Genomic DNA, 144,179 nt, shown 5'->3' with positions numbered 1-144,179 from the left:
CTCTCAAGGCACTCCATGAAGCACTGAAATGGTGCTCTAAACTTCCAGATGATAGAGATGATTACTGCTGGGTGAGTCATGTTTTCAGAGATGAGCAAAGGATTTGGGATTTGGAGCCATAAGCTGGATCCTCCTCTTATGTTCTCCCCTACAGTCAGGAAAATTCCTGGTGTGTTGCAGGAAGAACTACTTGACTCACATGTTTTAAAACAAATCTGGATCAAAGCACTTATGGGCACCTAGTAAACCAACAATTGGAGAACATCAGTATTAGCAACACAACAGGTATACCATAGGTCTAGATACTTTCAAGATGTTAATTAGTGTCTATAAATGCCTAAATTTCTTCTTATGACTAACCTTTCTAACTTTCTGGCAATGCTGGACTGAGTTTTGCCTGCTGCTGTTATCAATTCTCTCCCCACTGCTGCATATTTTCCTGTGTCTTTCAATTTGATTCCAAGCCAATGCTTTTCCTTGAGTCTCTTGGGAATTCCCCATCCATTCTATTTGATCAATCTGATCATTTTCTTAGGCAAACTGTCATTCTTAATTTTCTCCTGGTAATGTGAATTTTGAGGCAGGCATCCTCTCGGCACAGAGTTCTCAGAACTTTATTTGCAAGCACTGTTGACTCCTACATCCCTCTCGCATAATACCTTGTTATCTGGGTGCAGCTACCTCCATGCTGCTGTAATTTCTGCTTCCTCCTACAATTGGAAGTAAAAAAAGATCTGTTGATGGAGGATTTTAAAGCACCTAGTGGTCTAAAGTGGTCTAGACAAACCAAATCATGCCACTTTGTGAAACTGGGACTCAGAATCCCAAGGTGCTATTGAAAAAGCTGCTCACTGTGATTTTTTTTTTGAGGATTCTTCCAGCAAATAGCACCTTGAGTGAAAAAGGCTGTGAGATCTTCAGCATACATGCAGAGTGTGCAGTTTCAAGTTTTACAGCCTCAGCTGGAAGACCATTCATCCATCCTACGCATCCTACGCATGGGATCCTAGAGCATCTTACAGAGGGGCGTAAAGAGGTGTGTTCCCCTCAGAAGACAAACAGCTCGTTCTGGCCAGAGTGCTGCCCCTGATGCTGCTAGTTTGTGGTTAGTAGAGTGATGTAGTGTCCACGTGCATTGTCCTGTGGCTGGAGCTGGGGAAGGAGCTACCTCACTGCAAGCAATGACTCATGTAAACCTCTTGTGTTTTGGGTGGCGGAATGACTCACAGACACAGGGAGCCTTGGCCCACATCCCAGCAGGGATAGATTCCTTGTGCTGGTGCCCAGTTAGTGCATTAACTGTCCATGCACCGTTTCCAGTGAAGCAAGGACCTGTCAGTGAAATGACTTCCTTACAAAACCATGTGCTCAGGCACGCAGGTGTTAACGAACCTGGAGGAACAATCAGGTCCCTGGGCAGTAACAATCACTCTCTTCTGCTGTATTTTTGAGAGAGAAGTTAGAGTTTGCAGATTGTGTGTGGAGGTGTGCTTGTTTGCATTTTCATTTCAAGACAGCATACAGGAAACTCTCCTTGCTCTGGGGTGAGGATGCCCTGCCAGAAACAGCACCGAGCTTTGCAACTTCTTGGGAATATGGAAACAAACAAAATGAGGAGCATAAAAAATGAATCTCCTTTGAAATTCAAATGTCAGGGAAATGAGGACATTAGATATGTGTCAGCTTGCCATGCAGAATTGTTTTCTGACAGTATCCATGGGTTCTTGCCTGGAAATCTAATATTTCTGCTCTAGAGAAATCATAAAAGATATCCATTAAATAGACCCAGTATTGATAAAGCTATTAGACACCAATTCAATAAATATTGGATTGTTCTAATGGGAGTATATGTTCCATTAATAAATATGCCTCAAACTCTTTAATTCCTGTGGTACAGTTCAGGTCTTCTAAGTTATCTATTTTTCTTGAAGCTGCTTAGAATTCTGTTTGTGCTTGAGTGAATCTTTCATTGAATTCAATGCCTGCGATGATGATAAGCTTTCTTAATATTTTTACAAAGAAACTATACTAAAATCATCCAGTTACTGTGGTTCAGAGAGCCAAGGCTATATTTATCCTGCAATAAACTACTCAGAGGTTATATAATTTAGATAAGGTCCTTTCTTGATGGTTTCTCCTAATGTCTGTTTGGAGCTCGGAGGGAAGCTGCAGGGGATGAGAAACTTCTCCTGTCTCAGCATTTTATCATCCTGCCTTGGACTTGTGGCCTCTCCCATGGTGGGAGCTAATTGTGCTTTGTCTTCCACCAATTTTTCTCATTGCAGAGGGAAATGCACAGCTTTGCTTCTTTCTTAGGTAAAATGAAGCTGAAATCCTAGAGAAAAGGGGTGGTTTTCCTCCAGCCCTAGCACTGCATCTATGCAGAGTCCTCACATCCACCTCTTTCCCCTGCGTCTTGCTCTTCTTCCATTGTGGGGTTCATGGCATGTGACCAGCTTGTGCAGCCTTCTGGGGTGCACTTTAATTGCAGCAATGCAGGCAGGGGTGTCACACACTGTTAACGGTGCTTCTTGGAAAATACAAACAACTCACTGGCTAACTTTCTTATATAGCAAAACCCATGAAAAATTTACATGGATGTGCCAGAAAGCAGACAGTCTGTTTTCTCTAGATTAAGTAGGTGAGAACCTGTATGTCTACCCCAAACTTGAGCTGAGCCTAAACATGGACTTGGTGGAGTGACTGAGCAGTTGAGGTATTTGCCAGCCTTTTTGCTGCTAAGTTGCTTTGCAACCCCCAGCTGAAGTTAATAGTAATTAAGAGCCTAATACAGAAGCTGATGGAAATCGATGAATGTTTTCTTAACAGAGAGATCCTTTGAGAAGACTGCATCTACTTTTTCACCGACTGGTAGCCCAGCAGAAGTAGGGTGTGTGTTTGCATGGGGTGTTGCAGGACAGAGATGTTACCTCTGGGCTGCCTGGTATCTTCCTGACCAGAGCAAGAGCCATCTTTGCCCATCTTTCTGCTTTCACAACTTGCCTTGTGGCTTTGTTCCTTTAATGCAGGCTGGGACATTTTGCAGAGCAGTGATAATGTGCTTTCCCTGAGGCTGAAGTCAGAATGTGCTGTCAGCCCAGACTCACTATATCCTTCTGAGGCTGCTAAAGGATCTTAAGCTGACCTGCCTAGAACAAAAACCCCAAAAAACCACTCCCATTGTAACTGTGCTATGAGGTGAAAAGTGGGTCTGAGAGCAGGTTGGAGTAGATTATTCGCTGGCTGTATTTCTAGCTCAAAGCATGCATTTTGTGAATAGGAAGAGTCAGACCTGAGGTAAGGCTACTCCTGTCCCTGGTGAGATTTAGTGACTTTGACCAATTTTTCCCTTAATTGGGACTGTTTTGCAGGTGGGTGAAAGTAGTACAATCCCCATTTCTCACCAGGGCAGAGGTAAGCAGAGCCCAAAGTCCTCAGTAAAGGGAGTGGCAGAGCCAGAGATAAAACCCAGAAGTCAGAGCTGCAGGACCAGAGAAGCATCCTTGCAATGGAGGCTCCTGTAAATCTACCATATCTCTGTCTCCTAGGATGTTCAGCTGTTGCAAACACATTGTGTGTTCTTCTGTGTGCAAGGAGGCTGGTATGCTGCCCATTGGCAGAGCAATTCAACTATTAGGGAAATCTGTATGTGACAGGTAGCTTACTTGATCTGTTAAAATGAGTATTTGCAGCACATACAATGACTTGAATTTTGACCTTGGTATAAATGACAATTTATTACAATGTGTGTCACTTTTGAGAGTATATCTGAGCTGGGAATGCTCCTTCATGATTGCTTCTCCTGGGACACAGGGATTTTCAACATAGTCTTTTCGTGGCAGTCAATACCCTATTAAGGTGATGACAAACCTTAGTGACTATAATTTAGCACCGCATCTGAAGTGAGGTAACCAATTTTCTTGCCTAATGATACAATCAATAGGCACAAAAATGGTGCAAGGGCAAGTCTCTGTTTTTCTGCTTGCTGCTGGCAAGGCAAGCAGCAATGTAGCTTAATGAATTACATGAACTGCCTGTTGTGTGACTAGAGAGTCATTAAAGATTTAAAAAAAATAAATCACGTCTCTCTTGGGAAAGCCACCGAAGTGTTTTGGAGGGCAGAGCAATGTCTCCAATCAATTGTCATTGGCAAAATACTGTGTTGCATTTCTTATGATATTTGTAAGACAGATGTGTGTGTATATATATATATTTTCCTACCAATTTTGTTGCTAGAGACCTGCAGGAAAATCTCACCTGGATTTCTCAAGGTTGAGAATCTTCTCTGTAGTAGCTAAACTAGGAGTCAGGGCTTTTACTGCATTTCAGGGTTGTTCCTGTTCATTTGAAAGCATTAGCAACACACAAGAAACTACATAAAAGATATAACCAGCCTTTTAATCCCTTTCTCTGCTAAATTGGCAGGAGCAAATGGTGTTTCCTCCCTGTCCAAACCACACTAGTCATAGCCACCATCATTTCAGAGGACCTTACCCACAGTAGCTTACAAGTTTTAGTCATGCTAGTGATGTTCTTCACTCATATAATTTTATCACCCATTTACCAGCCTTGCCAATTGATTAGTGTGTCCACTTTCCATTGATGTCACTTCTGTGCCCAGGGAAGTGTGTGAGCTCAGAGTACCTGCAACTCCCACAATATCACACCACAATAGCTGCAGTCCCTCTGACCTGTGCAGAGTAAAATCCAGTTTTCTGCTTTTGTCCTTATCAAAATTAAGTCTGTGGAGAGGCATATAAGCTTTTGAGGATGCCAGGAAAAGCCAAGACCTTTGACACTGAGTTGCCCTGTCCTCTCATGAATGATTCTCTCAGTAAGACCGGTTCTGATGTGTTGGTACAAAGCCAGGCTGCGCTGACTATACCAAGTGCTTGCACTGTTTTGAAACATCTGCTGAGCAAACTTAAATTAAAGCAGCTTAAACAGGTGCAGCTGTTTATCCTGGGAGTTACAACAGTGCAATTAGCCTGATCTGTGCTGGATTTGGGCATATTGATTCGGACTCTCTGTGGCAGACTGTGCCTAAGTTTCTATCTCTTTTGTCTCAGTTTAAAGCAGAAACATGCTGGTGAAACACTGCTATTGCCTATCTTCTCCAGGGTCATCAAAAAACTTCAGCTAATTTTTCGGAGCGCTGGTTACAATTGCCTTTATCCAACCAAAGTGGAAGATTGGTTGTAGCATCAATCGTGCCGCTGCCTTTGTCTTCCTAAAGCCGACAGGCATCTGACCAGCCAATCCTTCTGAGTTATTGACTACTCTGTCTGGCCAAAAACTAATAGTAGGGAAAGAATAATGTCAAAAACATGTGAGTATTAGCAAGAAAAAGCAGTACTGCTTTAGTATCAGACCTTCACAAAAGATGCGGCAAAAATAATTTGAAAGATTACATGTTTTGTTCCTTCCAGAATAACTTTGGGGTCTTAACTATGAATGGGGGTCTTAACAAACACTTGTCTGGGGTGCAAGCAATCACCTGCAGTCTGCTTTGCACCTCTTCCTAATCTCCTCTATGGTTCCCTGCTAGCTATTGTGCTAGCCTTCACTCCCGTCTGGATAAAGCTTGATTGAGCCTGCAGCTATTTTTATAACACTCCCTCGAGGTACCCAGTCGGAAACTGCCTGCTCGCCTCGTGTTAATGGAAGTCAGGCCCAATTATATGCATGTGGGGGATAAGTTGTTTCCTCTTACTCATAATGAATCCTGACCTTTCCCAGGATCTGTCTTGTCTGTTTATTCAATAACATGCTACCCATCATGCTAAGGAGAGAAGTGGAAAAATCCCCAGCCTAGCACAATGTCAACCATCTGCCTTCTGTTTAAGCAGCTAACGATGATAAAGCACAGGTATGAAGCAAGGAAATATGACTGTGCAAGTGGACAAATTTGACCCTTTGGCAGAAGAAGCATTTCAGTTCCAGTATTGGATTGAAATGTGCCAGAGAGAGCTCTCACATTCAGCCTGGAGAAACGGCAGTGGGCATGGAGTGTTGGTGCTTTTGTTCTGCTCACACTGGTCTATCTCTATACAGATCCATCTCTGAGAAGAGCCCAGACTTCTGGACCAGCATAATATGGTTGTGGGTGGGGATGTCCCCATTGCCTTTGTGCCTTGGGGCTGCAGTGCAAACAGGGGAACTTGATTTCTGCAGAATGGTTTTACAAGAGAAGCGTCATGTAAATTCAAAAGTTGTGCTCTTGAATAGGATGTGAGTGTGTAAACCACAGAGGCTCTTTTGAAAATTTTACCCTCTAACCTTTGTCTCTGGTAGATTTGAGCCCAATTTTTCTCTTTTTGTTTTAATCCCTGTGTGTGTATGTGTGTGTTAGTGAGTGAAGATGAGGTAGCTGCCAGCTGCTAAATTACTAGAACAAAGGCAAATTTTCTAAAGCATTTTATATAACACTTGCTCCCTTTCACTTGGTGAATGATTCATGAATGTCTCTATTTGAGATAATTATTACAAAGGCTATAACCTTTTTAATTATTCAAATGAACACAAAACCTTACAAAGAAAAATTCTGGAAGGATCTAATTCATGTCCAGTAAAAGAGGTGCTGTTCTCAGCAAGCTGTCTATGTGTGCATTATACAGCAAAATTATATTTGCCACATGAGCTGCAGAGCAACAAAATCTCCCTAAATACTTGTTTAAGAAGCCAATGCATTTTTACTGATGTTTAGAAAAAATCTTTAGTCATTGTTTTCCTTGGCTGCTCCTGCCTCTGCCAGGCACAACTCTTAACAAACTAACACAGTTAAACCACTGGGCAGGTCCAAGGCCTGTTCCAATGTGTGTATAGTTTCTGTAGTTTCTCTCTTTCTTGCTCTCCAGCCCCAGCAGTAAAAGTTTGCCCTGTGGAAGGCAGTGATGATGTGTTATCCCCCAAAAAACTCTGAGGAAGGAGCTGGCACAGCCCTGCACTCTGTAGTGGGGAGTGAAAAGGTACTAACCAGAGACAGAAGAGACAAGAGGGGAGGAAAAATGAGTCAAGCAAGAAGAGTAAAGTAGCTTTGGTAATTGAATGTGCTGCAGCCTCAGGTGCAGTCCCCCACTGCCCTGGGTGCAGCAAGGTATATGCAAAGTTCTCGAGGTTGAAGACTGGTGCAGTGATGCTACCCATGGCCAGAAAGCCATAACCCGCTAAAGAAGGATGATTTGCTCTACTTGTAATATCTGCATTCAGCAAGATTCTACTCTGTTAAATCTGAGCTGGGCCGCTTTCCTGTTCCCTCACAGGAACCTCAGGGAGAACACAGCAACTTGCTTCAAACACAGTGTTCTCTAGTGTGTCCTGGATATTTCCTGACAGTTTAGTTTTAATTTTGCTGTGGATATTAATGGTTAGGAATATTTTGAAACATTAGTGTCCTAACCAGTTAGAAAAATGTGAGACGACGGCATCACTGTTCAAAACCTTAATTGAGGATAGTAGTTTCTAAACTGCTGCACAATTTCATTCATGTGAAATATTTCCTCTTCCTTTCCAATGATTTTCTCAGTTAGTATCAGTCCTGATTCACAGATTGGAAGGTCAGAAGGGCCATTGTCTATAGTAAGCTCAATTTTAATGAAATATTCCTTGAAAATATTATTTTTGAGTCCTGAAGCCTCAGGATGGTAACATCATTTTTCCAAAACCAGAATTTCCAGAATTTTCTCAGATAAACATTATGTCCAGCAGGTTATTTTTATAACTTCATAGAAAACTCTATTGCTAAAGTGTCTGTAACTGAGAGTTTAATCAGAGTTTGGCATGAAAATTAGTTATTCGATGTGTGGTTGTAAAATTACCTTAAAACTGTGCAATGATAACAGATAAATGTTACTGATACAGTAGCCCCTTAGAAGATCTGCAGATGACTTTAACAATTTATGAATGGAAACTTGGTGTTAAATGTAATCTGACTGCATTCTGTGTCGTGAAAACTATGGGGAATAGTATTGTCTCGTTTGAAGGGTGTGCTTGGCACTCGGAATGAATTACTGCAGGCATCTGGGAGCCAAGGAATCAGGACTCTGGGGTTTTAATACCAGATGTACCACTGATCTGTCATGTAAACACCAAACAAGGTAATTGCACCCATGTATCAGTGATGCTTAAGGTTGGCAGCGTGTGGTTCTTTCTCGAATGATGAGGAGTGGTACTCCAGAAATAAGCCCGGGAGTTCTTTGGAGTTGGATGGAGGCAGTGGGCTGCATGGAGGGCAGAGTGCGATGGGACTACCCATCCAGCTGCAATGAAAGGGCACTGTCACCTATCGACAAACTCCCTGGGTAAAACTTCACAGGCAGGATTAATGTTCCCGGAGATTAACCGTGGGAGCACTGGGTGTTTGCTCAGGCATGGCAGTAGCTCTGAAGGGATCAGGTTCAAGAAAATACCTTCCTCTTTTGCCTTCTTAAGCATGATAGTTGTGTCACTTTGACAGCAATTGTACTTTCCTGATGCAATGGGATGCAGTGGGGAGGAGAAAGGGCACAACCCACTTTGTGAAAGGATTCTGTAAAGCAGCCCTACCCTGCCATCTCTTCTGCTTTTTTTCTTCTTTTTTTTTTTTTATGACAGAACAGCGATTATTGAAAGTACATTATTAAAAAATAGAGATCTGTTGTACACTTTTCTCCTTGATGGATTGAAATGTTCCATGTATGTCTTTCAGTGCCTTTTATTTACTCAAAAAATGGAGCAACTGAAAGCTAAAATCATACACATGCACTTCTTTTTTCCAGACTGAAATGTTTCAGCCTAAACTCAAAGCATTTCTGGAATATTTCTCTTTGCTACATTAGAGCTGTCATAGCTCCAAACTCCTCTCCAGCACCACAGTGGTTCTCTGTCTCCCAAAGCTGCTTTGTAATTGCTATAATCTCAAGTCCCTCTAGACCAGCAAGAGATACTGTAGGGAACCTTGGGAGCTGTAGCTTGATCCAGCCAGCACAGACTCTGACAGAAAATAAAAATACAAGGCATCCAAACCAAACCTTCTCCTGTGCATCATGTGGCATTTCAGTTAGTGGTTTAAAAAACCACAAAACCAAATGCTCCTCTGTCCCCCAAATGCTCCTCTGTCCCCCTAACCTTGACATGAATACTTTATTAACATTTTCTTATAGTGGAAACTTGCCCCTTCCACAGAACCCAGCACTTTCCAAATCTCTGGTCTGGGATTCCCTCTGTGGGAAGAAGGTGAAAGTCACAGTAACGTTGATGAGCAAGGTTGCTTCAGTGCAAGATGTCAGGAGCTCAGCTTACAACTGATGATGTGAAGGGCTAAATCCCAACCTCCCCTAGTCCTGGCACTAGCAAACTCTTTAAAACAGTGAGGATTGCTGAGGAGGTGCTGCAGTTACAGCTGGTGAACAGGAGGGTTTCAGGAGGTGGAGAATCCCCAAGCAACAGTCCGACACGATGACTGAGTTCCTCATGTATTTCACCTTTGGCTTGGGGATTGACACACGTATGGATTACATACACACCTTGCTTGCAATCAAGCCTCTGTGGGACTGTGAGGCTATAGGAGGTTGGTGCACAGGGATCTTTTAATTTCCAGGATGAGGTGCTTGCCTTGGTGCTGTGGCAGTCACTTGGGCTTCCCAAATAGCTGTCCCAGGCAGCTGCTGACATGTACCTTCCCTGCTCTAGCAGCTCTCACAGAGGTTATTCATCTTCCAGCTGTATTTTTGTCAACATGTGTGCATTACCAATCAGAACAATGGGTCTTCAAGGTTTAGTTTGGCTGCTCACTTTACCTTCTCTCTTTCCTTTTTGTGGGTTTGCCAGTGAAGGGTACCAAAGTGAGAGAGCAAGTTCTTAGAGGAGATGGGTGTTGAAATATATTTGATTAAAGAAATATTTAAAGGATTTGTCTCTGAGGATAATCTATAAAAACAGCTCTCAAGGTACTTACTGCTGTGAGGTTTTTTGAAGGGTATGTATCCTTTGAACATTTGCCCTATTTAATTAGGCAAAGTCATATTATTGACTATTAAGTTCAACGATAGGCAGAGTCAATTAGTGACTAGTCCCAGCAGGCTGGGAAGTGAAATCACACACAAAAGCATAAAGGCATCTGGTTGTAAGTGGGGTAACTGAATCTCTGACAGAAACGATAGTTTTCTTAATATTTTACAATAATGCCAGATTTATGTGAACTTTGAAATGGACAAACTATCATTTTTTAGACCTGTTCATGAAGAGATGTAGATAGTATGACATATTTGTTTTTTACATTCTGAGGGACCTTTTTTAGCTTGGTGGAGGTTTTTGTGGTTTGTGTGGGTTTTTGTTATGTTTTGTTTGTTTGAGCTTTTAATTTTTTTTTGTTAGTGGGTTTGTTGTTTTATCTCATCTCTATGAGTGTGGTTGTATATGGAGGTACTAGTGGAGAACTACCTTAATTAAGCCATAAAAACATGTTTGTAGTACTTTGCAGATACTAGGAAAAAACAGGCAATGATTATCTTCCAGTTTGATTCAATATATTTTTCTGTAGTGAAGGCTCCAGAAAGCTCTACAGAAGGAAGAAGGTCCCCACCCACTTGCCAAAACAGGAGGTTTGGAGACATCTTAGTGTTTTTGCAGTCTGTACTTTTTTGCATTTTTGAGAACTGGATTTTTAATTGAAAAAGTAATTCTTCAATTAGTTTGGGAGCAAGCAAATAAAGAAATTGTTTTTCTATGAGAAACTGTGCATAAAAATTATATTTTTAGAATTGTTCAAGCATAAAATGCCCGAACAAGTTTGCATATAAGATGCAAAGTGCTAGCTGTTATTTTGATTCCCCCTTTGCACTGATGGAAAGCTAGGAAGTTCTGCCACTGCTTGTCCACAAAACAGGATTAGAACTGGACGAACCGCCATGCCTACACTGAGAACCACTGTAAGCTGAGAATTATGAACTGAATTCTAAAATTTTCAAGTCTTAAAAAGAAGGTTTTTTTTCTTTTTGCTGTTTTGTTCCCTTTTTCCCCCTCTCTGCTTGTGTATGTAACATGTAAATGGATAAGAGAAAAATTGGGGAAATATAACAAATATCTTAGATGTAGGGAATTTCTTGTCTCTACTTTTGTCAGAGCACAGTTAAGCCTGAGGAACTGGAAACATTTTCTTGAGGTTAGACAGAGCAATTTCTATCCTTCCTTCATCTATTTATGTGAGATAGATAAGAAGGAACAAAGCAATCTTCCAGCCTACTCCTCACATGCAGGGAAGGATTCATTTTGATCTGTTGTAATATAGGGGAGTTGACCCTGTATGGTACTCTACTTGAAAAATAGTTCCATGTGGCCCAAGGATGGGATTGAGAATTGGGGTAGTCCAAGTTTGTTCTTGGCTCTTTCAGGAATGGAAATCAGATAAACTCATGTGATGTTTTCATGCCTCTGCAAAATCAGAAAAGATGCATTATATAGGATGAATAAAGATAATTTGTTAATATCTGAAAAACAGTTTGAGTTCTCTACACACAGAGGGTTGCAGGAGATATAAGTAAAGTAGAAAAACACTATGGTACTTCAGTGAAGTCTTTCTTTCTCCAAATCTATCAATTTGCTTTGCTCTAAAATGCCAGCAGAATGTGTAGTATTCTGCTAGCTTTAAGCCCAAGTAAAGTTTTTAACTAGGCTAAGTCACCCTTGCAATTGGCTTGTTTTCTTTGGAATAGAGTGACCAGCAAGAAACAGTGATGTGTGGTATGGACTAATGCGTGGTTGGTGCCTCTGGGGAAAGGAAAGCTTTTTAAAATAGTCAAAAAGTATTTTGGCTCATTATTTCTTGGCTGAAATGAATGGAAGTGGCACATTAGTGGCAGGACTAACAGAGAACATCCCTGAACACTGTCATCCAAAAGCACTTCTGCTTTCTAGCACTGGTCCTGGTCAGTTTTCACAGACTTTGCTAAATACTGGAAGCTCATGAGGTAGAGAGGGAAAGGAATAAAAGCCTCACTTGCCTCATCTGCTCACCCAAATGCTGAACGTGGCTCTGTGCCTTGCAGGAGGGTGACAGATACTCTGTAATGGCTCTGCACCGACAAGTGTAGTGTGTGCGCTTTCATACTCCCTGTCAACAGCTCAGTAAATCATCTGTGGGAATATCATTGGGGATCTGTGAACTGGTTTGCTAGTACTGGAGAAATAAAGCTGAAACAGCATGCAGACAGTGCCCTGATTTGCAAACATCTCCTGTCTGGGCCAAGGACACCTCTACAAGGAGGTTGTTTCTCTTCAGTCTAATGTCTCTTGCCTGTAAAAGTGCCAGTACTTAGTAGCTCTCGTTGTTCAGATCCTGACATTTGTTGCTATCCCTGTGATGAAGCAAACCTCGTGACCTTTTTCTACATATTCATGTCCTGAGCAAAGACAGAATGCACCAATGTCTTCAGCTCAAGCTGTGTCTACATCTGTATGTGTTCACAGTGTTTTCTGTGGCTCCTCTGTCAGATCTGTTCCAAAGCAACAAGAGTCATTGCGAAGTTTCTCTTCAATGAAGGGAAACGACTCAGTTTTCTCAGTCTTGTCTCACAAGGCAATGTATGAAATAGAGCCCCAAACCTGAAAAGTTATGGTTTTAAGGGCATATTCCTATGAGGAGAGGCAGGTCCGACAAAGGGAGAAGGTTCACATAAAAGGGTTATTCTTAATGGCACAATCCTGTCTCTCCCCTGTTACTTATGGCTCATATGATATGCAATTTTTTTTACCATTTGGAAATTGAGATTCACTTTGAATGACTTGTTTTTTTCATTCTCTCTATAAACTGAGCCCATCTGAGACAGTGACACAGTGAACAACTTAACTTTTGAATACATTTCCTCTAAACCAAGATCTGTTGCAGGATAGTTGCATTTTTGAGCATTTTTTATCAGACCTGGTTTCCCATTTTCACACTGACTGGTTATGCTGAATATATGGAGGTCAAGATACTACCCTGTAGTCTGGTGTGTAGGTAGTCTTTTTAACCTTTGCTTTGTGTCAGGACTTGGAGTTTAATAAAAACATCTTCCATAAAGAAGGACTTTTAGAAATGTCCTCACACCATTTAAATCCACGTGAATGTGTAACTGCACTGAGGATCTAGTGCATATATAGACAAGAAATTGTACTATTGATGAATTAGATATACAGAAAATCTGCACATGCTTTGGTTAAAACTTCACTAGTTTAATTCTGGTGACACAAAGGGTACCTGAAAAAGTAAGATTGTGCTGAGAATAAAATTATGCTAAATGGTGGCTAGACAATTCAGGGAAATATGAAACTATACCCTGGTTTGTTTTTTTTTTTTTGTGTGTGTGTGTGTGTGTGTCCCCCTGACCATCTCCTCAGGGCATTTTTAGATTCAGGGTATTATGTTAGCTAGACTTTTGGTCTGACCCAGTATCTTTGTTCTTCTGCTTTAAATAGCTTCAACATAGTTGTTTGCACTTCTTGTTTGAAGAAGACTTCCAGAGTGTGAGCAGTCTTGGGCAAATAAAATGTGTCTATTGCTCAAGTGCACAGTTGCATTTTTGTATTAAATCGCCTCAAACAGAATAGGTGAATTTCTTTCCTCTTTAAAAGTAAAAGGGATGCACTTTTGAAGAACACTCTGGCAGGAATACATAAAAGAAGTGGCATGAACTGCAATATGGAGATGACTGTCAGCTATGGAGGGTGACCAGACCACTGCCTTAACATAGGTGTCTAAATTTTAAATCATAAACCCAAGAAGATTCCTTTTTGCAGTGACATTTGTCAGCTGCTCAGTTTTAATGGCAGGTGAAGATCCAGCGCTGGTCCAAGGTCTAAGCTGTATCAATGCTTTAATATACCATAATAAAAAGTGTACCACTGAACTTACAATTATCCTGGGTGGATCTGGGAAGTATTTCTGGTCAGTTCTTGCATCGTGTCAAATATTGCTCTTGCCCCAAGGTTTAAATTTGCTGAACCAAAATAATGTGTCCTTGTATATATCTCATCTGTAATGCCATCTACTGAGAGGTTGATACTTGTTTATTACCTTTTGGGAAATTGCTTGGGCTAATTTACGTGGGGAGCTTTGCTGGATGGGTAAGCATGCAATCCCATCCGTCTCAGTGTGGAGGGGGAGGATTAAAAAACAGCTTCATCTGCCATGAAAAAACTTCTCTCTGACATCTGGGCCATTAAAATAAATGACAGGTTTTACTGCAGTGTCCATCTCTTGGAGGGACATTGACAATTTGCTGCTTAAAATCCAAGTCACAGCAGCGGGACTTAGGTGACAACTGAGACCTCGGCATCAGCAACCAGTATTGGTAATGTACAGCACAAACACGATAGGAAAGGTGGAAAATGTCACACAGACGTGCCTTGTTGGAGTAGTAATGCTTCCTTCTTTGTTATGCTCCAGGGAGAGAACCTTTTTGCTTAATGCGTGTTAAAGACAGAAGGTACCAACTCTGATTCTGTTTTTATTTATTCCTGACAAACATGATTTATGAATTAGAATACTTGTTTCATTACTGAAAGGATCTATCTGCTCAGTGCCCTGACACAATGATTTCCTTCTAAGATTTTCTGCCCATTCATTTCCAGCCCTATTTGTACACTGTCTTGTCAGTTCAATAAATCATTACAGATAAGTAAATCCTTCTCTTAACCTTTTGGGTTGATAGTATTGCTAATGTTTTCTGAACACATTAGTACCAGCCTTAAGAGAAGAGGTTGCTTTCTTGTGCAGCACAATAAATACAAAAGCATATTTGTTCCTCTTTTAGGTCAAATTGGTAGTTTTTAACCCTTTGCATTGCTTGTGTGCGAAGTCTTTTAAGTGCTCCATCAAAGCTTCAAAACTACTTTTGAAGTCCATATGTGCATTATCATATTTGAGTATTTTACCACTGAATACACATATTGAACATTGCATTAAGCTTTTTAGCTTTTTCACATATCGTAAAAAAAAAAGAAAAAGGAGTCTGTATTTGTACAGCCTTTGAACTCCACTTTCTGCTACAAAGTAATTTGGTGTACAGTAACATGACATTCAAATTGCTTTAACTTTATCATAGTTCTTTCACCATAGTGAAGAAAAGTTACAGGTCTGCAACATGATTCAATTAATTTGACTTAGAGTGAGAAAGTAAAGCCTGGAGGTCAATGGAGATTCATATGGAATGAAGATGGAAGCCAAACTGGACTGTAGCAAAATTGTAACAGAGATGAAAACATTCAATTTGGAAAAAAAATCAAGAAAGAAACATCACATTGTCTAAATAACCTTTTCAATATTTCTCAAAGAAAAAATATATTTTGGAGTTTAGAAGGATTTTTTTCTTATGAAGTGCTTGAGTACTCAAACAGTGTCATGATAGAAAGGTTCTGATTCCTTAGCTCAGTGAAAGGTAGGGACAACTTTCCTTATCTGTCCAGAAAAGAGATAACTTGGTTTAATTTTATTCCTGTGACCATTTAGCAAATATGCAAGGGAAATATCTCTTGCACACCTTTCACAGTGATGTCTCAGTCCCTCCCTTCAAAGTTTCACATCTCCTTTGATGTCTGTGAGTAGCCAGCTAACTGAGCCGTGACGAGTCTGTGACATGGATTTCCTCATGGAGACAAAAACAAGTCAGGAATACAGACGTTCTTTTAAGCGTTAGTGCGTTATCAGAAAATCAGTCATGAGTGTATCCCTGACAGTAACACGAAGTAAGACCTGAGGTTTGTTGATTTACCCCCACCCTTTTGTTACAGTTTCTTTCATAGCTTTCTAGGCTCAGATAGCCCACACAGAGATGTACTGATTCAGTGTTTTCTGTTACAGCAGTAAGTCCTTTCCAGTGGAGATTTTGGGGGACAGGGCAGCTGCATAGCTAACCGGGGGCCAGATTCTACTGTGCTTTGGGGTTTTGAGGACTTACACTGAAGTGATTGAATTCATTCCCTGGCTTGCTCCAGTAACAAGGTACCACACACTGTGAGCAGAGGTCACCCATAATGAGAGCAGTTGCTATAATTAGCTGTCATCATTCTGAAATACAAGCACTAAAAAAAGATCTCCAGGTAGGTTTTTTTTTTCTCTTTTCTCCTCTTTTTGGAGTCACCCTTTCAGATGAATAGGTCTTGCCTGAAATATGTCAAAAGACTGTCAAGGTATGTTTCACAAGGTAATGCAGCAGATCTCTGATTGTACTGGACTTTTCAACCTAGTGCATTTTTTAAGATTGTGACACATCATCTTATCTTTTCTCTTTCAAGTTATCCCATCCATATTTAATGTTCCTTGGAGCTTCATCTGTATCCAATTTTCTCGGCATGTCTTGGTCTAAATAGCTGTCATGTAGCTGTCGTTCACAGGAGTTTTATTTTATTTCCTGGATTTTCCAGTGCTGGGTGTAGTAATATTTACATCTAGGAGCAAAACTTACCCAGTGGTGTCCATAGACACTACAGGAATGATGTTTGATATACCCCTGTCCTATAATCTAATTGGTTTATGTTGAGTGATGAAAGTAAAATATGCAATGTTCATATCTTAGAGATAATTTGTAATGGAGGATGAATACACTTCCAAAAAAGAAAAAATGTAGATGTCTGATGCCTCACTGCATAGGCATCAGTCTGTTCCAGGAGCTCATTGAAACTCTGGGGTGCATGAAAGCTGCTCAGAGTGTGATATTGTTATTGCCTGTCTACAGGAAGGAAATAAATATTGGGTGTTTGAGGTATGTGAAAAGTGTTAGTCCCAAATTTGATGCTATGGCTCCTGATTGTCAGACCATTAGCTAGAGCAAATAAGATATTTGACTTTATGACCTGTATCTTTGAGTAGTAAGTATGCATTTAATTTTCTGGTGATGGATGAGATGAACCTCCATTGGAAACACAGGTATTTACAAAACTTAATGAAATTGCAGCCACCAGAATTCCAAATATAGTGTAAAAAGTGCTATTTACAAGGAACAGCAGTCCATTCTACCCTTACCCACAGCTGGTTACTGCTCACATTTTCCGGTTGAAACGGAAAGATAAAATGAATGACAACAGGATCTGATTTTGTAAGCTCTAATGCATGAAGATATCTGCATGTGAGTCCTTCCACTGATTTTACTGGGAAAAAAAGCAAAAACAAAGATGAAAACGAAAACTCAAAAGTGATATAAGGCTGAAGTTAATCTGGAGAAGCATTAAATCAATGACATCCTGTGAAAAGTTACTGCTACCTCTTTCACTGTCCAAGGACAAATAAGAAATAGATATCTGTTCTTCTGCACTATCTAGGAAGGTCAAAGGTGTACAAGTTTGCAGTTGTGCCAGTCACAAAGATTGCTTACCACTAGCAGAGGCATCTGGGAGATTCCAGTGGAGTAAAAGAGGGGAATAAAGCTACTCTGTGGAGGAGGATACCAGGATGTTAGACAGTGAAACTTGGATTCCCCTTTACAGCTGGATGGAAAGAGGATGAAAGGATGAGCTGGAAAAGTAGATTTCCTGGTGTACAGTGTACGTGCCTGACATTCCTGTGTTTGGGAATGTGGACTATTTAACTGCCTGCTAGACACTGTCCGCTTCCTTCCACTGGATAACAAACCAGGTTAAGATCTGGTTTGTAGTGTCAAAGACTTGAATGATAGAATTTGATGCTGGTACCAAGAGAAAGAAAATTAAAAACAACAACCATTTAACTCACAACAAGTATATTGTTTTGTTGGTGGTATCCTAGATGTCTATTAAAAAGTAGGATAAATTGTTCTTTAGAAATACTGAACTGAAAACTATCACATTGTCTGAACTGCATTACTAGTAGCACTTCAGTTAATTACTAAAATTACAATACTTGTAATGAAGGTGATCATACATACACTTTAATAACTATTATAATGTCTACCACTGCAACTCTAGGCACACCCTGCTTATATTGGAGCTTTTCAACAAGGTTAAAGAATATTCGAGTCATTTGTAGCAGACATTTTGTACTAGCTGCAGAGGAATTTCTAATGAACTGTTTCCCGATGAGACTTGAAGGCTTCTAACAAACAGAACAGGACATTCACAGTCACTGACATAATTTTAAAACTCCTCAAAACCTTTCTGTCTTCTAGGCAATGGAGAGCACTGCTCTGATAGTGTTTGTATTCTTTGTTCCTCTCCTAAGTGGAATCTTATTCCAAAACCTCAATCTTTTTTTTTTATTTTTTATATATGAATGGAGCACTCCAGGAAAACACCAGAAATGGATCTCGGGTCAAGCACATACTGTTTTAGTACCATCAACATGTTTTTTGGTATTGTGAACAGCTTATGCTTTCCCACCAGTGCATCCTAATTCATTGTTTGACTGACTTGAATTCCTACTCTCCACCCTCTGTTGAGATTGTCAGTAGGACTCCTCTTTAGTGTTGGTTGATTTTATTCTTATTCACTGGCGAAGTCTAAACTTCAAGATTCCCTTTTGTTTTGTAATGATAGCAAAAACCACTTGGATGACTGGGCTGTAGAACCAGAAGAGTATATGACAATGTGCAGCAACCCAGACAGGACATTGTTGCTCTAACAACACCTGAGACTCTGTTTCACCCCTCCAACCTGACTGTGTGGACTTACATAGCATTTCTGTTTCACTTATTCCTACCAGAGATCCAAAGTTAGATGTATTTCTCTCAAATGCAAAAGCATTTGAAACCCTTGGGAGACCAACCTGGGGTACCAGTGGCACCGAACAAGGACCATCCTGAGGAACCATTAAGACAATGTGACCACAGAACTCCATGGAACCAAATCCAGCAAAGATGGTGGAGAAGGAAGGATAAAAGATAAGTTTCCATATTTCTTGTCTTTCTACTTTCTGTTCCCAAACTCTATGTTAATACAAAAGAAGAAACAGTAATGTCAGTGTGGAGAAAACTCCAGATTTCCTTATGTTCCAGTGAGTACTCAAGACTGTTTTCTACAAAACATTTATTGTATGCTCCAATAGTGGAGCAAATACAGCTGCATTAGTGTGGTCCTTTGCCTACATGAAATAGTCCTGCCAAGATCAGCTCAGGATCATATAATTTTGATTTTGATCTGGGCATAGATGTACTGAACCTGGGATGAAATTAAGAGATTAGCATCATGCTGCTTCATTACACTGTAAGGCCATTGAATTGGGCTCTGGCTCCAAGCCGTAGCAGTTACAGGCTGTAGTTTCCCTTACTGTCCTTGCTTGACTAAAGCTTGGCTTTGATTTAAGCAAGGCAAGGTGCTGCTATTAATTCAGCTGCCTATTGATGTTGATGACATGAGTAGTTTATTCAGCCGATGGTATTCAGAGTGGCATTGACGTCTGGTTTGCTCTCAGCACCCCATCCATCCCCTGAGCAATGTATAAGCAATGCTCAGACACTTAGTAAATTTAGAGTTGTTGGGACTTTTTGTACAATTTCATTTGTTTTGGTGACTCACAGAAAAAATGTGTGTTCTTCCTACTGACAAAACAACTACTCTGTTTTTGTCTACTTGAACCTATTTGGGAAGGGGAAGGGCAGGATAGGATTGCGTTCTTAGGCAGAGGTACACAGACCACATGAGAAAGACAGAAACCAGCTTAGTGGACCCTATAGATGTTTGTCTGTCCTAAGACCACAGGGTTGTGAGGTAACACTTCTAGAGGGTTTGAAAATACATTTCTCCTAATGACTTTACTCCAAGATGATAATTTTCTAAAAACTGAAGAATGGAAATAGCTGGAACCAGTTGTAGAGCTGTAGCTTGCTGAGCAAGGAGAAATGGATCAGAGTATGAATGCCTTTCCTGTGGCTTGAGAGGGAGCTGAAATGGATCCTCTGTTTTAGGATGTAGCCTCACAAGTTACTCAGTGAGAGCTTTGCACTAGAGATGCTCTTCTTTCCCTGTCTCTTTCTTTCTTCATGTGTTTTCCTTTTTTGGAATTAGAGATGAACAGAAGAACAACATGAGGTCCCAGGCAAGTGAAACTCTTGCACAAATCTATGTGCAAGGCAGTACCTGCACACCAGCCTGCCATGCTACTCCTGGAGCTGATGGCTGTGCCATCTGCTCAGCTGCCCTCTGACAGCCCGTTTTGCTTGTCACGCTTGTCCTCCCTGCTGTTTAGTGGCCTCACAGCTGTGCTGCATTGGCCCCACTCTCACCACCAGTCCCCCAACAGATGTTCTCTTTACAGTTTGTTAGCTGTGGCTGGGAAAGGTCACCAGCATGGCAAAGCAGGGAGGGAGAGAAGTGTTGTCATCTCTGACAGTTATCTGCTGACCTTCTTCTGTACAGAGTCTGGCCAGCCAGGACAATGCGGAAAGCTGGCATATGGGATCAGGCAGCCCATCTAAAAAAGTTCCTTTTTCTACCTTGAGATGAATATAGGTTAGCTAAGGTCTAGGAGGCAAATGTGTTGTTGGTACAGGCACTGGGATTGCTGTGAATAAGGAGGTCTGTGGATTTTCTTGCATGTGCCAAAGCAAACAATTGAATCATTGCTCATCCTGTCTTCTCAGCTCTTCTGCCCCTTTACTGCATATTTTGTAGGTTCCCCAAGTAGCCCACCTTCTTCAGGTATCTAGGTTGATGGGATGGCATCACATCACAGCCTGGCTGCAAGTGCCTCCCAGCACAAGGATTTATCCTTTTCAATTTGGTCCCTATGGTAATAAGGTTGTGTGAACACACTCTTGGAGGATGTGTCCTTCTACCTACAAATTCTCTGCCAACATCAGACATATCTGACACAGGCGTATTTGTCTCAAAGATCAAAATGTCCTGCAAGGTTTATGAAAGTACCTATGTGGAGGAGAACAGTGCATCCACAGAGGAGAGGCAGTAAGCTTGTGCTACACAGATATCAGTGAGTCACTAAGGTAAAGAGATACTGGAAACACTGTTCATGGGAATTACTTCTAGTGTGGAATCATTGCCATTTACGCAAGAGGGGGAATTTACTAATGACATGCTTATTTTCTTCTGCGTTTATTTAAAGTATTATTTATAGTAGTTATTTTTGTTTTGGTGTTTCAAAGTGGCAAAGAGGAAAACACACATTTTCAGTTCAAAACCAAACACTAAAAGCAAAGCAAGCATGGGCTAAAATGATACAGCCCTTGCACAGCTCCTTGCAAAGGCAAGTTTGGTTTAATGGAGCATTCAAGCTGTGTTTGGCATCTCTTATCTAAATACAGCAGGTCTACAAAGAAGCTTGCTAAGATGTCACTGGGATCAACTTGAATTAAAAAGCTTGTCAGTAGCCCTTAATTGCATCTGTCATCTGACCGTTCACCAATTTTAGTTTTTCTGTAAAATATAAGGTGATTTACTGCATTGACTGCATCCCTCTGACATCTCAGGTCATCAAAGTTCACTTTTAGATTATCACCTTTAGATTATACAGATGAACCAGGGAGCATACGAGGTTCTGATGGCTGGTCCTACAGAGAAGTCACACATTAAATAGGAGATTAATGTGGGTTCTCATAGTCTGTATCAACATACTGTTGCCTGTGTATTTTGGTGCTGAAAAAAATCTCTGGAGCAGTTAATTAGGGGTGAGATAAGAAAGGGTTTATTTGCCAAGGCAGTAGGTGATATAAGACGCATGCGCAGGCCGTGCCTGAGAGGTTACATTTTATAACATTATCCATCCAATCCCAGATGTGTCCACCCTTTGGCCCTTCCTCTGGTCCACCCCGGGCTCTCCCCCTGAGAATTGGGTCTGGGGTCTTTTTGGGACCACCTACTTCCTCATCTTCACCATCTTCAGAGTACAAAGGGCACATAGCTACCCAATTTTTGACCGTATTCTGTGGTTTAGGCCCTGATATGCTGTTCTCCAAACAGTCTGGGCCTTTGCCTTGACAAAAGACTAAACACTGCTACTGAATTCAGGGGTAGGTTTGATATAGAAGGCATAGAACGGGGTAAAAGGGTTGGGGAATGTGTAAACAAGGGAAAGGAACAAGGGAGAAAGGGGTTTCTGTTTTTTAAAACCTACAATTCTTACCAGTCTTATAAATATTAGAAAAATAAAAAAAACCCATTAGGGGCTTAAGGCATCAATACAAGAATGTAAAACTAGCTTTCTCTTTGAGTGCTTTTGTGCTTTGTGCATTATGGTTTGCCATTAGTTTATCCATCTACCTGAGCTACCCTCATGGGACCTTCAAATCCCTGACCCTCCTCCCTGCTGTACTTCTGCTCTCTGACCAAGCACTGATTCTCAGGCTGTACCATGTGGGATTATGTCTGCCATGAAATTACAAGCACTTGGGCCCAGCACCAGGATATTAAGGTGAGGACAGAGGAGAAGAGCAGGACAGAAGGTTGTGTTTCACTCTTGGCACCAATGGTAGACGTGCTGTGCCTTCAATGACACATTTTCTCCCTCGCCTTGCTGGGGAGATGCAGTGTAGTGGGTGCTGCTCAGCAGTGTCTCTGAGAAGGCTGATGTGGCTCCAGGAATATCTGATCCAACTGGGGCTCAATATCCATGGGAAAAGTGATAGCAATGGGGAAATGAACTGCGACTCCAGCAGTGCTCTGTAGCACCTCAACAACAGCAGATTTTCCTTTTCACACACCTGCAGACACAATCTGTTCCTTTCCTTTTGCTAATTGTAAAACAAACAGAGAAACAAACAAATATCGGGGATTTTACTGTTTCCCAGTTCAACAAATTCCCATTTTCCAGTGGAAGCATATGTAATTCCTAGAATTTTCATCCAGCTGTGCTGCTGTTTGCTATTTCCAATTTCCTTTCTGTGATGTGGTGGTGTACCCCGCAGATGTGCTTTCATGCATTCCTTAATGTTGGTGAGTATATCTCACTGTAAATTAGCCAGACTTTTTGTAATTTGTCTTTTGAAAATGATCTGTAGTCTTTTTATATGTGGCTCTTAGCTGCAAAACCCTCTTAAATCTTTGTCAAGTAGGTAATAATGAGGAGAATACATTTTTATGCAGCATGGACCTTCTGACTGCAGCACACAGTTATCTCTTAGCCTCCAATGTTCCTGCTGTACATTGAGCTGTCAATCATCAAATGACCTGAAGAGAAAAGGGTAGACAAAGAAGCTGAGGAAACTTCTGGTACTTGAGTGAAAATAGTTACATTTAGCCAAGAGAGGTCTAATAAAGAATACTGTAAAATATGCTTAATGGCAAAACTAAATTAGCAATATATGTTTAATTTGGATCTAGTAAACCTGATGTTTATTCAAAAGATACAGGCCTGCAATGAAAAAGTCTCATGCAACAGAGTCTCTCTTTCAAGCTGTCATACAGCCATTAGCCATTTTGGCTGCTCTGGTGCTTCCTGGAGAACAGCCAGTGCATGTGTGTTGTGCATATCTTCACAGGGGTCTGGGCACCAGCATTGCCTTCACCTGAAGATGTTGCAGGTAGAAGAGGCACCAAAGGGGATGTGCAGAAATTCACAGCAATGAGATTATTCATTGTTGGTGATGAGCTGGTGTCTATTGAGGACTGCAGCTGCCAAAGTCAGCTGAGGGCTGCTACATGTTGGTGGACACTGGGGCTTTGGCAAAAGCATGAGGCAGACAGATGCTTATTGTGATAATGGGAGTCAGCATGGATGTGCCTGTTTCTGACAGAATACAGATTTTTAGAGGTATTGTAACTGGACTGCATTTCCAAGCACCACTCTAAAAACAAACCCTCCAAGAAAGTCTTCTGCAGGACTAATTTTGAGGCAAGTGTGAGGTGTTGAAACATTACTAAATAGATTGTTGGTTTTTGCTCAAGTAGCAGTCAAGGTTTCCTACTGCTACTACGAAGGGTCATCCCACAACTTTTGTGTCCATTGGGAACTACACTGAAGTAACTGCATTTCTGTGAAGATGAGCTGACCACAGAGCACTTCAGACCCTGTCTTGTGATGGATGCTTGTTTCCTGAGCATCTACAGGAGTCAAAGAACTTCCACACAAGACCTGTGTTGAAATTATCCTCTGTCACCTAAACCAGCCTGATGCCCTCTTGTTAGGCTCTAGAAATAACTTGAAGTCCACATCTGGTCAGTGAAAAGGAAGATCAGTAGCTTCAGTCTTCAGGTTTCTCAATAAGTTACACCAGTAAGACTTACTTTACTCTTCTCAAAGTGTCATACAAAATGTTTCTCACTCATGTGCAATATTTAATACATAACTTACTGTTTGTACATATGTCAGTAACCCTTTAGATTCCCCAAACTGAAATACATCTTGTTTTTCTGAAAATGTATGCTCTTTCCAGTACCCTATTTTAGTACTGCAAGATGCCTCTGAAGGCTCAGGGCTTGGAAAATCTGATTTCTGTATTTAAGAAATCACCGAAGCAAGTGATGTGAAAGTGAACACATTATTTCAAGGGCATGGAAACAGGGAAGGAAAATATTAGCTCATATTTTGAGTCTTGTATAGCAGTCCACCTGTGGTTTTCTTCTTTTTTCTCATGTACCTGACTCATCTGTAAGTACAAAGTTAATTACTGTCTTTATATGGATAAGCCTCAGATCAATCTCTCTGTTCCAGACCCATCTGCTTCTGTCCAAACAAAATTTCATCCTCTCTACCCGACACTTCCTCTCGATGTGTCATCCCCAGCCCCAGTTCAAGACAGCTAAAACTCAGCTGTTCATCCTTCATCACAACTCTTAGCTGTTAATCAACAATCTCTCCCTCTTTTGGGGCAGCTCTGCTGTTTGCTAGGTTGCCCATTTCTTGTATTTTTCCAAACATTTTGAAGTTTCTGCTTTTCCTTTGGTTCTTCACATTTGAGAGATATTCCTTAAGCATCCAGAAAAGTGATCTTTATTCTTCTGTTGAATCTCCCAATAGAACTCACTTCTACTGAGAGGCCAAAAAATGTCTCAAAAAAGGCAAGAACCTCATGAATACCTAAAGTTACTTGTGCTTGCTTTCCTAAGCTGAGGCTCAAATTATTCAGATTTTTTTCTGAAATTTGCTTGTATTGCTATTGGAGCAAGAAGCTGGCACTAGTAAAAGCAGGCGTGATTTGTAATGGAGAACAGTCCGATGATTTTTACTATAAATTCAGAACAAGAGAATTAATTCTTCCCCCAAAGATCTCCTGTGGCAAGAGTCTGATGGCAAGAAAAGTACAAAATCAGAGTGGACAAAACACCAGTTGCCCATTTGAAATCAGTCCTTCAGACCCCTGCATTTAGCTGTGATTTGGTATCCTTCTCTGACTGGGCAAGGGAACTCTGCAGTTGTATGAGATCTGTGTCACATGCCTCTGAATTTGTGTGTTTTTTCCTTGTAAGGAACTTTGTGGCTACAGCTACAATTTGAAAAGATCAGTGTTCTCTAATTCACTAATTTGCTTGTTGCTGTTACCATGGTGCTTAATTTGGCAGGCAGGGAGCAGTCCTAACAAGTGCACTGAAGTCAAGCTGGAATTAATTTCTCCTTTGTCTCTGTTTCCTTTCTTTGACATTCCAGTGGGGAGGTGTGAAAGGAGCCAGCCGGGGGTATTTCTTCCAGTTTCACGGGAAGTAACTGAAGCTGGAAAAGGGGCACTCCTGCTCTCATCAACATCCCCTGTCCCCCATCCTACAACAAGCATATCCTGCGGCAAGGAGGAGGGTGAACTTTCCTGCACTGACACAATCCTCGTGACCTCTGGTTATGAAGAGGGAAGGCACAGCAGAGGTGGCAAGAAACATGTCAATGAGGCATGGCAGAAAGCTGTGACATTGATCTGCAAAGGAAAGAGATGCCCCTGTGAGCACAAACCCAGGGTAGGATGCAGACACAAACTCCTGCCACCAAAGTGTGTCTGCGTGGTTTTGGGATCTGAGGTGGTTCCCCATGAGACTATGGAAAGGTATGTAGACAATCTGGTTAAGAAACCTGTTTCCTTGCTACTCTTGATGTTAGAGCATTTACCCTTTGCAAAGGTTATTTTGCTAAAATGTGTACTAAAATACTTTTTTGCACATCAATCTTGATTTTTCCAATTACAGAACTAAATAAGGTGTAATGATGTCATACTATCAGAACTAAAATATTCACTGGTAAACATACTACAACAGCTCTAAATCCATGTGCTTTCCTTCTGACCAGTGTGTGTATTTTTCCTTGAGTAATATTTACTCTGTTTCAACCCTTTTCCCTTTCTTCTAAATCTGTCATTACCATTCAGTTTTTTCAATCAGTCTTCTAAATTCATTTCTATAGTACACTGCCACAGTGTCCTGGCTCCTAAATCTTCAGACATGGGTAGAATCTGACCATATACTTCATTGTGACTGGAAAGCTGCACAGCAGAAAAGGACGGGAGGACCAGGGCAGTGATTGTTCCCTTGTACTTGGCACTGGTGAGGCCACACCTTGAATACTGTATCCAGTTCTGGGCCCCTCACTACAAGAAAGACATTGTGGTGCTGGAGTGTGTCCAGAGAAGGGCAACAAAGCTGGGGAAGGAGAAAAGGTGTGATGAGTTGCAGCTGAGGGAGCTGAGGTTGTTTAGCCTGGAGAAAAGTAGGCTCAAGGGGGACCTTATTGCTCTCTGAAAATACTCGAAAGAGTTGTAGTGAGGTGAAGGTCTGTCTGTTCTTCCAAGTAACAATCAACAGGACAACAGAACATGGAATTTGAGGCAATGACTCAAGTTGTACCAGACTGAGATTGGATATTAGGAAAAATTTCTTCACTGAAAAGGTGGTCAGGCATTGGAACAAGCTGCCCAGGGAAATGGTAGAATCACCATCCTTGAAAGTGTCAAAAAATGTCTAAATGTGGCACTTAGGGACACGTTTTAGTGGTGGACTTGGCAGTGCTGTGTTAATGGTTGGACTCAATGGTCTTAGGGGTCTTTTCCAACCTTAATGATTCTGACTCTGTGATCTCTTAGCTACATGTTGCTGCATACTGTTGTCACCCTGAACTCATAGCTGGTTGATCAAATTTCTGTCCAGGTTCACATCCAAAGCAACTTGAACTAGCTTTGACAATGGATTTTGTGAAATGGTATTAGACGTTATGCAAAATTGTTGAATATCATAGTTGTCCTTTAGCCCTCTTTCATACAATTTTTTTGTGTCTCTTTGGGTCTATCCTCCTCAGTATCCCATTTACCTGGTGTCTTCTTTCCTTTCCTTCCTTCCATTTTTCTGAGACCTGCCTTGTGCTTACTGTAAGTGTAGGATTCTCTCCCCCTCCCTTCTGCATCCCTCACTTATTTTAAGACAGTGAAATGATAACAGTTTTGTTACACTTCAATATATTTACTTGGTTAATAAATATATTAAGAGAAATTATTAAATACACAGTACATATTGCTAAGTCAACTCCACATCTTGCAGCACAATCCTTAATTATGTAAATAATCACCCCACAAATAGTCCCTTTGGGTTCAACAGGACAAGGCAGGATGTCTTATTAAACATTCAAAACTGGGTCCAATGCATAACATAACAAGACTATGTTATGGTAATGATCCCTACCAAGGTAAAAATAGGAGAGGCAGATGGTAGAGGAGAGAAAAATGCTGAATATTTATCCCATTAACAGTGTGAACCAGTTTGAGTCTTAAAATCAGGGCAGGAAGAGACAGCATTGCACATCCTTTTCCTTGGGGGATCAGTTTCAGGTTTTCTTGGCCATTAATGGTCATTAATTGAAATAGCAGCAGGATCTCTGCTTCTATTATGAATAATGCCACATGAATGCTTACTGTATATGGGCTCCTATTTTCATTTTACTTTGTATGATCAAATCTCTATTCCAATCCCGCATACTTATCGCTATTAAACCCCCCAAATGAACAGTGCAGGTAACCAAAACCTCACATCAAGAAGCTGGCATTATAGCCCTTTCTTTTGCAAATTTGATTTTATTGATAGCAATCTCCATTCTGCAGCTCCCTTCTTGGACAGAATTCTTTTGGGAGGTGGAGAAGGGCCAGAGAATGACGACTCTTTTCAGAGTTTTCACTTTAAGACTTCATTCAAACGGGATTTGTGAAGTTATGTGATCCTCAGTTAATTTGCTGGGTTTGCCAGTGTCACTCTGCAAGTAATGTGGTCTGTTGTCTGGCCAAGGTAATTAGCTTTATGTACAGGGAATGAATATGAAACTTTGAAATCCAAGCTCTAAGCAGAGTGCAGGATCAGTGTGAAAAGGAGCAGTGAGGATATATTATTTCTCTGGACTGTATTACTTCAGACATTGAATAAATGGACTGATCATGAGAAACACAGGACTGAAATTGGTGTACCTTCATGATCTCCAGAGCTCAGATGGAGCAGAGCAAGAATCTTGCCTTCTTTTCTTTCACTTCTTCATGATCACTCAAGTTCTTGGTTCTTCTTTCAGACAAAATTCTGTTATCCCTTTTAAAGTGAGTCTTTTCCCTGTGGTTATTGAAGGGCTGCATTGCCTTGTGTTGCAAAACAGAAAGGTCTAGTATCTTCTGGTTTCTGCCCACCATTCCTGGTCAGTTCTTCCCTTTCAGCAAGCCAAGTGGCTGCACTGTGGCAGAAGGTATCTCACAGTCTCAGGCAGAGCAGGTTTCAAGTTTCCCTTTCCTGCTGGACTTGCTTGGCTTCCTCTGTAGACATAGCTCAAGGTCCATCAGATGCAACACCTGTTAAACTGAGGATGTTCAATGCAATGCAGTGGTTTAAATCCAACAGCCACAATGCTTGAGAAGAGCTGATGTGAAAGTTTTACCAGGATTTTGTCTGAGCTCAAGAATGTGAAATTGAAAGGGAGGGCAGTTAATAGGTTTTAGTAGCATTACAACAATAATTAGAAATACTAGAAACCCTGTGCAAAATAAATGAATTGACACTATAAAAAAGATTGTTTTTTAATCAAACTGCTTAAACTATGTTTAAAACTATGTTTAAAAATATATCATATAGCAAAAGGTGTGAATCTGATCATTGTATAAGTACCATAAATAACTTCCAGTTCTTGGAAGCTGCTCAGTTTCCTTAAGTGTATTCATATCTTATTTCAGGGAAATAAAGGTTTCCATCTTTTTTTTTATCACTTGCTCTGTAAGCCAGAATTTCTTCTCATTTCTGCAGACGATAGTCTACTGCAGTCAAAAAGACTGCATTTTATTCAGAGGTATAAAATAGTTGTATTAAATGCACTTGATATTAAATGGAAACTTCTACCATGCCCAGTCAGTTTCCATTAGCTTACACTCTCCTCTCTGTTGTGGTGAAATAATTTCTTGACCCCACATAGACTGTAAATGTCTAATATATTCTGTATTAACTTATATTTTCAGTGATCTCACTTGTTTCCAAAAGTATTTTAGGGAAAATAGGGATGCAATTGGACCTAGAGTTTGATTGTGACTGAGTGACTTCAAGTGTTCAAATTTTACAATACCAATCATCTGTTCAAAGGAAGTGGCCAATCAGCCCAAAATTAGTCCTTCCCTGAGACTTTGCATGGCAAGATTAATCTTAGAGCAAATATTTCTTTTTTCTTCGTCGTCTAAAAACTTGCGTACTTTCTCTGAAGAAGAGGCCAATTGTGTTGTGCTCCAGAGCAAGGTATGAAGTTTGGCTTCCAGAGAGGGTCTGGGAAACTGGAGACTGGGAAATGTTAAGGTGAGTTGCTGGTTTTGAATTTTTTTCAGTGTCCTGGTCATTTGAGACATCACTTTATCTCCCTTGCTTTTTTAATTTCCTCTAGTCTCCCTCTCTTTCTCTTATACAAAAGAGAACGAAATGGGTCACAAAGGGCTATGGCTCAGTTTCTCAGTGAGGTGGGTTGGATTAACAGGAGAAATGAAAAAGCTCTGTGCCCTTTGTAAACAGCTGAAAATTAAATCACACATATTCTTGATTTTCAATAGCCGAACCTGAAAGGTTTCCATCATGCTTAGTGTGTTTGTCGGTGCATAGGACACAGTGTTTGGAGGTCATGTTGCAAACAGCTTTGCCTTGAAAATGATGCATATCACACACTGGCTACTTCTTTACAGTGGAGAGATGGAAAATTAGCATTTGAATTGAAGAATGTCTTGTATTTCAGGTAACCCTACCTTGCAGAGAGATTCTTCTCTGTATTTCAACAGGGTGCAGGGCTGATTATTATTACTGAAGGCTGCCAAGACAGTTAAGTGTTCATGGATGTGCACCTTCTTGTCAGAATGAAAGAAGAAGACCATATTCAGCTTCTATTTTTTTTAGCCTTGTGTTATGGCTCATGGTGACAGGGATGTGATATTCGGAATAATAAAGTAAGAGGGTGTCAGCCACAGGTCACTAGGGATGGAAGACCATGCTACTGAGAGGTTTTATGAACAAATTCAAGCAAATGTTACGATTTGATGAGAGATGCAAATATCTGTTAAAGATCCATGTACCACCAGTGACATGAACTGAAAACATAAAGAAAATTCAAATGTTTATGTAAGTTCCCAAATTCACTGTTTGCCTGCCAGCATGCTAAATGTTTATATGTCATTTGTATGCTCACATTTGATAGAACACACAGGTGGAATCCCATATGATCATGGTCTAATTGATGTTAGTCCAGGGTCTTTAAGTCCTGTGAATAAAGCAGACTAAATATAATTTCTGCTTAATTTTTTTGTTGCCCCATGAAATAGCCTCTGATAGCAGTGGGTTAATTTGTGCTATCTCCTATAAAGGACAATGAAGTGTATTTATGGGTAGAAAAGCAGTCATAGTCTGACTTCCCTTCCCTGGGGTCGTCATGGTTTCATTGTCTAAAACAATCATTCTTCCCTCCTTTCAGGAGTGAAGAACAGAGTGCTATCTGTTGTTCAGCAGGGAGACTCCTTGCTGATGTCACAGTTCACAACAGTTATGTCTGCAGACTAGCGAAGCAAAATTTTTGCCCCATTTGCACAAATGAAGATAAATCCAAACTACTAAGAAAAGACAAGTCAATTATGTAATTAAAATTTTTTTATGTATTTAGAAACATCTCCATGACCTGAAACATCAGTGTAGGTGCTGCAAACTGGGTTAATGTGATGAGGGAGATACAAGACATGCTAAACACGGTAACTCACAATGATCTTGTTTCCAGTCAGGTTTCAAAGATTTCTGTCACTGTGCACCTGAAAGGAAACATCTATCCTTTCAAAGGCTTTGGATAGAGGTCTGGTCATGATGTTAGAAATGTGTGAGTCCTTCAAGGAACCAAGACAATCCAAAGGACAGACATTAAAACACGTTTTTAACTGTGTGGGACTTGCTTCCCTACTCCCATATGTTTAGTAGATCAATATTAGCTCCTCTACAGTCAATAGACCTCACTGATGTAAAACTGCTGTGTGCATGTTCTTAATGATTCATAGTTTTGAAGCCCAGCCAGTTCTATAATTCAACCCTCGCAAAGGCAAACAACCTCCTGCCAATCTGCCCTTTCTTCTCTCATCCTGTTATTTGTTAGGCGTCTGTAGCCCATTAGCTGGCTTACTATGGTATTAATATCTGATATAATTATTCATAGCCAGATCTGCTGATAAGAAATCAAATGCTCTGGTAAACAACTGACTGCTTTTTTTCCATGACATCAACAACAAAGTCAAATGGGGTACTGGAAAAAGGATAGTTCCTAGGACCATATTAAAAGATTACACAGTTATGTAAAGCAGGAGAAAAGCTGATTTAAAAGCGCTAATGAGGAATTTTTCTGATTCATTTCCAGCAGACACACACCACCATGTCTCTTGCTCACACCAGGGACATATAAACTCATATGGCCAATCACTATGTGCCAGGTCTGGTCACCAAGGGAACCTGCCTGACCCCACCGTCTTTTCCTCCATAAAACCATGCCTCAGGATACAGGAGAGCACAAGTGGCTGTTGGATTAGTTTCTGGTACTTTCCTTCAATGTTGGTCTTGCAAGTGCTCACTGCCATTCACCAGCTAGGAGAGGGGGTTTTGGGGAAGAAAAATTTTTCATATTACAGGACTGGCTGAGTGGGTGTCTTTTGGCACACAGGGCTGCTTCTCAGTGCTGCTCACTCATGTGCCGGTCACGTTGGCATGGGTGCAATCCCCAGAGTTAGTATATGTGTATTTTACAATATATGTGTGTTTTACATTAGATATGTTTTACGTTATTGTGATTTCTCTGGCTTCATTAGGGTTGCTCTGCACTAACACCTGTGTGACATCAAACCTTTCCCCTCATCCCCTACCCTTCTCAGTGACTGTCTGACTATCAACCAGATTCAAGGCTGAGATTACCTGTGATTAGAGAATTGAAAACTCTGGCTAATGCTGAAAACATTGAGCAGCACTTCTGGAAAAAGTAAGTGCCATTTTTAACCCTTAAAATCATTTTCATTCCTTGTTCCTGGATAGGAGAATTGTTCCTTTTTGTTTCTTTGAAGAATAACTTAGTGCAAGGATACTTATAATGAAACACCTCTCAGAGACTTTCAGTGATTCATTATGTTTCAGATTAATAACAATAATTTTCAACAGTAGTTCAGAGAGGTTAAGTTCTGATGTGACCCTTACACTATCTCCCATATTTCCAGGTTTATTCCTGGTCTTGCAGTGTTACTGCTTTCTTGAGGCTAGTAGATGAAGAATGTTTTCCAAGTCATCTCTAACTGTGACTCTGCCATTCTTCTGGCATCTTGTCCAACCAGTCAGCTACCCTTGCTCCTCAAAACATGGGTCTGAATTTTTTTCATTCATCTTTGAGACCTTGGTGCTTTTAATGTCTTTCTTGGATGAAAAAAGTTGTCAACGGCCTTAGCCTTGCTCTCTGAAAGCAATAACACCAGGTGAACAAATTAATCAGAAACCATCGTTTTGACGAGCTTCTGAATGACTATCTGGCTGAATGTAATTTTTGATGTGTCTGGCATAATTTTTTATGCCTTTTCCAGCACTTGGTTTTTCAGAACTTAAGTTGCAACTAGTTCTGTAGCTGGTGTTCAACTTATCTGTGTTGCCTGCACAGATAACACCATCACCCTTACAGCAGGTCACATACTTGTTTTTTGCCTTAGGATCTTTTGTAAAATCCCTGCAGCATCATGCTGAAGGTTCTTTTGTGCTGAATGGGAAACCTGTAGAGTTTATATTCTTTTCAGTGAGTTTCAGGATGTGACAGGCCTGATCAGAAGGTCTGTAGTTTCTCTGTCTTAGATAAAAGATGTCTCTCTTCATCCGTCTGGGAGAGATCTTGAGTCTGTGGGCACCAGGACACAGCAGGTTTTGAATGGGTCATCATTACGGGTGATTCAGCTCTTTGTGAATATTTTTTACCCTGACTTTCCAAAAATATCTGAGCTGTATTTGCCCATTGCTGAACTGGAACTTCAGCATCAACATTGACAGTTCTTACTACAATTTCTGTTGATCTGAAAACTCCTTTCTCCCTGTTCTGACAGTCCCAGATCTTTCACTGGAATTTTCAGTGTAAAGTTTTTATGTGTAGAACATAAAAAAAATGAAAATTAAAGACACTAAGGAGAAATCTAAAATCCATTTTTATGTGTTGCAATTTGTTCCATGTTGATTTCTATGGTTTATACTTTTTCCATGTTTTTAATATCAGCAAGTACATCCTTTATTGGAGAATCAGAGAATGTGTTTAGCAAAGGATTGTCTTTACCTTGTTACACTAGAGTTCCTCCATAGACAGAGACAGGAATGGTATCTTTGTGCTAACATCCTTTTTCACCAGAATGATTCGTCTCAAACAGAAGTGACTCGGAAACTCATTCTCCTCTACTGACAGTCTGTACAACACCACCCTCACCTTCTCAGCTGTAACATCTACTTAGGTGGATATACATGAACTTCACTGGATAGCATGTTTTTCTTTAAGGAGTACATATGGAGGCATTCACCTTAAACATTCTAATTATTAATGATGATGTTTCATTAACGTATCTCCTGTCGTCTTGAAATTCTAAGCTTTTTCCCAAATGCATCAATCAATCTCCACCTCTTCATTCTCTCCCTCTTCCATCACACCTGTTTTAAAATAATAAATTCTTAATCCATCTTGTTTAATCTGCTCTTTAATTCTCTCTAATGATAAACACAGGCAATGAGAGGTCAGATCATACTGTCCATGAAAGTCGTTCAACTGACTTCATTGGAAGTAGGATTAGAATCTGTTTAGTTTGAACCTTGAGTTCTTGACAGTTAAAACTTTTACTTACACAAAATCCCTCTGGCATCTTTGGGATTTGACTCGCTGGGGATGAAGGCCATCATTTAAAAGTAGGGATGGAGCATAGATATTTCATTTACCCTTCTGGGGTTCCACTGTTTTCCTCGGAAAAATAGAGACCATTATTGGAGTTGTTTTGCTCCCAGTTGTTTTGAAGGTGGTCAATGCTGAAATGGTCTATGCACTCGCACAAAGGAGGGTGTGATCTTTTCTTTGGCTTTTCTTTGATATCAATTTAACAAAAGTTGTCTGTCAGGTAGAAGGGTGAGTGGGTGGGCCAACACAAGATGTTTTTCCTAGGCACGTATATCCTAGCATTTTTGAGAGGAGTTTCAGCAGCTCATTTCTGAGTATGGAAAACAAGGCAGAAAAAAAGGGCAGATGGCATGTCCAGCAAATAGTATATGCAGCTAAGGATAACAAATAATACATGAGTTGCCTGGATTTAGTTTTCAATATTGTGGCAATTTGGGTGTGAAAGCTTATCAGCTCTTACAATAACATCCTATTATTTTTTTCGGAGGAAGGACACTTATGTTCTGGAAAAGCCATTATGAAGTTATCATCTTTTTATTTAATTTAAAACCATCATCATTACAAGGTCAGCCTCTGCATCTTACTACTGAGAGACAGTCATTTGGGGAAAAAAAGGCCCGATAATTAACTTATGTTTGTGTGTTTATCTGCAAAGCCTGTATAGCAGCAAGAGATTTGAGAGGACTGTTCCTTCTCTTTGCTCTCTGATCTCTCTCCATCCTCTCTTTGTTTTCTTTCCAGTTACCAAACTTGCCATCTCTTCTGTTCCCAAAAGGAAGCAGCAGAGGTGGTAAGGGGTGCTCTACTCAACCTATGCACTATGCTCTGTGTGTGCATTTGCAGGTATGGAGAAGTATGAAATACTGGAAAGGAACACAAAGTCTTTTCCATTAAACCAAGGCAAAGTTTGCACAAAGATTTCCTAGTTATAAGCAGTGCTTTAACTCATATAACACCATACAAGACCCCACCTGACAAATATGAAATTCACAGGAAGAACTGCAAGACAACTTTTCAAGTCAGGTTATTAAGTAAAAAAAAAAAAAAAAAAAAGGTGAAACAAACAAACAAAAAACCCCAAACAAAAAACAGCAAAAACAACCAACCAAAAAAACCCAAACATAAAAAATTGTGGTACTTACTTACCCTTGTACCACAGATGTCTCTGCTGAGGGAGCAAAGCTAGACTGAAGCTTTCCTCCCAAGGGAAGGTGTGTGGCTGTGTTTGGATGCACTGCATCCAGGGCAAGTGGGTGGTTTGCTGGGTGGGAATGGGCTGTAGTGTTGGGATCTGAACCACAGGGGAGTTGCTGCAGGTGTCCATCCTTGCAGGATGCAGGTGGGCAGAGCTGGCTCGTGGTCTAGGACTGTTTATCAGAAGACTGAAAACAAATGGATGCTGAAAAAAGGACAAGTCAAAAGGACCATCAAGTGCCAGCATACCTGTTCTGGGTAGCAGGTGGCCTCGTGCTTCATTTATAATTATATGACTCTTCCTTTGGATGCTAGAAAGATAAAGCGTGTCCACAGCCCACTGGAGGGTCTGGGCAACAGGCCAAAACTTATTCTGAGACATCTCATTTGTATGCTCCAGCGCTATCTGTCTAGTTTATTATTTATTCCTGTGGCTCTTCCCCTTTAATCTCACTTTGCAGAAGCCCAATTTTCTCTAGCTATCATTCTGTGTTGTGTATCATGAGTCATGCCCCATATACTGAGCAGTAATAGTGCATGCAAAGAGAATTGTACCAGTCAACATATCTAAAAAACCCTTAATTTTTAGAAAGTGGAATCTGCCATGTTGCATCAAAGCTAGTTTCAAGTTCGCAATGTTAATGAAGTTGCTAGCCGAACTTTTTTTTAGGTCTATTTTCAGTTCTTTGAGATTTATTTTCACTACATGTGATTACGGCAGCCTTAAAAACTTTTTAAAAGATAGCAGAAGAATTCTTCTGTGAAGCCAGCAGGACTGTAATTAGTATAATGTCCACTAAGTGACAGTCCAGTGTGTGAACTTCAGTCACAGCTGCCCTAGGTATTATCAGTCTTTCAGGACTTAGCCTGAGCCAAGTCATGCAGAAACAGTGTTTATCTTTGTATTGCAAGTATGACTGAGAGCTTATTATGAACTTCTCCAATTTCCTTAAGATTGATGCTTTAGATCAACCTGGCTCTGTGTGCTCCAGCCTAGCAGCTGAACAGGATATTTATGCAAAAAAAATATTATTGCATCAAATATTGAAGTTTGAATAGAAGGAATCAATTATTTATTAATAGTGGTCTTTTATTCAGCAGGAAATAAGAAGTCATAAGTGGATTCTTCACACATCAGTTGTCAGTTCCAAGAGGTGGTTGCCTTTCTTTTTTTTGCCATCCATCTCAACTCACAACTCAAAAGGTACCCTTTCAGGTGTTTTGGTTTTGTTGCTTTTTTTTTTTGTTATTTTGTTTTGTTTTGTTGGTTTTGTTTTGTTTGGGTTTTGTTTGGGTTTTGTTTGGTTTTTTTTTTTTTTTTTTTGGTAAATGAAGGAGAAAGGGAGGGTGATGACTAAGAGGCTGCTAATTTATCTGGAAACCACCACTCCAGAACAAAAGAGACCCTCACCTTTGGTGGTTACTTGTAAGGGTTCACTGTGAAATAGACATTCTGGGCAGAGAGAAGCTGAAAACTTAAGTCTTGGTTGCTTCTGCCTCAGTTTAAGGACTGTGAGTTACTCAGTGACAACCAGGAGAAAAATTTTTACTTCTGAACACAATTGCAGTCCTGTTTCCTCCTTTCTTCTAGATAGTAACAATTTGTAGCCAGCTGGAAATATCAGTGAATTTAATTAATTTTTCCTCCTGGAAACCTTTCCCTTTCTCAAGTATCTTCTGAGACCAAAGCTTTCTTTTGGTAGCTGCTCCAATGGCAAATTGGGATTCTACCTACTCCCTTGTGTGTTTTCACTGTGTTGCACCAGACCTTGGCTAAAAATCCAAGTAGTCTCAACAAGCAAGAGTAGCAGACCCTGCAAATAGACACCACATAACCCTGTAGCCCTACTACATCTTTACAGCATCTAAAAAGCAGTACCCATGACTATGTTAAACTTTTTTCTAATGACCTTTTCCTGTAGAAATGGCAATTTCTTGACACTTAAATTGGTATTTTTGAGATTCCAGCTCTGCATATGCTATCAGAAAATTTTTTGCATGGGTATGAGACACCAAATTCATTTAGTAGGGAACATATTGAGCTTGATAAAGAGGTGAAAGTAACCAATGTGAAAACTGATTGTTGTTAAATGATTGTATGTTGGTCAAATCATATCTCCCAGACTTTTATGAATGCAGTCTTTTTACTGCTGAACACAGTAAAAACCATTTCATCCGCAGTTGTTCTTAGTGTAAGACTTTTCAAAGGAAAGGCCTCTAAATCTTTTCAGTATTTTTAGGTTGTGGGCTGTTTTTATTGAGTTGTGTGGCTCTTCAAAGTAGGCTATTTCCTCAATTTTTGGCACCTCCTTCAGAAAGGAAGTATAAGCAGCGAATGTTTCAATCATATTGTCTGTCCCATTAAAAAAAACAAAAACACTGAGAGTCTGAGGCAAATCTGAGAGAGGTGAGTGGTCACCAGGAGCCTCCTAGTAAATCCTTCACATAGAAGAAAACTTGTGTCAGGAGAAGGATGGCAGAATTTGTTGTGGCTGTGCTAAAAGCACAGGATGCATAAAACCAGCAAAAGATAAAATGAGAGCTCATGCAACTCAGTGGCTGCAGCATTCCAGGATATATCCTTGGTGTCTCCCCAGAGTCTAACTGGGAGAGAAAACTTTGTCACAGAGGTGCATAATGCAATCACTACCTGAAGCATTCTTCTTCTGGAGCCTCAAGGGTGGCTGCTGTTAGGCTCTCACTGCTTTATCTGTGTAGTACTGACATGGCTAATATAATTAGGAAGACTGGCTGAGTCAGAGGTTTCCAGCTGAATAACTTAAAACAATAAATAAATTGGGATTATCACTTTAAACCTTTTTCTCCATTCTTTTACTGCTTTTTCTTTTTACCTTATAACTCATTTTCCACTTTCCCTCTTTGTCAGCTAAGATTCCTGACTCAATTTTTCTTAATACCAGCCCAAATCTGTTGCCTATCACCTGCTACTCACTTTTGAATAAAGGGTCTGAAATCTTACTCATTTCACTTAATTGCCATGCTTAAATGATCTTCTACAATCCTCCCTAACCCCAAGGCAACTCTTATCAATCGTCTTGATAGGTGATTAATGACTTTCCATTCCTGGAACCAATGTGAAAGACAAAAGAGAAATAAGACAACTGAGAAAAGACTCTTTTCTAACCTTTCTTTCACCTCAATCATTTCAGGAAGGAAGACAAGAAGGGTAATAAATGTTTCACTCTTCTTCAAGGAACATCAGTTCTGTTGGTGCCCAGTGTTAATTACCTGAAAAATATTTAAATGACGGAACACAACTTACAAAGAAAAAGTCCTTTTCTCTGGTCACATTGGATGGGTGGCACAAAATACATTTCTTCTGTGCCTGCTGACACTGTTAACACAATTTCCCTTTAAGCGCTTATGTTGCTCCCCACAATCCAGACAAGCCTAAGAACAAGAGCAACACATTTTGTGGGTGAAATTTTAGACCTACTCCTGTGTGCCCTTGGAGTTAATCTAATTCAGTCTATAGTGATTTACAGAGCACTTGTTGCTGCCCAATATCTCTCTTATGGTAACACTTTGGGCTCTAGGGGTACAAGATTCAAAGCACTTTACAGTCTTTACTCACTTACCTTGTCCCGTGTTTAATGGGTTTTTATCACCCTTGTCCACTTGTTCTCAGCCCTCAGCAGCATGGGTGAACACAGATCCAAGTATCACCAAGTATCAACAGAATACAACTGTTGTTGAGATATTTCACTTGGGAGGGATGCAGTGGTTTAAACTGATCCGTAAAAGCTTCTTGCTTCCCTTCATCTTCCCTAGGGCAAAATAGAGTTCCCAAACACATCCTGCCTGTTTGAGTGATGATCTGTCATGCTTGGCATTATTGCAAGTGCTTGACTAAAATTTGACATGCAACCGTGGCTTTTACGAACTCCAAGTCTCCTTGTGCCATTCCCACTATGGCGAGACCCGTCTCCATTCCTCAGCACTGCTTGGATCTGGCTGGGTGAATGTTAGCTGGGCCCTCCTTCCTAGAGTAAACTTAAACCATGATTTGAGTTAACTAGCTTATTCCTCAGCCTGCAGCTGAGTAGAGAGTCCCCATTCCTCTACAACTTTGTGCAAAGCTGATGATCCTGTTTCAGCAACAAGGGACTTGTGGTGTTGTAAAAGATTAGAGACAGATTCTAAAGAAGCAGAAATGGCATATTTACTTTATTTAAGTGTAATTTATGTCCCTGTTTTCAATTCCTGCGGGGACTCCCACTGTTATAGGGCAGCCTAGAGTATGGCTTTGATATCAGCTATGCTGTTTTGATTTTACTCAAACCAGTTCATTTAATATGAGTCTGAATCTGGTGTGCCTATGGGGGTATCACATAAGCTGGTTAGCGAGTGTCACTAATAAAGCAATGAACCCTAAAAGTAACATCTGTCTCATCCCACTCAGGCTTTCAGATAATAATTACATCGCCTGTTATATATCTCATTAGCACTGGCAGCTCTTCCTTCCTTTGCTCCCAAGACAGTGGAGGGGATGGTGCTTACCCCATCTGTGCTTGGATTTCCACTCAGTGGGTGCTGAATCTTCGTCTTTTTATGGAGAGACTCAGAGACTACATCATTACATTAGATGCTGCCTACATCCACTTTTCAGGTCTTTCCTTGACTGGTCTGAGACTAAAGCTGTGGTGATGTTGCTTAAAAGAGTGTGAAATCTTACTTATAAGAGGGCAACATCTTTGAAACTTGGCTATGAAAATGGTATTACTCTGCAAGTCATACTGATTTTTTAGTTAAAACATGCCAAGATCACTATCTTGTGATGCCTACCTGCAAAAAGGACTCTTTGGGGCTCGAGATGATACGGTTTAGTCTGGAAGTGGAATAATCTTACAGGAACGAGAGAAAAAGTGATCATTCCTATTACCTTCACCACCCAGTGCTGCATTGATCTGGCAGGCAGAGGAGTTCAGTCACAGAGATAGTACTTCAGGCAAGAGGCTCCTTTGATGCCTATGGCCTACTGCAGATTGTTTCATTAATTGCTAGCATTAAATGCGACTAGTGAGCTAAATCTATGAGGGGCTTAATTGGGGCACTGAAGCAGGAAGACTTCTTAAAGAGCTCTTAAAACTCAAGAAATTAAGGAGCTTCCTTCTCAGTTAGCAGACTTTGCGTAACTGAATTCTGAGGAGTGAGTACAGTGCAGACAGATGAAGAACTGTATATCTGCTCCAGCATCTGATGTCTCAGCTGATGCACTATGGTAATTGGGTTTGTGTACTGGGAGGGTGTGCATTATCCAGAGAAGTGGACTTCATTTTTACAACTTCTACTAATGTCACATGAGCCAAAGTACAGGCCACTGGGATTTTTGAGAAACCAAGCTAGAGCATCATGACCTGTGAATGCAGTATGGTCACCCCTGGGCAGATACTGCCTGACCTCAGACTGGGAAGTGGTGCTTTCTGTACAGGTAGCATTCACCACCCCTGCTGCAGGGCATCTGAGACCTAGCTTACAAACAAGACATCATTATGTCTTCATGAAGTGTGTTGTAGGTACAGGGATGCCCCACCTGCCACCTGTTATTTGCACAAAACCCATATAAGTGTTCAGGATACAGAAATTGTCCCAGTTAACACTGCATGAAGGCTTGCATGTCCCATCACACTCCTGGTACTCAGATGGAGGGTCAGAACAGGTTCTTTGTGGTGTCTCTGGGGTCTTCAAAGGACAGTGCCTTGCAAGCAATGTGGAGGATAGCAATGGTCTTGGTGCTACAGTCTTCAGGAAGAAATCTGTTTCTTCCAGTCTGGCCATGTGGGAGCTTTTGCTCTTCTAAGGAAATGTAGGAAATGCCTCAATGTCCAATGAACATTTATGTATAGGAATTAAACTGATTTTCTGTTCCTTCCAGAAAGCACCTGTGAGTTAGTTTCAGGATGTCAGTAAAGCAGATTTGCCTGCCATTTGTACTAATAATCTGTATTACATAACTTCTAGAAGTCACAGGACTGTTCACACCTCTACAGGAAAACTACAGCAGTTTAAAAGCTGCATGTATAAGATGAAGGTTAAGAATAAGCTATTATTTTTGTCTTGGATTATTTGTGTGTATTTACCATTTTATTTACATGATAAAATGCTGCAAACTGTATAAATACAAAAAACCCCATGTATTTGCTCCAATAGGCTTTTCTACACTGTCCCATCACAGTATTAGCTATCATTGTAGCTCCATTTCCATTAGATTAATTACTTTGTCCATGGTAAAGCAAGAAACTGAACATATGGGATCTGGGTACTATTTTTATGGGGTAACCATAGTGGTCTGAGCTTCTTGCCTGTGCAGCTGATACCTCATTCCTGGAAGAACTGAACTTCAAATGGCTTAGTCAATTAAGCCAATGTGGATAGCTGTATTTCAGTAATACATATCACATGTACTGTCAGCTTAGTCTCCCCTGTGCCTACTAAAGAAGGATGATGTACTTTACCCCTGCCTGCAAGCAGGGAAGAGTGGCAAGCAAGTTTGCTGTGGTTGACTAGGAGCCTTATCACACTCAATCCCACTAATCAAATAATTCAGCTTCCCAGTACCAATCTGGGGTTAGTGACTTCTGGTTAAGTGGTCTACTAAGGATTTTTAAAAAAACACATGACCCTATGCTTCCTTGCAGCAGGATGAATTGCAAACCTGATGGCTGTGCTGTCTACCTTTGGTTCTGACAGAGGTACGGGTACACCAATGGGGCTGGATGCTGTCCAGCTGGAGATCAGGGTTTTTACGTGTAAGTCATTCCACAAAAACGCTAATGAAGACCTTTGTCCTCCCTCTCTTCCTTCTGCTTGGGTGTTGGTGTCCATGGCATGAAGAAGGGTGTCTGCAGGGAACTGCTGTTTACCAGGGAACACTGTTAACATTGAAAAAGTCTGGCTACAACATCCTGCAGGGGCGAATTTCTGACTGTACTTTGGATAATATATACAGGAAGCATTGCCTGTGGCAGGAGGAGAAAAACCAGGGAGGGGAGACCTTTGTAAGGCTGAGCATAAAGATACATGGCAGCAGCTGATTAGGATGTGGAGTGAAAGAGAAAGCAGGAGAGATTTGCATTCATTTGGCATTTCTTTAGCCAAAATATGGAGACATGGGGTTATGAATAATGTGAGTGAGCTAAAGCCAAAAGTTGTTCTCCCATGTTTAATATGATTTATGTAATACTACGGCCTTAGATACACAGACTTCTTCCAAAGGCTCGAAATAAAGTAGTTTTCCCCTTCCATCCTTGATCATGTGGGAGTGGACCCTCTCCATCCCCAGTGCTGGTGGGGATGTGGCTCACAGCAGCCTCATATACCTTTGAAAGAGGTTTTTCCGAACAGTACATAGATGTCCATGTGGGAAGGCTGCTGAGCCGGAGTCAATGCCAACCTTGCCTTTTTTGGGGCAACAGCTTGACAGCAAACATTTAACAGGGTTACTGCATTGGATGGGCCTGAAAGGTTTTTCCTGGCAGGACAGAGCGTGGGACTCAGTGAGTGTAAAACAAGGATAGCTGGTGAGAAAGGTGCTGCAACCTGCCTAATCAGAGAAGGACCAGGAGCAAAGGAGGCACAAAACCCCACCACTTTTCACAGTGCAGTTTGTAATGCCATAGGGGTGTGCAGGACAGCTAGACTCAACTCCAAGGTTTTGGGGACTGCTGCTGACACACTGGCTGCTTTGTTCAGCTGCCGTTTGCTTGGGATTATTTTGGTTATTTTCTTCTACCGCTCACAAGGGCAAGCAGTTGCCAGCCAGCAACCAAAGCGATGTGACTCCTGGAAGGAAGAGCATCTGGAAAGGGGCTCTGCTGGCATAGGGTTGGCAGTCTGGGAAGACCCCAGAGGTCTGCTTTGCAATTGTGCCCATGCACCTGCAGTGCCGCCTTCGGAAGAGAGTATGGTGTTGGACCTGCTGCCATGGCCACCCAGACTGGCCTTGCCAAGGACAGAGGGCTACATGGAACAGACAGCACACATTAAATGGTTTGCTTCAGTGCCACAGCACACTGCTTCTTTTAAACAGTGAATTTTATCCACTGCTATCTGTCATTTTTTAATGTTCATGATGTAAAGCTGAAACAAGTCTCATGGTCTTTCAGTTTTGTGTTGTCAGTCCCCGACCCTGTCAGCTGGCAAACCACTGGTAGCATAGTAATTACTCAGATGTTGATTTACTTCCTTAAATTGAAGGTAAATTTATGTGCCTTTCTCATGGTGTGCATGTGGAACTGACTAGCATTTTTTAAAGCCCCTTGGCTTCTTCTCTTTCAGGTCTCTCAGGATAAGCTGTTCTTTGTTTTCCATATCTCGTTATTGTGAGGCACCCAGGTCAAAGCCGTGTGATTTACATGATGTTCTGACAATGCTTTCAGGCTGCCACTTTGTATGTGGCATGACGTTCTATCTTTGCCTGATGAGTGACGTGCATTTCAGAGCAGTGAGCATTTTGACTGTGCTCAATGTATTGCATTATCTCCAGTTCAACTGCTTTCACTCTGGCTTTATATGTTATATCCATTGTCTAACATCTTCGTTCATGAAGCCTAGCCATGGTGATGTCTAACACAGATAAAACTTCTAGACTACTTTGTCCATGTAGGCTCCTATCTCAGTACATATTGGGCACCAATTACAACCGTAACGAGGTTATGAGCACAATAAGATAAGATGTGCTCTTGCAATTGGGTGGGTGTTGATGAATGTAAAATATACCTACATATTTGCATATGTTTATGTGTTGCTTGTATGTACATGAATAAAATAAGAAATTAATTTAAGCTTATTTGATTGAACAAATGACATTAATTTAGGTAAGTGCTTCATAGAGCTCCTTGGGCCACTCGGGAGTTGGACATACATGCTGACCTGCAGCAGTTCTACTATAGCTTTTCTGGGCCTCTTTTTTACATACCCTGCCAAGTGTTCATTCTCCAGGCACATAACAGGTTTCTATATAAAGAATGGTTTTAAAAATAGCTCTCGTGTACTTCTTAGATCCAGATGCTCTATTTAGCCATGGAAAACTCAACGTTGTGGTGACATATATTCCCACTGGGAGAAATGTTTATTCTCCTTGCTTTACAAAATGTAGTGTGCAAAATCTGGATGATAATTTGGGACTACATTTATTATGAAATGTCTCAAATATGAAATTAAACACTAGTGTTGGTCTGATCCTATTTGTAGTAAAGCAAAATACAGAAGGAATATGCATGGGAATATCATTCACACTCCTCCCTCCTTATATTTCAAATGTTCTATTTAGGAAGTCACCCCTACCCACCAACCAGTAAAGAAAATTCTATAAAAAGAAAAATAGAAACAAATGCACCTCTTTTCTCATTTCTAATAATAACCATAACCAGTAATTTCACAGACAGTGTAAAAAGTGCAAGATACATGGTAGTCAGGTGTATCTGATACATACACACACACACATATATATATATATATATATGTTACACCAACATATCCAGAAAGTAGGGCTAGGAATTCTTCTGCCGTGATACAGATGATACAGATGTTATGTGTGTGAAGGTTTACATCTGTCCCAGCTATCCAACGCTACCATGGTTGTTGATGGGTAGAAACAGACATTTGTGAGGCACAATCTAGCTCATGCAAAAGCAGAAGACTTCAGTCAGTCAGATGAACCATAGTATTGAAGTACCTGTTACTCTCTTTTCCAGGGAAAGGAGAAAGCAAATTAATTTACTCGTTTAATTGTAGACATTTACAGTTAGATCAGACAAATTACATCATAGGTTTTTGGGAGAACAGTAACACTGACTAGCCTTTTGCAGGATAATGACCTCTAGTCCCTGTGGCAGTCAAGGATGCCTTTTACTGTGTATTTAAATGGGATAAGATTGATATGCCATATTGCATTTATTCAGCATCCTTTATGGAAAGATGTAATTTAAGTGCTCAATAAATCAGACTTGTCTGCACATATTTAAACTAAATGAACTGGGTTCATTTTCCAAAGATATCTGTCTAGTTCCATTTTAGACAACTTACATGGTCTCCAGTGTCTTCTTTAGAAGGTCACAGCTCTTCTAAATCTCTCATGTCACTGTCTGCTGACCTGGTGCAGGTTTCTCTGATGGCACTGAGTGATATATTTAGTCAATTGAATCTCAACAAATAATTAGAAAAAAAGGCCTGTAAACAATTCTAAACATATACAATGTTTGTAGGAATAAGTGTGTTAGTTCCCCTGGGGCAATGAATCCACAGATGACTGTGTGTCGCACTTCAGCACCCATCTCCAGAAGAAGTCACTGAGTCAAAATGGGCAAGTGTAGAAAAAGATGGTGGTAAACTGGGATGCTGTGTTATTTACCATTGGGAGGAGATCATGATTCATGCAGCTTGTACTCAACTTACGTTGAGCAACTGCTCCTAGCACTTATGGAAACATTCTGCAGCCAGTTTTATGCTGTGATTAGAGGCTGAATGGCCGAAAAGACATTCTGATCTCTTGTAAACAAATGTTCAGGATGCCCGACAACTAAACTTCACTCTGAGTCTACACATGCTACATACATCACAAAAGAACTACTTTAGAAATGCTTTGCTAATCGTGGCAAATGCAAGTGCTGTAGATTTTAAATGGAATGCTCAGTAACACCTGTGGCTGATGGGTTTAGTGACTGTTCTTGAAGGTGGATACCTGAAAATTTATATAATCTGATACAAAGAATACAAGAAACATACACATCTATTCTCCTTTCAACCATCACATAGTCTTTATTAAGCAGAATATTAAATTAAATATGAACAGCATTTATCTCCTAAAATTCAAATTTCTGAGCATATGTCAGATAAAGTCCATTCCATCTTCTGTCTGATTTTTAACTGCTTGCTAAAGCAATACCTATTGCAACTGCATATGGTAGGAAAAAAAAAGATCAGATACTTTTCTGGACTCAGAGTAAGGCATCCAAAATAAATTTGAGTAAAATGACTTTAATTCAACCAAATGTTTCATCTTCAAGCATGCAAGTAGACAATGAATCACATGCTTAAAGTAAGACTCATGTATGGTATGTGCTTCTTGCTAAATTAGGTATAAATTACATCTACATATCAAATGGCAACAAAAGCCCCGTAAAAAGACAAAACAAAGGAAAAAACCCCAACCAACCAAAAAAAAAATCAGAAAAACAAAAACACCTTCACGAATTAAAGATAACCATGAAAGCTTTGGTTCAGAAGCAATAGTTTCTCAGATGTAATGCAGTCCACATAAGGCTTGTTTTGTTTTTACTCAGTCACTTTATTATTTATTGCTCAGTATCAAAAGGAATCAAATTGACACTGATTAAAGGCCATTGTGATTTGTAAGTATTATTCATATAATTCTTTGAATAGTATGATGCACATTGTAGGGATAAATCAAAGTCATAAAAGACCAAAATAGGAGGGAATCACAGTATGATGCAATCATGTAAACAATAGCACATATGTACAGATTAATACAGATTTCCTTTTGTGCACTTGACAGGCCTAATCAAAAGTAGCAAATATTGTAATTGTAACAAACACTTGAATTTTTCCTTTGAAAGGGTGAATATAAAAGAAAATCTTATAAATCAGAGTGGATTAATGTGTCTCTACTGCTTTTTCTCTTGATCTTTAAGGCTTATCAGAATCTTCTCCCACTGAGTTTATTGGTTACTTAGGAAAATGAGCTGAGTGAATGTTGTTTGAAATGAAAAAAAAATTGCTAATATTCCCACAGGAGATATGGAATCAGATACTTTTGATCAACCAGTAGGTTGTTACTAATCAGTATGGACCGCTTACATTACAAAGGGCCATGTTTCCCCAGTCAGCAGCCTTGCAACTTTCTCCTCTGCAATTAAATGGTACATAGGAGCTCCAAAATATATCTGCGAAAGGCTGAAGACTGAACTGCTCTGTGAAATTCTGGCCAAGTGTAGAGTTGTCCTGGATTTCATGAGGCTTAGAGAAAGATCAACTATTCAAATAGGGCAACTCAGCCACTGAGACCTGGGCTGTGCATCACAGATTCAAACTGCCTCAATGTATGGGAGTAGGACTAGTAACTTACTTTTTAGAAATAGTGTTGACTTTGCAAAGGCCTATACTAGCCTGGCTTACAGTATCAGGATTTAGGACGTCAATTTGGGATTAATCACAGAAAAGACAGGCATTCAGTTTCAAGCTAGTCAAAGAAGGCATGAATTCAGCAGGGAGCTTTAGGATAGGACTTAATCTCTACAGCATAATACATGCTAAGCTGCTTAAGTGTGTTTGGTGCAATTACATCCAATTAAGTAGTTGGAAATTAGGTTCCCTGTCTTCAAACATCATGGGACCCCTGCTCTACAACAGGATTGGCACTGACTGACTTGTGGAACTCAGTCAAGACCCACAGGTCTCACAGACTGCTATCCAGGTACCAAAAGGTTCATGTGCCCAAAACGTGTTTCAAGATGGACGTTTATATGGACAAAACAGAGATGTCTGCACAGTCTCACTAGGATGGAGAAGACTCATGGGATGGTCACAGTGGTTTATGCCAAGGAGAAATTCATGTCAGTCTGTTTACTGATGAATTTGCAAACCTTCTGTTTAGCAAATAAAGAGGACAGCTTTAGTGTGTGAACACAACTAAGATACTCAGTGCCTTTCTGTCACGAGTTCTGCGTTTTGATAATTACAGACTTCACTCTTATGTGCAGCCTGTCCTTTTACTAGCACTTTCAGTCTTCCAGGGGTTAGTTAAGTGTTTTATTTTTTATAAATAGGATTAATATATAAAATCTTTTTAAGTGCAATAAACTCAGAAAAATATAAAATGTTTCAAGCCTGTGGCTCTCTCCCAGCATTTTACTCACGTCACCAGATGAAGGAAACACAGAGGGATGCTTCCAAGTAGGCTTGTGAATTGGAGGACTGGCTATTTTTGTGAGCTATGAGAGCAGCCACCACACCCAACATAAGCTGAGAGCTTTTGTTCATATACAGAGAAAACAAAGGACACACAGATTCGCTACTCTTTCATATAGGAAGATTGCACAGAAAGAGAAAATTGCCAACTTCCAGGGCACAGTGCATTTCTTGAACTGACATTCACATGGTGTCTCCAAACTGATTGGTTGCGAGACTGAATACCAGGACTAAACGCTTAAACTCATTAATTGATACTGGGGACAAAACTGTAGAACTACAGCCACACTTTACTACAAGCATTGGACTGTAGTATGAGGACAGTTTGAATGGTACTTCCCCCCCCTCCCAAAAATACACACTTCAAACAAGAAAGCAGTCCAAAAATTTTCTAAGACACAAGAACAGGACACAAGTTTAGTCCTTCAGAACAAGCTGTCTGTCTCCATCAGGGTTGTAGCAGCCATCTTGCACCAGAAATCAGCCCGGGCTTTTTTTTTTCGTTACCTTACTTCTGTTAGTATCCAAGGACCTCTCATTTCCATGGTGGTTTCTGACTATATTTTCTTTCAAACATTCAACTTTTCTATTTATTAGTGTTGCTGTTGCAGTCTAATGTCTTTTTCTTCTTGTTGTTGCATTTTTGTCACTATTTCCCTGAACATCTGCAAGACAGCCCAGCTGGGTTGACACAGTGTGAGATGAGGCAGACAGGCATTGCCAACAAAGGGCTCCTACTGCAGTGAGTAGGCTGCTGAAATCAGATGTTTTCTAAGACATCTATGGGGACAAAGCCTTTCTTCTTCCCGCTGTATACTTTGATAAAGCCATCCTGTTCCTTTTCAGAAGTCACACAAATCTGAATACAAAGAAGGTATGAAAATATTAAACTCTTTGCTGTGATCAAAAAGGCAAATTATTCCAGGGTATTTATGAGGTAGGTTAGACACCCCGCTAGTTACTTCTATAAGCAGAACAATCCCTTTTGGACTTTGCTTTGATAAGAATCTCAGACTCATATATTTAGAGAGTTAACTTTCTCCCGTCTCCCTGAAGCGCACATATATATCAGAGACATTAATATCATTAAGAACTTGTGGTTGATAAAAGATTTTGAAACTTGAATTATGACTTCAGCCTACTGTAATCCTTCTGCTTCAGTTGTCTGTGTAAGAGAGGAATGGGTGATGGGAGAGGGATTGGTGGTGACAAGTAATCATGATACCAAGGTGGGTCACTTGTAGCAACTGACCTGAATGCAAACATATTCTCCTTTTGCAAGTTTAAGAAGCCCAGGTACTTCTCAGATGAGCAGTGGATAATGTTACTTATTCAGGCCTTGCACTTACAGATGCCTGTTCTGGATACCAAAATGTGTGACCCAAATCCAGCTCTGTGAGCGTGTTTGTATGACACCCACTCCAAATGAAGGCAGTTGTTACTAAATCATGTGGTCTTTCCAATAGCACGAATATTACATTGTGGTAAAGGTTTTCATTTTCTGAAGGCATTTCCACCTTAATGCCCTTCCTGAGACATCTGGTAATGGCCAAGCCGTTTGAAAGCCTAGTGGCACAGGTACTTTAAACTGGAGACTTGAACACAGTGCCACACAAAATAAAGAGTTGTTTTCAAACATCTGTGCCAAATAACTATATATTTCCTACTAGTCAAACAAGGTTAAAATATAATTAGAAAACCAATGGTCCTGTTGAGACTGCTCAACTCAATGATTTCTCATGATGTCAGTGTCACCTCTCTATCTGGATGACCACTGGTCTCTGTCTGGTAAATATTTACAGTGTTTATTTAGAATAATTCAGAGGGCATGAAATTAACAAAAGTAGCTCTGAAATGTTCCTGGGTAAATCCATTTCAGCATGACTGCTATGGGTGACACCTAAATACCTCATTTGAACTCTGGGCCAGGTTGTCCTGTTGTTACGTACATAAAATTTATTAACAACACCGATGCTGCTAGAGAGAAATGAAAGGTCATAAGAAGGAGGTGAAGCTGCTTCATAATTGCCACCTCCAGTATTTGGAAATAGTGAGGTGCATCTCTGTACCTGCAAACAAAATTCTGGAAAATAAATGGACTCATTAATTTTCTTACTTAATCTGCCTACTCAACACTAGCTGAATTAGGTCCCTGGGGCAGAATGACTGAGCACACCAACAGGGCTGACATGCAATTAAAAAGAATAATGTACTGTTGTTTGGGCTAAATCACATGGAAAGCGTGGGAGAGGTATAGAATGGATGCTGTTTAGTTTAGGTTCTGTTTCAAAACAGCAAAGCTTATTTATGTCATGAATCCCCAGCATAGCATCTGCTTCCCTTGGAGTCACATTGCCATTCAAAGCAGAGGTGTAAAGCACATGAACACAAAAAGGAGTTTCTGATTCCTGCTGTGTATTGTTCTCTGTCTCTGAGAAAGACTATGAAAACTGCAACAATGAGAGAAAAAGCTGGCAAAGAAGCACAAGACTAAGGATGGTCAAGTATGGCAGACTATCCAAGTGTGGGAAAGAGCATTAGTTGAAAGATGCCCCTCTCAGCTGATCCCTACTGCTGTGAGCTTTTGCAACTTCTCCATAACTAGATCTGACTGGTAAAAAGAAATACCTCACTCCATCATTGTTCTTTTCTCCTAATTGAAAATGTCTGAAAGACATCTAGCTTTTTTCTAGAATTCCCAAAATAATCACATCTCCAGAAGGTCTACAGTGCTCACTAACCACGCTGCATTTTCTTGTTTAACCTCTTGTGCTGTGCAGAACATATTGCAAGGACAGAGTGCTGATCTTTCCAAACACTGATTTTCTTTATTTTTGTATTTTTGGAGTGAAAAAATATGGCAGATTCATTCTTTTTCCAGTGGTTTTTATTCCTTTTTTTTTTTTTTCATTCTTTTTTTCCCCCTTGTTCTGCTGCTGGTTTGAGAGTTCCTTGATATCAGTAAGAGTGTTCTGCTACAGCAAAAACTTTAGATCTTCACTGGGCATGAGGAGTACAATGCCTTTCTGTAAGAACTTCTCTCACTCTACATACTAATACATAGATCTGAATTCTCCCAAATACCAGATGAAATTCTCTCACACTAAGATACTAACCTCTGTATGTGCCAGAGCCCAGATGGCAGAGTTTTTTCCCACTACTTTCCAAGGAAGGGGAAGTTTCAGGGGCAGAGTGAGTTTGGACATAATATTCCACACTGTCATAATCCTGTGCAGCTCAGGAGGTCTCCTGGGCCTGTGACAGCTGCTGGAGCTTTGCAAAGACCTGGACCTGCTCCGAATTCTGCAGTTTCAGAAAAGAGTGAACACAACACCATCTTTGACTGCTTTTGCTCTCATCCTCGTTTATAAATGCTGCCAAGGATTTCACTCTCAAGTTGTAGCCTGGGGATCTGCCTCTTGACTTTCTTATATGGGTAACATAACCCCAGATAAGTGCCTGGTAGTATCCAGAGTTTTGGATTCCACATGATGAACCAGCCCTGATGGCTGAGGATTAGCCCCGATGACAGATGGCAAAGATGATGGTTGTGAAGGCACGAGGTACCACAGCTACTGTCAGGTGACCATGGTTTTCTGCATAAAATTGGAAACTGCTTAAAATGGGACCTACTCAGGCTGACATGTTTTGGGGGGAAGGCTGCTAGCCTGACAAGAAAAGTGAGCCAGAGCAACCACTCTCCAGTGAATTTAGTAGGAACACAAATGGAGACAAACTGTTGAACTCTGGCTCGAGAGATTAGTAGTGGAATAAGCCACAGGGTAAGAAACTAGAGCTCGGCCTATTTCTCACTCAATAAGTGATCTTTGGAACTATTTGAAAGTGGGATCTAATATTATAAAGTCACTTCCCCATTCTTTCATCTCATTTTGCTTAAAAAATACCTAAAACACTCAAAACAAACAAAACAACTGTTCAGATCATGACTGTTGTCTGAACTTTTCAATGTCTGTCCTGAGAATTTTTTATCAGTCAGTGAGCCTGAGCAGGTGGGGCACATGAAAAATTAAGAAATGATTCTTTAAGTTGCATGGTCATTAATACTTTCCTGTTCTTTTAAGGTCTGTGTTTTGAATTTGGGCTCAAGTGGCCAGTTCTCTTTGTCTAGGGGTAATTTTGAACTTGCCCTAATTTTCTGCAGCTGTCTTCTCTTCTTTCTTCCATATACTTAAGCTATCTGTCAGCCATAGACTGGTTCTGATGAAGTAGGAACTTGATTATGAGGACAGTACAATTTCAAGAGCTGTCCTGCAGCCTACAAAAAGTACCAGATCAAGACATTTGTAAGCTCAAGTCTTCTCTTTGTGAGAATGATGGCACAGGGACAATGTGAGTTTCTACATCTACTTCTGCCAGTGCACTGAAGTTCTTGCCCATATGAGCTTTGTGGATGGAAATGATAAACAGTTCAGTTTTCATACCCATTCAGTCCTAGTGTAAATGATGATGACAGGTTTTATTAGACTTTAATGACATGTTTCATTAGACTTTGTTTTTAAAGAAGACCAGGACTAAACCAGATGCATAATGGCCTGTGCACTTGTTTTAACTCTTGCAAATTTTGTGTGCCACTCAGTATCTCAGAATGAGTGGGAACACCCATCCCTGCCAGCAAGGCTGATGTCAATGGAAATCATAGACAGCTGGAAAAAGATCCTGTTCCCTTTTAGCCTAGCTTTGAAGTGCAGCAGTTACAGATGGGGAGCACACAGAGAACTGCAACATCACTTTCAGTGCCAAGTTTAAGTAATTTAAGCCTAATGCATAAGCCACTGTGATGAAACTGATTTTCAGAGGCAGCTGACTCATGCTCTTAGAAGTTCAGCTTCTATTAGAATATCCCAAGAATGTGGGTACATAAAGTACCTGCTAGACAATGAGGTGAAAAGCCAGGTAGCAAGAAAGCATCCAGGCTTTTTCCCCAGGTCTGTAGACCCGGCCTGGAATCCTGCCTTGTTAAGCCTAGCCTTGTGGGTATGTTTAAGCCAATTCCCAGGTTCTTCTGGTGGCTGCATCCTACCTGCACATAGTTGCTAATATAAATGTGCCTAAAAGCACTCTTTCTGAAATTCCTGTGTTGAGGTGGTGGGGTAGGAGGGAAGTTTGCCCCCTGAACTGTGGTGCCAAGGGGACAGCAAGACTGACAGGCCTGGTTTGGAGATTGTAGCCATCACAAGAGTAGTGGCCTGTTTGGTGTCACTGCAGAAACTGGCTGGGACATGCTTTCACCAGCAGGACTAGTTTACATCAGTGACATTTATAAATATCCATCAGAAAATGGGTCTGTTACACTGACTTTTATGTAAACTCACAGTGCACACCTGGATGAAGCAAAGAGTTTCCGATTCTCAGTCTCGTTACAAACGTTACAATTTGGGGTAATTTCTATTGCGCAAGATCACTCGTGCAAATTAAAATCAGCTGTGTTATTTAATCACAAAAAGACCAACTCTAAAGTCATTTGTATTAGTGTGGCTGTAGGTGTCAGAGGCAGCCAGAAAAGGGTGTGAGTAGGTTTTTTTGAAAGATTATTTCCTTTCTTTAAGTAGGATAAGAGAAGTAAAAGCAGACATTCAAACAGTAGATTATTTTCACTTCATTACAAATAAGGATGACCAAAATGTTAAAAATATTTTAAGAGGTGCTTTTCCAAGCATTGATGATATATTGGATATTGTGTTTGTGAGACAGCTTAAAAGAGTGGAAAGCCACAGAAATTGGCTGGGTTTGGTTTCCCTGTTAATAGTCTTGCTTTAATGATGTCAGGGGCTATGTCTACCTCCCTCCCACAGATTACTTATTGAGCCCTGTGGTGTCCAGTCATCTTCTGAATTGATTTTAGAACTCACAAATCTGTCAGTGAATCCTGAAATCCAAGATATTGGGGTCTCTGAAGCAGTACTTTTTCTCATATTTCATAGTGAAATTTTCAAGGGATCCTTTGTGAAGACTAGCTTGTGCATATTGCTCAAGATAGGTGAGTAAATTGTGTTTCTTCTTTAGTCCTCCACTGAGTATTGGTTTTGCCAAAAAGGTTTGTATGAAGCTGAAATTCAAAATTTTATTTCCAAGGTAGGAAACTGCTAAGTGATTTCAGAGAAAGTTTCACTGTGCCTCAAACTTTGAAAATATCTCTACTTGCCTAAAATAGCTTTTCTTAAGGTAGTCATGTGGCTTTGTTGATGTGAATATATTGCTTTAGCCTAACAAGAATAGACTGTGTATCTGGAAATGTTCATATAAGGTAAAAGGGAATAGAGACCTGCAGTATAAACCATGGAAGGTATCAAGCAATATAACAAAAATTCACATTATTTTCTCTGGATAATTTTTTCTGTTGGCATATCCTCCTTGCCTTTGTTGTCAGAATGGCTCTAGAGTCTTTTAAACCACATACAAATTGACTCAATTAATTAACAATAAAATTGGGACAATTTGCCATACTCTAGTTACAAGAATTTATTAGACCACTTAATGAGTTTTTCTAGGTAAAGTGAGACTTGACAGGAATTAGTAGCAACGAATAAATCTCCCCTTCTTGCTAATCTGGAAGAAGTTGGTGCTTTGTGCATAGTAGATATATTGCATTCATAGCACTCTGGGCTCCGCACAGAGTCAGGTAAAATGGATGATGACATCCCATAGAAATTCTCAATAGAACAAAAATGAACAAAAAAATTTTTTCCAAAGTTTTACCTTCCCCTATTGCACTTTTATCTCTACTTCACATGGAGAAATAAAAGACAGAAAATAAGAAAAATGACTGAAGAAAGAAGAAAGGAAATTTGACTTTGGAAATATAAAATAAATTTTTAAAGTAAAAAATTCCCAGTAACAATTAAAAATGTTTTTCACAATAAGAGTTTTTCCACAGTGAAGGCAGAATTGCTCTGTTAAAAAAAAAAAAAAAAAAAAAAAAAAAAAAAGACAAAAATCATACACTGTGTTGAGGGCCAGCAGGAAGCAGATGAGTGCCTGTGGCCTCGCTGTGACTATCCTGCCTGGAAATTACTCAAAATGGCTTTCAAGCTACTTAAATGTATCCGTTTTGCATAAGTTGTGTGAGAGTGGAGAGGAATTAGTTTGCTTCATTCCTTTCCTCTCATGTCCCTGCATTCATGTGTTTGTGTAGTCTGATCTCTGCCCTATATTTCACAACAGAGTTTCCTCTGAAACCTCTCTCATTTGGAGAGAGCACCTGACAATATGCACGTTCAACCTCAGAATTTGTTTGGGCTTGCAATAGAGCTGAAAAAGTTTACAACAAATGAGAAGGTAGTAGACAGACAAGATGGATTCACCCCTTTCTTTACCTCCTGCCCTGCCAGAGATGATGAGGCACCCCTGACCTCGAGCTCCCTTGTGAGCCTATCACGAAATAGGGACAATAGAAAGGTCCTTGTGTTTAGATGAAGCTGTCAGACTTGCTACTTGGAAACTGTGATTTTGTGACAACTGAGGAAAGAAACTGGACTCTCACTGCTTGCAGCAGCAGCCACACTAACAGAGATGATCTAGTGTGCCCACTAACAAGAAGGGACACAGATCTTGACCATTCCCTCACATTGACATGCCATATTCCAACACTACCATTTCCCTAAGCTTTACCCTTCTGTATTGCTTATTCTAGAGCACAAAGCCTGCAGAAGCTCTTGTTCTGATTTGGTAATATTTGGTTTTTTTTGTCTGTGTGCATATATATATATACATATACATCAAAAGAGATTTTGGGTAAAAAGAATTTAAGAACTTTCTCTCTTTCTAGCAGCTTCAGGGCTGACCAAAGTACTATGCATATAGTTATGCATAGCAAAGTACTATGCAGTTAAAATGTGTTCTGGTCACTGCATTGCTGTACCTTCCTTAAAAAGCTGTGTAAATCCAAGGATTGTTAGCACCTGTATGTTTTGCTATGCCACAAGACAGCAGCAGCAAAGATATAAGTTAATCTTATCTACCAGTGGAGCGAAGTAGTACAGAAGTTCTTCATGGAAAATCTATGGCCCTGAAGTCCACACAGATTCTGATTCCTGCTCTACTTTATTAAAATCAGGCAAACAATTACTGGTGAGGTGACATCAGTTGCCAAAGGAAAAGAAAGACTCAATGAGGTGGAAGAACGTTAGGTTTCACAAGGTGCAGTGAGAAAAATCTAGCTTTTTATTACATCCAGGTGTCAAAGAACCTGAGCTGTGTGTCACCCTTAGTCAACCATCCTCCTATTTACATGAGCTTATGCAACAAACCTGTCTAATGCAGATTTTGGGTCATGGCTTTTGGCTAGTGAACCCACCTGAAGGACACAAAGTAGAAGGAGCAGCTGAAAGTACATCAGGCTGAATGGACCCTGCAAGACCTCACTGTATGTGGGGTAGCTCATAGCAGCACTTATAGTTTAGAATATACTATGGCCTGTAGAGAGGGTATGTAAGTGGTGACACAAAAAATTAATGATTAAATAGAGTTTGGAGCTGGCGAACAAGAGTTAAATTTAAGATTCATGGGCTTGTGTGGTGCTGTCTTAATTCTGTTCCTGCCGAAGCCAAAACCATGAGCTGTGTTTAGATTTTTAGGTAAGTTAAAGCCTGGGGAGGGAGCCCCTGTCTTTTATTAGATTAGCTCCAATAATGAGGAGAAAAACAGAGCATTTTTCAGGTGCACAAGGCCTACCACTAAGACTGTGTGCTTGTCAAGCTGTCGCTCTGAAGTCAGTAAGAGAGTGCACAATACACAAAGTGTCAATATGAATGTTTGTGAGACTGAAAATTTAGGCTACGTTAGGCAGGGAGTATGTGTTTGCACAAGGCAAACACTGCTCTTAACTGGTTACTAGACCCGATTGCCATGCAAATAATAACTCTACCAGTAAAACTGCAGTGAAAAGAATCTGCCTGTCCTCATCTTGCACAATTTTTCCTCCAGTCATTAGTAAGACTGCTGGATGCTCTAGTTCGCTGAGGGTCCAGCAAAGGGGATCTTACCTGGTTTTCTTTCAGAGTTATCTGTCCCTGTTCCTTGCAGCCAATGAATGTCCTGATACACCTGTAAATCTTCTCATTTTGCTGCACTCTTTGAACAAAGTTAGCAGGAAAAAATCCAGTTCTGTCATCAATTCTCCCCTATGGAGAAAACGTAATAGAAGAAGATTGTTAACACTAGCAGCTTTAATGCAAGTTCACAATTGAAAAGAAGATATTTTTGCCTTTGGAAAGAAAACAGATATTTAATAATTAGCACATACCTTCCACCAGTCTTCATTAGAGTCTTCCAGAAGAGTGATCATGTCCCCTGGCCTGTAATTAGAAGAGGAATAGTAGTTGACTCTTAATTGTCATGTTGAATCAGCTTTCACAATTCCCTTCTAATAGGAAGGTAGTCCTTTAATGGTTATTTTTTCTGAGCATTCATTGCAGGTAGACTCAATGAGGTGGTAAGGTTTTCTTCAGTCGTACATGGTAATGTAGAATAAGAGTCTCTGTATTTTGGGGCTAGATCTGTTTTGAGACAACATCTGTGAACTGGAAGTTTTGCTTCCTGTTTAATAAAAAACTCTCCCTATTTGTTACAGGCATTATCTTTTTACTTTAAGACATTTGTTGGGACACACTACTTCATCATCTGTGTTTTCAAGCTGTGATTGCAGAAGGAAGGCAGCAGGAAAATAGTTCTATTTAGCTGACAAAGGCAATTAGTCAGCAGGGATATAATTCTGCCCAAGAATGTCTTTTTGGTTTGAATGGGACATATTTACCTTTATAATGTGTGGTGCTGGGTCGTAATTGCTAAGTATCAGCATCCAGCTGACTAGTTCCAAAGCAGATCTAGAAGAATAATTTGACTGGAAATGCTAATAGCGAAATGTGCTGAGCTGACTTTGTGCAGGTAGTTGAACAGTTATTTGACCTCTTTCCCCCCATTGGTGGAACTTCATCGTTATTATGTAATTATAATAGCGATGTGTTGTAGAAAGAAAGTGGCAGCTCTATTCCAAATGGATTAACCTCAGAACACTCTGTCTGCCTGATAACTTCTTTGATTTTAATAAAATAATGATTGACCCCTAATTATTCAGCCCTCCTTGCATTCCCTCTTAGGCTCACTGTATTGTTGAGGTATCAGCACGAGAGCCTGCAAACACATCTGGAGCATATGATGGGTAACAGGTCCAATTTAACAGGTTATTTCAGAGCATGTGTAGAAAATGTGGATCTGTCCAGAATGCAGCTGGAGGTGGGGTCAGTGGTGGGCCTCTTTGATCTGCTTCCCAAGGGGTTATCATTGCTGCTACAACTGGAGAAGTGGGCATTTAGTATTCTAACACTGTGCAATCTGAAACAGAGTTTTTCAACTTTCACCAAAAGGTACTTGAAGATTTTCCTCAAGCCCTCTTCGAGAACCTGTTTCAATGTGTTTGGAACAATTAAATGTTGTTGAGGTGAGAAAGGAAGTTAGGGAAAATGGATAACTTGGTATCCCAATGGTGAAATTTTTTTTTGCCATGGGAAAGGACATGAATCTTTTATCACAGTTAATATTTAATACAAAACACTCAAAAAAGTTTTAAGGGAACCCATGACTTCAAAGTGAATAGACTGTAACACCATTGGAGCTCTTACACTGCAAGGAAGAACACATTTAAGATTTAGAGAGCCCCATCCACCCAGTACTCTTCAGCCTGGTTGTTAGAAAAATGACCTAGAAAATATGAAGATATTTGACTGTCAGAGAAAGATGGCAACTGAACCTAAAATCTCTCCATGTCACTGGTCTGAGCACCGAGATTTTTAGATTGCAGACCTGCTGATTTTGCTTTCCAGCTTTTTTTTAGGAGAGAGTTAATGTAGATGTCTCTAAACTCCAAAAAAGGATTCAAAATAGAAATCCCAGCTGGACCTATATTACTGTTGCTGCCTAGATTTAGGCTGCTAGTCCCTGAAAGGGGGTAACCTGCTTGGTGCTTACTACGGGTTGAAATCACCCTCAGGTCTCATCTTTTTCTTCTGTAAATTACAACCCTGGATAAGTTATCTGCTCTACCTCAGTGATCTATATTTCAGGAGGTGGCAAGATAGCTAGTCCCTGAAAGGGGGTAACCTGCTTGGTGCTTACTACGGGTTGAAATCACCCTCAGGTCTCATCTTTTTCTTCTGTAAATTACAACCCTGGATAAGTTATCTGCTCTACCTCAGTGATCTATATTTCAGGAGGTGGCAAGATAGGCTGTCATGTAGGTTCCTTCCAACTATTCTATTCTATTCTATTCTATTCTATTCTATTCTATTCTATTCTATTCTATTCTATTCTGTCCTGTTCTACAAGTGTATTACTGCAATGTCCCACTATACTTATTCCAGAGAACTGGAAAGCCTTAATGGGTGCTCCTTCTGTTGAGGAAGAAATCAGGGTTGTGGTAAGTACTTATTGCTACTGAAGTCTGGGCTTCACATCTACTCTGCGGTAATCTACCACTCATTGCATCCCCTCAGAGCTGGGCTCTCCAGAAATCTGTCCTAACTCTTCTTCCCATCTCAGGTCCTTCCCCTGCTACTTGCCTTTGTTGTGTTAGGGCTGATCAGTACCTGGCTGGTTACTGAGCTGGGTTCGCAGAACAGTGCTGGTCAGTCTTGACAAGATTGCTATGCCAAATCCACCTCCAGCACCTCAACTGTGCTTGACAAATGGAAATTCATGCAATTGAGATGAATCCTACCTGGCTTAGCAAAAACCAAACAACACTACCAGGTATTTGGCATTCCTTGTGAAACAGTGTTAACACATGAATTTCTGAATTTCTGACTGTGGTACAAACCATGCTGCTGTAGCTGAGTAACGCTAGTCTAAAATCTGGCTGGTGTCTCTAGACATAACCTGTTAGTCGCAACAGTCCAGGCTGCAGACCACAGGTTCCTTTTTCCCCTAAAACGAGGGACAGGAGAATTTTCAAGGATGATGTGTTTTCTGGATTTCTGTGTCTGGATGAGGATGGTAGTCCAGTGCAGGGCTGTCCGAGTAGTGTTCTACTTCATGGAAGAAACGCGCAAGCTAGAATACGCTCCTAAAGGAGCAGGATGCAAAGTGGAATCCCTCAAGCAGAATAGCTGTCAAGTTGCACTAAAGGTTACCGTACACTGTGGTTATTTCTTGAAGAGCCAACATTCCTAAACTAACAAGCAGGAAATGCCAGCAAAGCAGAATAATAGAAAAGCTGGTAATTTCTTCCCTACATCCCACACTTAATTCTAGAGTGATTAGAAGGCAGAGCTGGGAACAGGAAAAAGGCTTTCAGTGAAGGAGATGCTGACGAGGGGCATTTGTCTGGCAATTCCCAAAGTTCTCTGGCATGTGCATCATTATTTTGATATAGCGTATGCATTGAAGAGAGCTGACATGTTTCATGACAAGATCTCTAGTAAGACCACGCAAAACGTGAGTAGCATGAGCAAACTAATTTCATTAAAAAAAAAGATGTCCCTTCCTTTCAATGGGCTTGGATTAGATCTTGTAATGCTAGCAACTGATGCAGAACTGAGAAACAAAGTGCTAAAAATAAAAATAAACAAGGTTATTTTACTAAGCTCAGAATACATCTTCCTTGTGTGAAAACACTGCCGTTCAGCAGCTGGACATCATTCCCTTTTCTCAGACATAACCTGAATGTGAGGGAGCATCAAACAGGACTGGTAAAATGTGTCAGCATTAGCATGAGAACTGATGAGGAATTCCTATTTGAAAACTTCTGATTGAAAAACAAAGCAACAGAAACCAGAGCATTTTACATCTGAAAGTCATATTGCTCCTGAGGCGACATCAGTGTTTTAAGTCCTTGCCAAAACAGTTGGTCACCAGTTTTTCTAAAGGTGAGAATATCTTTATATCTACAAGTGGATACCTCTATAAAAATGTTTATTAAAAATATCAGAACAAACCCTTCCTTCCCCAAAGTAATATGTAACCATATGACCATGAGTTTTCATGGGTCAAATCAACAAACAAATATTTTGGGGTTTACCTCATCTCCAAGTCTTCATTTTCTTGTGGTACAAATTTGTACAAGGCAACATAGGTGTTCATTTGTAACGTGCTTTTATAAAATGGTCCCTTCAAGAAAAAAGAGAAAGAGAAAATTTAAATATCTGTTCTGTACAGGAGTTTGATTCACTTTGTTAGACACAGAGGAACCAAGACCTGATCTTACAATAAATTAGCCACAACCATCTCACTCCTTTCACAGCATGGAGGACTATAGACCAGATACATTGCAGGCCATTAAGGTAGTAAAAATCTTTATTTAGAAATAAGATTATTTGAACCCCAAGATCAAATTCCAGGCTTCCAAAGAACATAAGCAAAAATCTGCACAAGTGGGTCTCTGGGGTGAGATCTTAAAAACGACTCTGCCTTTTGCTCTCTGTAGTGTATGACTCTTATGAGCCCAATAGTGTATTATTGGCATTACATAAGGTGTCTATTATACAGTTCTCATTAAGGATGGAGCTAGAATCATACAGTATACAGATCCAAAAGTCAGGGTATAAAAATCACTTCCTTAAAGTGGTTTTAATGTGTGAAAGCTCTCTGTGTTGGGCTTTCCACAGAGAAGACAGGCTACTCTTTCTGCACACTTTTTCCATTGTTAATCTGGTGGGGGAAAAAAAAAAGGTAGCTAAAATAAACACTAATAATTTTCAAAATCAAATCCGTGGTTTTTATGTTACATCAGTTCTATTGTAATTACACAGCCTACATGCTGGATCTTTTGTATTCACAATATCAGCTTGCAATAAACAGGAAAACATGAAAGCGACCACAAAGGGTAAACTGAAAAGCCATCCAGTACTGTGTATTGCTTCCAGTTGTGGCTAGTGGCCCAGAATTGGTATAAGAACATGACAGTAAGATATCAGTGCGCCATCGGACCTACTCGAAGTCCTCAGACACCTATAAAACCAAGACTTTTTTATGACTTCCCATTCCCATTGCATTTGCACAAAATTTATGCTCATACCGGGGAATGTATACTTTTTGGTTCTTCTCCAAAGTGTTCTGTGCCATTTTCAGAGTATGTAAACACTGAAATAAAGCAAACACATGACATATTAGGAATAGTTTCAGACTCTTCACCTCAACAGTATCACCTTGATTTTTTTGATCTCTTTGCTTTCTCCCTTATTTTCTTTGATTCTTTGTGCTCTCCTCTGAACCCTTCTACACTCCGAACAAAACCACGTATCTTGCTGGCATATGACAAAATGTCCTCAAGAATTTATAATTGTAGCAAATAAACCATTTTGATCAGATGAATATACACAGGTACAGTACCAGGAATAGAAGCTTGGTACTATAAGTGCATTACTATTTAAAGTCCAACAGCCTTTTTCTTGCATTGAATACTGCATTTCCATTATCAGATAACCAGTGTTTCTATTTAAAAGCACCTACGAAACCTGATGATCATATATGAGTAGTATTGAGATAGGTTTGTATGCAAAACCCTTTCTTTCCCGTCTTTGTCCTCTTTCTCTAAATATTTGATCGTCTTCTTCAATCCCTCTCTCCAGTAGTCTATGCCTGGGCTACACTGGATATGCTGCATCTCTCTGATTTTACAGGAGGTACCTGATTTGTTTTCAGATCAGGAAGCGTAAACTGAAACGCAGGCCTGTACATATGAAAATTTTCTTCTAAGTTTCTAAACCAGAATCTCTTAGAATAAGGTAACAGTCACAGCACCTAACATACCTCATATCTAATCAGTTACTCTCTATTGTAATTGATTCATGAGCTGTGCTCAGTTATCTCACTATGTCTTTGTCATATTGACTGAATTCCACCTTCACATTTCAAGAATTGCCTGGTGTTTCTTGCTTCTCCATGAAGTCTGAATACGACTTTACTAGCTGGAGTTTTTGAGCATCTAGAACCGCCAGTGTCTTCTCCCATCATTCTATAGTCTCCAACAATTTGGAAAAAATAACCAAAGTGGTAATAAGTATCAGGCTAACTGAGCACATTTTCTTTTTGTTTCTCTGTCATACAGTTGCATGCATCCAGGGAAAAGAAGGTCCAAGGGACACCAAACCACTGAATTCTTCTCCTCTGCTCTTTCACTTGCTCACCCTTTCTTCTATGAACACATATTTCTGTGACTATTCTACACTGCAAGTGACAACCTAACAGAGATTCTGTGAAGAAGCTTTATGAGGGAAATAGTAGGGTTCTTTGATAGTAGAGAGTTGTACTTCAACATTGACAAACAAGACAGTGTTCTTGTAATAGATTGAAGATCAGTAAAATGGGAGCCACAGCATGCATAAGAAATATTTTGTACCAAGTGACATGCATCCATGAGCACACAGAAGCACATATTCTCTGATAAAATGTAAGACAATGTTGTAATCATAAAGTCCAATGCATGAATATGAAGACAGCATGTGAGCTGATACCTGACACATTTAATCTGAAAATGCCACAAGTTGTGTCCAGGTGGTCTGACTGCAGCTGAGCTGGGCCTCAATATGCTTCTCACCAAGTCCTATTGCAAAGGCACTCTGACTCTGCAGACTGTCACAAATACCAGAGGAAAACCTTACAAACAAACCTAATTTCCTCTGTCTTTAATATAGGGGTATATGTATGTCTGACATCTGTATGGAGGGGTGTAAACTCCTTCTGTTACAATTTGGCAGTATTTAAATCCTTCTCAAATTACTGTGCTTTGTTTATCACATCCAAAGGAAAGGGAGTTAGGGAGGCAAATTAAAGGTGTTCTGATGAATATTGAGTTGGGTAACTAGCAGCGTTTTGGACTGGGGGAAATTAAGTGGAAGTATTTCAGCATTGTAATTGGATGTAATTGTAGTAATTTCTGCTTAGTGACAGAAAATAAAGCCAAGTTACTTATGGATAGCCTTGTGAACCGTGGAGCTGACCCAGCAGGTGGGGAAGGAGCTGAACTGTATCATTGTGTTTGTTGAGAAGTGCTCATGCTCACCAAAACTGGGTTTGCAGGAGGGGCAAACCCTTTGACTCAAGGGGAAAGTGCTCAAATCCCTGTTGATCACAGGCTCATAAATGTCACCTAAAATACATTTTGGCTTGCGGGGCTTCTGTTACAGGTGGCAATTCATCGCAGTGAAAGAGTGTAACTGGCTTAGAGGAGGCTGAAGGGCTAGAAATTAGGTATGCCATCTCACAGTTGTAAACTGGAAAGCTTTGCTTCATAGGATGTATGCCAGGTCCCAAAGGAAAGAATCTCCCCTTGAAGCTGTTGTCATGGGAGTCTACGGGAGCGATTACATGGCCGCACGTATACTGGGTCCTTTCACCCTTCTGCAGGCTGCGTCTCTTCTGCTGTTTCCTTTTACCAAAGGGTATCAAATGTACATTTTGCTAAATACTTATTTGTAGAGGACAGTATTTTAATTGGGGAGGGGAAAAACCCAACCAAAAAAAACCCAACACAGAAAAACCCAACTGGAATTGACCTGAGTCATCAAGACGTTAATGTGGAACTGCCTGATAAAGAGGCAGTGGACAACTGAGAGAAAAGGAGTCATGAATCACCCTGTAACAGCATTTTGAATTTAGTCTGTTAAATTTTTAATCTATGTTTAGCTCATGATCTCTGGATATTAATAAGAGGCACTCGAATCTGAAAGCCATAGAGGCATGTAGTTCATATCTCCACACAACAGAAATCCATCTATTTTCATATTTGTTTGCCCTAGCAGCAGCAGACAAAAAAAAGAAAAAAAACAGGGTTTTTTACATTCTGAAAAGGATTTTACCATTTCCATAGCTTGTGCAAACAGTGCAGGCAGTTTATTAAAAATCTACCATGAGGAAATTTTTGGAGTGACTGATGCATAATTTATACCCTGAGCCTCTGAAGGATGGATTGTAAAAAAGGCAGTGCTGATCAAAGGAATCGTTAATGTGCCGCGGAAGTTATTTGGAGATTTGACACATGCTGAGTTTTTAAACTAATCTCTTTAAGTACGTTCCTTGAATGCCTTTCAGTGCATTCAGTGAATACAGATCTCAGAGAAAAAAAAGTTTCTTTGGGTTTCAGAAATGAAACTACTGACTAACAGAGAAATAAAAATTTTTCTGAAAACTCAAACAGGGTCAATTTAATCTCAGGTGGGCAAGATTAAACAATGTGATGGAGACTGAATTCTTTATCTTTAACCAGGTCAACTTGCAGTTGCAAGAGAGAAAACCTAAAAAATTTCTCAGGAGAAATCAGATAACATAGAGGAGGTGTTCACAAAATGAGAGGAAGGAAATAACTGAACACAGTGAGGTGATAGGACCAAGAAGGGAGGAAAGGAATAAGAAGGTAGCATAATATGGGAATGGACAGCTGAAGCTGGCATTTCACCTACATCAACTGGTAGCCGCACGTAAGTAGCACCGGGGGTGCTATGAAGAAAAAGCTATACTCACTGTGATTTGTTTATGTAGTGTACAACTTGTGAGATTCAGCAAAACAGACTTCAGCTGCTGCTAGAGAAGTTACTCTGATGGTTTGGGCTTGAAGTTTTACTTAGCAATAACCCTTTGTGTTTATGACTTCCCTCGCCATGACCAAATTCAAGAATGGGATCAAAAACACTAACTTCTGGTGGCTAAGATTTCGTTACTAAGCTCTCGATTGCTATGATGGTCTTTAAATCCCATCATGCTAAGGTTGTAAAAACATTACTTCTGTACTTCAAGTCAAACAAAGGAATTGGGCCATTAATATTAGTGGGCACACACTGTAGTTGTACGAAGAAGTTGCAGTTATAATCAAAATTAATCATGTTGCATATTTTACAACATATGGACATGTGGATATTTTATGATTAATTTTCTGTCCCAAGGAGGTTATGGTATACAAAATCACGCAGAAAAATCAAATATATGGAAAAGAAAGAAAATATTATTTTTGTTCCACTTTGCCAATGTGGAACTGAAGCATGCTAAGTGGTCAGTCTACAGTCATGTTCATGAAGTGAAAATAGAAAATAGGGACTGAACCTTGTTCAGTTTCAGCTCTGGACACACCAAATTGAGAAAACCGGGACTTGAATTTCATCTCAATGGCAAAAAGCATTCCCCAAATACTTGCATCAACTCAGCTCCTGCTTTGAAAACCTGAATGCTGCTAAAACATGGACATGCCACAACCTCCCATCTGAAACAGTTTGTACAAAGGCCTATAAACCAGGAGATGTTGTCCTGGTCTGGTTGCACTCACCACTGTTGCTGCGTTTCCTGCTTATGTCAAGGGTGCCTGCAGAGCTATTGCCTTCCTCCGGAACTTCTACCAGGTCAGCTGTCTGCAGGGACAGAAAAAGCAAATGAGATGGGATGAGCCAGAGAAAGTGACCAATGAAGTGAAATAAAATCACAGCAAGAGTCTTTGGGAAATGCACTACTTGGCTGCTATCAGAGCAGAGCAAGTTAGTCTAAAGGGATCACAGAAAACATTGGATCCGGTGATGCACAACACATATCTACTTCACAGGGAGCAGTAAAAGCCCAGAAAAAAACTCCAGACCAAATTTGCAATCTGGAGTACAAAAGATTTCTGCAGTATAAAATGAAGTGAAAGTTAAGGAACAAAGGATTGTGTTAAGCAATGTGGTTCTCTGTGTAAAATAGAAAGGGTTTGAGGGAATTTGCATATTCTGAAGGTATACTAAATAGTTATCTACCAAGGAGACTGGACATTAGTTGAAACTACTGACTATTAATATATTAGCCCTGAATATATTATTGAGTAAAATAACTGTAATGTAAGGGTGGTTTAAATTCTGTTAAAATCCTGTAAGAGAAAGGGCTGGAGTGCCATGGAGTTGATGAATTCGGTCTTTAAATATCTGCCCTCACTTTCTTTTTAAACAGTCATCTGGCTGGTATGGTTAGGGAAAAATGAAACCCAAATGTTGTTGTTAGAATTACTATGATTTCTTACTTGTACCACATTAATGTCAATCATGATTAGGGACCCAATGTTCTAGGGTGTAGAAAAACATGGGATGACATAATCTTAAGCCTCAGAAGTATACTCTGCATAAGGCACCAAATTCCTTGGTGGGGCAGTCAGCTTATCCCTGTATAGCCCAACAGGAGCCAAGAGCTGCTCCAAACAGCTCTACCCGAATCTGACCTTAACGAAACCTGTTACTGAACTCTCCACATCTTTGATAACCATAAAAAACCCAAACGTTGAACTTGAGTCAGGTGCTTGCTCTAATCTGAATAACTATAAATCCTGACATGGTCCTAAGCTTTATTTATTTCTTGTTAACAGGATTTTAAGACACATGAAGGATTTAACTTCATTATTCCATGACATTTTACAATTGTACTGTGCTCTATTGCTTTGCAGACCTTTGCCTGCATCACAGAAAGAAAAGCAAGACAAGTAACATTCACCGCTTTCGTTCAGGGAGTACAATCTGAATTGCATTATAGATTTTATATGTTGGGTTTTTTTGCTGTTACTAGTGTTGACAACAAAGCTTTTTTTAGAAAGTACTTTCACCATTTTATTTCTCCTATCTACTGTTTTCCTAGATACTTCTCCATTCCAGGAAACGAATGAACAAAGAGGTTGAAAGTAGATTTGTGCCACAGGTATCTTGTGGCTATCTTGTTTCGTTTGCTATTTTAAGAACCTTCTGCTTTACTGCTCTATTACTCCTTTTTTTTTAGACTCAGCTTTTTGCAGCAGGTCATGCTTGCCTGCCCAAATGGGTCTTCCAAGGATGAGAATGTACTGCTATAGCAATGTTAACATAGAGTCAGTATAGAGCATATCTATGGATTTCTAGTTGCTGGATGGAGAAAAGAAAGACTGGCTTTGTTGAAATAGTAAGTCCCAGATATTTTTCAGCTCATTGCTATAACGTTCCTCAGTCTTCGTAACTAGCTTCATAATTGCTGATTAGCTTCATATTTTGTTGGGTACTTACTGCATATGGGATGTGTAGTGACTGTTCCTTCAGGATATACCTCATCCAAAACTTCCTGAAGTAACCTCAGTTACCTTTAATTATTTTTTAATCAAGAGTTACATGACAAATGCTCTAATAGAAATGGTAGAGCTACAAAGCTGCTTTTGATAGGAGCTGACGTAAAAAAAATAACAAGAACCGGATTCACATTTACATTACCTCAAGTGCCTTTCTGTATAAATGTGGGTTGCAGAAGCAGAGTTTTGAAGCAAGCAGTAGGTAGTAAATCTGGAGCATATGGCCCTTTTCTTTTATGGGAGATGCAGAATCTGGGCTGAAAAATCACAGTGGGTACGTCCACACTGCTCAGTCATGTTAAAAATACCTTGGCTAGTTCAGAGGAAGACGATTATCTCTACTCTGTGCAGAGACATGAATTCCATGCAGTCTGGAAGCTTCATGGCTGTAGGGGCAAGGCACAGATCCTAGGCTAGTCACCTTTGTTTTTAACTACCTTCAGCAGGAGCAGCTGTGCTACACTGACCTAGAGTTAGACCTTTAACAGCTTGGACATCACCTGTGAGGCAAAGTAGTATCCTAGGTGTCACCATGATCCCTAGTTTGGTGACATGGCAGAACCCTGAAGTACATTCCAGCTCCCAGGGCTGGGACATGGCATAGCTGCAGAGCCCCGTTGCTGCTGTGTGCCTCACAGCTGCATTGAGAGGAGCAGAGCAGCACAGAAGTGAGAATCACTTGTGAAAGATCTTAGTCACTGTGTTTTATTAACTAGACAAGTGCTTCTAAGGGCTCTGTGTCACATCCCTGTTCTGGTCACTCACTGGTCAGTGCCTACTCTCAGGTCACCATCAGTTTTAAAGCTCCATGGCCCCATCATTTGTTTCAGGGTTGTGTCTGCCCTGGTTTTATTCTTGTCTCAATCCACAGGCTTGCGTTGGCAAAATTTATGGTTTCCAAAGTCTGTTTATTCAATTCTCTAACGTTTTCTACTTCCTGTATGCTGACACATGCTATATTCTCTCTCAGCTTCAATACCCTGGGGAAATTCCTGTAATGAACTTGCATTCCTCATTCTACACCCACACCCCACCTAGTTATGATCAGCTCCCTTGGGTAAGCTGACACAGCATTCATGGTTTCTATGCTTGAGCTGTCATTTATAATTCAACATAATGCTTATTGATTTAGAAAGCAATAATTACATTTGTAGAACTACTATTTCAAAGTAAATTAAATAAATGAAAGAAAGAAATGTGATCACAATGCGACAGGTGGTAGAGTCGCTTTGGGTTTTAAAAATGAGCAGAAATTACCAAATTTCTTTTAAGGCATAAACAGAAGTAGATAGAGGACATGTCCCTTAATACATCCCTTGCAGACTTCACTTAGTTCTTGCTTAAATGTTTCTGTCTTCTTTCCCATCTGACATGAATTGATGTCTGTTTAGAGTCCACTTTTACGACCTTACAGTTCAGCCATATAAGTTAGCATACATTTAAATGCCAGGGAAATGTTGTGTACCAAACATATACAGATATTAGCACAACTTGGAATTAAACATATAAGTATGTTTTAAGGCCTGGAGACAAAGTCTTATCCTGTCTCTGTGCCTGGTGATTTTTATTCTTAGGTGAATGCAGAAGAGATTGTCAGGTAATGTGGGAAAAACTTGTTCTCTGGATCTTGCACTTTTAAATCTATATTCTGAGGACTTCAACCCATTGTTTTCACCTGTATGAAGGGTAAATGCCCACCATCAGCAAAAGGCAATATGCATCTACTCCAGCATGACAGTTAAATATGTCTGTTACACATATACATGGATTTGCAAAATAAAAAGAATAATATTTCCTTTTCCAATCCAATAAAAATTGTTTATTCACTTAATTATTATTTTTCTCTTTTTCTCAAGAGTCATCTAAAAGATTCTTAAAATTCGAGTTTGCAAAAATAATGTATTTTCTGGTCTCAATTTGGAAGCGGAGAGTAAGAGTTTTAAAATTTTTTTTTACAGTATTTTTAGTTCAGTTTGAAATATTGAAACTCTGAAAGTTTTGGGAGCTCTGATACGAGCTCACGTGAATGAATGTCTGTTGTTCCTCTGAAAGATAACAGAAGAAAGATGTGGTATACTTACAGAGTTTCTGTTGGGAGAGTCAGACCCGCTCCCAGAACTTCCCTTTTTGGTTTTCTGGGCTAAAGAAGTCCCAAAACGGAGAGTTTCATACACAGGGTCAACCTTATTTCCACAGGCTGCAACAGAAGGAGCAAAACATGCATCAGTACCTTGAAGATATTTCTGATCATGTTCCTACTTCACTTGGAGGAACATCTGCCTCTACCAGTATGTTGAGATGTGTGCTTAGACACAAGTTGAAAGACTATCCTGATAAAAAGTGTTTGATAAACTTAATGGAACTGGCCTTTCCTAGCAATTTTCTGCTGTCTCTCTACTCCAATAAAGATTATTCTCCTCTCAGACAGGCTTTTCAGTTATTGGCCATTGTCTTGGCTCTCTTCATCTGCCATTCTTCTCTAGTCATCACTGGTGCTGCCTATGCTGAGGTAAGGAAGACAGAGTACCAGGAGCTTTTAGTTCATGTTTGTTTCTACCATTGACCTCTTGGGTTGCTCTCAACAGTAGAAGCTTGAAGGAAAAAGCTCTGTATTGTACCTGAGCATCCTTGTCGTATGAGTGGGTTGTTGTCTTTATCCATCTACCCTCCCAGTGCTCCTGCTTGGCTATTGCATGTAAACAGGATGGTCTGGACCTTCCCTGAAAGGTCCTGACATCCCCACTGTGGAGCTTTATGGGCTCTGGAGGCAGGCATGAGAAGATACCTGATTTTGAGGGTGTGCTGTAGGTTTTTCAGCTCAGTCTAGGTGTTGCCAGAAAGGCCAGCACCCCACTGACATACATCTGTTCAGTTCTCACTCCCATTCTTCCTCATAGCTGGCCACAAAAGTCATCTCCCATGGAAAAAAATGGATGTCTTCAATGGGCAGAAGCAATCTCAGTTCAGATTCTCTTTTACTTACTCCATTATTAGCCCTCAACCTCCCTTGTGATACAAGGTAGTAGACATGTAAAATACAGTACATTGGAAGCATTATGCAGAAGGAGGGAAATTTTAGCCAAAGAACTGAGAAAATACAAGATATTTTGGGTTTTGAGTAGAGCAAAGTGCTTCTCATTTGTTAGCTAGAGTTTGTTCAAAATGTTTCTTCTGATAAAAATAATGAATATTTTTTGGAAAGAGAAGCTTTGATGAAATCCTTGCAACTCATTTTTTTTAACTGCTGAAAATAACAATGCAGATGTCCTCAGACAAGTAATTTTAAACTGACTGCCTACTTTTGGTTTTCATTTTTTTGCGCTTCCAGATTTACCTGGTTAGAGTACCAGCAGGGAAAAATATTTTCCTGAATAAATTTAACTTCTCCGTTTTGATTTTTTTTTCAGGAATATGGTATTACAGTGAGCAGAAAATGGTCTTTTAAATACTCAGAAAATCTGTAGAGATGATCAATAAGGAAAAATATGAGGAAAGTAAGAAGTGTGCATGAAAAAAGACAGTAACCTAGTGACATCCCTCAAAAGACAAACCAGTAATTTGAATGTCTCCTGCTGTTCTGATCTCTCTGTCTTTTCTCTATTTCTTCCTAGCTCAGACCTTCACCTCTGTATTCAAGTGTTTCTTCACTTCTAAGTTCCTACCTTGATCTCAAGTAGTTATTACTATAAACAGGGTAATTGCTAAGAGGTATGTATATGGGGTATATATATTGAGTGAAACACACAACAAACACACCCTCTCCTCTTCCAGCTTTGTATCTTTGAAGTGGTCCTTTCCTGAGATGGCAGAAGGACATGCAGTCACCGAAAGGAGCTGGAAGGCTGCTGAGGGTAAATACCATGGCTGGAAATCTGCCGCTGCTGTTGCAGAGCACTGCCAAAGGAAGACTGAATGGAAAAGCAATCAAAACCTACCAATCGGCATCACTTCTTTGATGCAGCCAAACTGTTCATGAATGAGTAGTGGTGAGCTGTAGTACCGTCGAAATCCCTTTGGCTGGAGGGAGAAAAAGCAAAAACAAGTGAAGGGCATTGCTGCTTTGATTGATTTAATAGAAATAGCCTCAGCTTTTGTGTAACAGTGTGACAAGCCTGGAAATTTGCCTCCTGTCGTTCAGTCAGTGTAGAGTTTAGAGATAGGGGTCTATTTGATTTTTCTCCTGGAAAAAAACAATTTTCTGTATTTATGTGGAAGGAGGGCTAATTTTCAGCTCCCCTTTTTTTTTTTTGTCTTACAAAAAAGCAGCACTAATCAATTGCAGCAGAAGTGCTGAATCATCAGAGGTTCTGGGAAGTTTCCTTCTCCCTATCTTCTTATATAACATGAATTGGCATTGTTTTGTATTTGTTATACATCTGACTACCCTTCCCCACCCTACCTCCAAATCCTCATGTTCTCATATATACACTTGTGAAACCCAAAAAATTTAGAGCCTTTCTATAGGTTTTTCTAAGTTTTGTTGCATAGTGTCTGTAGCTTTCACTGCTTTTTTTTGTCTTGTAAGTTCAAAAAACTCTCCAAGTTGTCACCAGATATCCCCTCAATGTACACTTGTAGAGAAATGTCCTATAACAATTCAAGCTACCACAATATGGCAAATAATGGTGCCCTATACCACTCTAAAAAACATTCTTAGAAGGTTAAACACTTCTTGTTGACTCTCTATTTAATATCTTAACTCAGTACTAATCATTTGATTAGTACTCAAAATGAAGGTGCTAGCATCTTTGCAAATGCCTTTCAAGGCATTAAAGATTCACAAATGATCTCTTAGGTTTCTAATGTCTCCAGGCTGTGAGAATTTCTAGTCACAGTGAAAAGTGGAAAAGGTTAACAGAGATATGCATATTTTCCATATCCCATGTTCAGTATACATCAAAACCTGACAGACAACTAGTTCTTCAGCTAATGAGCTGTAGTATAGGCTGAGAAGGAGTGAGTGGACTGCCAAACTTGGTTTCTTAGAGGAATACATTCCAGATTCTTCAGCCTTGGTTTACCTCCAAGCTAGATTCAGATGCAGCATGAGCTCACAAAACTCCTATGACTTTGCTGACAACTTCCTGACCAATAATTTCGGTCTTTATTTTTCTGTTTTTGTAAACTAGTGACCACAAGATCTGAGGCCAGAATCAAGAAATGCATGAATCAATTAACTTGATGTAATATTCGGCTTGTCCAAGGCTTGCAATAAGGTCGTTCAACTCTTCACAGATCAGCTTCCAGTACCAGAATGCCTCATGCTAGAACTATGATTATGGTTTAAATACATAAAGACTTGCCTCAGGGATATAAACAACAATAGCTTTCACTGAACACTCTTGGAGAGCAAAGATTTTTCCAGTGAAAGGTGGGTTTTGTAGCCCTTTTCAAGTCAATGCTTGCATTTTTTCCATCATTTAACGCAGTGAAACTGTTTGCTTTTAGCTCATATTTGTCCAAGTGCCTTCCAGTTGCAACAAATCTGAGAACATCTGAAACATGAATATATGTATTCAGTTTTCATATTCCAAATGGTCTTTTTTCCAATAGTGACCAAAAGACCCATATTCCCATAAAAGTCAATCAGATGAGTTAGAATTGTCTCAGACACAGTGTACTGCCATTGTCAGTCATGAGATTTTGCTGCTCAGAAGATAACCCAGGAACTAAGGTGCTGTGCCCATACAGAGGCAGGCTCCTGCTCTTCTCAGCCGCCAGCTTAGATTGCTTCAAACTCTTTGTCATCATGCTGTGAAATACCCTTTGGCTTACTTTTCAGATGAATTATATTTTTTCTTCAAGTCCTAACAGTGGAAAAAACAATAAAAAGTAATTTGAAGGATTTTTCATTTGTTAAACTCCATTGAAATATTTTGATTAATTTATAGTATACCTTGAGAAATTTACACTGCAGCAAGCGCAGTTTAAATCAAAGCAATCAATTCTGTTATTTAGCTAAGTTTGGATTCTATAACTGCATTTTCACATCCACAAAGCAGACCAGATTTGTGTTTTGGTTTTGTTTGGGTTCTTGAGTAGTAGCAATTGACCAAATTGATAACAGGGCACTACCTGATTTTATGTTTCCCACCTCAGTAAAGTGATCTGGTGTCAGTTCTGTTAAGGCACCAGCTAAATGCCAGCTGGGGGTCAGGCACACAAAGTAAGTGGTTCCAGCACAAGCTGGTGCCTTCCACTTCTCTTTCTGCCTTGAGCTGCTCACTTACCAGCTTGCCCATGCAGCGCTGCTGTCCGATACTGTCTGCACACTTGTGATGGATGCTCATCTTACAAGCCTTACAGCGCAATCCATGCTTAGCATTTATCCCTGTGAAATGCATGGAAATGATTTAATTAGACACAATCAATAGTTTCCATGCATTTAAACAAATGACCTAAAAGAACTGACGGGGTCAGTTGCCGTAGAGCAAATATTGACAGTTTTCTTTGCCTTACCTACTTTTTAAAATTCCCATTTATATACACATTTTCTTTACAGCCTCTCCATTTTAGGTATTTTCCCCCCGGGCTCTTTCCCATGCTATTACTGTCTTCAGACACATATGTTGGATCATGCTCTGCCATATGATAGTCTTATCAGTGATGTCTCTGCCTCGTGAACATCAAGCAAAATCCCTTTGCTAATTTGAAAGGGCTTGATATGAGAGTTGTGCAAGGCTATGCTCCTGTGGAGCACCCAGGCTCTGGAGCTGTCCTGGGGAGTTTGGCCATCAGTGGAGGCCAGGTTTCATGGGTGAGAGGTATCTCCAGGGGCAGCAAGGGCTAAACCAGCTCCTTTGCCATTGTCCACCCATGGGCAAACATATCCCTGTTTGTTTGGTTTCTTTTTCCTGCATGGTTGCACTTGGATTAGTGCACTGTGAGGATTTTTTCGATTACAGTTTCTTTACAATTACAGATGCTCAAACCAATATTGACAATTGTGCCCAGGGATTGTTACTTTCACCATCCTGGGCCAGTGCTCAGGAGGTGCAGAAAGGGCTCCTTTTGTGTCCCTAAGTGGAGCAGTGAGGATGCCACGAGTCTGATCCTGCTCTCCTTCACTGGCAGCGGAAAAGTTCTGTGTTACAGGTAGGGGAGCTACAGGAGAAATTTTGCCTGACAGAAGCAGACTTCTCCTACTTGACCAACAGTATTTCTGCATTATCTTCAGTGTGAACCTACTCTTAAATGACAGACCCAAGTCTGTTTGCTTCCAGGCAGGAACAGTCACTCTTATTCATACAACCGTAACACTTCCTAAACTATGCAGAAGAAGTGATGCTGCAGCAACTCTTTTATCCCCATAGGACTGTATAAATGAAATGAATAAACAACATGTCAGTTCATTATCATCCACTGTGGGAGTGAGTAAGAAATAAGGTAGTAAAAAAACCCCTAAAAAACTCTTGACATTTTAACCAGCCTTCATTAGTCAGACATGATAGGAATATTAGTCAGAAGGATCCTACATCTGAAAGTACTCATGTAGCTCTTTGTTATTTGAGTAGTCAGTGCTGTGTACATGTTGCTGGATTCACCCGGTGAAACACCATGTCTGAAAGAAGCACTTCAGGGAAGGTTTCATCAAGTTGGTGACAAAATCCCAGGTTTGACAGGACCACTTTCAGGGGAAGAGGTGCCTGAAGCACTTCCAAGCCAGATAAGGCAGGTTGAAGTAGCTGTGGGTGGTTGCAGTGAGCCAGGCTCAGATGTTTCACTTCTGTGCTTCTTGTAGGATAGGGAACCTCCCCGCCTTCTTATTGAGACTACTGGAGAGATGGAGAGTGAATGGGGTTGAGTGTAGGGTGTGCTCCAGGGACTTCCGTGGAGTGGGGTCACTGACTGCTCCCTGCTTCTTGCCTACCTGGTCCCTTTTAGCCCTCTCATGGTACATGTAGACATCTAGCCTCTTTTCTGGGGTCTTTTTTCCTAGCAAACACAGAATTTACTAGAAGAACACATCCCTGTTTGTTTTGTTTCTTTTTCCTGTGTGGTTGCACTTGGATTAGTGTGCTGGGGGGACTTTTTCAGTTATAGTTTCTTCTCAATTACACATGCTCAAACCAATATTGACTTCAGCAGCTTCGTGCTTTTATTACTGATGATGAAATGCTGAATCACCCTTCCTGATGATCAACAATTGGCATTGAGGAAACAGTTCTTCCTCCACATTTTTTTATTATATTTATAAGGCAGAATGAAAAAAGAAAAATGGCATCATACTTGCCTAGCAACACATCAGTGCTTACACTGGATCTAATTCTCCCCTCACGCTGGTCTATACTGGCATATCTCTTGCCTGCTCTACCAAGTTACTCCTAAGATTCAACTGTGAAAAGGCAGACAGTTCTTTCTCCTGTTATGCTCTTCTAACCATTTTAGTGTTAATATTACAGGGTGGATATTGCTCCTTACATGTTATAACCATGTGATCAGAGAAGATACGCATTTGTCAATACAATTGTGCACCCAAATGATGTGCAAAATGAATGTAAAATATCTGTGCTGCTTTCAAAAATCAACCCCCAACATTTTCCAGAACAGAAATTGGTGGTCATGTAAAACTCTGTAAGACGATTACAAAAGAACGACACTATATCTCTGTTGTTGAATGCCATATTTTACATGTGGGTAGCTAAGTAGTGGCTTCAAAGAGAGGAAAAGCATTTCAGTCACACACTTATGTCTAGAAGAAGTCTTTGTAAATCAAAATGAAATTGCCTATAACTACCAAAATTTTCATCTTCAACTAATTCTCATTTCTAACTTCTTGGTTTGCTGTGCGACTAGCTTGGAAAAGAATTTTCATGTATCTCCCTGCCTGCCACTGAGGAATAACTAAGGGGCATAGAGTCATTTATTCTGTACTTATGCTTAACCACCATATCTCAAGTTCTGAAAATGACATTTTTACAAGACACATCTTTTTTTCTACATGATAATTCTTTCTTCTTCAGTTTTATCCCCATTACACTAAATCAAACCACATCAGAGAACTATGGCCAAGCTATTTCAAAACTGCATACCAGGGATTAGACAGATATATATTAGTAGTGTATCTGATCCAAAAGTTCCTGAGCTTCAGAACTGAGGCACAATCGCAGCTCACATCTAGGAGAAGAGGTCATATTTGATATAGGTGCAAATGAGACCAGGGTTTGATCTGTTGCATCTATTTCTGGCCTCCCATTTAAGCAAGCTTGTTGGCTTTGCACAAGCCTGAATAGGGCTGGTTTTGGAAGGCATCCTGGTAGTTTGAAATAGTGAAAAAGAAGGCAGAACATGGATTTTGCAAGGAAGTTATTTAAAGCTGAGTAAGTACAGTGAGAGTTCTATGGTCATGCACCAGTATAAGAGAGTTATTTCATTAGACCTAAAGTAGTGGCATAGGATATAGCAATATGTTGAAACATTATTTGCCAATAAACTCCCCCAGAGAGAATAAGAAAGTCAGGAATTTTGCCTGAACATACATTAAATTGTAGAAAATAACTGGTATTTATGACTCATAAAAGTAAAAAAATTTTGACACTGACAAATATAGTAATAATTATAGCAATAGCAACAACAACACAATACAGCAGACTATTTAAGGAGAAGTTATATTATTTCACTGCACTGCCATAGGGTACCAGTCGAAAACCTCTCTGTGGTGTGCTTATCCCCACCGGTTTAATCTTTCTGTAGATTGAAGCATGGGGAAGGAGAAGCATAAGGAGAGAATTCACATTTGAGATGGTTACAGCAATGTCTGGAAGGTGCAGTGTTCCAGCTAGTGAAGTCTAGGATACTAAAACAGTCTGCTCAGGGACTTCGGCTGAACACACTCTGATGACCTACAAGCCTGACCATCAATCTCTAGTTTGACTCCTGCCCCCCTAAACAGCTGACAGCTTGATTGCAGCCTATTGTTTATTCCAAGCAGCAGATATTCCCCTATGCCAACCTTAAAGCAAAGCTGGAAGATACTGGTATAGTACTCACTCATTCCTCCTACCCTCTTCTCCAAAGACCCCTGCTGAGGTGACTTAAGGCAATTGTTAAATATGGAGCAGGCTAGAACAAAGTTCTGCTCAGTCACTTTTTGATTACAATCTAGGGATGTGGTTGCCACTATTTTTATTCAAGGAACACTATTTCATTCACTGAACAGGGCAGACAACGCTTGATGAATAGGCAACTCTATTCAATATTTCTTTTTTACTTTCCTTGGTCAGTATACTTTCCATAAGCAACATCTCCTGAGTACCACACTAGCCTTATTCCAAATGCAAAGTGATTATTAGCCCCACGAGCTTTCCAATGGGCTCACTGTCTTTGTTGCCACAACTTGTATGGGAAGTCTCTCATTTGAGAGACTAAGGAGTAAAACTGTCAGAGGTTTCACAAATACTGTTTTGGTCCAGATGATGATGTTTAAGTTGTAAAAATTGCAAACTCTAAAACTGGGGGTTTAGAATGGAAAGTACTACATATGTTTAGCTGGCTTACAGTGTTCATGAACATAACTGTAAATGTAATCATGAAAGTCATATAGGGAAAAAATACAAAGACATTTGCACAAATGTCCTCTGTGTCCTATTAATTAATGTATCAATTATCTCATGGTCTGTAAAGGCTGGTATTCCTTTTGCAAACCAAAAAAACCCAAAACTGACAAAAGAAACTATATTTCACGTAAAGTAAATGAGGAAATTTCATGTCAGAATACTTGAGTAGCTCTTAAATAAACTTACAATGAGTCATTTTCCTCAGACACCAGCTAATGTATCCAGGCATGTAGCACTGGAAGGATGCATTTTGAGAATGCGTTTTCAGAATCAGGTCATGTTTAATAACACCTTGATAGAAATATTCTATGACTGGGTCAGCTCCCATTTGAATAGCTAAACCAGTGGCTAGGTTTTCCAGAACAGTCATGGAAAACTGAAACTTAAACTGTTCTGATAATATGACCTTAAATACAACTAAAAGGACACGCTGCATCACTTTTCTAAATCTAAGCCTTTTTTGGAGTCAGCCTGAATGGAAATATTTGGAGGCAGAGACGGGCAGAGGAAACAGGGTAGATTTTGATTCCAACTCTTTGTGTCTCCTATAACTATTGTGGGTTTCAGGAAAGTGACATTTATTCCAAGGAATGCAAATGAGAATTTGCTTGTCACGCACATGTGAAGCCGACCTGTATCATCCTTTGGGTCAGCACAGCTATGGTCACATCACTGCTGGCTGATGCTTTTTGCCTGTTGTTCCAAGACTCAACATAGGATTAATAGGTAGAGAGGGAGAACAAGCTCTACAGTCTGGAGAAATTTCAAAGAAAACTGCATATGTCAGTAACAACGTGATGTTACGCTGACTGTATAAAGGTAACTATACTAGACACTTATGTTAAAGTGGAGAAAAAAAAAGAGAGCATAAAAAGATTCAGGTCTATAAAGAGGAAGGGAAAAAGACACAGAGAGACTGTCACCTCCAGCTAATCTAGCTATGACCCAACCATTATTTTTTATCATTCCAGCTGAGAAGAACATGCCAGTCAGAAATTGTTTTTATTTAAAACTTACAAAAATAAATACATTTAAAATTACATATTTTCCATAATACTTCAACTTCTGCTGTGGGAGAATGATAAAAATAATGAGTGCCTTGCCCCTTTCTCCCCAAATGTATTTACAACTGTCACCAGGAAGCTGCATCCATGCCAAAATTTATGTGAAATGGAGAATTTTAAGCAAGCTGAGCCAGTCTTGTAGCAGTGAAGAGTTTAGAATGTCACCTTAGAAGGAGGAAATCCCTGAAATGGCACTGGTGCCCCTGTGGTCATCTCTAAGCCTTTGTGCACCCTCCTCTCATGCCCCCTCCTCCATTTTTAATTAATTGTTTTTTTGTAAAAGTTCTGATGCTGAAAGGGATGACTATTTTTAAAAATTCCTCTATGGCTACTTCCTGCCCCTGTGGCTGGCTGCTGCTGGACAAACGCTTGCCCTCCTCCTTCCCCTGTTCTCTCTCAGTCAAGAACTGTGAGTAGATGAGAGAATGGCATTTTCTACACAGGACATCCGCATCTTTAAAGTTGAAAATCTTGAACCTAATTCCCCCAAATCATTAGGTTTATAAGGATGAGCTGGGTAACACCTTTCTTCCTTTAGCCTCCCTGAGTGCCTCCTGCCACCTTGGGAACTACCCCTTTTCTCTGTCCTAATACCTGGCACCCTTCTGCTTCTTTTTCTTTTTGATGCTGCCCCATCACTTGCCACAGATGACATTGTGGAGAGGACAGAGGCACAGACCCTCATCTGGTCATCAGGTGAGCTATAGACCAAAGCCCAAACCCAGATTCCTGCAGCCTAGGTGGCTGAGCGCTGGAAGTTACAGCTGTCTGATACTGGACTGATAATTCAAACTGATGGGCACAGAGTTGCCAGCTACATTGACTTACACACAAATATTCATCTCACATAAAATTACCAGTACTATTAACAATCCTACCATTGCACTTTCCACTGTTAAATACAGGACTAGATGGATTGTTTAAAAAAGCAACAAAAAGAGGACATAATAATTTTTTGGTCTGCTGCATATTGTTCCTAACTGAGCCACAGAAAATATATTATGGCAGTTCTTGGCATTGTCATTTTGACTATCCAAAAGTATTAATTTTTCTTTTGTAAGAAGATGAAATTGAACTTACGAGTACTCTTCTCTTTTGACCTGACTAGATAGTCTTATCTCATTCGAACACTATGGCAAAGGCACTCTATGCATGAATAACAGATGTATAGAACAAAAATATTTAAAAAAACAAAGAGAAAACTAGGCAAAAATCTTACTTAAGCAATGTTTAATAAATAATAGCAGCATGGGATTGTCTTCAAAGGTTTTACTGTTTAGTAATGGATTTTTTTTTTAATTAGGTTGTGGGTTTGGGGTTTTTTTACAGTTAAATGTGCCAGTTTAAAATGTACAGAGTTTTGGGTGGGTTAAGTCAATAGTTTCTTGGGATGGGAGTACACTGTCCAGGGATCTCCAACAACATGTTGGAACTAGAGGCGGAACACCTGCATTTGGGACCAAGCTACCAGGTCTGAACCTGATACCTTGATTGGCTGAAGTGTCCTGTTCCCCTGAGTCCACCTTATGTCAATCTAAACCAAATGGGGTGTAGAGAGAAGCTGGAACCTATATATTTATGTTCTGTAGAACAGGACTTGATATCCAACCATGGCACCTATCCTTTCAAATTAATAAATTTTAGATTATATGTCACTGAGAGGTACGGGTCCATTTGAATGCCTACCCCAGTTTCTCCATAACAATATCCAATGTTCAAATAGCAATAAAAGTTGCCTTGCATGTAGGCAGGCAACAAAACAGTGCATAAAATTAGAACTGACTTCCTAGTGACATAGTTTTCTTTAGAAATGACATGCTGAGAAAAAAATGAGGCAGTAATAGGCAGGTTTTTCTGCAAGACTGTTATAGAGATGAAAAATATCCCTGCTAAAATAAAGTCTTTTAAAAATTTGGCCACAAGAGGTTTTTTTCTTTGCAAAGCACTTTTCACATATTCAGCAGCTTTGCTATAAAAGTCTGTCCCTGAAAGGAAATATCCACCTCCATACTTCTTAAAATATCATCTCAGGTTTTTGATCATCTAAATGTTAATTAAGATGCTGGAACGCCATGGTAAATAAACTAACAGCTATTACTGAAAGAAAAAGTCCCAGTTCTCCAGACACTGATCATGATCAGTCTTATCTAACCTTCTCTGCTCTGAACAAACTGGCACTGGTATACCAATGCCTACTTTCCTGGACAATTTTCTGGACCAATGAGCCTGTGCTTGTAGGTCTTTGCACTGGGTTGCTTTGATGAGAAGGCAAATAGCTTAGAACAGTTGGGCATAGACTTGCCTATGGGAGGTGATGCTGAACTGCTTCAGAGATGATGATGGTAGCAGAGTTGAACAGGACAAGGGAACATGGAGAAATTAAACTTGGTGTGTTGTCCCAGTTGAGGACAAGCAGAGATCAATGGCTTGGTGTCAGTAATATTAGTAAACCAGACCAATATTACTTGATCTCAGTAATATTAGTAAACTCTTGAGATGAAGATGATGAAAGATTTTAAATTATGTCTGTTGGCAGGCTCAGGTTATTTGCACCTGTGTTCTTACATATGTTGAAATGCAAAGTCATCCAGGTGCAGACATTTTTTTTCTGTGTTTTGAAGTGGTTTGAAAGAGCAGTTGAATTTTGTAGGGCCACTTATATATGCCAAAACTTTTGTCTTTCAAGGGCCTTGTACCATTATAGAGGAGCTGGAAAACACAAACCCAATATCTGAACAAAAATTATGATGTGAAATGAAGAGCAGGGCTATGAGCTTGCTGAAAATATGGGAAAAGAATTACACAGCAAACAAAAGAACAGTCTGTCCTCAACAAAGGGATTTAATATCCTCAGTGGTCTCTTAATGGATTTTTAACATTGCCTGTTGCTTACATGGCTTCATCATCATCAGTGGGCTTGAAATGAGAGGCTTCTATTTGCCAGAAGATCAGAACAATCAATTAGAACTATGAAAGGTTTAGTTAAAAAAAAAAAAAGAAAAAAGAAACAAACAGAAAAAAAAAGTACCCCTGATATATAAATACCCATTGCTCTCTGGTCTTTGCTGTTTCAAGCTTACTGAGGGTTTTGGCTCTTCCTTCCTGCACCAAAAACACTCCTTCATCAACGCAGTGCCTCAGTGTTGTTCCCGGTCTGTGTTAGCACAAACTGACTGGCAGTGCCTGTGGCGATGGGCCTTGCACACGGAACGCTGAAGTGTGACTTATCGTGACCATAATTCCTCTCTCTCCCTCTTTTGCCCATTTCACAGTAACTAGTGATGGAGATGGGAATTGGAGCTTCCACCTAAATCTAGTGGCTTGTCAGGATCTGGCCACACACAGAGGTTTCTGCTCCAAAGCCATTTCTTACCTTGGATCACACATAGCTGAGGAGGATTTCATCAGAAGCTACAGGGTAATTGACACCTTGATTTGCTTGAACTAGAGATAATTCATCATAAGTAACTGGGTAGTTATAACAGTTTGTTGGAATCAGTTTTCAGAGAATTTATTTCTACATTAAGTCACAATGTGTTTTTTCCTTTCAGAATTTTACGATTGCATTTTATAACAAAGTGTGTTTCAGTTTCTTTTCCACGTGGGAAATACGGAATCATAGAATCATAGAATTAATTAGGTTGGAAAAGACCTCTAAGATCTTTGAGTTCAACCCAAGACCGAACACCACTTTGTTAACTCGACCATGGCACTAAGTGCCATATCCGGTCTTTCCTTAAACACCTCCAGGCATAGTGACTCCACCCACACCTTCCCTGGTCAGCCCATTCCAATATCTAATCACACTGTTTCTGTGAAGAAATTCTTCCTAATATCCAACCAATGGAAAAACATTCAAATGAAACCTTTCTCACCAAATGCAGGTATGTTTCTTTTTGGTTTGTTTTAATTTTTTCCCCCAGTGAAATCATAGAGGCTGGGCAGTAAAAATGCTTTATTTACTACTGTCATCTGCTCAAAGAGGTGATCTCAGCCTTCACTGTTACAGCCTGGGAGAATTCTTTATTTGACACATAGCAGTTTAGAAAGCACCTACAGATACATTTCCATGGGGCACCAATTATTGTTGAAATGAATATGAAAACTTCTGTCAAATTGTTGTACAGAAGTTTATGTAGTTCAGCAAAGCAAAAAGAACATTATCTGCCTCAGGATCAATCTGAGGAGCGAAAAAATGCAGATATTAAGCTGGAATATCTATTTCTAAATATTTAAATCATTAAATCAAACCCATGAAAAATTTGCTTTCTAAGATTTTATCTATCAACAGGAATAATTCAATGCATAACTCATAAATTGTCCATGGTTAGAAAGTATTTGCATAATCTGACTTCACCCTCGATTCTAGTAGGAACAAGCAAAGCCAATTCAAGTCATAGCTTTTCTCATCTACACATGTGGTTTGCACCAGCATGATTATGTTTTTTGCTGTCCAAAAACCTTAATTAACATTGATCATAAATGTGCTACCACTATCAGAGATAAGTAAACCAATAAGGGGTAGTAAAGGTTTAGCAGCTATATCTATCTGTTGTACTGTGTATAATGATATAACATATAACAAAAGTCCAGCAAAACCCATGAGACAACCTTGGTTTCAGCAAAATTGCTTCCAGTGCAAGAGGAGCTGTTGTTGGGATGTCTAAAGGCGTGATTTTGCGGGGAGAAGAGAAAAAAAACAGATCAATGTGTCTGAAGGTACTGGCACACAGCTGGATGTTACTAACAGATACTAAGATTTAGGAGCTGTCACAGGTGAAAAAGAGCTGAAATTATGAACACAAACAGGCAGCAGATAATTGTGTATAACTGCATGGGTGAAATTGAACTCCCAAACTCTGAGGCAGGAGACTGCTACCTGCAAGCTGCAACCACTATTGGCTGCTTGGAAATGTTGATAACACTTGGACTAAACAAAAGTGATGCATCCCAAAGTCTCCAATTAATAGAGAGACAGGAGACCAACCCACTTGTTAAAAGCTTGGTCATGTCCTGTTCTTATGCACATACATTATTTAGACTTTAGGAACTGGGAACATGGTTTCCAGAAAGAAGAACTGGTGCCAAGAGGTGAGTTCTTGAAAGGAAGAAGTAGTCTCAGAAAGCAGAAGGGGGCCCAGAAAGAAGTTGAAGAACCTGCCCTGGGGTGAGGTCTGGGAAACGGGGGAAGACCCTGGAGATAAGGAAGCCATGGACATCAAAGCCAGGGACTCTGGCCAGTGGTACCTGAGAAGAGTAATTGCAAGGAGCATCACAGCAGGAACAACACCCTCCTGCCCAACTTGCATAGGCTAGTAGTGACCCCTCTGCAGGGAAAAGGAGACTTCAGGAATGAAATGCTGGTGGGGAGAGAGGGAGTGTGAGAAAAATTAAACAGGATAAAATCTGTATTGTCATTGTTTCTTCAATAAAATATGGTATCCAGATCCTCTGTACACTGGATTTTATGTTGTCTCTCCCTCGGCAAGAGCTCAACGTAATTTTGGATTCTTTGATTAAGAATCAGTCCAAATTTTCAGATGGGGTATTTCGAAATAGCATCTGTGATAGACACGTTCAAATCCCATCAATGTCTTAAGTGTTTTTTTCAGCTAACGAAGAGTTTGTTGCCCTTGGAGAACACCCCTAAGCAGCCTAGTCAAGGTCATTGATGATGGAGCGCTGTAAGCAATCAGCAGTGTTAAGAATTCTTCCCCATGCTTCACACACAAAAAAAAAAAAAAAAGACCTGGGACAGAATAAACTCTGTCTGGAGAGTTTGATATGCCACAGATCTTAGGATATGAAAGATTGCTACACTTCTGAGAGGTGCAGCTAGAAAAACAGGCAATATTAGCACTGCAAATAAAAGTCCCCCCATAAATACACCCAATCGTCATTTGGAGGGATTGTCCTGTGTGCATTAAATCTATAGCCTTTCTTTTGTGATTTCCAGGAAGCCAAATAGGAACATACTGACTATGATGCTGTAGTTCGTGTTGGCTCAGTGATTATACCACCTGTATGCCACTTCCTCTCTTGGCTGTGAAAATGAAATTGTTGCAGGAAGTGGAGGGAAGACATAACTACTCTTTTTTTTCTTCCCTCCCCCTCACCCCCCTCTTTCTTTCTTGCTTCCAACCCTTCTATTAAACAGGAAATAATCTAGTGGTCAAAACAAACTATTCCAAGATTTTCAAGATCACTCCCTCCTTGTTATAAAGGAAACTGCAATGTAATCACAATTTTCAATTGCATGTAATTGCATGCAAACCATCACAATGTAATTTTCAACTGAGCAAGTCTTCAGAATTAGAAGTCAGGATCCAGGTGTCTACAGCATCCTTCAGTATGTAAGATAAACTTATGTCAAAGAGCAAAACAGTTATAGGTTATGTATACCTGGAAAACTAAAAATTTGGCAGTTTAGAGAAGGTAATTCGTGAAGTTGCAGTTACTTACATTCCTATTACCAAAGCAGAAAAACACACGATGCTCCATGTGAGCCACCAGGATCACTGCTCTCTGAAACATCCTTCTATATTAAGGACAGCAACAAGCAACTGTGGGTAGGCATTTTACTCTACATGATGGCAGTGCTCTATTTCTTGCAAAAGCATTTCTGCTAATTGCCTCATTTTAAGGCTTCTGCAACTCACTGTAAGGTGAAGCTTCTAGTAATTTTGCTACCAGTTAGTGCTTTTGTCACTATGTGGCAACGTAATTATACATATAACAGTGGCACTCTGGTAGACAAAGACTCTAAATAGAAAAATAATGTTTTTACAAGAAGGTCAGCTTTAATGAAGATGCATTTGATTTACTTATCTGTAAACACCTGATGTCCCATATGAGCTCAGAAAAAGTATGTAGAAGGACATAAAAAACCCCTGTATTCTGCTTCATCCAGAGGCCTTCAAAAAAACCTTAAGCTTACAATTATTTTCTTCACTAGGGCTGATTTCAAGAGTGATGGCCACTACTAGAGTATTTAGTGGGTTTTCATGTAGTTTTTGGTTAAAAATCATCATGGCTAACATCACAGTAAATTACTGATTGTAGATGTGCTGGAAATTTTTATTGTTTTTCATCTAATTAAACAGCAAATGTTGGTCAACATTTTTAAAGTCTCTTTTGACTGAGGATTAATTGCAGTATCATATTAATAGCAATTTCCCCAAAATTACAGTAAGCTTGAAAATTATCTAGTAACAAGTGTGAAACATGTTTGATGCTGTTCAAGGACAAATTAGAATTTAAAATATATTTCCATCCTCTTTTCTCAGCTAAGCAGTTCCTGATTATCCAATTTACTGATAACATTCTTGCCTCATCTCAGAGGAGGAAGCCCTCCCAGAGGGTAAACAAACTAAACATTTACTTTTCAATATTTGCTTTAAAGTATGTTTAACTCTTTGTTACCAAAGAAAAATAATAATGTAAAGAAAGGATAATGTGTGGCACTCTGTAGCTTCTCTAGAAATATGGGGCAGTATGAATTGGATACTTTTTGTCATGTTTATCAAAAATAGGAGTATCAGCAGATGGAGCACACCTATACTGCATATACCACACGTGTTTCTACCTCTTTCCATCTGTTCATCAGTTTGGAAATTTTGGAGAGTCCAGATGACATTACCTATACCTGACTAGTCTATAACTAATGGTTTACTGCACACTGTACAGTTTGGTGAACTTAAATTCATGTTTCCAGAAGCCTTTTGCTACCTTCTTACAGGGTTTCCCTCAAAAGTGGGGAGGTTGACACTTAGGGAGATTTATTAACTCAGGAAATATATTGTAGGAGAAGCCAAGTTCAATTTCAAGCTAATAAGGTAAAATTATTATTTTGCACCAATTTTTTGCAGATGTATATTAACAAAATATAATGTTTTTGCTTGCCCTACACCATAGAACAGCAGGTCAGAGATGACTTAAGCAATTCTTACACTGATTCTCAAAAGTCCTAGAAAATTTAGGTACCAGAGCCGTTTGTCATCATCAACTGAAGCAAGAACCTAAGTCTCCTAAATTCATGAGTAAATTTAGTGAAGGAAAGGAGGAGGGAGAAACAGAGACTATGGATCACTTAGTAATATATACTGGTACCTGTCATTGAAAAGTTTACACAACAGCCCTTTTTTTAAGAATCAGAATGACTGGGATTGGCAGGGACATCTGGAGATAATCTAGTCCAATCCCCTGGTAAAGTAGGTTCACCTAGAGCAGGTTGCACAGGATTATGGCCAGATGGGCTTTGAATACCTTCATAATATGAAGCTCCACATCTTCTCTGGGCAACTGTTACAGTGCTGTCAACCTCACAGTAAAGAAGTTCTTTCTTGTCTGCAGATAGATCTTTCTATGTTTCAGTTTATGCCCATTGGCCCTTGTAATTTCACTGGGCCTGGCTTCATCTTCTTGAAAATCTCACTCCAGATACTCCCATAGATTGATGTTGTGTCCTCTGTCATCTCTTATCCAGGCTTAACAGCTCTCTCTGCCTTTCCTTGTAAAGGAAATGCTCCAGTTCCTTAGTCACCTTTTTGCCCTCTGCTGGTCCCACTCCAGGAGCTCCATGTCTCTCTTGTCCCCAGGAGCCCAGAACTGGACACAGCACTCCAGGTGAGGCCTCATCAGGTCTGAATAGAGAGGCAGGATCATATCCCTCAACCTGCTGGCAGTGCTCTTCCTAATGCACCCCAGGATACCACTGGCCTTCTTGGCCACAGGGGCACACTGCTGGCTCATGGATGGTTTGTTGTCCACCAGGACCCCCAGGTCCTTCTCCGCAGAGCTGCTTTCCATCAGATCAGCCCCCAGTCTGTACTGGTGTAGGGAGTTATTCTTTCCCTGCACTTGCCTTTGTTCAATGTCATGAGCCCCCCCTCCACACAAGTCTTCAGCCTGTCCAGGACTCTCTGGATGGCAGCACAGCACTCTAGGGTATCAGCCATTCCTCCTAGGTTTGTATTGTCAGCTATCTTGCTGAGGATGCATTCTGTCCCTTCATCTAGGTCACTGATGAATAAGTTGCACAAGACTGGACCTAGTACCCATCTCTGGAGAACACTGCTAGCTATGTGCCTCCATCTAGACTCTGTGTCACTGATCACAACCCTCTGAGACCTGCCATTCAGCCAGCTCTAGATCCATATCAACATCCACTCATCTAACCCATACTTCTCGAGTTTGCCTATGAGGATGTTATGGGAGACAGTGTCAAAAGCCTTGCTGAAGTCAAGGTAGAAAACATTCACTGCTCTCCCCTCACCTACTCAGCCAGAGTAGAAGGCTTTAGATTGGTTGGGCATGATTTCATGATTTTTCCTCACAATCAAAACAAAAGGAAGTTGGATTCAGCTGCTTTGGAAAACTTCTCTTCATAGGGAAACTCTTAATAATAAACAACATTCAGACTCACAATTTTATACCGTAATAGTAACAGCGTATCATCTGGAAAATAGATGTGGAAAGGCTCAGCTGTGACTGCACAAGCCCATTGGAGAGATGGACATGAAGCTGCTGCCACAAGCTGCTCCACGGGTATCTCCTCCTCACTGGTGGCTCTTTACCCTTCTCTAGAGGGGACAACTCCCATACTGATGCAGTGGCAACACAAGTCTCTTCCCCCAAGGTCATGTGGGTTGGAACATGCTAGAGAGACTGTGAAGAGTGGAGGGCAGGGTGAAGACTGAATGAACAACATTATTTTTGTCCTTCATCCTCCAAGATCAATAAAAATGCATTTATTTCGGTTTTGGTTTTTGTTTTGCTTTTTTTTTAAGTGCTCTGTCCAAAGAGTCCTCCAAACTACCATAGCCTTGGAAAAACAGCTTCAGTTATAGCCATGCTTCTAAGAGTGTTTCTACACTGTCTAGCTGCCAAGCAGTGGTGATCAATCTGTGAATGTTTATGGCATCTTTGTCTACCTGGGTAATACTGAATAAAGGCAGGCTTGGATCAAAACAGAATTCCTACTTAATGAAGTGAGGCAGCAAGCTTAAAAAAAGTCAAGTATATTCTTTATGAGGGAGCTGATCAGACTGGAGGCAGAAAGTACTGTGTCATAGTTCCTGTGAAATTTTGCTATATTTAATAAACATCCACATAAATTACAGTTATATAAACACTTCCTCAAACCATGGAGTTTTTCCAGTACTTATTAGTCACACTTACTGATAGTTTAAGAGTAGAGGTTCGGATACAGCAACTACAGAAAAAGGGGGACCAAGGCTCCAATCTAGACCTCTTTTTTTCCTTTATTCCAGCATTTGAAAAGCTGGGCCAAATTATCAGCCTTGAGTTTAATTTTATGGAGGATGTTCCAGCATAGCTTTGGGGATAAAAGTGGTTGAAAGTTCTAGTAGCCACAACTGCACAGTGAAATAAAGAAATACAGGCTGCTTTTAAAAGACGTGCTGAAAAAGAATTATTCATGGCACTTCTTTGGTTGTTTGAAACTCCAGAATGACTGGCTAAACCAGAACAGACGGTGGTAGGAGTGAGTCAATGATGAAGGGATAGCACAATTTCACTGCTTAAGTCTATTGATTAATAGACTGAAAGTCTATGCTAGAGTTATATTTTGGTTTTATTTTTTTACTTGCTTGTTTATTTTCTACAGGTTTCTCTAACTAACCTGGTTGGTTCCTTGAGAAGACAGCTACTGAGCTATTTACCTCCAAAGTTGCAAAGGTCTAGAGAATCTGCATCCAAACCAGAAAACTGGTTGTCCTGAGAGCATCTGTAAGTGCATACATCTCAGGTACCTAAGCCAGTGATGGCATGATCCAGAAGGACCTGTTTTTGACAATTATTGGATACTGCAGAACACAATTTTGTCTGGTCTTTCTGAAAGTTTGTGGCCCCCTAGTATGTCTTTCAAGTCAAACATAGTCTAACAGGTGTCAATAAAACAGGTGTTTGGATAAAATCCTGTGCCAGAGCTAAGGTTAAGAATGGAATGAAATAGCTAAGTACACTTTTGACACACAAATAAACATACAATGATGTTGTCATAAATGAGCAGCTATTCCTTTAAAACACAGCTTTAAAGGACTGACTTTAAAGTAATCTATTTTCAAAAGCAAAGTGCCTTATTTTTTTGCTGCATTACTTATATTTGACTTAGATGGGAATACATTAATTTCATGTCATATGCTTGGAATGTGTGGAAAATAACATTTTTTCCATGTGAATCAGCACAGGAAATGATCTGCAAATGAGTAAAATGTTGAGAAGTCTACAGATGGAGGTTTTTTAAAAAAAAACACAATGTTTTTCAACTGTAGAGTACTGACATCATATTTTGTTCAATAGTAAAGTATCACAGAGATGCTTGATGACACATCAGAGACTGAAGACAACTAAGAACTTACTTCTGATCAGCATAGTTTTAGACTATAATCTGATGCAACATTAATTTAATAGTATCTACCTTTGCTGGTGCTAGGCAGTTTTGCCTCCCTTTATTTGCCACTGCCAAAGCTTACCACATTCTTGCTAAACACAGAAAATGGCAGAAACATGAATCAACTCAGAGGTATTCTGACTTGATTTTCTTTTCACTGTGATGTAAAATAAGAAAAAAAACAACAAAAAAAGAGTGTCTTCTAAATGATGACCTAGTGATACATTCCATAGGCCCTTTCATTTTCAAAATTTTCCCTTGCTGAGGTTAGATATTAAAATAGTAATAAATATTACTACTAGAAACAGTAAATTAATAGTTTTCTAAGAAACATGCTGTGAGAGGATGTTCAAGGGTGGATATGTTTAGGAAAGTATGTAATCCACCATGGAGCTGAAACCTCAGTCCTAAACTAATGAACACTAAGCACTCACAGCAGTAAAAATGAGTGGGAGAAAGGAGTACAGAGTCTGCTCCAAGACACTATTGATTTGCTTCTGAAATTACGTGAATTATTACTGTTGAATTAATTATTAGAACTGATGATTTTGTTGGAGTATTTGACACTGTAAGAAGCCCCCACTATCGTAAAATGGATCCTTTGTGCACTCTTCAAACATCTCTTGAATTTGAAGTTTCCTTCCTTATTTCATTTGAGAGAAAATTACTGCTTCTGTAGCAAATTTTTCAAGTGGAAATTGAGTCCCAGTCTTGTACAGATAGTAGTTACACTTTGACTCCTGCCTTCAACATGAGGTATGAAGCATACTATTAATACTGTTTCTTTCTTTCTGAAATCAAATCAATAAACAGGGTTTCTTTTGAATATGTTGCACTGCACTCTGGGATGCATAAAAAACGTTTGAAAGAGCAGGTTTACATTATACTGATCATAGTAAACATCATCTTCTGAATGCTGAAAACAATTACATATATTTGGCTTTTATCTTCTGACTGTATTTCTGTCAAATGAACAAACAGGCATACGGGCTGCATCCCAAAGGCAATATTTGGCTCATACTGCCCAACAGCCAAGGAGAGATGATGAACATATTGTTTTGTAGGAAGATAAAGCTTCACTGACTTCAATTTCACTGTGAAAAGAGTAGCATGGGGAGCCTGCTGCCTCTGCTCCCAGTGTCCTGTTCACTCTGAAGCTACAGACAGATTCTGCCATGTGAGTGAGATTGAAGCGTGCACCGCAAGTTCATGCTATGCACAGTTCATCACGCTGCCCTGTACCAGAGCTGCTTAGTTCATAGATCAGAGAGCCATTTAAGGTGAACCTGGCATCATTCTTGGTGGCAAAATTAAAACCATCTAAAGTCAAAACTGGATTTTCCTGGACTCTTTCCTCCAGTCTTCAAAACATGTGTCTGTCTTTGCCTTTATTCTCATCAATAAGGAATTTAAAGCCATAGACTCATTACTCTTAAATGTCGCTGCCCACGAAAAATGCACACAGAGAGGCTCCATGTTACAAGTGTAAATTCAGAGTCACAGAACAGAAGTGAAGTTTTTTCAGTCTGCCTTTGGGAGCATGCTTTGACAGGGTTTCCTGAAAAGCTGCCTGCTTTGCTTCACCTTCCCATAACCAACAACTACGTAACTTATATGGATTAATTGAACTGCAAACAGTAACATCTAGATCTCCCATGCTGTTTAACATACAATACAACAAAACCAGGCATGACTGCAGTAAGGATCAAAGAGAAGAGCACAGGAATAGAGAAGATGTTTGTCTATGAGAATCAGGGCATCTAGACTTTAAGGCGTTATAAGGTAAAACTCCTAACATCTTTCCTGCCTTACCTCCAAGCAAAGATGAGCTGGAGGAGGTCAGAACAATTCACCTGATTCAGACTGCCATCATACAAAATAGGTCGCATTAGCTTCTTCAGCAATTATAAAAGGCTTCTTTAGCTAATGAAGTGGCTGAGATACAGAACAGAAAAACAAAACCCTCAGAGGATAGAAGAAAAAGTTCAGAAGGCAGGTGGGGTTAAAGCTGATGTTTTGAAGCTTGGAGCTATGCTTCAGGACTTTCCTATTCCAGGCGGACACAGATTGCCCAGCAAAGGAGAGGGGCATGGGTGTTTATGAACTGGATTTACTCCCTGCAAAGTTTGCTGCCAGTAATAATCCATCTTGAGTAGAAGTATTTTGAAACACTATTGCTGAGTTGTGCAGATTTGTGACGATACTAATCTCCATACAACTTCACAAGAAGCTGCCAGAAATGCAAAGAACTTATATTTGCAGTATGTATTTGTGAAACTAAGCTTTGATAGAACATCCATCCACATTACAACAGGAGACAAGTTCTGGGCATGTTTCCACTTGTAAAGTTATTTCAAGTAACTAGTCTTCCAGACTTTCTTTCAATCTCTGGACTGTGAAGTTCCCTGATACCGATGCTTTACTCCTTCTCTCTTTTATTTATTTTACCACTTCAAGTAGAAAAAAACTTAAAAGACTGGAAAATAATACCAAAAACTTAAGATGAAAATTCCTCAATTTCCTTGGATTTAGTAGAGCTGTGGTGCAGAGAGGATATGATTTAATTTATGGAAGCATGATGGTCTTGCATCAGATTTAATGTTCTGCAGACAGCTGCCTTTTCCAAAGAACACGAGTTCCTCACACAAAATGGGGAGTGTTCCACTGAGCACCCTCATCTGAAAAATGTTGAGCAGTCCCATCAGCATCTTTCAAGAACTTACCATACTGTTAGCTGAAAGGCAGTGACTTCCATGCCAAGGGATATAAATTTCTTACAGTAAGCTAGGCAAATTACAGACAATATTTTGTACTAAAAGATCTACACTGCTTCTACATGAAGCTAAACCAGTTTTTAACTTCTTGTCCTGCCTTAAAACTTGGAAATTGTGTCACTCACTTTCACATGTGTAAACTGCCACTGAATTCATTCCTGATCTACTGTTCTGGGACAACTAGATAATAAGTAGGTAAGGAAACCAAACCATATGCACAACACCCTAGCCACAAGGATGTGAATTTCTAGGATCAGATTTCTGATTAGCAACTCCTGCAGCTTCCCACAGTGGTGACCATGCATGTTCTACACCTCCAGCCACTTGCACTTCTTTCCTGATCTGTCCTTGTACAACCTCACAAATGAACTGAATGAAGCTGGCTTTTTAAGTCTTCACACTGCACTGAAAATTACCTTACAAGCAGGGCGCAGTATGGAGTTTTTCTCTGCACACTAGAGAGAATAATAAAATTAGTTCCTCTGTGTCACTTAGTCAGTCCCTGGCAGGAACTTACATACTCGTGGACAGTTTCAGAGAGCAGACAGGCCTATCTTTCAAAGGTATAAAGTTAGTGTGAGATTTTGTGCACAAGTATCAGGCAGAAGGATCCCAAGAAAGTCTGCAGTGTAAATTCAGCTGTTATATTTGTTCTGCTGACCTGGTCTCCCAAAACACGTGTCCTAGACAGCCAACACACACACACACAAGCAGATCAAAGCCTCTCACCCAGCAGATGCTACTTCTTGTCAGTTAGATGACAGTGAGATAGCTGGAGGAGGTAGGCATGGTCACCACAGTGAAAGGGAACTGGGGGCAATACAGCAGACACAAGGATTAGGAGAGTTAGAATTACTGCTGTGGAAAAAAATGAGGATAGCAGACACAAATTTGCAAGATGGATTTCTGCTGCTTCTAGTGTAACACACAAGAGAGCTTGTGCTTGGTACTCAATATAACCTGAATGACAGAGGAATTTGACTGCAGTTCAATCCCTCACCTGTAATTTGTGACAACAGTATGTGTCTACAAGGCAAGACATCTGTCAACAAATATAGAACTTGTGTTAACCTGTGGCAGATGTGACATAAGTCTCTATGCATGAATATTCTCAAGTAGACATCTGGGCTCACAGAAGCTATGGAAAGGTCATCCTGCAAGTTCTAGCATGGACACCCACACAGATTTAAAATATTTTTTCTTACCAACAATCATATGGTTGCAGACATCGCAGAAGGTGGGTTTTTTGAAGATGTGCTCCTGGAAGATGTGAGTCTTGTTGTTTTCTGGCAGCTGCTGGGCTCTGGTGGGAGAAGATGCTTGGCTCTCTGAGTTGGGGAGCTGTCCAGTGCTTGTGCTCACCTCGGGCATCAAGTCTACTTGCAGTTTCACATCGCTATTAGTCCTCTGGAAGAAATTGTCTGCACTTTTACTCCGCAAGCTTTTCGTCTTGAAGGAGAGTGAGCGCTTCAGTTTCTGCAGCTGCAATAAATAAGTCAGTTATAATTACTACTTTTTCTACTTAAAAAATGATGTAAGGCTCCTGGTTTTGGGGTGTGCTGTTACCAAGTGAACCTGGAAGCCACTGGCAGACATTGAACCACCTGAACAATAAAATTGACTTTAGTGTTTAAATGGTAATTTTTGAGCAAAGAAAGCAGATCCCAACCAGAAAACAAACTACACTACAGATGGTTTCTGACAGACAATAAACTTGATAGCCCTAATGAATGCTTCTATTGGTCTTCACTTTCAGGTATGACAGCACAGATGTGCTGTTGAAAGTTGTATGCATTGGAGAATATATCCTTTGTATTCAAGCATGAGGGAACTTAGAGTATTATTCATAGTCTAATAGTATTTAAGCAGCCTGTAAAGCCATTACAGGAACAGCTGTTAAATGGCAGTACAAGACTAGTGAACTCAGTAAATATACTTAATATACTTAAATTTCTCGAATTTGGCAGAAAAAGAGTTTATATGCAGTTTTGACTGCTGTCTTGTGCCATATCAGCAATCCTCTCATCCTTCAACCGTCCCCTCCATCTCCCAATTTTATATAAGGCTGAGAAGGGCACTAGGTGAGGCACAGAAGCTATTGAGCTGTCAGCCACACAAATTTATGGGTTTGACAACTCCAAGAGCCCACAAGTAGAGGCCAGGTAAAAGGAAAGCCAGTTCTGCATCTACTTCATATTTACCTTCTCTGAAGTGCAATAACCCTGTATCACGTTTCACTCAGCATTATTCTAACCACTGCAAAATAATTTTAATCACTGCTGCTATTCTCTGGGTGACTGTGAGGTAACAACTGAAATTTTCCATGTTGCTCAGGCTGTCTGTGGTAAGCAGCCGGAATGGTTTATATTAGAAACTGTTTATGTTAGAAGCAATGATGATTGGGAACCATAATTCACACTAATATAAAGAGAAGGAGTTCACATGCTTTCCCAAAAAAGCATGGCTCTGGTCCGTCACACTGACTTACTGGCCTCAGAGCACTTGCTCTCCCTAAATTCTATTCCCGTTCTACCCATTTTCTTTATGATGCAGCTGAAAGCATGCTGTTGGAGAGGAGAGGCAAGATATCCTGGGAGGATGCCTCTCTTCCACCTTCAAAAACAGCTTGTTCCTGGAGAGGGAGACACCAGCTTTCTTCCCAGTGTGTCCCAATAAACTCCCTGAGTCAGATGAATGGACAAGGAGCAGCCATTGCCTCCAGTTAACAGTGTTTGTGTTTGCTACACAGAAGCAAACTGCATTCTGCTTCCTGAACTGTTCCTCCACAGTGACTTTGGGAGTAGTGAGGGGTCAGAACCTGGGGCCCATCCCACATGTACAGCTCTCACCCACAACTCACTCAGGTTTCAGAGGAGGAGCCCTGGGTTCAAATGAAGGAAATACCTATTTGCAAGAAACTCTCAGTCTCTAGGGGGATATGAAAATAAGAGCAATTAAGTCATTAGATGCCAACTATGAGTTAAATCCTGTTTATGATTTCTGAAGCTCTTTCAGCTGAAGCCTAAGCTATGGGCTGACTGAGCCCAAAAATCACTGTACAACTGCACCATCAGAATGTGAGATCTTCTCTCTTCTTCTTGAATGTAAAGTTACCACCTCTTGAAATCACCGAGGTTATTCTGTTCTGAGATTACTTCATCTCCCCAGTGACAGCCAGGAACTCAGCAATAATTCACCCCCTTGCTCCTGAAACACTTCTCACTGAAGTCAGACCTAATTAGTGTAGCAAAACACAGAGAATTACAACACCACAAGGTGACTGAAATGGCATCCATTATCGATTTGCCATCCATTTCTACAGTGCCACATGAAGCTAATTAAATTTCAAAACACTGCTTCTGCCAGAGAAAGTAAACTAAGCTGTGCAATACAGTATTGGTTTTATAATGAAACAACTGTCCTGCTAGTTTGGACAATGTAGGCAGTATATTTGAAGAAGCTCTGCATTTACTATCCTTATTTTATTCTGCTGTGTGCAGCCATTTACCAGTCAAGGGATGTACCAATGGCCTTTCCTCCCCCAGGCAGAAAAGTCAACAATTTTCCAAAGGAGGGTAGTCCAGCTTTCAGGCTATGCATGCCCAAAGAAATACAAATACACTAAGGTGAGCATGAAACTGTGTATACTCCATGCATCCCCATCCAGAATGTTCAGAGGATACGTATTGAAGAATGAGTTGGACCAAGTTACCTTCACAGATTTGACAGATATCTCTGCACAAGCTAATAGTCCTCTCTGAGGTTCCCTGAGCACTGTACTGTGTTCATGCGCTTAAATAATTCCCAGACAAGATGGGCATCTTTGTCATTAGCCAAATATAGATTTTATTCTCATTTGCATTTAGACTGGAAGACACCTATATGTTTGGCTTACATTGCCTACCTAAAACACCAGTGGAAGTCTGGGACTATTATATCCCAAATAGGTTATATGTGTACAGAAGTGACTATGCAAGAATGAAGAATGTTGGCAACGTTTAGCATTTTGCACACCGAATTATACACTTTCATCACTACTGTTAAAAAGTACCCCTCAGATCAGTGTGTTTTATAACCCTCATGCATGAGCGAAAGTATACAGAGCAATAGAAGATTGGCATCAGGTTTTAAAATTAGATCCAATTTTCCTTTCTCATATTAGGCCCATGAGAGAATTTGAAATAGGGTACTGGTATGTGATTGTTTACTCAGGAAAAGTTGGCTCAAGCAAGGACAAGGGCAGGTTGTTATACAGTTAGAATAAACTATGAAACCATAAAAGCTTAAGTGATTATTATGCCACAGTCAAGTGAGCATTGCTTCCCTTACTTAAACATCGCAATCCCCTTATTTCAAAATTTGCTGTTCTTTTATTGCAAGATTTCAAAAGTAATTAAAGACAGGTATGTAATATATGCCTGATTTTGGTCTGCTGTAAACTGATTTAAAGCACTTGTAATGCCACCAGCTTCTAATAGAGCTGCTATAGTGTTCACCTGAGGCAGGACTCAAATCTCTCAGTAGAGACGAATGTATGCAAATTTTATTATTTTTACTTTCTTTCTGCAGAGTGAATGAGTTCAAAGTCAAATCTTAGGAAGAATCGCTACCAAACTTTTGAAAAAACCTGTGGCTAGGGTTGTTCTACACTCAGTACTTACTTCAACACTTAAGTGAAAAATCATGTACTCAGAATTAAATAAAACCTTAAACCAAGCACAAAACAGGTCTAAGAAATGTATTTGAAATAAGCCTCCTAATGCTTTCACATTTTCTCCTCTGCAAGCAAGGCTACAAATTAGTTTTCATTTAAATAAAAATAAAATTCCCAGAAGCACAGGAGTTTTTCTAGACTTGGGGTAGCATCAGAAGACTTCACAACTTTGAGAGTTCGGAAACATGAACCCTTGCCATTAAGTCCAGGATGTTCCTGTAGTTTGAAATTAGAGTAAAGGAAAAAAGTTTCTCTCTAGTTAAAAGCTTTTTATCAGTCACACAGGCTCCCAGTGACTGCACATACTAACCCCACAGGCAAGGTAAGATAAGTGCAGTAGCTCAGCCTCAGAGCTTAATTAAGCTTTTTTTTTCTGTATCTTGCAGTAAAATCTCAAATTTTCTGAGTCCCTGAATGTTCAAGCTTCAAGAGATCAGGAAACTGACAAACCTCAGCTTATCAGCACCTCCTCTGTTCCTAATTCCCCTATACTACAACTCTTTAGCTGTTATAAGCAGAAAAGAGGAGGCAGCAAAAGAACAGCTACTCAAATTCATTCCTAGTATTAGCTAGGTGCCAACTGCTTTTGCTGTGAATGGGCATTGCACTTGAGCTCACTGAGACTTCATTTTATGTAATAGTTAGAAGCATGCAACGCTTTTCTACAATTTTCATTTAAGAAATTCCCACTGAAGTTGGAAAGGTGCCAATGATTTGAGCGGGTTTATAGCTTTGCAGTTACAAGGATATTTGTCCACCCTGCAGAGTTCTTTGTTCAGGCTCTTAATTGCTCCCTGATATCTAGAAACTTTTTTTCCTTTGATTCTCCAGCTTGTTTACATTGACAGTCAGTGTGGCTCTGTAGAAGCAGATTGGAGAAAGAAACAGGGACTGTTGAGGACCCAGCATGCCCACTGTATTCATTTCAGGACACAGAGTACTCTGCTCTGAACCATCCCAGCCCATCAGTACTGGTATGCATTCTGTGCACACCTGGAGCACAAGCAAACCTCCAAGTGATGCAGCCTGTGCATAGAGCACAAGAACCACAGTGAGGTGAGTAGCAACAATCTCAGCACTGGGAGATTTACTTTGAAAACACACTCCCAAATCAAACTAAAATGATACGATGGGTGTCCCTTATGCCTTCACCGTTTCTCAACACAACTTCTTCGTCACACCTTCTCATCATTCAAAACTCAGAGAAAGCCTCACTCCCACCACATCCTATGCACAAATGCTTTGTTCCCCTTCCTGAAACTCTGTCCCTAGTGATCTCAGTGAATGATGGTTACTAGGAGGTCAAAGTGTATATTGCATTACTTTATATTATTATGTTTGCTTGGGCCATGAGCTTTGGCATTCAGGGCAACCCTCGTGGGATCTGCCCACATCAGCTTATTTCGCAGCATGCTTGATCTTGTTACCTTCTCAATAACTGCTAACATCCCTGCCAGCAGCAGAGGCTCCTGTGAAGCATGGACCAATGAGGAGATTATTTTTATACATTTCCACTGTTAACTGTCTTCCAGGAGAAATGAACAGATGAGTCACACATCAACTGAACTTTACTGACTGACCATACAACCAAGCCCTCATTTTCAGACATCAGCTGTCTGTTGTATTGTTACTGCGCTAGCAATAAACAAAAAATATTGCTTGCTCTTCTCTATCCCTTTCTTTACACTGCTGTTAACAATATCATTAGATCCATTACAAGTAATACAGGGTATTAACAGAGTTGGAATGAACCATCAAGCCAGTTTGAATCTTGAATCAGTTCTTATAAAACATAGCTATTTTTTTTAGTATGCAGACTAAAAATGCTCTGTCAGCAGATTTCACTCTGCTTTGAGATAAACATCCCCCTTCTGTAAGGAACCACTTCTTCCTTGCAGTTTTTTAGAGCAAATTTGCAGATTATTTGACTCTCACTTTGTTATAAAAGAAGGACTTCAACACAGAAAGCTCAGATGATGTTGTGTAGATTTTCTAGAGAGCATGTCAGGTACCCAGGCTATTACCAAAATGGATGCAGACCAAAAGCCTTTCAAATAAGGGAGAGAACAAAAGTCTTGATGAATGGTATCTCCTCTACTGAGTACAGTCTATTTTCTGGGTCAAGGAACATTCAATTTGTATTAGCAGCTCTCAGAATATACTTCAGTTGTTTACTAGCTTTGTTGAAGGGTTGGATGTTACCAGGGTGTAAGCTAGCCAGGCAGCATTGCTAAGCTTCAGCTAGCCCTGCTGATTCACGGGCTAATGATTTTCTTCTTAAAACTGAGCGATACAAAAGTAAGTGATTTTTGAGGACAGACAAGGGTGTTTTTTTTACCGGATTTGATCTGAAAATCCGTTGCCTTGGCATTTTAATGGGCAAAAATAAGATTATAACATACCTAAAGGCAGTATGCAATTTCATAAAAAATATATATATTTGCCTGCTGATGAGAGAAGTACCATGTCTTATAGCATTACCAAGATGAAAGGATATTTTTAATACTTAAGGAGTTGGTATTGTTTATTTCCAAAGCACCCATGATAAATTTTGTAAGCAAAGCTGATTCCTTTTCTACATTCTTCTTTCTAAATAATAAATAGTCCAAATACCCTACTAGGACAATCTCAATTAGCTAAATTGACTTCAATTGTAGCTGATTTATACAGTCTGAGAATCTGGCCCTACCATGTAGTTGTGTCTGCTCTAGCCAGCTTTCTTGGAATCTGTATCCTTTTAATCCACCATAGACAAAGACGGAGTGTTTATTATTGCATAGTCTGCTACGTACTATATTTGTGTGTTTTCTCAAACAGATTGCATAGCTGGAGTTAGAACAAATATATTTGTTATCATTGTAAAAAGTAAACAAATCAAACTGTCTGCTTTAATATTGTATCGAAATTGTCAAAGAGGAGACATTTTTCATAATACCTAACAATAATATTGTTAGTGATTCATTGAGTACCTACAACTACTCTGGCTGGTTCTTGCTGCTCTGATCATCATCCTCAGCTTCTCCTCCCTGTCCTACATTATTTTTTAAATCCACTCACTGATTCTCAAACTGATTTAGGATATGATCCTTTTCAGACAGGGCTCTTTCTATGCTTTTATTTCACTCATGGAGTCCTAAACTACAATGAAATTCTCTGATTGACATGCCAGACCATAGCAGCAAAAATCCTTGAAAGAGGTTCTGGGTTTGAAAGCATGAAGTCTGAAGGGATGCTCAGGTATCGCTGTGAATCCCATATCCTCAGCCCTTTCCTGATGTACTACATCCTTGCCAGCTGTGTGTATGCATCTCTAATTAGCAGAACTCTAAATTATCAAGAGGTCAGCTTGCACGTGTAGCCAAACAGCGTGTTTGCTTAGTAGACCTGTTCATTCTGTATGACTTCCTGCTTTGGTTTGAACCAAGCTGAAAAATTCATCTAGTTCTCAATAATTGCTCCTGCAGTTGTTTGGAATTTATCCTACGTTTTAGGGTGAGTAGTCTTCTAATATTGCAAGAAACCAGAATTAGCAAATATATGAGAGAAATGTGAAATAAAGTGCTGAAAGTTTTAAGGCCTGAAAATATTAAAAATTCTCCTTTGTGCTCCAAATTCCTTCATATATTCCTTCAAATTCAGCATAAGATGTGACAGGATAAACTAATGCAGTCCAGGGAGTAATAGGTTTGAGGAAACAGAATTTATTAACTAGACCAATTACCATCAAATCTCAGGGAACTCCTTTTCTGTCTCTGTTGTGTTCAGAACATTCTACTTAGTCCTAAGGTGTAAAAAGAGTAAACACTCTAGTAGATATTCTGCAACTGTGACTTGCAGAGCTCACATTAACTTCCCTGTTAAATTATATTTTCATAGTAACTTCAAAAGTCTCACAGTAATTTAAACAGTTTAAAACAGCTTATAAAAAGGATGAAACATAAAATAAATGCAATGATACTTGTATGAATGAAAATGCAGAAAAATGTAAGGCTTTTTTATCAAAAATCTAAGTAAAATCCACACATAAACTCTCAAATTTTGTACCTAACAGCGTTTTTGCTGCTCTGTTTTTGAACAGCCCTATTTTGGTGTATTCCTTTGATTTCTTTTAATCACACTGTATTAGAAAGGGTAATCTAGAAAGAAAAGAGTGTGTATTACATCATCTTCCTGAGAGATCTGTTCTCTATCAATATTTCTTCAAACTTCCTAACAGGTTTGATTCAAGCTTATTTTGGGGAAAATGCTTGCAATATCACTTAACCATGGCTCGTGTTCAGCCTGCTTCTGCAGAGAATCTTTCTCAATTTTGCAGTGTTTCAAGCTAACAACTCACAATATCTTTCAGAGAAGCTGTACTGTAGCTTTCCAAAGTTTATAATCTGAGTAATGAAGATCAGATTAACAGTCCCAAAGTAAGATCTACTGGGTTCACTGTGTTGAGCTGAAAGATCATCAATTCTTCCTTCTTTGCCAACATGTGCATAAATAAAAACACTTTACAAATTGAACAAAGGAACGGTTCAGACGTAACAAAAGCCTGCTGCTTGTTTTATATCGGGGTTGCGAAATGTTTTATCCCTTTCATCTCCTCTCCTGCTTCACCTAGTAAAAAAAGAGCTGCTTTTGCCAGGAACAGAGAGAAAGATCACAAATCCTCTATCTATATCCAGGATTATATTCTCCCTGCTGCTAAATAACTATTCCAAAATGGGTGGCACCAGCTGCAGGAGGTCCTTTATAATTCAGGTTATGAAATGTGTCTGGTGTAGACCTCTGTGTGCCTCGTGTCTCCCTTTCATGATCTGACAATTGAGCTGCCTCCAGTCATTTCTCCTGAAATCAAAAGGAAAGCTCATGAAGGAAACAAGAGATATTTAAGAACAGTCCTTCCATTTTTTTTTTAAATCAGCCTGTACTTTCAATTTCAAGACAAGTAGGTGTTTACAACATCTTGTTTTGTACTTTGGGGTTCACCTCAGGCACCTGGTTGCTAAGCAGCCGATCATGTCTATACTTCGTCCCCATCACGATGTTGTTATCTCTTACCTCTTGATGTAGAAGGCATTTGGAGTGTTATCTCTGAGATCACTTCTGGGAATCCCACATTTTGCAGCTCTTTTTGAACAGCTCTTTTCCATATCAGCTTCTGAATGGAACACCAATTTCCCTTTGCTAACTCCTGATTCAGTCATTTATTAATCTTTGCTGTTGTGGAAGTGGCATGATGAAATTTGGAGGTTAAAAGGCTAGGGTTCAGAGTGATGTAAATCCAGGAGGCCCTGCTGAGGTGAAAGAAGCTACACTGGCGTATGCCTGCTGAGAGCCTTCAAAAATAATAATAGTAGGACCTGAGTTTTGCTTCTTTTCCTTCTCATGAATAATCTGGAACGAAGGTGATTGTGAATGTAAGATTAACCATCCTTGACCGTATCTCATATCTGTCCATCTATGAAGTGTGCATCTCCACTATTGATCTTATGGCTTAATATGACACACTTGACCTTTAAAAAAGACCAAACACAACAATGTTCTGCTTAAAAATGCTGGGCTACCTATAGCAGTAGTTTCTACTAATTTATTTTACCAATTTGTTGTTCTTTCCTTTTTTTCTTTTTTAATTTTTTCCCCTTCTTTTTATTTTTTTTTTTTTAAGCTTAGCTCTTTTATAATACTTTAAATGGTAGTATGTCTCTTGAAGCAAATATGGAAATACATCTGGCAGGGAGGCTGATACTAACTCAGGGCAAATTAACATGAACGCCACAACCCACATACTGTATTATCACATTTGTATCATCTTAAAACAAAAAGGAAGACTGAGATCTACCAGGAGTTGTTATAGTTAATATTCTGTCAGTGTTTCCACTCTTACTTCTGGGGTTCGAAACTTACACTGTTAAAATGCTTTGCAATGAAAACATGTAAGCGCTCAGCTCTACAACAAAGTTGTTGTCATTGGGCCAAATCCTAAAGTCTTTGCTTACTTCTAACTCCCGCTGACTCCAGGGAGCATGTTTCCAGAGTGAAGCTCAGGGTTTGCCTGGGTCGTTGAGGTTTTTTGTTTGTATGTTTTCAAAATAAATTTTTTTCAGTGTTTTACACTGTGCATTAAAAACAAAGGCTTTCTGAATGCAGAGCTTGAAAAAACACCTGGCCACATTGGATATTCTGTTACATGGCCAATTTTATTCTACTTTTTAATTCCCTTCTCTTTTTCTTAAACCATCTTTTTCAATCTCTGCTCCTCCACAACCAAATATAGATAGATCCAGTGGACACATATGCTCCTGCTTCTTTTGTCTTTCCTAGACACTTGTTTCAACTCATACTTTGTGTGAATTAATTCTGTCCAATTCTTGTTTAGCTAATATGCTTTGAGATGATATTACTTCGTTTTTCAAAGAGAAAATGAGGGCACAATGCCAGAATTTGTGTGTTGTATGGCCTATCGGCTTAAAAGAAGCCCCCACACAGATATTTTGGCTTACTTGATTCCACAGGTTTCTGCACTTCCTTTTTTGCTGCCTGTCCACAAACAGAGATTCAGATCCAAATTTTACAGCTCGTTTCCATGTTTCCATTTCAAATAATTCTCAGTGGGAGATGGCATACGAACTTATGCCTTACAGAATACTAGCAGTGTTTGTTGGTTCCCTTCCAGTTTTTCCTTTTTCATGGTTCCCTTCCTCTTCTTGTGCATATTTTTGCAATCTGGTAGCAAATTTGCTGCCTTTCATCTTCCTCTTATCCCTCCTGAAAACTAACACTGTCCTGTCATGTGAACACTGCTTCTTGCCAGCTACTCTGGAGGCCAGGGTATGTAGCCACCCCTGTTCTAACACCACAAGTCTAACAGGACCCATATGGTTCTGATGCACATCGCTGCCCTGGCACCACTCTGGCGTGAAAACCTTGATCTGGAGGAAGAGTTGACAGCACAGGTAGAGCAAGGCTAGTTAAATCTTCTGGGCTTCTCAAGGCTTCACCTGGGTATCCACAGAGTTTCCTTCATGTCGTATTTTCAGTTCTAAAGTCCTATAGAAGCTACCACATACATAACAAATGCCGTGCCGATTAAAATTTTTTCCTACCTTGATAACATCTCCCTTGTTATTTGTTGTGCATCCAGTTATCTTACTGTCTACCATGACAAAGGTCTGTTTATTTCCAGATGCAGTCCAGATCTGGTACATTTTCCATTAAGGCTCTTCTCAAAGTGTAACTTATGACATGCATTTATCCTTTTCAACACATCTACTCTAGTAGCTTTCTAATTTTCAAAAAGTATTTCCAAATTTTTTTTTAAAAATCATCCTTGTAATACATTTCCAAGGAATCTGTTACTGGTACAGAAAGTTTCTATCTCAGTCTGTCTTTAGTCTTCTTGTTATTACACGTTAGTCATGCCCAGCAAAAAGTCATTCAATGTCCTACATAAAGGATAGGCCAACTCTCCACATATAAAATCTGTTTAATTTGATGATGATATTGTCATATATATGGCACACAGTTACTTGGCACTTTATTGGGATGCTTGAAGGCCTAAACATTGCTTCAAGAAGTTGACAGTGTAAATACATATATTTGGAGATATTAACTAACAAGAGCTGTTACGCATGATATCTATCATATATCTTTTGCCACAGGCTAATCCATTTCATTTATGTTTTTTCCTAAACCTCCAAGCTGCTGAACATATCTTTAGCCAGCTATTGTTCCAAGATCAACCCTGCAAAACAAAAACATTTTATTTTTATCCTCACCAGCTGCACAACTTTCCTTCTCAAATTACCTCTATCAAATTTCAAGATTATGACTGTTTGAACTGCAAAAATATGGTTTGATACTGAGATAGCTGGTTTTGTGTAAGAAGATAGTTCACAGAGAATACCACAAATAGTATGGTAGAGAATTTATAACTCTTTCTGAAGAACTAAATTTTTTTTCTGAATATTAAGAATTTTTTTAAAATTCCTCAGAATTCTCTAAACTGTTGCTATTGAAATCCTGCACATGAACATCTAATAATAGTAATAATGATTTTGAAAAAAAAAAAAGCCTATAATGCTGTCATGATGTTGTGCTCACCTAATAAATGAAGCTTCATAATTTTGGTGTTGAGAGAGAAAAGAGCTGTTGGCATTGACATAAGTTACCAACAGATTTAATAGGTGTTACTGATTCGGTAGGGAAGTCAGGGATCTTGAACCACTAAAACTGCGAAGCCTCATCTGAAAAAATATTATCAGTGACTTCAACAGGAACAACATATTGCATGGGGCTGCATGAGGGATTCAGGCAGACAGGAAAGCAGAGAAATAGAAGGAAGAGGAAAGGAAAGTCAAGTTAGAACAGAGAGAGCTTTAAAGAATATGAATATGAATCTTGTGTAAGAGGGGGGATTTCCATGAAGAGCTTCGCTTTGTCTAGTCTATTCTACTGTCAGAGAAGGTGCAAGTTGTGATATCAGCCAAATAGCACTGGTCTAGAAGACATGTGAAATATTATAGCAGAAACAGCTACTGTCTACTGCTGTACTAAAGAGCAAACACAATGCTAACTTCTGAGATATATATCAATTTTCTCCCATCAGTTTGTTTTTCTTTTTTTTTTTACATGAAGCAGTGGCTGTGAGTGTGACTGTACTGGAGAGATGTTAACTTAAGGAAAGGAGAGGTTCTTTTCTGGAATTCAGCAGATGGTAGTAAAGGCCAAATGACATTACCTCTATTGCTACTGTGGGAATATTGTATTTATTACAGTGTATTTCCTATAGTGCCAGAAAAAAAGTAGGCTAGCTTTCTGTTTAAAAAAGGACTGATATTTTTTTTACCAGACTGAGTGGTTAGTTCTTATGGCCAGCATCTAGTCATAGCTACATTCTCCTCAGACGAAAATCACTCTGTTAAGATTTTTGGTGTAAGGTTTGACTGTCTCTTTTTTTTTTTTTTTACCTTTGTAAAAAGCTTTTAATTTGTCTACATTCTAGCAGGATTCACATAGGTCTATCACAGCTGTTGGCATTCATTTTAGCTTTGATAATCTCTAAGGAAGATGCCCAGAGCATTTTTCTTGGATGCCAGGCAGGAACTGCTAAAAAAGTCAGTGCTGTTGAAGCGCAGAACTGCAGCCTGGGGAAGTCTGTGAAAGCCTAAGCTGCTGGGGGGAGGTAGGAGCTAAAAAGCCCTCCACTGGAAGTGCAGTTGAAAACTGATCTTCTGAGTTGAATTGGCCTTCAGCTACCTGCCCAGAAAGGAGGGGACAAGATCGGAAGACTAGGAAGTCAGCCTCATTTCCTCTCCATAAAGAATGTTTTCTATTACTTCATTGCCTAGGTTATAAATTTATATATAGTTTTCTGCATATACATATAAAGACATCATAAGGTTACATCGAGAGATAATTAGGCATCCACATACAAGGAACAGACCACGTAAAACCAGATAGTATGAGGAAATTAGATGAAACTTAAGTAATTTATTTGTTAATAAAGCAGGTGTGGCTTGGGTATAGGTGAAAGGGAAAGTGCAAAATGTTGGGTTTGCTTTTTTTCAAGCGTTCTTATGGCATGAGCACCAGCATCCACACAGTGTTTATAAAAGGTCTCTCCCCCTAACTGAAGAACCACCATCTATTTTCTTAACAGGAATCTTTAAACTTGGCTAAGCTTGGAAACCTGGGAATTTTTCCTGCAAAGACTCACTGTATCAGAGAGCCTGGTCATAGATTAAAGCATTTGTGTGAGAATAGGAACAGAGAGGAAAGAAAGAGAAAAACACTGAAAGGCAGAGAGCGAGTGGGTAAGCTAGCAAAAAAGTTAACTGTTTGCCTGGATCCTTAACGGTGAGGAGGATGCAGTCCATTTGTCATTATGACTAACTACAGGAGACAGATCTAACTGCTGTGAACCTGCCAAAGACTCCTATGTGCCCATACTTCATGAAACAGGTACATGATTCATCTTGCGGCTGCAGTTTAATAGCAGCACTTCACGTTTTGAAGCCTGGATAGTCTCACATTTCACTCCCTTTTTGTCATAGGTGCATAACTTTCCATTATAGGACCGGCTGGAAAACAGCAGTTCCACTTAGCAAAAATTTTCAAAGTTTGAATGATTTTGTTCCACGTTGGCATAAAAAAGAGCTGCAGGTTCTCAGAATGTCCTTGAGAGAGCTGAGGGCAGAAAAGTGGAAAATCAGACAGACTAGCCAGCCAGGGGAACAGATGCTGACCAGTCTTTGTAGGCAAGGTTCAAGACCTCACTTTGACAGAATCAAAGTGGTGTTCACCTTACTTAAATTTGAACTTTTAACTCAGCTGTAGCTGCCTACTATGGTCAGTGGAAAGAGATTTCTCCTCAGAGAAGCTAATTTAGACCACATAAAGCAGGCTTTTCCTCTAAATAAATGTTTGACAAAACAGCTTAGGTCTGTGTTCCATTTTATAATACAGGGGGTCTGAACAACTAACTTATCTGCTCACAGTTGCTCTCTAAACACAAATGGGGCTATATATGTATCTAGGATGCATTTTTTTCTCCTCTTTTGATTGTAAATTTCACCTGCAACCAAGGAAATCTCCCTGACAAAAGTTTACACAATCAATTCCTCATAACCAAATGTTTTGACACTGAAAAATAAGCAAAACAAAGCACTCAACAAGCACATATTTCACTGGAAGGCTCATTATCAGAGATGTCTGGCAGATCATTTAAGTCACCTTACGTTTTATTTGTAAATAACTCCTTAATTAGATGATTTAAATTAAAAGAGGATGTGTGAACAGATATGAGAAATGAGCTAATCTTATAAATAATATAAGTAAGTACACTAAGATGTACAACAAAAATTGTATATGCTGGATCCTTGGGTTGACTCATACTGGTTGATAACTTAAGAGTAGGTGCATTTTAAAACCCCATATGAACCCGAAACATTTTAACAACTGGATTCTTAGTTTAGCTGTGCAAAAGTCATGGACAGTCTGACAAGTTTACCATGTTGAATTTTGCCTAGCATGTTTTGTTTACTTGTGAGGATAGAGGTGACTAGTCCAAGACCATTTCTCAGCCTGGGTATGCACAAAGGCAATTGAGGCTGGGTCAAGGCTTTTAGCCTCTCATTTCAATCTCAAGGTATTTTGATTTTGAAAATCTACCACAGCATTTAAACTGGCAGGGAAAACACCAGTAAATAAAGATGAATGGTACACCTATATTAGTGGTGTTTTGGGAAGTGACTTTTTTGCATCATACCAGGAAACTGACCCTTGGCCAACAAAAGCTGATGTCTCCCTTCACTATGAATAAGCAACTTTTGTAAAAAAAAAAAAAAAAAAGAAGTTAAATACTAGGATGATGGTGATGTAAGTCTGTCTCTAAGATAATATTCAACAGTATTTGCTATAACATCCTGTCAGGTTGAATTCATTCTTTCACCTGAGGTGTGCCTCCAAAGTAGACATTTCTTTGTCTTACTCTGATGAATAAGCTAAAAAGAAATATTTTAAGTGCAGATTTTAATAGCTCTGTGAATACCAGTTTATAGTATTTTGCTCCTTTCTTAATTAAGCCTAATCATCAGTTACTATAGATCAGCTGTATTTTCCTTTTCTATTCAGAACATTAGACTGTTAAAATGATCTTTATTAATAAAACATTGCATGTGTGGCATTTTAATCAAGCTTTTAAATGGCACTCAGAATTGGAGCATATTATGTCTACAGAAAAGAAAAGCATTGAAATTTTCACTGTTCCTCACAGAGGACTGCAATTTCATATTGAACTTACAGCCTCCTGTGGCTGGGAAATACCTCTCTCTTGCAATTATTCATGCCGTGATATTTTTAACACTGCTGCAGCCCCTAAAACCATAAGGCTTCCATTTGACAGTGCTTAGCAAACTACTCTCATCACTAAAAAACAAGTCAGCTAAGAAATGTTGACCTGTTAACGAGAAAATTCCATGAGCCTCTAGCACATTTATGTGAGACTACAGACATGAAACTAAATTTTGTTTTAATAAATAAGAAGATATGCAAGCCATATGTCATATTTAACTCCTGATGTCAAAGACATGAGAAGTCTGCTTTTCAGATATCTACTGTAAATACGTTTTCCAGGGTCCATGAGTCTAATTCCCTGACAAGAAGCATTTATTTTATCATTTGATCTACTGAATCAAGGGTGTTTCCTCAAGTAGAGGCATATGCTGAAGGAAAACAAAATCAAATTATTTCAGTCATTCACACACAGACCTCTCATTTTCACAGATGGTCCTCTTTGTTAATGAACATGCAAAATTTGCTTATGCTTCAGCACTTGCCTGAGAAAGGCAGTGCTCATTTAACATTGAATGACTACTTGCCTATGCAACTGGAAGTTGTGCAGGACTGAGTACTGTGTTAAGAATACACAACTCATGCTCACCTCTGAAAGACTAATCCTCTACCTGGAAAACATGAGAATAAATTTATCAAATATGCAATCTTCTACCCATTGGGAGTATCCAGCAGTGGCTTGGGTAGGCAATAGGAGAAATGTTTGTCATACAAAGAATTATAGTTTTCTATCAAGTGATTATGTTTTACTTTCATTTAAATTAAACAAGGGGCATGGGAAAAAAGAACCTCCAAGACATATTTTGGATTTCAAAAGTATAGCCCTTAATGTGCTCCATTCTCTTGAAGAAATTCCAAGCCTTTGGCACTCTCAGATAACTAGGGATATATTTTAGACCACATCACGCTTTGGAGTGTGACGCAGGAGGACCTGAACTAGTATCTCTATGAAGGTATGGATGTTTTAGCAGTGGTCTGGAAAGCAGCAGAGCTGTGTAAACAGGCCACTGCATCTGATAAAAAGTGCTGGCTCTCGGCAAGTACTGAGTGCTGGTGAACCCAGATGACCACTTGTTATGCAACAGCCTTGGCCTTTGTAGACCTGGAAAACTGCATGAAAACAGTTACTTCAAAAAAGAAATTTGGAATAAGCAGAGTCCACATTGAATGGTGGGGAGGAGAACAAGAGAAAGAAAAAAAAGGAAAAAAATTGTATGCAAATAAAATTGGATCTTTCAAGCACTATCCTTAGGTCTAAGGATATTAATTGCAAGAAAAGCTGAATGAATCCTTCCAAAAAGTATTGAAGGAAATGTCAATGGATTGATTCAAGGTAGGGAAAGAAAAAGGCTGTGGTACAGTCAGGATGGGATAAAAGGCTGGCTCAGAACTTCAGCAAATACTTCAGCTTATTTTCTTCCCAGAACCATGATCCTGGGGAAAAATAATAGGAATAATAGGAAAGAAGTTGCAGAAATTTATGGTATTACATCAAAAAAGCAGATTAATGTGTCTGTTGAGGTGAAAGGGAGAAAAGAAAGCATTTAAATTCTATTATAAAATTTTACTTTGGAAGTCTAGAAGCAAGTTTTCTTAACAAGCTTTGTCAAGACAGAAATGATACAAAGTGAAATAGAGGTCTCTGTCAAGAAGCAGGAAATGTGATCCCAGCAAACACAGATGTGTAGATCTGACCTCAAGAGAATCTGAAAAACAGCAAAACAACCCCAAAAAAGTTAAATCCCCCTAGACCAGTTGTAATCATGAACAATTTTCTAGACACAGAAAATGTTTTAGGTCAAAGGTAGATTGTGTCTATTTGGATTTTGTTAAAATTACTGAATATGTTACTGAAAGGGAATCTGCTAGCCAAGATAGAAAAGAGGGAAAGTTGTAAATAAGTTTTATGGAAAGTTCTATGGGAAATGGTTACTGTTGAAAGGAGAAGTTGAGGGTTGATCGTTGGTGGAGTTCATCAAAGAACAACACCAACCTAGTCTTAGGGTCAATATTGCTCTCTACTTTTATTACTGGATATGATGCAAAGACTGTGCATGTCATAAGACCATTTCCCTCCGACATTCTTGACATACATCTAGTGCAGACAGCTTGGTGTGCAGCTGCATATTGAGCTCTGGGTGGTGGGACATCAGGCAAGAGGCTGTGAACTGCAGATGCTTTGCACAACAAAGGGCACAGGGTCCTCTGGTCCAGCCAGGTGAGGACGAGGACTTCAGACTTTTGCACCCTGAGACTGTGAGGGTATAAAATCCCAGGGTTTCCCTTCTTTGGGGTTCCTCCTTGGAGGCACCCAGCTCAAGCTGTTATTTTGTTATTGTACCATGATTAAAGTGATTTAAGGATCAAGACACCTGAGACTCTGCTTTGAGAAACCTGAGGCTGAGCCGGTAAGGAAACCTGGTCTGACTATGTGAGTGTGTACAGTGGCGAAGGGGCCTCGGCCCCAGCTCGAGTGGCACGAGAGTGACAACCAGAGTGGCTTCTGGATGGTCAGGTAAGAAAGTTTCTTTAACAACATTCTGTGGGAGGCATTGCCACGTATGAAGAGGCCTGGACCTTGAGGGATGGACTTAGGGAAATGTGATGAAGTTCAGCCGTGGAAGTGCAAGCTTGTGTACCTGAGACCTGATTCAAAGCACTCTAGATGAGGACAGACAAATGCATCCTGGATCCACAGGAAATTACAGAATAATAGAATGGAGACGTCTGGTTCACGAAGGGCTAACTAGGAGACACAAACACCAAGGTTTCCAGGAAAGTTAGTAAAGCAATAGTGATACTGTACGAGATCTCAGATAGAATACCATGCAAAAAATTCAGTCATCCTTTTTCAAGAAGGATTATTCAATACCGAAACAGATTCATGGATCTACTACTAGAATGAGGTGAAGAACGGAGAGTTTATCTTATGTCAGTCAGGATTATTTGGTATAGAAAATAAAATGCTGGTAACAGACATAAAAGTCTATTCTTACATGATGGAAACAGGTACCAAGAATGGAAAAGAGATGTCTAAGCTAAAGTAACATTTTTGAAATTACAATTCCACACAAGCTAGCAAAAATTAAACTTCCACTGGAATTAGAAGAGGGTGAAGGGTAGATAGCATCTCTTAACCATTAGAGCATACAGATGTTGGAAGAGTTTCTAAAAGTAGTGGTAAAACCTGAATTCAACAGAATTACTTTACGAAAAAGAATACAACATAAGAGACAGGGATAGTACAACTGGCCTCTCTTCCAGCTGTTAAAACAACTTGTTTTGCTTCAGTGAAAATTTGCACTTTTTAGTAAATTCATTTTTTTGCCACACCAGAGTTCAGTCAAGTCATCTTTAGTAGCTGAAAGGTAATAGATGTCTTCTTCATTTTGATGCTATTGAAAGTGTGGATAGAAGAGAATGAAGTGATCACATTTCTATTTTGCCTTAGATATTTTGATGTGCCTGGGAACTGATCTGACATATATATCAAAGTGAAAACAATACCAGAGTGTTTTAATCAGAACAAGAGTAAGAAAGGGAGAGAAGTCAAAATAAATGTAAGCATAAGAATGAGTCTGCTAAAGAAATTATTGATAGGGTAGAGTATTACTTTCCTGCTTTAATAAAATCTTCCTCTATATATTTTGCTACAACACTTAATCAAAGCGCATAAAAATACTTAGTCTAATTTCTTTCCCTTTATCTTACCTTCATGGCATGTACTCACCATTTCACACAGGGGCATGGAGGTAAGATTAAGAAGGAGAACTGATTTTTTCTTCCTCTTTCATGGGATGTTTTTAAGCTGTTTGGTATTCCTTTGAAGACTACAGCAGTAGTTTATGTACTGGATATTTATCACTGGTGTGGAGGGTGAAACACTAACTGTACACCATAGTCCCTGCCCTTTTAAAATATTAATTGATTAGTAACCATCTATGGAGCCTCATAAAGTATTAACTCTTTAAATGGGGAAGATATCTGCTGAGCAGCATAGCACAAATCCTACAAGATTTAAATCCCACACAATCCTGTTAAAATCCAAAGAGTTTCAAGGTGTTACTATTAGTTCAATATCTAATATTAACACCTGGTTTTGAAGCCTCATGTAAACAGTATTGGTCTATTGGTCTAGCAGGACAGGAATATAAGTTCAACCTTGACTGATAGAGGAATATTCATAAATGAAGTCTACATCTTGAACTTCAATGCTTAATCCTTTTATTGGTTTGCTACTCTAGCAACTTCCATTTTATGTATTGCATACCAGGTTAGCTCATATTTGAACAATCATGCTACATCTCCTGTATTGCCATACCTGAATTTGAAGATAATGGTCTGCATTTCCCTGAATATCAGCCACTAGATAGTCAGTGTACAAAAGTGTCAGACTGAGACTGACTCATTTATTTTGTGAAATACATAGTCCAGAGGCCATATTTATTTGGAAATCCAATTTATCTTTTTTCCTTTATTTTTTAGCTATTCAACTTACCTAACTCACCTCACTGTAAACAATTTATCAACAATCTGTGGTTCAGGGGAAAATTCTGAATCACTCCAAAGATGCATGACTGCAGTACATCACAATTATAGTCAGATTTTATAAAATAAAATAGATGGACATGGGCAGAGCTGTGGAAAAAAATTTGCTTTTCACAGAAATCCACTACTGTCTACAAAAAAGTAGCTTTTAACATGACAGATTGCCTGCAACGGCAGGGGCAGGACTTGACAGCCCTTTTGGGGTGTATGAGAAAGCCTGAAAAATGTTTAACATACTTGACATGGAGCACTAATACCTTGAAGATCAGCAGTGCTAATAAACTCTACTGATCCTAGTTCAAACATAATAGATGCTCAAGCCTCCCCTAAAACTTAAAAATGGTAAGGGAATTTTCAGATATACTCTATTGGCTATGAATAACCCCAGCCACTATTCACAGTGGAGCAATAAAGACTTGACTCACACCTAAAGAAACCAACAGATGGGCTTTTTCCTCTTCACATAGAAATGTCAATTAAATAAAAGAAGGGTAAAGTTAACAGAGTTATGTGCCAACTCTGTCAAAACATAAAGAAATAATGTCATGCGTAGGACTCTTCTTTAGACATATATTTTAGTTTTAGACACAAATTTTAGTTTTAGACACAAATTTAGTTTTAGACAAAAATTTTAGGTTTTTTTACCAAGTTCCAAGGTATATTTACATAAGAGACATCAGAAATATGACCTCTGATTGCTGCCACTAGATTTCTGCTTATATTGCTAAGTCAGTGGTTGAACAAGTGTTCAGTGTGTCTTTGCTACCATCATGAAGAAATTTTCCCTTGGGATTTATTAACTAATGACTGCCTCCCTTGCTGAGCTGTAAATCTACAAAAATCTCTGGCAAACTGGTAATTTGCTTTCTTGGAAATAAGATGCAAAGGACCCAAACAGGTGGGAGCCATAACTACAAACATACGAATGTAATAAAATTAGCAATTATATGTATTTGAATGGTACCCTCTAAAGTTATTCTCTTAGTAAACTTTAAGTACCCACTCAAGTCACACTTAAGTGTGAAGTAAATGTTTTCAAGAGCCAATAAATTAATTTAATAAATTAAGTATTAGTTTTGCAACATCCTTAACTATTCAAGCTGAAGGGTTTTTAGCACAGTAGCAGTATACATATTGCTACAGGATGGCTCAGTTACAGCATGTCTGCTACTCTTCAGACACCTATTTGAACAGTGAGACAGTACATTGGAGGTATTATATGTAAAGTACCTGAGGGCACACAATCCAAAAGACTCAATCACGTTATGTAGCAATATCTATACTATAAGGTAAACATATACTTAGAATATGCAAATCGGTTTGCTTTTATGACCCAGGAAATTTGGTGAATTGAAAGTATATTTGAATTTCCCCATTCTAAGCAGTTATTCAGGTGTTATGGTGCTCGTGAGGAGGAGGACATGCAGCAGAGTACAGTCCTTCAGCTTTCAGCAGCCAGGTGTGCTCACCTGCAATTATTTCTTAATCCATAGGAAAAGGTGGTGGGAGGTTTTAGTGTATGTTAAAGAGTGAGCTGCTTTCCTGTGACAGAGGTATGTGACTAACACATGAGAGTCATCCTTCCAAATTTCAGCAACTTGGTAGCAGTCAGAAATTCTGTGTCTCAAACTCACGTTAGTCAGAATTTGCTGTATCTCCTTCCTGTCATCTTCTTAGTACAGTCTAGAGGGTGCTAGATAAAACTCTTTTCGGGAGTTTGGTACTACATGGGACTATCTGCCACAGTTGTCTGTGATTACATTGGACTGGAAGCAAGCTTGTTGCTCTTAGTTCTACATTATTTTTTCAAAATTGCTTTTCTGCTGAAGTGTTTTCAAATGCATTTTGAAGGTTGTTATTATCCATGTTGTTTCTGTTCCCATATTTGGAGGCATAATAGTGTTGTGCTACAGAAACAAGTCATTGTGAGGTAATTAAATACTGCACAAACTGTTCTGCAATAAATGCAGCAGGCATGAACTTGTTAACCTAGGCAGCAGACAGTACCTGAGAAAAGCTTAGTTTTCTGTGAATGACAGGATAACTCCCTCAGCAGGGGACACCACAGAATAAAAGCACTGACTTATGCCTCTGTCAAGCTCTAGTTTTTGAAGTACATCAATTCTCTTAAAAAAATAAAAAATGAAATCACAGAATTTTTCCATCCTGCTATTTAGTAGGACCAAAGAAAGAAATCTTATTACCTCAGTGATCAGAAGATTCTATTGACTCCGTCTACTGAAATGACAATACAGCATGTTATCTGACCATATCTACAGCTCTAAAATGTGAATACACAGATTATCTGTTTACTAAAAATATCTGTGTACAAGTAATGGCATCAACTGCATGGTCATAGATTTTGCCTCTTCCAGTGTACCACTTCCAATGCTCACGAGATTGAAAAAATTAATGATAATAATGTTTGTTTATAAGCTGTTTTGTAGCCTATTTGTTCTCTGGCCAGATGTGCCTTAATCCTGTTGTCAACCTTGGAAACACATAGGTGCACAAATGGCAAGAAGAAACCCTCAGTGCAGCTCTTCACTTTCTCTCAGGTTTGGATCCATGCCGGTCAGTTTGTTTTGGGAACAGCATTCTGTGATCCAGTGGGAAAGTCCCTCCAGCATCACTGTTATCAAGTGGCACATGGAGCTCCTTAACCATTCCGGCACTGAGAGAGGACCATAGCTGGGAACATATCGAGCACACAGCCCACCAGGCCCTGTGCACAGCCCAGCACACTTGGTGAGCTGGTGCTGGCAGTGCAGTGAAGGCTACAGTTACTTTTGGGACCTCACTGGGGGCTGAGCTTCCCACTGCTCAAATAACAATTCAGCAATTCCAGAGAAGTGGTCTCAGGGGGTGGGATTTATGCACGGATCAACCATATCCTTTTGGAGCTTGTGGTTAAATCAATTACCCATTTAATTTTCATTTCCCATTAACCAGGAAGACTCCAGCATTGTCTCAGTAGTGCTGAATGTGTATAGTGAATATTGTATGCTATTGCTACTGGAAGAGCTCTTTTCTTTTAAAGAGGTTGTATTACATAGGGAATGCCTCAGCTCTTTCCTTAAAGTATAGCATCTAAATAAATATATTAAAAAAAAAAAGTCCAAAGCCCACATCAGAACTCTACCCACACAGACAGATAATTTTGATTCACTCTCCAGAAATCTAGCTATAATTACAGAATAATGTAGCAATCTTTCTATGTTATACGCAGTCAGCCACTGCTTTTATATTCTGGCCAGCACAAACCTTTCCTGTGAAGCAGCTGTTTTGCTCTCACAGTACCTCCTAAAGCTCTACCCACCTGTAAGCTGTTAGTTACAAAGACCTCCCTATTTTTACATGTTTACACAGCACACAGCATCACTGTGAGGTTCACAGAAAGACCTGTCAGGTGCTACCATGGTATCAATCATAAGTTAGTAATAGAGGATCAACAAAAGCATATCATCCAAGTAAGCTGCAAAGAACTTTCATTATGTAAGGTTACTACTTTACCCTTTACCTCTCCATCTTCCAAGTAACATACTGGCAGTCAGAAAAACTTTTAATATAAAAGTCGATTAAAAATTCAGAGGCCATGCCATTTGAGCTGAAAGTTGGTTTTCAATAAGGTAAATTGAACCACATTAAGATATTCATAAACCAAAAAAAGGCTGTGAAAAAAAAAATCCTTTTCTGGGAAGTGTACATAAGGTTCATTGTGATAAAACTGTCACTTACATACTGTTTCAACTGCTGCCTCATTAAACAGTGAAAGTTCATTGATGGGTCTGCCAGAGAAGGTAAGTCAGGTGAAATACTCCAAGCCCTCAGAAAAAAATTTCTTCTCTGAACCTTTGAGAAAATCAATTTTTCCAACCAAACCCTTTAAGTGATCTGATGCTTGGTGTGAAAACAGCTAACAACATCCATTGGCAGTGATCACCTCCCTGAGCCCCATCGTTACTCCAGGACCTTACTGTAATAAGGAGGAGGAAACACAAGCAAAAGTCCCCAAACCCAAACATGTCAAAAGGCAGGTATTTTCCCAGTTCAGATTCCTGAGGTGACAGGGAGAATTCAGAAGTAGGAGTGTCAGAGCAGGCACTGCACTCAGAGGTGGCTCATAGCACCTCTACTGCTGGGCAGGGCTGGCATAGGCTCCAAATAAAAATCAAAGCAACACATCTCTTTTCAAAACAAAGAAAGAGTGAAAAAAAAATAAAATCTCATATTCTGAGTACCTTTGATTCCTGGCTGGTTGTTGATGCTGGAGAGGGGGGTTGCTCTGGGCTCTCCACTTCATTCTCTTTCTCCACACTGTCCATGCTGACTTCAGTCGTGCTGCTCGGAGGAATCATTTTACCTCTAAAACACTGTCACTATAAGGAAAAAAAGCTACAGACTGTTCTTGCTGTTTTTCATTTAACGTCCCCTTCCTTCTCTGCTTTTCTAGAGCAAATGAACTCCAACTGCTTGGTTTCACTATATTTGCAAGACTAGAATTCTCTGGATTTTCTCTTTTTTCCTTCTCCTCCTCCTCCCCCTCCTTCCTCCCTCCCCTTTCCTATGTAATTCTGCTGCGAGGGAGTAAGTTATCGATGGCTCTGTAGGTCAGTTAAGTGCCTGCTTTTCCCCGATACTCCTCCCCTCCATAGGAAGCCTGGAGGTGTGGAGCAGAGTCGTGACCGTCAGCCCCACAATCGGAAGGGAGTGATTTGAAGCAGAAAGCCCAAGCCAAGCACACACACACACACACGGGGCACTGGAGGGAGGAGTTGTATTTCTAATGCTGTGAATAGCTTTGGAGGAGCATGTGCTGTCATAGTAGTGAAAGAAAGTAATGCAGGCATGCACATACACACACACACACACACACACAGAAACAGGCAATGTATATGAGGTTTTAAAGCATTTTACCTTTTAACAGGCTGGAGAAGATAGAGTTGAAGGGCACTGTTATATTCTTACAAGTCTTTTCCTGAAGAAAAAGAAGGGCTCTAGAAACAGAGGAGAAAAATGAATCTTCCCTTTCCTTGTCCCAGTGAAGTTTATTTAAAATTCTAGATATCCAGTGTCTCTAAAGCTCTCACCTTGCCTTACATTCCAAACTTGCTAGAAAATGACAGGACAGAGTCAGGGGAGAGTTACCTGTGGATCCACATGTTCCTTGCTCCTCTCCCAGGCAGGGAAGCCCAGCTCTGAGCCATGCACATGCAATCTGGGTCATCTGGAGCTCCCACTATCTCACACATCCTATACCTGTAGGTTGTCATAGTGATAATACTCCATCAGGCAGCAACAGAGCAGAGGCAGCCATTGGGAAGAGCCTGTGGTTTCCCACAGTGCTGTCATTCCCGAGGATGCAGCACCTGAAGTCACGGTTGGGTCTGCGGTACTACCAGCAGAAGGTCAGTATGACTTTGCTGGCTGGCTCAGATTGCTTATGTTGCTTGAGGTTTTTCTTCTGATTTAAATCTGCTGCAAAGGTGCCTGTCAGCTCTCTTCCTTGCTGAATTGGGGTCTGTATTGTGAAAGGTTGAGTGGATCTTCTTCCTACCAGATATGCTTTGCTGAGCAGGAGCCATTCCATATGGCTGGTGGAGATGACTCCTTCATTTAAAGAAAACAGAAAAAACCAACCCAAATATGTTTCTAATAGCAATACTTTCATCCTGGAAAGTGAGAAGAAAAAAATAATTGCTTAGTTAATCTGTACAGATGTTGGGAGCTGATTTGCTGAGATCTGAGTTAGAAATGAGCTTTATTACCTTGTAGCTCTGGGAGAGGACACCAGACTCCCTTCCAGCCCCACCCCCTAGAAACACAACTACTGCTTTGAGCTGCCTTGCAGACCCCTCCAACTCAAATAATGTGTGTGAAAGTGAAGGCAAGTTTACAAGATAGTGGGGGTTATACAGATGAAAGCCAGAGTAGAAATTGCCCTGCAGCCTCTGTATTCTTAATAACTATTCAGAAGCCAGGAAAAAAAAATCAGCTTTTCTTTGAATACTCGGTGAATATTCAGGACTGATACTTAGATGTGGAAAAATCTTTATGTTTTTGAAACAGAGCATATAAGATACCAAATTCTTTAGCAGACAATAAAGATGAAATTCTGCAATGCTATTTGTACAGCTACTTCAGAGCAGAAGAGTGTCCTAGGGGTCTGCCAGCAGTACCTATTATTTGGCCTGTAGTCACTAACACCATTACAGGGATCAAAACGAGAACACTACTTGCTTATTGATGCAGTGGCAGTGACAACTGAGATTGAAGCAAGGAAATACAGAGCTCAGAGGGGCAGATTTGGCAGGTAAGTAAAAGAATGTATTTCCAAGGGTTTGCTTTCTAAAATACAGCAGTCTTAGAGTATTCTCTTCAGAGCCAGAGGAGTTATCCTGGAGCAAAGCTCATTTCTTCCACTCAGCAAGTAAGATTTGGGCTTTGCTGTAAAATCATCCCCTTAACAATGAGCAGGGATTGATCAGAATCACAGTTTGGGAGAATTAGGGCAGCTGTGGGCAATGGAGATCTTGGCAGGGCAACAACGATTAAATGCTCCAGGTCTGGCAGGGGTATCTTTCCCTGACAGTCCAGCCTGGAAGAGCCAAGCCATGGCCAGAACATGGGGTCTGCCCCCTGCAAGGACTGTTCTGTGTTCCCAGCAATCTGACAGATGAGAATCATGAAACTACATTCTGTTTGGTCCCCCAGCAATGCTGTGAACCTGTCTTTCCTGTTAAGAGGCTCAAAAACATCTTTTTATGGTGAACTTGTAGGTTACCTTTGAAATGGAACGTGGAATGGCTGGTTAATAGTTAATGTTCTAAGTGTTGTAAAATTCTGCACACATTGTGTACAAAGAGCTTGTAACGTCATGACTATGTAAGTGACTATCATGCCACCCTTTACTCATTTTTTTTAGTTGTTTTACCAAATTAGTACTGACACCTGCTGCACTCCCTCTCTTCTCCCCATTACTCACTTGTCAACCACAACGGATCTGTCAGTTTCTTGACAATTAGCCTGGGAAAGATGACTCAAACCTAAAATTTTACCAAAAAAGCAAAAAGAAAAAGAAACTGACTTTCTCATATTTTTATTTCCTTCCACGGGAGCTGGCTGTTGAAGATCAACGATTCAGTATAACAAAACAGACTGATCAAATTAGATGAGCCTACAACTCTCTCCCACGCTTCACTCCTGAGAAGTTGGACTTGTGATTACTGCTGATCAGTCTCTAAGTGAAGGTACTCGGTGGAAATGTGAGCACTCCAGCACAGTGCTAAACAAGAGGAAATTGAACAGCTTCTGTAGTGTAGAGATGAGTGTAGATTTCTGGAGTGGGGAAAAGCAATTTGGATGAATAAAACATGAGTGCTGATTCTCAGCCCCCAGCTGAAATTGTTTCACTCTGTAAAGGCACTTGTATATTGCTTGGAGTCAGTGCCAAGCATTACACTGCTGGGTGGTCTGATGCTGACTGCACAGGTTCCATGCCTTGTTTGCCCTCCTTCCCTCCCACTCTCAGGTCCCACACACAAAGGTAATGGGGTGTGGTGTAGAGCAGCCCTCTGTGCTGGCGTTCCAGCAGTTCTTCCTGAACTCTGGCTGAAGCCAGCATCATAAGAACATCCCAGACGCTCCTGACGACAGAAATATATAAATACACAAATACACACTTGCTGTACTGCCCAGACCTACCTGCTCTAGAGCTCCACAGTGGCAAGATTAAGCTGATGTGGGGGATCTGACTCATGCCATGTTTTTTACTTCCTTTTGTGGTTTTTTTTGTTGTTGTTTGTTTGTTTTTTTGTTTGTTTTGGGCTTTTTTTGTTTGTTTGGTTGGTTGGTTGGGTTTTTTTGTGTGTGTGTGTGGGTTTTGTTGTTGTTTTTGTTTTTGGTTTTTTTTGGTACAGACATTCCTCTGAAATATTTGAACACCTTTGCACCAAAGATGTACATGCATAGGGCAGGATTTCACTAAAGGAAACATATGAAATCAATACTTATCAAATATGTTATTCCTGTTTAGACTCCCACACATTTACTAGAGCAAAAATAAAAAGTCAAAAGGAAAAAGGAAGATATAGGTATCATTATTCACTGCTCATATGAGCATGCTCCTGAGCAAAGAGGGTGTAAGGGTACGTATAGAGATGACACTGCTGTGAGATGACACTGGTTTAAATTACTATGTATTATTCTCTAGAAACGTACAAAGCAGTGAGGAATCAGTCTGGTTGCTGCAACTTGGTTGCCTCTAAAGCAGAATCTTGAAGGAAAGAGGGATTAAGTCAACAGAGTCCAACTACTAAGAGGATGCAGACTGAGAGCCATAGATAACTGTTAGACACAGAGAAAAGGTTGCAGTTCTGCCACTTGCTGGGAAACTTGATCAACCTCACCCCAAGTCCCTCAGCCCAGTTTGTGAGTGTTCCAGGTGAGAATTAGTTTTGTGTTTCTTTGTTGACTAGATTTTGCCATTGTGCAAACTGGCAATAGGATATGTACTTAGTGCCATCTGTGATGGGACTTTTACTTTTGGTGTGGTGGATGTCTTCACTGGGGTTTTCTCTCAAATATCTGCTTCACCCACAGCTGGCTACTAGGATATAAGGACCATTGCTGTAGTAGAGTGTTCTTCTGTGTTTCCAAGTGACAGGCATGTGGGCTCTTCTCTCCAGCAAACATTGTACCCACAGAGAAAATTATATTAAAATAGTATCAGGTGGCTGGGTTTTTTTGTTTATAGTCACACATCCCTTGTTTGCTTTCAGTACAGTCTTGGCAGTCCATTGAGCAGCTAACACACTAACAAACCTCTGTGGATTCTGCTTATCTAAATGCCGTCTAAGGGCCACAATCATCAGCTCATCAAGCATGAAGCTGGAAGCACAAGCTGATCAATGCTCTGAAAGCATTCCCAGAACTGAGGGAATACTGGTGTTTTGCATTTTGACTAAAATTATGTTGAAGTACTTTTTAGAGTTAAAGTATTAAGCCTCCCACTGCTTCAGGGAGCGTAGCAAATGAGTAACCATGGAGGGAGCCAGACCATCAGATTTGTGCTTGTAAGTGGGGAAGAAACCATAACCTCTGCCTGAGTATTAATTTCAAAACCGTCTTTCCCTCTATCCGCAACAATGCCACAGGGAATGATGCAGAGATCACGCTGCATCTTGGGCAACTTGAATCTGTCTTTCAGAGAGATCATGATGAGACTGAAATACTGTTACACAGATATCTAGACTAGGAAGAAGAAGAATGCTGCATCCTCTTGTGACAGCAAGAAATGTTTGAGAAGGGGAGAAGAGGATGTAATTATAAAAGATGGAATTTAGCCAAGATAGAGCATGTAATATGTTCAGTCTTACAAAAAGCATTGCAATATCTTTAAATAACCAGTGACAGTCCTGACCTGATTTTACATCTCTACTGGCAATAAGATTCCTTCTCACTTTTTATAGGAATGAGATATAAAAAGAAGAGGCCCATAGAACCAGAAGCACCATTTCCTGCGACTCACAGATGCTCCTAGAAATTCCTGCCTTTTAATAGCCATTTATTGATTTGGTCCAATATGACTGTAACAGGAATGACCTGAACTGGTTCAGTGGGTTGCTGGCATGGTGACTTAGCCATGTACTAAATCCTTTCAGGATATCCATCAGCAAATATTTAAAGAAATAATACAGTTACGATAATTAACATAATCTCCTCTACTCTTTCTAGACTCTGCTTTGCTCACTTCTGTTTCCTTGCATAGTTGTTAAGAGTCTTCCTTGTCACTTTTAGTACCACTCAGAAGGGTCTCATATAATCACACCATCTCAGTCAGGTCTATCCCCAGCATTTTCCAGGATGTGGCGGGAGGAATCCCCCACAGGGTAAATAAGCTGGGTCTTGGGCTTATTTGTTTTTTTCTGAAAGGTTTTTGGTAGAAGGGGGCTTCAATCACTTCTTTCTGCCCAAGACCTTCCTTGACCTCAATTGCCAATTAAATTCCTTTGTCTGGTTGATAGCCTGTCCAGGCGTGAGTTGGGTATTACAGCTTGCAGAGCTTTATTGGATTTGTTTCAGGTTCCTGTTTTTTCCATTTACTCTGATATTGAATACCGTCATCATGAGCTATTTCTTAACTAATGTCAGGGAAAATGCATTGAGAGAAATGTTTTGCTTAGACTGTAAATAGAATTCAAAATAAGATCTGGCAAACATTCCCACCACAGCTGGTGGTGAACACAAGTGCATATACATATATATGTATATATATATGTCTGTATATATATATATGTGTGTATATATATACATATGGGGGGGTTTGCTGCAGATATCCTTTGGGTATGTAACAATTTTTAAAAGGCTGTGCATGCACAGTATTTCCTGTCTTAGGTGGTTACAGCATGCTTGTCACTGTAATATTTGGGTACAAACATGCATGTTGAATGCAAAATGAACCTCACTGTCGACTGCAAACCTGCAACTGTTATACTGACATATTTTGCATTGGAAGACAAAAGGATTACTCAGTGTACTAATGACCTTGTTCAGGAAAGGGGGCTTTTGGTAGAATTCAATAATGTACAGCAAATCTTTTAAATGCCTTTGGACACTATAGGATGAAAGGCTTTGTAGAAATAGCAGAAATTATTATTATCAAGATTAAGATTTCACTCTATCAGATTAGTGCATGTGTCAACTGGAATAGAAGTGTATATATGAGGGTTGCCCACAATTATGTAACTTAGTATAATGATCTATCACAGCTCTCAAACAAGAATAAAGAAAGTAAATGTTCAGCCTGTTATAAATATGATGAGAAAGTGACTATCTTGCAGACCAAATATATTGGGTTTGTTTCTGAAATATTGATAAAAGGCAAAATTTGAAAGATACTGATGGTAGCTGAGTTGTTACTGTCTGTACACAGCTGCCTCTACACAGTTACCAATTCAAAATAGAAGTGGAAATAAAATTTTAATTGAGCAAAAAGTAAACTGTAAAAACACTACAACAGGTTATCTGTAATGACTTGTGTTGTTTTATTTAAAGCAATAGAAAGTCTTAGAGTTCAGTGCAAAATGATAATAGGAAGATAAATTTGCCTTCTTGGTAAAGACAAGATTATCACTATCCCATGAGCCTATGAAATATACCATTTTTAAAGTATTCAGGTCAATTTACATAGAAAAAAATCAGGTTTTACTATTAACTCTACAAGCAGTGTTTAAACCACTAAGCATTGTAGTTAAGAACCTTGAAAACCTATTTCTTCAGAGAAATAACACCTACTTTTTATTGTGCTCCATTACATACAGTTGTTTTATATCATTGCTTAAAGCAGTAGGAGAGAATTTGATCACTTACATCCATTTGAAATCTCAACACAGAGCATCCTGGAGTCACTGCTTCTTTTGGTAGTTACATATCACATCCTCTTATTATTCAAAGGAGTCAAGTTCAGATGCAAGAACAAATGATTTCACTAGCAAAGATAGTCAAGATTTTAGAAGTACAAATGTCAGAAAAGGGAGAAATAAAAGGAGAATGAGGGAGAATTGTCTGAAGTATGAGTGTCTTTACCTTCCACGTCCATAACTATTTATGTTCTTCATTGGAATCAAGAAAAAAATCACTCAAGGTTTCCTTATGTTTGTTAGTCATACCACCTGCTGTAATACCACTCAATAATTGTCATTCTGATGTCTCAGACTGTCTGAAGTGTTCAGGCAGAATGGGATTGCACACCAGACCCAGTAAGAGCTGGATCTTTCCTGCTGTTTCCATGGAAAGGGTTATCTCAAATTCACATGCCTAATAACTGAGCTCTATGATTTCAGACTTTGAATAAGCAGAGTAGTGAAGTATGCTGTAGATTTATGTAAATCCATTGATATTGATAAAATCACTGAGATACTCAAAGTTACATGAATGATGATTTAGCTAATATATCTCTCTATAGTTTCAAAATTGTGTTTTCATTTTGTAGTCCATAATAGTTCTGTATCTTATTAACCTCTTTACCTGGACCATGAGGAAAGAAAAGACTACTGAGCAATGAACATCACGATGGTTAAAATTTAGCCAAAACCAGAACTAACAGAACTGAGCACAGGTAGTTGGCCATATGTAAACTCAACAGACCAAAAATTAAAGACAGCAGAAGTTTATAGCAGAAGGTATAGCCATCATCTCCTAATGTAAGGGATTGTTTCAAACTAGGGCATCCCTCTGGAAGGCCAAACACAAGGAAATCCAGCAGACTTTGCAATCCACACAATCATTCAATATTCAAGAGATGAGACATTAGGAAAAGATAACTTCTGTCAGAAAAAGGCTTTGATTCACAGGAAAATATGAAAAGGAAACTACTAGTAATCAAGCTGGAATACAGAGGAGGTTGTCTCCACAAAGGGCTGTGATCAACCCTCTGATATGGACTCCTGCAAACACAGAAAATTGGTATGCGAATTGTGAGCTCTTTGAGCTAGTTATTGGTTTTCTATTTTGAGTTTGCACAGGATTTAGCAGATAGGTTGGGATTCTGTTTGGTCTTAGGTATTACAGTAAAACAAACCATCATTTTAAACAGTGAATATGTGTCTACTCAGTCCCAGTGGCACTGTAAATCTAATGTGTGCAATATTTGACTGTGTTCAAAAATTTCATCATGAAAATTTTCCCTTTGCTGCTCCACTCCTATCGTTCCGTTCTGATAAACAGAATGCTGTTCTGCACTGACTAGCAGAAACTGGAGGAAGTATAAAACCATTTTTTTTTAAAAAAAAAAGGTACAATGGTAAGGTCACATGGTGGCTTTCAACACTGAAAGCCTAAGCAAAGACACTGAAATAAAAAGGTGGAATGTAAACAGTAGTTATGTATACACGCACATACACACATGTTCATACGCTGCATATTTAGCACAGTAATGGCTTCATGTATCATAGCCATGATGAATGACAGCCAATGATAGGGAGTAACACTCAGAAAAGATAGGGGAAAAATCACTGCAGGAAGGACACCATGCATCAAAAGTAGTAGTGTAGAGAATGTTCCGATTTAGATAAAAATGTCTGCTGTGTATTTGAGTGACCCTATAATGTGAGCTTTGTGTAGGAAATCTATTTTTATCTTCCACACAGAAAAGCAAAGAATGTGGAGAGCTGTGGATGATACGCTTTAACTGCAGATAGTTGGTAAAGGTTTTCACTTCTTTGGGATCTATTTTTTTAATCCGTTTCACCCAGTGAAATTTTAAGGATGCTTGCAATATGTCTTAAAAGCCATTTCTCCATGAACAGTAATACACTGTTCCAAGATCATCATGGGGTTTTTCAGAAGTGCTTAATGGACCTTTCTCTTCTGCTACAGATGTGAAAGCTGCCTTTCTTTGACCTGGACCAAAAACTTGGACCATACTCAAGCACTTAGCTGAAAATCCTAACACAATTTTGGTCAAAAAAGTTTAGTTCTATTTTCCTTTTTTTTATTATTATTATTATTTTATGATGCTATTTTTTAATTATCATTAGGCACCCAAAAATTACTTCTGGACCCCATGCTCAGAAACAAAAATAAGAAGTAATATGGTACTAGCTTCAGTCACCTCATGTACATATTTCTTACTCTTTAAAAAATCAGGATTGAAAGTGTTTTTCAGTGAACCAAAATATTATCTGAGATCTAAATGTAAAAAGTAAGTTGTAAGTAGCATAAAATCATGATAGCAAGCAGCTGCAAACAATTTTTTCTGGTCCTTTATTGTTAGGTGGTGTTTGCTTAGCAGCTGGTAAACAGGCTATCAAGAAAGACTTGGGGACAATTTTCCAAAAGACATGAATGACACCCAAATGTTGAAATTTGGTTGACAACAGACAGATAAAGCTAGTATTTTAGTTTAAAGAGAACACATCTTCCTCCCACCCAGAGAGGCACATTTTTAAAATTACAGTAAAAGCTTCTCTGCCAATTCTAAGAAACATTTCTCTGAACAATATAGCTTTGCACATGAAGTTTTGGTCCTGTTATTCCATTGACAAGGTGGAATCATTCATATTCAACTATCAAAAGAATAAATATTTTGAAAGAGGACTATCTTAAAGGGAAATTTTGAGGATGCATGCAGAATCCTGGGAGCACTGAAATCAGTGAAAAGTCCCAGAATTTCATCCCTGCAAACCAGTTAGGCTGCTATCTGTGGGAATAAAATGATTCCAAAAATCCAGGTCGTAACAGTTATCTGGCAAACAGATCAGACAGTCCTATTATAGTCAGCATGCAAGCCATTTTCCCTGTTAATTATATGCATCTAATGTCAGAGATCTAATTATCCAAGAAAAAATTAAAATTCCTAAAAGAGCACAGAGCTGAAAAAAACTGGAATACAGCCAAACTTCCCTGAAGTTTTCACTCATTGAAATGTTAGCTGGAGACATAAGCATCAAATCTTACTATGTTTTAACATAGTTTTAACATTGTTTTGGGATTTTTTCCAAGTGGAATTAAAAAAATAGAAAAAAATAATCCTTGGATTTATTACTTTCAAGTCTTTACCTTTTTCCAGTACTTTTTGCACCATCTGACTGTACCAAATTACCCTGATTATTTTATCTTTTGGTCACTATGAAGGAAGCACCCCTGGAAACATACAAAATTATTTTGTGAAATAGAGTTTTACACCAGTATTCATTTTAACTGTGAGAATATGACTCACAAATTCCATAAGGCATGGAAGAATATAAATAACTGCTCTGTTGCCTAGTTAAGCTTATCAATTGTGATTAATATTTAAAACAGAAATTAAATTTTAAGTGAAATTTCTTCCTGAAAATGTTTTCTCTGCCTATATGTCCAGCTTGTTTCATCTAATCCAAAAAATTCTGATGAGCAATATTACAAGGTTTCTTTCCATCTTCCACCTAGAGGTTCCCTGGACTGAGGACCAGGCCTCTTGGGAAGCACTGTCCAAGTCAACAGCACATTTGCATTTGACAACTTTGTCCCACTGTTTCCAGTTGAAATATCTTGTCATCCTCTTGAGTTGAGATGCTGTGGGACTGTGCTCTCCACACAGAAGGTGAAAACAACTGTGAATGGAAGAAGAGGGAAAATTCTGTGAACCAAGATATTGGGTTGGTCCCCATTGGAAAGCAAATGAGCCATAACTCAAGTTGCATCTGAAGACAAATGTGGAAGTTTCATTTTGTAGATCTTATAACTTTTTTTTTGATCAAGTCTAAAGTCTCTTTTCCCAACCTTCAACTTCTCTGCTACCAGAAGGTATAATATGAGCTGAGGGCAAGTTTATAGAGAATTCACCAAAAGGAGGAACAAGTATTAACTTGACATTACAGAAACTATATTAACCACATCACCTGGGACCACAGAGCAGACACAAATTAATGGAATCATCGCTCTCATTTTGTAAGACTCTACCCATGAGGGAACAACTTGACAAAATATCAGTCACTATTTTAAACGACAAAGCTGAACCATTTCGTCTTAGCTGTCAGACATTCCGATGCACAAAGGACAGTCCCTGTTTTTAGCACACACATTCCTATTTTCTGTATTTTTCTGTATAGTCTGTCTCATAAAGAACTGTAACTATTCCAATGCATTTCAGCACAGTTTAAAAGCCATGTCCCTATTTCAGCCTCAGGGATTCCTATTAATTTCCTTCAAATGTTATATGTTAATTCAGGGAACAAGGATTTTCTGATTTAATTTGTCACCTTAGTTATCAGCTCTTATTCCACTATCAGTCCCATGTAAATGGTTTATATGTTCCCCATAAGAGTAGCTTTGATATTGGGGACCTTATCTAACAAATGATTTTTCAGGACTCTTCAACAAATTTAACCTAATATTTTTTTCAGTCAGATTATACTACAACACTAAAATCTCTATTGGAATTTATTGACAGATATAAATAACCATGGTTGCCAGTTTAGGTAGTATTGTAACCAGCTGGATAAGTTTTCCCAATGTGGAGGAGGTGAATTGCTGCTCAGCGAGAGCACTGCTTGTGCCTTGGCCTTTATTAAAGACTCATTGCAGATCTGGAAGAGAGTCATCAGCAGTAAGGCTTCTTGGGAGACAGGTTCTGAATGTATGTGAACATGCTCCTTTGAGCTATGGCCAGAGGATCTTCCGTTGTTCCCCAAGTGGGGAAGGAAAGTGCATAGAGTTATAGGGTGATTTGTCTGCACAAAACCTGTGTGCCTGTGTTCACATCATGGGGACTCAGGAATAGACTGCAAGCAGATTTCAGAACCTGTTTAGGAGAAAGCTGGGGTTTGGCCAGTGAATAGCTGATGGAGGTGAGAGGAAAAGCTGTTTCCTGTTTATTAGAAATGAACACCTATCCACCAAAGACTCATTGGCTTATTTGGCCTGAAGGTCTGTTATTCAAACTGAAGAGAAACAAGTAGCTTTTTACTCCCTGAAATTCTAATTCAACAATGTAAAGTATCCTATCAAAGACTGTTGAGCCTTTACTAAGCCCAGCTTTTCAGTTGTAATGCCTTAAGTCATGTAGTCATGAAGACATTAGGTAATACACTCTGAAGGCTTATACCTGTATTACTCATTGAAACACCAAACGTTTCTCCTAACTCCTTCACTCTTAGATCAGTGCAAACTATCCTTTCCCACCCACACTCTACCTTGGCCTTTGACTGTAATGGTTGTGCACAGTCTATCTCATCTCTTCAGACAAATCTCTCTAGTGTTTATCATTTGTGATGGGGACAAAGCCTTTCAAACCTGTGAGTCATTACGACTTGATCCAGCCATGAGTATATATGAAAGGAGGAAGGAGTGTGTTTGTGGAAATGCTTTGCTTTCTTATCTATTGTGTCTGAAGTAAGACTTTTTCTAGACGACTACTCATAAGTAGTGGTCTTTCTACAGGGAATGCACTGAATATACTGTGTTTAAATGAGCTTTTAATTCTGAATGCAAAATTCTTCTTGGATGTCAGCTGTACATACCGGTGCATATTTGAAATGGAAAATGGATCAAATATTGCACAATGCTGCAGCTGTAACATCTTCCTTGTCTTTCAAAATGAAACAATTTGATTTTTTTTTATCCCTTATGAACAAAGAAAGGTAAAAAACCAGAATATTAAGAACTCAGATCTTGACAAGGAATGTGGGGTTTAGTTTTGCTGGGTCAGATACACGGATGGTGGATTTACTACAATGCTTTCAAAGCTAGTGGCAGCAACTCTAAATTTGCACAGCAGAACATCAGATTATGAAACGCTCTCACATGCAATCAAATGAAGCCGCAGAAAGTGTCTGTGATTTTGATGTAAATCTGTCAGGTGGTTCATCTGTTTTAGAGGAACACGATTTCTGCAAATTTTGATGCACTTGACATTAACCGTTATTTAACTGTAACAGAAGTTGAACCCAGTAGTGCGCCTGATAGTTTGAAGTTTCCAGACACTTAGAGACACTTTCCTTACGAGGGTCAAAAAAACCCAAAAATTTGCCCATATTAAATTCACAGCCCATATTAAATATCGCAGCATTCCCGTGACTGCTGCCACTGTAAAATTCAATGCATAATTTGAAGGCTGTAATGTAAAAGTTATGGTTTCTTTGAGAGTAGAGCAATTGCACATTTAGCAGAGAGTTCAAAATTCAATTTTACATATATACAAATATGCACACACACACAAACATGTATATATATGAATGTTGCAAATGTTTTTCTAGGCATGGTGTGCTGAAATAATTGTTTTGATTACAAAAATTACAACCAGCAGAGAATTAGCTCCTGGGCCACCTCTGTAGAGTGAATAAATCTCATTAATCTAAGCATCTCTAAATTTCAGATGTAAAAGACCAACCAACATCTGAATTTTGGTTCACACCATGCAACCTCCTTCTCTCTCCTGTTCTCCTCTTGATCTTTTAGCCCAGAAGCTAGACAGCTCGTTCCAGGCACAACCCTGTCTCATCCTTCTTGCTGCTCCAGTGTAGCTCATCATCACCCTCCTCATGTTTTCATGCTGCTTCTACTACAAATATCTATTTTTCATGCAACTCTGAATGCTGCATTTCTGAGGTCAATGGTCTTAAGAAAATGTCTCAGTCCCTGGAGGAGAATTGAATGAGATCACTGAGTTACAAAAGGGCTGCAAGAACTGGGGCCTAAAACTACATCTGCTGTAGGCTCACAGCCTCTGAAACAAGTTCTGCTTTTTTTTTTTATACCTTCTACGATACAGATTTAAAGCAATCTGGGATGTCCAAACTACATTTACATGGACAATGAGTTTAATCAACCTGCACTAATCTCCATGTTTAGATCACTATTATGTGAAGGTCTGTCCAAATCCTTGATCTGTGAACTCCATGGCCTTTTCTTTCTCTCAGTGCAGCCACAAGGTAAAAGTAAGACCTCAGTATATTTGTGGCATAGCTTATCCGCAGCATGTCAGCAGGACAGGTTTTACTTCTTCAGCATTACATTGGTCATGCATCTTTGCTTCTATCTCGAAGAGTGGCTCACAAACGGCCTCAGCGAAGGCTCATTTAACACAAAGCAAAAGCAGTTAGAAATAAGGACACTGAGCCAGGCACACCTCTCAATCCAGTAGTCTCATCGCTGTGAATCAATCAGCCTAATTAGACAGATGTGATGAGGAGCTACTGTCCTCTCTACAAACACCCAACTGTGCTCAGAGCTGGCAACAGTAATCAGCCTTTTGTCTGAGACAAGAAGCAAAACATTAGTGCCACAATTACCACGGACTGACACTCAGGGGCAGAGCCTTTTCTATCTGTGTTTGTACGGCACTGGGGAATTTTTATGCTGCGGTGAAACTCTGCTCCAGTATCTAGACTTACCAAGAAAAAAGAATAAGAAAAATTAAGGATGGATATTCAGTTCTAGAGGAATTAACTGAAAACTGTCAAAACTGTGAGATGTTGAAAAAAGCTCCAAAAAGTCAATTATATACCTGCAATTTTATGAAGTTATTTCTGTTTTAATACAAAAAGAATTTAATAGAACTTACTTTAAAATGTCAAAATGAGACAGAATTTCTTTTCATGCTGTTGTATCTGCACACTTTTTTGAAAAATTACAGTTTCCAGTCCTTATGATTATGACTATAATTTAGAAAATGTTAATTGGAACACTATACAGAGCAGAAGTGTCTGCAGTTACTGCCTGAAACAATAGCTTGGATGCATATGAATTAGTTCATCCACCTTAGCATATATTAACTCTGAAGGCATATAAAAACAATACTATTACCATTTTACTACTATTCATTTAATTTGAAATATCTAGCTAAAGCACATATCTCAAAAACTCTAAGCATAAAACCAAGCACTCTCTCTAAGCATAAAACTCTCCTAACTATATTCTGTGTAATCAAGCTTGAACAGATATTCTTCTTCCAACATGTTGGTTCGTTGGAGTTCCTCTGACTGAAATGTTTTCTTCTGGCAAATGGTCTCTTCTGGCTCCTTTAAAAGGGTCTCTTTACAACTAATTATGAACTTTCAATAAAACTAAATTTTCTGAAGCTAAAGTTGACAAAATCTGAATTGGGAGATGCAGTTCCTTTCATATTTGGGTTGCACTCTTTGTCTGAGACTCCAAGGACCCACAAAACTGTCATGTCTGCAAAATAGGTGTTATTTAAGCCTAGCCTTAAATGATGTTTAAGTTCCTTCAGGGTCTGGTTAACCTAGTTACAAGTTAGACAACAGAAATGTTGGAAAGCTTTTTCATTAATTTGGTTTTTGCTTTTTTTCTCCCAGTAAAACAAGGAACCGAAGTGAAAGACTTAGTTTTCTTCCAGTCTAATTCCTCTTACATCTCAGCTATAGTGTTGGGTATTTTTCCCCTCATGGAGATTTTCTTTCAGATGCAGATCTGGAAAGTAGTTCCCTGTGTCTAAATTTGTGTCATGGGCACAATGAGCCAGTGGGAGATGAAGGCAGCGGAATTCCGCAGGCCCCCCACGGACTCCAATTAAAATGAGGGCCAGAAAGCAATTACTCTGTGAAAGTATATATATCTGCAGCCACCTGGGAGGGGTGGCATTAATAAAGAGTTTTAATGCTGTTGCCTAATTAGGAGGAGGAGAGTTAAGGTTAGCAGTTTTGTGTGTTGCAGTGATTCAAAAAGTGGCAAGGGGAGTGAGAAATAGTACTTTTAAAGGTAAAGGAATCTTCACTTTCAAGCTCACAGCAACTACACTTTCATCTGATGCCTGCATGACAGATGGAAAGAAAAAGAAACAGTCCTAAAAAGTCACAACCTAAGAATCTTAGAACTGTCTAAGTTGGAAAGGACCTCTAAGAGCATCCAGTCCAACTGTTAAGAGTGTGTCACAGATTCTGGAAAGCTACATCTTCAAGAAAAAGAAAATTCACCCCCATTGCTCCTATTAGGAAAGGAGACATCTTAATTGATGTATTTCTTTTGAACCTCACTGCTATTCCATTACACCCTTCCTCTGTCCTTATGTCTCATATTTGGGCTAATGCCATCTCAATACGAGTGACTCTTTGGACTCTGGGTGCTCTTCAAATTTGCTGGTGCTTTCAATCCTTTTGGCATTAAGTAGCAAGAAGTTTGGGGGTTGAAACACCTCTGTTAATGTTATCTGGAACACTGTGAATTAATTTAAAAGGGCTCATCATCCTACTCTCAATAGTCAGGTCTCCCTCCTCGCACTCACAGAGTGCACTTGACTGGTGGTCTGCCAGGCAGGTAGGCTCCAGTCTCCATCTCCTCCTCTCAGGAATTCATACACCCCTATGAAAATCAGATCCTCACTTCTCAAGGAGGTTGGAAGAAGGTTAGAGACCAACTGTTCAGCCAAATCCAGCTGTACTACAGGGTTTGCTAGGAAAATTTTTCTAAGGATGCTGCTAAACTAAATTACCTTTTCTTATGTGACAAGTTGGTCTGCACCAATTTACACAGACAGATTCACTGTATCATGTTCCACAGGCAATACAATTATCCTTACTAGGTTGGATAGGAAACTCCACTCTCATGGCAAAGTGTATGAGACTATGTTGTTCATCAGAGCCTTTGTTTTCAATGTTATTAATCTGGCAGCATGTCACCTACAGCTAATTTGATCATTGGCGCATGTGAGGTAGAAGCACGTCTCTTCCTCCATTGTTCCAGGTTTCCAGACACTTGAAACTACCCTTACCTTAACTGTATTATTAGAATTTATGAGGCCATGACCCCATGGAGTATATGGGCTGCCCAGACACACAAATCCAATAGTTTTACGTTGGGCGAATCGGCGCTGTATGCTGTTTACTAGCAAAATAACTACTTCCCATGTGCTAGTTATTTACTTTGCTACTGGAAAATATGCCATACTAATATCAACATAGAGCAGCCAGCACATAACATTTACACTGAACTTTGAGTCATTTCAAGTACTGCTGGAACATTTAAGAATGGGAATCTTTGAAACAACTACTACTCTTGTATATTTTGAGTATGACTAGAATAAGTTCAATTGCTCTCAAATGCTACCATCTCCTTATATATAGTAAGGAGGGTTAAAGGTGGTAAAAGTTGGTATCAATAATACTTTTCCCTCCTTTGCTGTACAATTAAAACATTGTATATATACATTTCAGTAAAACTGTACAAGTCTTTTTCTCCAGGGCTAGCTGGTGATGACATTTTTAAAGATCATTCAGAAAGATATATGTGCAAATGCTATTATGCCTCTATACAGCCAACTAAAAAAGGAAAAACCACCTCATCTACCCTTCTGACATCTCTCAGTTGCACACTTTTCCTCCCTGCAAGCAGCCAGTTGAGCAGGTCAGACAAGAGCATTTTAGGTCATTCAGAAACTACTCTTTCACTCTTACTCCCATAAAGGGAAAGTAGGATGCTTAAGGAAGTCTGGAGAAGCAACAAGACTTTCTTCCCTTTTCAAAACCCACACAACAGGTCGACACACAGAACAAGGAGAGCACTTCTAATGGACATAAAAATATTGCCCTAGCACTGCCTGTGAGGAATTACACGAGGTGGCTTAAAAGCCACCATCCAGTTCATACGCTCCTAAGTGGAGCTGCACAAGCATGCAAGGATTCCTGTTGCTGTGAAAAGCCCTCTTATTAGTTGCAGCTGAAGCTCAGCATGATTCACCTGCGCTTTCTTGCTGGGCACTCTGCACAAAATTCTTATAGCGATAGGTTTGGTTAAAAACAAGTATGGAACAGAAGGCGGCAATTGAACTTAAAAATACAAAAAATATATATAAATATATATAAATAATTTAAAAATCTCTCTGAAATCAGACTGATACTGAATATATCAAATGTGGGTTTATTAACCTCTTTCTCCCAGTATAAAGTTATTACGATTCCAGATTTTCCTGGATGACCTCTTGTCCCTCATACATTCAGTTCAGGAAGAGATGAGTTATTTAGCTACTCCTCTGGGATTTTAGAGCACTAAGTCTAAGTGGACTCCCCCAAAATCCAGAGGTCTGGACAACTCTTCTACAGGCATCGTCCATGTGCACATCACACATATACAGAGCCTGGATGCTCTGGGTGAGAGAGGCTTGCCCCAGGACAACTGTATATAACCTAAATGTCCATCAGACTAAATTATGACAGAAACACAGATGTATTCACTGTGCAATCAACTTCCTATGTCTGATAAATCCAGCATGCATTGGGTTCACTCTGGGTGGTTTTTTATGTATGTGCACCTGGATGACACCAGGGAAGTCCTGGGCCAACACATGGTGTTAATCTGCCATGAGAGAGTAGGGAATGGTAGTGCTGAGTAGCTTATGTTTTTTTCTGCATTACACTTTGAGGTGTAGAAGATTTTATGATAAAATAGCAATGCTGCATCTACTCAGCATGTGTCTGCACCCCTGTGATTGTTTTAGTTCTAGTCTACCTGGCTTACTTTTGCTTGAGGCAAATGTTTCACTACAGCTTTGACTCCATTCTGAAATGCTTTCCTTCTATGCTGTTCTTGCTACTTGATAATTCTCTCCTGAGCAGCAGATTTCTTAGAGGGTTTCTGTGAGGATGCCTCTACAGAAAGATTCCTGAAAAATGGCTGTTAATAAGAATGAAAAGCAGGGGTCCTGTATGTGTCAGAGACTACAAAGAAAAAGAACAAAGTCTCTAATAGGGCATGTGAGAAGAACTGATTCTCCCTAAGGGGAAGAGGGGAAAGATGGAAAGGAATTAGAGATTTAAAGATTGTATCTTTAAATTACCAAAAAGAGACAAAAAGTGGTGCTCAGTTCTGGTCTTACAGTCTTCTGATTCAATTGTCTACATTTCCTCTCCATTCCCTCAGTCCTCATTCCTTCCCAGATGCATACAGGACATTTTAGTTGCTTGATGGAGACATTTTCTTAATGCTACCACTTTGCGGATACAACACATTTCCTCAATATATAACTGAAACCTTCCCCTCTGTAAGTGGAATTGAAGAACCATTCTCTCAATTTGTTTTAAGATTGGCATAATACCCATGAGTCTGTAAATTAAATCTGAGATCAAGGGGTCTCTCAGGAAATGCTGCAAACAACATTAGACTGTGGCACATCATTCTTGGAAAGAAGTGAGTCATCCTTTCCAGCCAGCATCAATACTTGCACAGCTTTTTCTTAACCATGTAGCCCACTACCAGGGCATTTTTGGCCTATGAACCCAAGTGTAAATCTAATCCTGTACCTTGAGGGTGGCTTATACTAAATCCTTGCCCTCCCAGGGTCAAATTAGAGATCCATCCAACCTCGTAGGCGACCTCGCTACTTCTGGTATTCACTGAGCCCCAGCAGCTCTTCAGTCCAAGAATATTTGGAAAGAGAAGGGGACTTTGAAGACAAAATAAAAAGATAGGAAGAAGAAGAAGGTGATTTTACTACACAATTTTACAACAATCAGTACTGATTGGTGCTCATTACCAATAGGCACTGACTCCTTTATGAGCATGGTAGCTTTATAATAGAATTACAAGGCCTAGAAAAAAGCTGGTATGATGATTATGTCTTTACTTACAAGCAAAACATCACAAACCACTGTAACATCAAGAAATTGGAAAAAACCGTCAAACAAAGCTAACCAGAAACACTGCCCTCCAATTAATCTAGAAGTGGCCTGAATACTTTTTTTGGATTGCAAAAGAAGTTTTACTCAAATTCTAAAAAATAAAACCTATAAAAGTTGCCAACAAAGGCATATAAACTTTTTCTGTTAGCAGAATACACAAGACTTGCAATTCTCTATCCATGATAGGAAGAAAACTGAGTTTTGACTGAATATATTGGACAATCAATCAAAGAGTATTTGCAGTACCATTTCCAGGAACTAGTGTCTGCAAATATAGAATGATTTTTCAAATTCTCTCTTCCCTTACCAAGACAAATAACTTATTTTTTGTTTGTGTGTTGTTTTGAAAACTAAAGAACTCTCAACATCTTGCTACTGTAGCATTGGTGGTGGAATTTTAAACATCTACCCAACCCAAATTCTTGAGCTCTTCGAAAATCCATCCTCTTATCCTTTTGCCTAAATACTTACTGTGAGTTAAACCAATTTGCAGAATCTGGCCTGGAATATGAGGACCACCTAACTTGTGCTCAGATTAAATTCAAAAAGATAAACAGCCTAAGAACCACTGACAAAAGCAGGCAAGAGATACAGGCACTTTGAAACCTTTGTGTAAAAACAATTTAACCATAAAATGTCATTAAACCATAAAAGGAAAACCAAAAAAATTTGCCAGTTTAAACAAAGGGGAGCTGCTCGCATGTCAGGGAAGACCATCATGGTTCTGTAGATCTTTGCCAGAAACAAAACTACTTGAAACTATTGAGACTATCTGGTTTGGGGTCAGCTGATGAGGATGAGACAGGGGAGAGGCAAGGCTGAGACAGCAGCAGTCGTGGTCATGCAAAGAGGCTGAATAGGCTGAAGACAATAAAGTGCATGGACACACCTGCAAAAAGACACAGGGGGTGGCCTATGTAACCCTGGGATCACACACCGAGATTTTGATCCCTGAGAAAACCTGACCTCTGTGCAAAGGCTGTCTGCATAGAAAAAACAGACCTTCAGAAGTGTGCCAGTCATGTTTGCAAGCAGTGAACTCTTTAGGGTAGATTGCTGCTCGTGGGTAGTAGCTGCAAAACAAGTTCTGGAGCTACATGTGGGTGGGACATGTTTGTTCTGTGGTGAGGGCAGTAGGAAAGATGCCTGCAAAAGGCACAGTTATAGGAGAAATCCTGGTGTCCCCACAGCCCTAGGGTTTCACAGTAAGGCAAAGGCTGGTACAGCTCAAGGTTTCACAAGGGACATGGTCAGTGCTCCATGGCTGTGATCAGTGTGCTGTGGCTGAGCTCTGGAAGTGCACAGCCCTAGGATGGAGGAGTAGGGGCTGTTCTGAGCCAGCTTCAGCCATGTTCTTCACACCAGCTTCTACTGCCAGCACAACGGGGGCAAGGTGCACCAAAAACATCCTCTGTGGACTCCCAGCATGCCAGGTGATGTGCTTGCATGACAGTTCACAGAATTTCACAACAGATAGACGGCTGAGGCCTTTGGCCTTGAATATGTTGGTGGGGATGTCTTTACAGGACTATTTAGACACAACCACTACCATGAAATGTCAAAATGCTTTTCACTTCTACAGATTCATAGCCACAAGGATATAAACATCAAAGTCCCAGATAAGCTCTTCTAGTGTTTTTGCATTTTTTTGTGCTAGCATGAGTGTACATTGGTTTTGGCTGGTTGGGGGTATTTTTTGGTGATTTTTTTTTTTGTTTTGTTTGTTTTTAAACTGACAGCTAATTTCAAAATAGGTTGAAAAGAAAACTGTATGATGAACTGCTGCTATTGATTTTTTTCTCTCCCTCTTCTTTCAGGTGGTCAAACCAGTATATCTGGTAGGACAAAAACACAAAAATAAGATTATAGAAACAGACTTCTTGTTATAACAATTTTTTTTATCATTTCAGAATCAAAAACGCTTTTCTAAAATGGCATTTCTTTTCCTGAAGAATGTGATAAAACACACAGAATAATTAATCTGAACACCCTGCCAAAAAACCCCCAAAACTAACCTAACAATTTATATTCTTCACTACAGGTAATTTCTTTTAGGAGAGGTGGAGGGGAGGAGATTATTTTTGCTTAAATGAAAGATATGTATCAAAGGTTGGCAGAATCCTAATAGGTGGGAAGCTCAGGAATCAATCAGAGCAGGATGAGGCCTTTTGAATACTTCTCTAAAGGTCTTGCAGCTTTGACAAGTTCTCTCTACCTAGTAAAAATAGGTCATCCCATGAGTTTCCCAGACTCATCCTTCTAGTTCCATACATAAAAGCAAGACAGTCAGTTTCCCTTCTGCTGTTTTACAAGTTGTGTATGGAAGCAGAAGTCCAGAGTTGCAGCAATAACTAGTGAAAATCTCAAAAATGTAGAGCTATTTTTCAACATAGCACTTGGAAAGATGGAACTGCAGAAATAATTGTTTTGAGGTAGTGACTGAAACCATAAACCAGCCAGCAACAAATAAAACCTAATACGGATAAGGTGCTCTCAACTATACTATTTCCTTCTCCAGTTCATCACTAGATTAAAGAAAATGTAAAAACATTTTTTTAGAATTTAAAGCTGCACTTTTCTCTTGGCGCTGGGTATCTGTTTCTAAAATTTTAATTTTGTTTATCATGATCAAAAATGTGGATTTGAAAAGAGAAAATGTTTTCACTTTGAAAATGCTGCATGAAATATGAAAAAGAATATTATAAGGTCCTCAATTTTCCTGAAGGAATTTTTTTCTGAACTTAGTTCCCCACTGGGAGATTGTTTAGGTCATGCAAAAATTGATTTTCCATCTAGTAAACAATGTGACTGAAAACTTTTGCTTTAACATTCCATCCACTTTTGCCTAAAACAGTTCAGTGATCCTAACCTCATTTCCTAAGTTACTTTCCAGATTTTTTAACATTTACTTAAAGACAGATAAAATCAGATATGCCATTCAATCAAGTAGTAATTGAACATTCAACTAAATCATATGTATTTCAGTAGTCACATATTTATATGAAGTGTATTAAAAGTTTTGGTCTTTTCTGATTGCACATTCCCTAGAATTTACTAGCACCCACTACCAGTCATTAACACAGTGGACCTTCAGGTCCCTCTAAATGTAATATGGAATAATACATGAAAAATCTGTAATAATGAAAGAAAAAAACATTCCTCCACTCACAGTTATGTATTTATAAAATATGCTTACACACAAATGTTCACACTTAGCATTCTGTACACTTTAAAAATGTGATGATGTCATTTAGGGACATTTAAAGAAGGTCTACAAAATACCAGGACAGAAAGAAATATCCACTTCTACAGAATTGCAGTGCTGGAAAAGACTGTAATACAACCTGTATGTAAAAATGAACAAAAATATAACTGGTTAATAAAAGAATTAGGAACAGAGTAGGTAGTCCCACTATATCTAGGAGGGATGTAAAACCATTAGAGAGACAAAATAGACAATTAATGCAAGCATATTTTTTTGTGATCTAAAGAAGAGAGGATAAAAAGGATTATAAAACTCTATGTCTTGACTGTATGCTGTATGGCAAGTGCACCATAACATGTTTTTTCTGAGAAAAACACATACACATATAAACCAATAATTAAATAGGATTACATTTCCATGCCTTTACCTGCAATTCACTGATGAAGCTGAAGGACAGTGGTGCACAGCAGAAATTCAAATGGTCTGCTGTGGCCTTGGAGCCTATAGAGCTTCTGTGACATAATTCATAGCAATTTCTGTACCCAAGAAAGCTATTTCATTTTACTTGTCCGTTTGAAGATGTCAACAATCTCATTAAAACTGATACTACTATGTTGTTACCAACTCATGAAGGTAGTGTGAAAGAATATTATTTTGGAGAGGCAATTTCTCATTGGCCTTACTTATGGTAAATTACATGCTGCAGATATGGCAGGCAATGCTAACAGAAGATATAGCATAAGACCACGCATGAAAAACACATCCAAGCTATGGCCATCAGTGTTGGTACTTGTTGCATCTGCTAGGAAATAAACAAGATCTGAATGCTTCCCAGGAGATGTGAGTCCCCCATCTTTGCTCTGCTAAACACGGTACGGGAGAGAAGGCGGAAGATTTGCATTTCCTAAGAGCAGCACAGGATAGCTTTGCAGCTCAACACCCCAAACCACAGAGAACAGCTTGATGAGAAGCTGCTCAGAGGCAGCTCTTGTCCTCGCTCTCCGTTTTGAGTTTGGAGTATTTCACCAAATTAGAATTCTGTTTCTACAAGCTTTGTGTTTATAGCTTTTTAGTCATAAATTTAACCATGACTGGGGCTATTGTTTTCCCCGGGTAGCACATCTCACTGATTCATATTTTGAAATGATTCATATAAAAACTTAGGAACATTCACAAGAGGTTATTTTTGAAAATGGCCATATATCCAAGCATTGCAATAGCATCCTGAGGAATTACTTATCCAAGGCAGAGGAGATAACTGACTGAGGGATCATAAGCAGCTGAACCTTGAGCTCTGCTGTAAACCAGTGTGAGGAAATGTTCCCATGTGTATGTTCATTTGTCTGCTAATAAGAAATTGGAAAGGATGATAAGAAAAGCAGTGACATGACTCATTAGGGCCATCGAATGATTTTCTTCACCATCTCAATATTTCCCCTTTAGCTTTTCATCATTTTTTTTTTATTTTATGACTAAAAGTTAAAAAAAAATTGGAGTCCTACAGAACACACATGGCTTTTTTGATTTGAAAGGATTTTTAATTGAGTTTCCCTCAAGGTAAATA

General features: G+C 39.5%; 1 protein-coding gene across 1 annotated transcript; it reads right to left on the bottom strand.

The window, feature by feature from the left end:
- Nucleotides 1-46,151: 46,151 nt before the first annotated feature.
- On the bottom strand, nt 46,152-119,865 carry STAC (SH3 and cysteine rich domain). Its single transcript, XM_008925141.3, has 11 exons — nt 119,542-119,865; nt 95,403-95,679; nt 74,621-74,721; nt 72,326-72,407; nt 70,472-70,587; nt 66,609-66,690; nt 62,370-62,434; nt 61,374-61,462; nt 57,606-57,657; nt 57,346-57,483; nt 46,152-49,202 (listed from the first exon to the last, which is right to left on the bottom strand). Exons 1-11 carry the CDS (start codon nt 119,656-119,658, stop codon nt 49,104-49,106), a joined length of 1,218 nt encoding a protein of 405 aa, XP_008923389.1. The 5' UTR covers nt 119,659-119,865; the 3' UTR covers nt 46,152-49,103.
- Between the last annotated feature and the right edge of the window lie 24,314 nt (nt 119,866-144,179).

The sequence above is a fragment of the Manacus vitellinus genome, unplaced genomic scaffold (assembly GCF_001715985.3).
Source record: "Manacus vitellinus isolate BGI_N305 unplaced genomic scaffold, ASM171598v3 scaffold_3_pilon, whole genome shotgun sequence".
In the NCBI taxonomy this organism is placed as follows: domain Eukaryota; kingdom Metazoa; phylum Chordata; class Aves; order Passeriformes; family Pipridae; genus Manacus; species Manacus vitellinus.
The sequence above is the reverse complement of the archived record's forward strand: the minus strand, read 5'-3'. Positions and strand labels throughout refer to the sequence as shown.

Bases quoted from the DNA above. Each gene is read 5' to 3' on its own strand.
- STAC (XM_008925141.3), bottom strand. From the start codon at position 119,658: ATGATTCCTCCGAGCAGCACGACTGAAGTCAGCATGGACAGTGTGGAG. The intron at 95,680-119,541 runs GTACTCAGAATA...TATTTATTGCAG, and splicing joins CAACCAGCCAGGAATCAAAG to CTGCAGAAACTGAAGCGCTC. The intron at 57,658-61,373 runs GTAAACCCCAAA...TTCTAATTACAG, and splicing joins AATGAAGACTTGGAGATGAG to GCCAGGGGACATGATCACTC.